At 38.2% G+C, this 144,179-nt stretch overlaps 1 protein-coding gene and 1 pseudogene across 1 annotated transcript; one reads left to right on the forward strand and one right to left on the reverse strand.

Annotated features, from left to right (window-relative positions):
* Positions 1-44,424: 44,424 nt before the first annotated feature.
* LOC132499897 (ferritin light chain-like) lies at positions 44,425-91,405 on the forward strand (annotated as a pseudogene).
* A 9,080-nt stretch (positions 91,406-100,485) lies between these two features.
* LOC132499898 (UDP-N-acetylglucosamine--peptide N-acetylglucosaminyltransferase 110 kDa subunit-like) lies at positions 100,486-103,662 on the reverse strand. Its single transcript, XM_060114568.1, has one exon. The coding sequence runs from the start codon at positions 103,660-103,662 to the stop codon at positions 100,486-100,488; it is 3,177 nt and encodes a 1,058-aa protein (XP_059970551.1).
* Between the last annotated feature and the right edge of the window lie 40,517 nt (positions 103,663-144,179).

Genomic DNA, 144,179 nt, shown 5'->3' on the forward strand with positions numbered 1-144,179 from the left:
CTATACCTATACATATATACCCTCTATTTTGGATTTCCTTCCCATTTAGGTCACCACAGAGAACTGAGTAGAGTTCCCTGTGCTATACAGTAGGTTCTCATTAGTTATCTATTTTATACATAGTATCAATAGTATATGTATGTCAATCCCAATCTCCCAATTCATCTCACTCCCTGCTTCTCCCTTGGTATCCATATATTTTTTCTCTATGTCTGTGTTTCTATTTCTCCTTTGAAAATAAGATCATCTATATCATTTTTTTTAGATTCCACATACATGTGTTAGTATACAATATTTGTTTTTCTCTTTCTGACTTACTTCACTCTGTATGACACACTCTAGGTCAATCCACGTCTCTACAAATGACCCGTTTTCGTTCCATTTTATGGCTGAGTAATATTCTATTGTATATATGTACCACTTCTTCTTTATCCATTCCTCTGTTGATGGACACTTAGTTTGCTTCCGTGTCCTGGCGATTGTAAGTAGTGCTGCAGTGAACATTGGGGTGCATGCATCTTTTTGAATTATGGTTTTCTCTGGGTATATGCTCAATAGTGGGATTGTTGGGTAATATAGTAGTTCTATTTTTAGTTTTTTAGGAACCTCCATACTGTTCTCCATAGTGGCTGTATCAATTTACATTCCCACCAACAGTGCAAGAGGGATCCCTTTTCTCCACACCCTCTCCGGTATTTATTGTTTGTACATTTTGTGATGATTACCATTCTGACTAATGTGAGGTGATACCTCATTGTAGTTTTGATTTGCATTTCTCTAATGGGAAAATGAAATGTTTTATCTGGGCATTTGTGTGTGTGTGTGTGTGGTATGCGGGCCTCTCACTGTTGTGGCCTCTCCTGTTGCAGAGCACAGGCTCCGGACGTGCAGGCTCAGTGGCCATGTCTCACGGGACCAGCCACTCCGCGGCATGTGGGATCTTCCCAGACCAGGGCATGAACCCGTGTTCCCTGCATCGGCAGGCGGACTCCCAACCACTGCGCCACCAGGGAAGCCCGCGGAAAAGCTTTGATGCCTAAAAATGTCTTCTCATCTACTAACTGATGGTTGGCACTCAACTCTCATCCTTTTATCTCGGAATCTCATCCCTTTAGCTTAAATCTTTTTTTCCCATTAAAATTCAAATACTGGTTGTGCTTTAAGATCGCAGTCATTTTTATCTCAGCCTGAATGATCCAAAAGCAAGTTTTGATGATGTGCAAGAGGGAAGAGAACTTGAGGGCATAAGTGTTCTGCAGAGGGTATTAGGGAATAGAGAAGACAGAGCAATAAATAGACTCACAGGGGAAACTCAGAAAGTGGAGCTTGATGAAACAAGCAAACATCACGGTTTTGCTAAGGTCTATTCTAATTAGTTGTTATTCGTGTGTAAAAGTTTGCCTGAAAAGCAAAACCTATGAGTGATTTGTGCCCCTGCATATTACGGATGTATAATAAAATTCAAACAGTGCAAGGAACACACAGATGACCACATGGCCTCAGCCATGCTCCATTTTGTAGTCTGCCCACTTTGAGCATCAGAAAATGGATTGTAGAAATCTGGTTCATCTTATTTTAAACTTCTCATTCCCCAAAGTTGAAATAGTATTTATTTAAAAACCAGGTTCTTTATAAAGATCGCAAAAACACTATAAAGTATTCATTGAAAAGAACCTAACATTTACTACTGTAGTACATTATGTACAACTTATTGACTATTTCTACTGAATATACATGTATGTATTACATAATCTAACATTTATATTAAGTATAACTATAATATGATTTTTTTTAATTTATTTTATTTATTTATTATTGGCTGTGTTGGGTCTTCATTGTTGCATGCGGGCTTCCTCTACTTGTAGCGAGCAAGGGCTACTCTTCGTTGCGGTGTGCGGGCCTCTCATTGCGGTGGCTTCTCCTGTTGCGGAGCACGGGCTCTAGGAACACGGGCTTCAGCAGTTGTGGCACGTGGGCTCAGTAGTTGTGGCTCGCGGGCTCTAGAGCGCAGGCTCAGCAGTTGTGGTGCACGGGCTTAGTTGCTCTGCGGCATGCGGGATCTTCCCGGACCAGGGCTCGAACCCGTGTTCCCTGCATCGGCAGGCGGACTCTCAACCACTGCGCCACCAGGGAAGCCCCTATAATATGATTCTTGTGTCAACCCTGACAGCGCTGGTGAAATCCTTTGCTACAAAAATATGTCTCTGCCTTATAGTTTTGTTTCAGTATTAGTTTCCACATTTGCCAGCAAGATACTTTTCATCCTACTAAACTAATAGGCCACTTAGTTGAATACTGGATAAAATACAAATGGCAGAGAATTCTCCATTTCTGTTTATAATTTTAAAAATTTCAACTAAAAGTGCAAAGCCTTTATCAATTTCTGTAGCTTGCTCTCTTCCTAAACCTACTTGCTTCTTCCATCAATATTTAAGTTTCTGGTTTTAAATAACTGTGACTCTCCTTTAATGTGTTCTCTGTTAAAGGCTTTCTCTCCCTTTAGAATTGTTAGTAGGAGAAGTGGTATTTTTGTGGGAAGAAAACTGCATCTTCTCTACTACCCAGCTGTCAGGACTATAGAGCTACATCCTCAGTTGTATAATCAGAAACCTGGCCTGGCATCAACTAGTGGGATTAATAACCACTTTTTCAATTCCTTGCAATTAAAATATTTACATCAACTTCTCTTTGTTTTAACAATAGCATATAGAACCCAGTGTGGGTGTGGCTCATGATTCTGCTTCTCTGACTCATGATCTTAGACTTCTTGCTTCCAACTTCCTAATGAAAGTGCCCTTTATCAATTGCTGGGTGCCAGGTTTGTTTACTGCTACTCCTTTCCAACAGTTCAAGGCCACGAGGCATCTCCTGAATGTATTTCTTTGCTACAAAGTATTTCCCTCCCCTGCCCTCACCCCACTCTCAGGTTCTGTTGCTTATTTAAGATTTGCATCTGTAAAGAGTCCTTTGGGTTTGTTTCCTTGGTGGACTGGCTGTCTTCCAAGATTTTGTTGTTAATCTTGTCTGACATTTTAAAGATGACCTTTTGGTGTTTTTATAAAACTTCTCAAGAAAAGGAAAACAGAAGTGCTCATCTAACCCTCTTCTAAAGACTATGCAAAAAAGCCAGTTGTTTTAAAACATTATGGCTGGTGATATAAATGGCTGCAGCATATTATATCTACACCTGCATGTTTTTAACTTCCAGAAACTAAAAATCAGCTCTGAAACATGCAATCAGCCATGAAGAAAGAAACAAATAAAATCCCAGTATTGAAAATTTTCTGCCTGATACCTGAATGTATTGGTGAACAAGCCTGCTACTTCTAGTATTTACATAAAGACAGTAGTCAAATAACCAATGCAATAAAACAAACAGTTCTTCTGTGAGAAAAAAAGAATGATGCTACTTAGAGTTGATGGACATGAACTTTAGGAATTTTAGAGCTGAAAATAATCTTGGAGGCCTCCTTTTATAGATGAGGAATATGAGGTCTATGGTGGTTAAGTGAATTGTCCAAGCCAGAGATGGGACTAGGGTCAAAGTTGAGGTCTTCTGCCAGGATGTTGAGCTTACTCTTTGAACTTGCTGGGTGTTTACATATTGCATCAACAGAGACCATATGTACTGGATTTTCTTCCATTTACTAATAGAAGCAAGTTAGTGCCTTTACAGGTATTGTAGTATAAAATCAGCCCATTCAGTCAAACTAGTCAAAAATTAGTCAATCTGGGCTTCCCTAGTGGTGCAGTGGTTGAGAGTCCACCTGTCGATGCAGGGGATGTGGGTTCGTGCCCCGGTCCGGGAAGATCCCACATGCCGCGGAGCGGCTGGGCCCGTGAGCCATAGCCTCTGAGCCTGCGCGTCCGGAGCCTGTGCTCCGCAACGGGAGATGCCACAACAGTGAGAGGCCTGCGTACCGCAAAAAAAAAAAAAAAAAAATTAGTCAATCTAGGAGTCCCAAAGAGACAATGCTTTGCAGGCTTTGTCTTTTTTCTTTTCTTTTTCCACTGGAAATGGGAATTAGATAGATAATGCATGTTTGTGTGTATGTATGTATGTATGTGTATATATTTACATATATATATATATATATACTTATATCTTGTTCAAATTTAAAAGAATACAATTTTTTATAGTCTATGTATGACATAAAAATAGAACGTTGTTAATCAAATACATTTGCAGTATTTATTTTTGTAAGTAACTGCCTTTCTTTATGTATCTATACAGTTTTAAAGATAATGGGACAACACAGAAATATTATTCATTTTCAAGCTAACACTGATAATGTTTTGTAAGTGCCCTAAATTATGTAAAGACTAAAAGTTCCATTGTTCTATCTATTCTATGGAAAGTGGTTGATGTTTAGCTATGAAATAATGTATCAATCTCAGGAAACAATTCTTAGGTTAAAAAATTCATTTTCCCCGTGATGTCTTTTCACAAAGATTTAATTCAAAGAATTTGCCTTTGTACGATCTCCATCACTTTTCACCATTGTTCCCATGCATGTTCCTGTTAAGAGTGCCTGATTCTGTTGCTAAGCAACCTTGCAGTCTTGTTGGGTCATGATGATGAACTAATAATTATTTAAAATGTGTCTGTTTGGATAGGGTCTTTTAAAGAATATCGTGACACTTTTGTGTAAGAGGCTGGGTAAGAGGGTCCTTCATTTCAACTTACAGTTCGACAGGAATATAAGTGATAGAGTGATGTTTTCCAGAAGAGTTGGAAGAATGCCAAGAGTACACTAAAAAGCACTAGGTCTGACTTCCTCCCGGTATGCTTTTTTTCTAGAAAAGGGTAAAAGTCAGTCAGATGACAAGTCAAGAAATTTACCAAAGGACTTCAAAGAAATATGAGGAACATCAATATTCATTTTATTGACTAGAATAAATTATTATGTTTTTCCTTCTCATCCCAAATTCTTAAGAAAAATTGTCAAGCCATATTATGTTGAAAAATAAGTCCCATGTAAGCGAGACATGGGTATTTGAATTTTATCAGGCTTCCAGAGAAAACTAAATTGTTGATTAAATCCTCATCCTGCTTGCTCTTGTCCCAGACATCCCTCTCCAGTTCAGGAATATCCTCCTTTAAATAGCTTATTTAACCATATGGGACTGATGCCAGTAGACTTAATATTTTCTGTACGGTATACTGCGATATATAAGGGGACTACCATCATATCTCTAGCATGTAGTGAGAGTTAGTAAATAGCATTCCCAGTGTGTATCTGGAAAAACAAAAAGGTTGTTCCTTTAAACCATCTTTTTTGGTGATAAAGCAAAGAATCAAAGGTATTTCATTACTAAAGAATCCGAGAATGTCCTAACTCTAAGAGAAGAGCACTTCTAATGTCATCTCAAAATCCATCCAATCCAGAAGCAGAGCTGATGGTGCTACCAAGAGACAGAGTCTCCTTGTGGTGACACCACCTTCAAAAGTTTTGCAAGGTACCCCCAAACATCACCAGTTTTCTTTACAACCTTGCTTGTCTCTAGTATTTAAACACACATCTGATACTTATTGATTCTATTTATATTTTGAGGGTGATCCCTTCTTAGGGATATCACCTCATATGCAAAGTTAAAAGTATTGATCATTTTTCTCTCCTAAACTTAAACTATTATAATTTATGTTTAAGGCAGCCAAATTTAACAGCTTTGGGGCCATAAAGGTGAGTGTTTAAATCTTGGTTCACTGTTCTGTAGGTGGTATATGGCCACTCCAGGTATCAGTTTTCTTACTTATAAAATAGGGTTTGCAGTGCTTTCTTCACAGATAAAGGATTAAATTTGATATGCTAACATAGTGTCTACCATATAGTGTACATTAAATGTGAGCCCTCTTTCCTATCTCCACTGGGTGTGGCCAACTTCTAGTTTTCTAGGATTTACTAGAAAATTTCATACCTTCTAGGAATATATGGCTTCTGATCATATTCCCTTACCATCTTCATTTTACTAAACTAAAGGCTCTTAATTTTTTTGTAATCCCCACATTCTTATTTCCTATCTCAGCTACTTTTTTGTTAATTTTTTAGAATTCAGTTTATTTTAGCAGGCATTAATTGAGGTAAGGGGAATTACAGTAGGTCCTGTGGTTACAAATGTAAACAGGATCCCTGTTCTCAGGTACCTTACAGTCTAGTGTCAAGAGTAGTAAACAGACAAAAAATTGCAATTTGACCTGATAAATTCTGTGATATTGGTAAGCCTGTGACAACACAAGGGAAATATCTAAATCAGATTAGGGAGGATGGGAGATTAAAGGTAAAGGAGCTTGCCGTACTTGTAGGCTTTTCTCTAGAGTTGGCAAACATCTTTACCTGTGTTCAAGGTTTAGATTGACCAAGACAGCCTTCACATTCCTTTCAGCTTAATAAAACTTTAGACAGGTTTCTTCCTGACTTATAGGCCCTTGACCTCCCCTTATTTAGAACATTTACTCTAAAAAACATGCAAATTCTTTTTTCACCCCTTTGACACGTAAATCTTCTTCTAGTAATCTTGCCAGATTTACAACCCAGGAATGTCTTTCTCACGGACATGGGAGCCATTTTTCGAAATGTAATCATCAAGAAAGATAGCACCACATTCTCTGTGGGAGGGCAAGTGTCTAACTTCAATAAGTGCTGATTAGCAAACACAGATGGCCTAATCACATTAACCAGTCTCCTCCTAATGTCCTCCAGTACCAGTCCACTAGCTCACTCCAGAATTGATAAACGGTCCCACCTTTTGTTTCAGCAGAGTTTAGTCCAATCTCTCTCTCCAACTGCAATCGCTTTCAATAAACTTTCCCTTGCCTGTTTAAGTCTGTCCTTGGACAGGATGCATCCAGGTTTTGTACAAGGGGGAAAAACTGATTTTTGCCCAATAATCTACTCACTGATGCCTGGCACTTGGTCAACTTTTGTAATTGCTGATTAAAATAAGTCCATCATGTCAATGTCTAGGGGGAAATGTTTTCAATGGCTCTAAACACTTTGAGCAGTGATAAATGAAATCTCTGAGTTCACCATCTTCTAACTGGAACTAGAATTATTTTTCCAAAAATAAATTTCTTTACACTTATGCACAAAATGAGCCTCTGCCTCCAAGAGACTGTGAGTAGGCTCAAGTATCCACTCGTCCTAATAGCTTTATACTCGTTCTTTTGGTATTTCAATTATCTCAAGTGTTCAGAATCATGAATAAAGTTGGGAGCAATTCGTGATGATGTTAATCAACTATAAATTACTCAACAAGGGCTCCCCTTATTATACTCTCCATGAAGCTCCCTAGAGGATCAGCTCAGGTACTGGCCTCATGCACAGTCTACATTGAGAGGATTTCCAATAATTGATGGTTTTAGCCAAAATTTTGAATTCTACAAATGGATGGAAATTTGGAAATTCTAAATCAATCAGGGAAATTACAAATTATCATCAAGAAAGACTGCATAATAAAAATTTCTAAAGGTTACTGTAGAAATTAAGCTTAAATTCAAATTTAATTCTAAGGTAAATAAAAATATGTACTCCATTTTCTTTTTTTCATTATAAAATTTATAAAACCAGAATTTTCCTTCTAATGTGCGCATCGGGTGTACCTGCTTTTTCTTTCCAAAAAAAGTTTCACTAACTTAAGGACATATACAACATATGGCACCTTAGAATTAAGGAAATATGGGAGAATGATTTTGATTACCTCCTCATGCTACATGAAAACTCATTCCTTCAAACTTTCTTGAACAATTTTTTAAAAGATGCCAGTTATCTAACTCATACAAACAACCATATACATATGTACATCTTTCTTGTTGCGGAACAGACTTATATTAGTGTAAATAAGTGGTCATTAAAGTTAATGTGTTCATTTTATATAGTTATAATTTAAGATATAGTAGAAATTGGTTTGAACATGATATATACCTTTTTAAAATATATTAGAGACTTATAGAACCACCTCACAGTGACTGTATTTGTCCATTATGAGGTTTAGAATATACTTTACTACTTAAATGAGTTGAGTATGATATTTTATCATTATACCTTTGCTTTTATCATATATTGTGGATGTAGAGTCTGGTCAGAAACACCCTCTATATTATAAAAACATCATTATAGAAAAATGCAGTATTCTTTTAATATATAATTTAACATGAAACTAGGACAGATTTTCAGCAGAAGAAGGGAGCTGCATATATTTGGCTTTTACTGGCAGGCCTGTTTCTGCCCAGTAATTACCCAGTCTTTACATACATGTTACAGTTCAGTGCTTTTAAGGAAATCCAGCTTTCTTTGCTCTCTGATCTTTTCTTCTCACAAAATAATTAGCAAACACATAGCTATTAGCTCCATAGGAAGTGGTTGTATATATCAGGTATTTTTCACAAGCCCACTTAACCAAGGTACCAAGTAATTTGACTAGAATCCAAACCAAATCAGTTGAAGAGCTAAGTGTGCAAAAAATCCTGTAACACACTAGATTCCAATGAGCCACAGTTTTATTAACACTGCATCATTTAGCAAACTCAGATGGGGTCTTTGGGTCTTTAGGTTGAGTTTCTTTAATTGGCAAATGCTTAACAGCACACTTTATTGATTGATTTATTAAAGAATCATCTTTTCTTTAAATTTATTTATTTTGGGCTGTGTTGGGTCTTCATTGCTGTACGTGGACTTTCTCTAGTTGTGGGGAGTGGGGGCTACTGTTCGTTGTGGCGCGCGGGCTTCTCATTGCGGTGCCTTCTCTTGTTGCAGAGCACAGGCTCTAGGCACGTGGGCTTCAGTAGTTGTGGCACATGGGCTCAGTAGTTGTGGTGCATGGGCTTAGTTGCTCCACGGCATGTGGGATCCTCCCGGACCAGGGATCGAACCTGTGTCCCCCGCATTGACGGGTGGATTCTTTTTTTTTTTTTTGTGTACGCGGGCCTCTCACTGCTGTGGCCTCTCCCGTTGTGGAGCACAGGCTCCGGATGCGCAGGCTCAGCAGCCATGGCTCACGGGCCCAGCCACTCCCCGGCATGTGGGATCTTCCTGGACCAGGGCACGAACCCGTGTCCCCTGCATCGGCAGGCGGACTCTCAACCACTGTGCCACCAGGGAAGCCCCGACAGGTGGATTCTTAACCACTGTGCCACCAGGGAAGTCCCTAAGAGCCCACTTTAAATGTAGTTACACAATGACATCATGATAAGAAATGCTATAGGAATATAGGCATAGAAAAAAAAATTATCATCACTCACATATGCCCTGAGCATTTTCTGCTGAAGAGAGAATCTGAACTCCATAATGAGGGTACTAATACATTACATGCTTCTGATAGTAAGTTCTTATCACTTGAGAAATATCATTAAACATTATATCTCTGCAGCTTAATCCTTCTTAACCTGAAATATACCTTTAGAAATAATATTTTAAGAGTTAGAGAAAATTCAGCTAATACATAGCTATTTATCTAAATATTTACGTGAGATAATTATAGAGGCATTCTATTAATAATTTTGTGAAGACATTGTAATAACAATTTAGTCTTAGAATTTTAGAAAAAAATAAACCAATAAAAAGGTACTTCTTCTGGTTCAAACTGTACAAATGAAAATTCTGAAGCTAAGTAAATTGGGCAAAGTATGTTGCTGTTTCATAAGTTAATGAAAGTAAATTTATTTATTAAATTTTTATTTATTTATAGTTTCATGGGTTTATAACACATAAGGTTCATGTGTATAATATTATATTTTGACATTTATATAAACTACAGTGTGCTCACCACCAAACGGTTAGTTGTCAACTGTCATCATATTGTTGACCCCCTTTACCCATCTTGCCCTCCCTCCACCCCCTTCTCCTCTGCTAACCACTACTCTGTTCTCTGTATCTATTTGTTTCAGTTTGGTTTCTTCATTCATTCTGTTTTGCTTGTTTTTATATGCCACATATGAGTTAAATCATATGGTATTGGTCTTTCTCCATCTGGTTTATTTCACTTAACCTAATACCCACAAGGTCCATCCATGTTGTCCCAAATGCCAAGATTTCATCTTTTTATGGCTATTATTCCATTGTAAGTGTGTGTGTATCTTCTTTATCCATTCATCCATCAGTGAACACTTAGGTTGTCTCCACATCTTGTCTATTCTAAATAATGCTGTGATGAACACAGGGGTGCATATATCTTTTCAGATTAGTGTTTTTGTATTCCTTGGATAAACACCCACAAGTGGAATAGCTACATCATATGATAGTTCTAGTCTTAATTTTTTGAGGAATCTCCATGTGATTTACCATAGTGGCTGCACTAATTTACATTCCCACCAAAAGTGCACAAGGGTTCCCTTTTCTTCACTTCCTCTCCAGCGCTTATTTCTTGTCTTTTTGATAATAGCCATTCTAATGGGTGTGAATTGATATCTCCCTGTGGTTTTGATTTACATTTCCCTGATAATTAGTGATGTTGAACATTTTTCACATGCTTGTTGGCCATCTATATACCTTCTTTGGAAAAATATCTATTCAGTTTCTCTGCTCGTTTTTTAATTGGATTGTTAGCTTTTTTGTTGTTGAGTTGCTTGAATTCTTTATCTATTTTGGATATTAGATACATGATTTGTATATATCTTCTCCCATTTGGTAGGTTTTCACTTTGTTGATGTTTCCTTTGTTGTACAGAAGCTTTTTAGTTTGATAATAGTCCCATTTGTTTAGTTACGCTTTTGTCTCCTTGCCTGAGGAGGCATATGCAGAAAGATATTGCTAAAACCAAAGTCAAAGCGAATACTGCCTATGTTTTCTTCTAGGAGTTTTATTGTTTCAGATCTTACATTGGAGTCTCTAATCCATTTTGAGTTGATATCTATGCATGGTATAAGATCGTGGTCTAGTCTCATTCTTTTGTGTGTGGCTATCCAGAAAAACTAAATTTAGATGCTCTCCATCCTTTCATCAAATTTTCAACCCATTCAGATTAATCTGCAAAACTGCATCAAGAGGTTTGAAGGTAGAGAACTTTTTACTGTCTAGCTGATTTTTAAGAGTGATTAGGGCAGAGTTATAAATCAAATTACTGCAAAAAAACGTTCTGGCTAGTCCATGTCAGTCACTTTCCTAAATTTCAAGGTTATTGACTGCTCAACTTATCTTATGACTTTAAATTTGAAAGCCTCAAATTAGCAACACGTTTTCATAGGATTCAAAGCAGTAGGGGTTTTACAGAATGATTCTGTTAAATTAATCTTTTCCTCATTTGAAACGTAGATGATTAAGATACATATTAATTTATTCAGAAAAGTCATACATTTTTTCAATGGAAAAAGTCTTCCCTTCTGTGCTCCCTAGGGCTATTTGTGTGCAAAATTTAACAAATATTGGTTCAACTCTTTTTTTTTTCTGATTCAAAACTTCAGCATGAGTGATCATTAGTTGGAGGGCTAACGAGACAGTAATCTCCTCAAACATCTTTTAACCCACTTGTACATTCTACATGAAGCAGCAGCTCAGTAACTGTTGAATGAACGAGTGGACAGATCCCACTAACCCAGAAGACTGAATTCTTCTTTAAGAATCTGAGGTTTAATTTTGTGGTCAAATGTTTAGAAATGGAAATAGAACTCAAAGTTCCACTTGACTTATAACGTGACTTCTGTCCTCAGCAGATGGTTAAAAAGGTTAGTTCCACCAGTGGCTTCAGAAAACGTACAAAAGGTGTTAGCAGAACCATGATATTTACGGTATATATTTGATTGTTTCAAGAACTGAGTGAACAGGTATTACTTGTAAGGGCAATCAGGTGCCAGTTTCAATGATCAGGCCTGAACTTCAGGGGTTTCACACTCAGCCCTGCTCCTTGTTAACTCTGGCTTAACTCATTATGCTTCCTGATGCTGCCACACAGCTCCTTATTTTGAGGTAACAGGTGATCTGACTATGCTTTTTTGTTTGTTTGTTTTTCTAACGTTACACAGAAAGCTAGAGTCAAAAATTTGTGTGTAGTCTGAGAATGATACTTTGGATATATTGCTATTTATGATAAGCCCAGATTTACATGTTTACCTCGAACTGGAAAAAAATTGCTAACTAGAATTTCCCCCGTAAAAGTAATTACTGACAATGTCTTCCTCCTTAACCACATGGACCTATATCAAGGCTGCTTATCTGTGCAAGATACCAAAGTTGTTACCACAGGACTATGCTATCAGAAGCCGATTTTCTGCCAGTGGGCTGGGCCAGCTTTTGCAAACTACAGGAAACCTGGGTTCCTAAAATAACCTAAGGGACACTCCTGATCTAAACTCAAACAGAATGGGGTTAATACATAAATCCTTGCAGGAAGTTTGGACACTGAAAAGATCTGTCACTGAGGATGGCGATTCAGCTTAACAAATGAGGCAATGAGACTCATGGAATACGCCCTTTCCAAAGAAGTTACAATGATTTCCGTTGATACTATCAGGATTTCCACAGTCCTCTGTTTCCAGGAGGTTATATATAGTATCAAAGAAGAACCCTGAGAACAGATAATCAAGCCTTTATAAAGAATTAGAGAAATATATGAAATGTCTCTTAACAGGGAGAATTGAACTATTTTACTAACAATAACCACTATTATCATTATAGAATTATTATATTGTTCTTAATATTTTATTATTAAATAAATATTATCTGCAGGGAAGGCAGATTGGCATCACATAAGTGTTACATCACTGAAAACTAATCAATACACACACAAAATAATGTGCTAAGGCTACACTAGGGAGTCTCACTTCTGATCTCAAGGTTATGCCAGTTTATCCCAATTTCTCAACAAAACTCTTTATCAAACTTATTGTATCTTATCCCTCACTATATCGGAACTGTTTCAAAAGGGATCTTGTTAGTCATTTTCCTTAAAAAAAAAAGAGAAATCCAAGTCACGCCTTTTCCATGAAGTCTTTGGAGGTTACTCTGACAACGTTATTTGTGGCTCAGCCCACAATTCATATTCTTCAGCTTTTACCCAGAGTCCCCTGGTTCTGCTTGCTAGGTGTCATCTTCCAAGACTCCAAGACATATTGCCAAAGCTTTCTCCACAGACTGGGATTGGAAAAATGACGGTATTATTAAATGCTGCACTTTACAAAAATCATTTCTATTTTGAGTACCCTAACATAGTTATCTTCATTTTGCATAATCCCTTTTTTTAAACAAGGATGTACATTTTTACATGGTTGCAATTACAGCAAACACAGGGTTTTGTGTTATTCCTTCACCATTTCCAATAACGAAAGCATTTTTCATATATTACAATTGGGGGATTATTTTAATGTTAAAGAATACATGATATTTAATGGATACAATCGATATTTAATTTAATCAGATTCCTATTACTAGCTATTTGTCTTCATTTTTTCCTTATTACAGATAGATTCACAAATAACATTATTATGAATATTTTTTTTCCTCTACAGAATTGTTTCTTTGAATGAGACAGGGGTTATGGTTTGTTTGGCTTGTATTGACAGTATTTATAAAAGTGTAAATCTGAATGTGTTTAGGTGAGGCAAGTACAGTAACCTGTATTCCCATTGCCTTCCCCCAGGCCAACATGGCACATTTAGATTACTTGCTTGACCCTGAAAGCATGTGAATTTTTGACTCCTGGATTACTGGGTCAAAGGTGTAAGTATCTTTATGACTTTCAATAACAATGATCATTTAACTCTTCTAAACCAGTTATACATGTATTTCAATGTCACCAACTTTCATTTATTTGAGTACTTTCCAAACGTTAGGTGCTGTATAGGCATTGGGGACACAATGAGCAAGTAAGACAATGAACAGGGAGTTACAATGCAGTCTGAATTAATAGAACTTAGAAGAGGGTACTAAGGGAACCCATAAGAGAAGCAGAAACAAGTCTTCTCCAAATCGGGTCATTACATGGGGAAGTGGTAGCAAGTAGAAGAACGGAGGAAGGAGAGAAGTCCAGGCAAAGAGAGAACCACATGCAATGGCCTGGAAAACACAAAGCAAGCATATTTTAAGTATTATGAGAATGGAGAGGGTGAGGTTAGTGTTGAAAGACATGAATATATATGAAAAAGCATATATATATGATTTTATAATGTAGTCATCATTAGGTATTATTTAATAATTTTTTGTCAAATTTACTAACTATATAAGCACGTTATACATGTAAAGTAGATTTAGTATGCATCGCATCTAAGAAAATCCAATTCCTGACATAATCAGCAGAATGAAAAGTGACACAGAGATTAGAAAACTCCCCAGCACTTGAGAGAAGAGAGGTTTGTGCAGTTTGATGGCAGCACAGGCCCATGTGTAGGAGAAGGGGAGGTGATGGAGGAGCAGGGATAGGTTAGAACAGTTGGAGTGCCTGGAGGGCCAGGCCAAGGAGTTCACTTTGTATTAACTCAATGGTCAATGAAATTACATAGCCATTTTAGAGGAAACAAAATTATAATTAAAACTGTAGAGGAAACACTCATTCCTTTCACTAAAGCAAAATGCAGAACATCCTGGTGTCAGCACTGGAAAGCAATCTCCAGGTAATTGAAGCAGGAAAACCACATCCATGTAGGGGTTCTCTCATTCTCATTATGACTCCTACCACCATAGCAGCCTCTAGGCTTCCATTCTAACACTTTTGTCCAGGTACGGAGCAATCAAAAACATCTTGCTTTGTTTCACTTTAGTACAAATGATATAGAAAAGACATCAAAAGCATTTATTAAGTGATAAGAGAGAATAACTGGGAAACAAAGCGTGTGTATGAAATATATAAACAGTCTAGTTTACAGAGAACTACTTTATTCTTTATAGAACATTGTTAGCCCATAGTCCATGTTATTCTACATTGGACACCAAGTATCTGTTAACCCTATGAAATAATATGTAAGAAATTATGTGCACTTATATAGTCTTTGTATACAGGATGTGATGGAAGAGGACCTCTACCAATAGATAGAAAAGAAATTCTTGTAATTGTGTGTTATGCAAGCCAAAAGCAGAAGGGGTAATTTGCCAGAAATAATACTATAAGGGATATAAGTAATTTGGTCCAAGTACTCCACTCTCTGGGTTGCATTATTCAAGAGTAAATTTTAGAATGTCTGGAAGCAGAGGTCTTACCCAGTGTTCGAGACATATGAGGTCTCTGAGAATTTCTCTGAAATCACACTGAACATCTTGTGTACATGTATGTGTGTGTGTATATCTCCTGGGAAGTCTTTAAAAGGCTCATAAGCTCTTTTATGGCACTTCTTCAATTCACTTCTGTGCTGGACCTCCCCATTTATGGAAGCAGAAGTTTCAGCCTCTGAGACTTTGGGCACAAGTCAGCAGGTGGTGACAGCTTTCTCTTCCAACACTGCATCTTTTAAGCATTCTTAAGAAAGCAAGCAGCCATCAGTTATGAACATCATTCAGGTGACGTTCTGTATTTATGAACTGTATTTGAGATTAAAAGACGGGAAAGAGATGGGAAGTGAGTAGACATGAGACTATTATAGGGCTCAGGAGAAAAGTGGCAGAATCTAATTACGATGGGATAAGTGGGAATACAGAAATGAGGATGGGCAGAGGATGCACATCTTGGTATTTGGTATATACCGCAGGGTTTTTTTCACCAAGTTGTCATTCTGTGTTTGGAAAACAAAATTGGGGGGAAAATGAAATCAAAGAGTAAGTCAGTGCTTGGCATATAATAGGAATGTAATAAATTTTGGAAAGACTCACACTACCATGGTGAAACTTTTAGTACTAAACATATATTTAGTATTAAACATATATTCATTTGCAGAACAGACAGAAGTTGGACTTTTATATTACTAATGCTTACAATACTTCAACTTCTGGTCATCTTATACAAGTTCATTAGACCACTGAGCGTTATTGCAATGGAGTTCTGAGAGTTTAATTTTGAGATGTGAATGAGAAATGAGGTCATGGCATAGATGAAGACAGGCAATGAAACTATAAAATTGGTAAGCTTGGTCTATGAGAACCTATATGAGCAAAGAATCTGAAAAAGAATAGATATATGGATATGTATAACTGAATCACTTTGCTGTACACCTAAAACTAACACACTGTAAATCAACTATACTTCAATAAAATTAATTTTTAAAAAATTAATTAGTTAAAATTAAAAAACATTAAGCTTGGTGAAGTGTAGTTGACCTCATTCAGGAAAGTAGAAGTAGGCACTGGTTCTGGAGGATACAGGAGTGGTTTGAATAGAGAGAGGGCCAACTTGACTTCCTAACAGTAAGTTAAAATTAGGGCAATACAGAGATTATAGAATAATAATCAGAAAGTGGCATAAGTGTAAGAAGAAGGCTGGCTCTTCTTATACTAGAGAAAGAGAAAGCTAAATTTGTGGTGGAGATGGTAGGGGAATCATTTGAAACAATCCAGATTTCAATTGAAGTGAAGAGGTCAGAAAATATTAAGGATAAATAAAGCTTAGTTTATTCATTAGGAACATGGAAATTAGGAACATGGAATTTAGAGTTAGTAAAAACCAGTCTCAAAATGATAATTCTCTAAATTGATAATTCTGAACTAATCAGAAAAAAATATGATCTATAGTGCACATTAAGTCAATGTTGAGGAAAACGATGTATTTATTGGAGTACAATTCAGTTGTTATTTTACAATGCTTTAACAAAAGTACACACTAAATACATATAATTTATATATACTATAGTATAAGTATACATTTTAGCATAGAAAATTACAAAATTATCTAATCACTTAAAAGAAAATAGCATTATCCTTCTCACAAAGTTCTGAAATTAAAGAAAAAAATTATGAAGATATAAACTATTCACTGAAGTTTCTGAAATCATCAGAAAGCTTGAATCAAAGAGAGATTGCATTTAAGGAGGATGTGTTATTGTTTAATTCAATGGTTAAAGAAAGAGAAAAATTAAATGGGAACACTTTTCTGTTAAACTTTCCCCTCGGGCAGCTGGTATAAATAAGGGAGCTAGTATGGACCCTCCATTTCCCTTGAACAGGTGTTAACTTCTTCCTGTTTAGAGGGTTTCACTTCATGGTTAAGAGCATGGCCTCTGGGCTCAAATCTTTTGTGCCTGAATCCTGGACATGTCACTTGCTAAGTGTGCAACTTTTGGCAAGTTTCTTACTTTCTCTAAGCCTCAATATTTAACTGTGTAATGTGGATAATATTTGTGAGGGTTAAATGCCACTGGCAAACGGTAACTGGTATACATTTAAGCGCTCAATAAATTTGTCTATCAGGAGGAGTTTGGACATAGAGGGAGATGGTAGATAGATTCAGAAGGGAAATGTGAGAATCCGTTTAGAGTGAACAGTTTCGAGGAAGATGACAACTGAAAGGGGGGTCCTCCTTCCCATTCAGCTGCTAGAAAACGAGGTGTGTTTAACAGAACAGAGAAAACAGGCTGAAAACTGGTGGCCCTGTGGGCATTGGAGGAGGGGAAGCATGTTAGAAGTGTTTCACACACAGACCGAAGAAGCTAAATACTACACATCCAACAGAGCTGCGGATATCTATTTAAGTATGTCTGTGGGTCTATCTGTACAATGTTTCTCTTGAAAAGTCAGCAAGCGCTGTGAAGATAGAGCTCCAATCCTCTCTGACACTTGTTTAGGGGAGGGGAGGCAGCAGAGAAATCTCAGAGTGGAAGACAACCTACAAATACCTGCAGGGACATACATGACTACTTTCCACTTTCCTCCTGGTATCAGAAGGCAAACATGCTAGCACCTCTGTCTTGGACTTCCCAGCCTCCAGAACTGTGAGCAATAATTGCTGTTGTTATAATCTACCCAGTTGGTGGTATTTTGTTATAGCAACATGATTGGAGTAAGATAGCATCTTTCTACCTTAGAGGAATAATTCCTAGACTAATTACCTAGTAAAATTTGTGCATTACCTCAACATACACCAAGTGATGCTGGATGAGGTAAAATCCAGAAACAAGGTTGCTGAAGAGTTCTGTCATGATCTACTCTCACATACTATCACATACTTCAGAGATACTACATATTTACTTGTGTTAGGAGCTTCACATGGCAGTGGTTTTCTTCATGGCAGTGTGAACACCAGCATCACTGCTACTTGCTACTCCTAAAGGAGCTTGAATGCCTCACTCCTCTTCCTTGAGAGCTATTCCAGTTTTCACTTGGCTGATCTTCAAGCTACTTATATAAGTGTCCATTCTCTTGATTTTCAGGAACACTCATTACTATTATATCCCTCAGGGCAATTTTAGAAGTTTAAAGCAATGAAGAGCAGCTTCTTACAATAAGAAAAAAGAATAAGGTGGGTTGTTGTTCATTTATTGATCATTTATGAGTAGCTGTCATATGCCAGGCATTGGGGCATTGTGCTTTTGACGTCAGAAGCAGTCCCTGCTTTCAAGTGGTCTCTGGTAAAGCTGGGAGGAGTTTCAACTGGACAGAATAGTATAACATAATGAGTAGATAAGTGCCAGGACAGGGTGCCAGGGTGGGAAGGAGGACACAGAGAAAGAATGAGTTCATCATGAAATATTTTTGAAGAACAGGACACCTGATTTGTGTTTTGAAGGAAATGTAGAAGTGTGAAAGACAACAAAAAAGTTTCAGAAGTGAACATTCTAGGCAGAGGCTACAGCAAGATTTAAAAAGCAAGAGGGCACAAACCACAGAGCTGATCTCCCTGTGCTACGTGGCTGCTTCCCACTAGCTATCTAGTTCACATTTGGTAGTGAGTGTATATATGTCCTGTGACCACCTAGAGGCGTGGGATAGGGAGCGTGGGAGGGAGACGCAAGAGGGACGAGATATGGGGATATATGTACATGTATAGCTGATTCACTTTGTTATAAAGCAGAAACTAACACACCATTGTAAAGCAATTATACTCCAATAAAGATGTTAAAAAATAAAATTAAATTTTAAAAAAGACACGAGGGCATACAGAGCAATGGTGGTCCTAAAGAACTGCCAATAGGTACGTATGACTGGAGTGTAAGATCATTTGAGCAAGTAATGCAAAGGATGCCAAAATGTGCAGTGGATAATCTAAGGTAAGGATATATCACCTTTCTTTTTTTCACCCTAGAAATATTTACTGAGTGACTCTTATGTGCCAATGATTGTTGTAGGTTCTGCAGTGAAACAATCATGACTCTACCTGCACGGAATTTGCATTCTACCTAGGGAAGAGACCGAAAATAAACCAATACCCAAATATTGATATATTGTTTGGCAGACGGGAACAAACATATGGAGAAAACTATATCAGAGATGGAATGGAGCATGTGTGGGTTAATGTGTGCACCTGCATGGGGATGCACAACAGCTGTTTTTTATAGGATGATCAAGGTCTCACTGATGTGGTGACATTTGACCAGAGACTTGAAGGTAGTCATATCCTATCTATTATCATAACCTCTAGTATCATATTCTATTTATATGTATATGGATTACTTTTCTAGAACATTTCCAGAGGATGAAATCGTAAATGCAAGGGCCTTTGGATGGGAGAACGTTGAGTGTTGAAAGTACAAACTAAGAGGCTGGTGTTCCTGGTGTGGAAAGAGTGAGAAGAGCAGTGGATAAACTGGAGAGCTGGTGGTGGCGAAGGGGGTGCAGAAAAGATAGGGCTTTTTAGAGTCTCTTTAAGTACTTGTTCCCTTGTGGCTCCCCACCTCTTAGACAGAATCAAGGAACTGTCTAGTCACAGGCAGTGGAGAATAGGCATTTGATAGTTTTTGCTAAAGAGTTAAGCTTAAAAGCCTAAAATCTTTATGGACAGAGAGAAATTTTGCTAAATTTCTTCTTTACTACATCAGAGTAATAGATGGATAAATCCAAAGAATTTTCCACAAAGGGAAAGCACCATCAGGATTTGCGTATTTTTTGTTTTGTCTTGTTTTTTTAACAAGAGGGAAGGGAAATTACCATTACTATTTTTAATCTAGAAAGACTGGGGTAAAGAGAGGTTAAATGGCTCATTCACTGCAAACCTGGGCTTAAGAGGACAGTCAAGAGTGTTCAACATGATGCCCTCAGGCAATCACTTACTCAGAGGAGGGCCAATTACTTTTTAAATTAAATTAAATTAATTTATTTATTTATACAGCAAGTTCTTATTAGTTATCTATTTTATACATATTAGCGTATACATGTCAATCCCAATCTCCCAATTCATCCCACCACCACCACCCTTGCCCCGCTTTCCCCCCGTGGTGTCCATACGTTTCTTCTCTACATCTACATCTCTATTTCTGCCTTGCAAACCGGTTCATCTGTACCATTTTTCTAGATTCTACATATGTGTGTTAATATATGATATTTGTTTTTCTCTTTCTGACTTACTTCACTCTGTATGACAGTCTCTAGGTCCATCCACGTCTCTACAAATGACCCAAGTTCATTCCATTTTATGTACATACTACGTCTTTTTTATCCATTTGTCTGTCAATGGGCATTTAGGTTGCTTCCATGACCTGGCTATTGTAAATAGTGCTGCAATGAACATTGGGGTGCATGTGTCTTTTTGAATTATGGTTTTCTCTGGGTATGTGCCAGTAGTGGGATTGCTGGGTCATATGGTAATTCTATTTTTAGTTTTCTAAGGAACCTCCATACTGTTCTCCATAGTGGTTGTATCAATTTACATTCCCACCAACAGTGCAAGAGGGTTCCCTTTTCTCCACACCCTCTCCAGCATTGGTTGCTTGTAGATCTTCTGATCATGCCCATTCTAATCGGTGTGACTTTCAATACGCTTCCCTGGGGCGGTAGTGATTATCTTCCCAATAGCTTGGGCAGATTGGTGAAGAAGATCAGAAGCTGACTTCAGCTTTTCATAGCTCTCCATCTTTCTACTTCCTAAATTCTCATTCCTTTTACTTGAGCAGTGGTTCATTAAATATGTAACAGCAGCAGAAGCTTCTCCTAGAAACTTGTTAGAAATGCAAATTCCCAGCTGAGGCTCCGGAAATCATTGTTTTGACAAGCCTTCTGATTCTAGCTAAAGCTTGAGACCCATTGCTCTTCTTCTGATCTGAGAGAGAGGGAGGGGGGGAAAGAGAGAGAAAGCCCAGGGAAGAATGCTGGAAAGTAAATTCAGAGAGCTTTTTATATGGGGTTTTTACTGTGGTAATTTACAAATGGTTGAAAAACACCGACAAATTGAAACATGTAGCTACTTTAAGGACTCTTTAGCAGAAATCAATCTTATTCCCGATCTATTACTTAATAGGTCATTTCCTCATAGGGATGACTAACAGCAATTCAACAGGAAATGCTTTTTATATTTAAATAACACTTTCTGTTCCAAGATGTCAAAATGTTTGACAAGTGGTCAAAATGCAGCTCTCTAATATTCTCAACCCCATGGTAGTAAATAGCCCACATCTACCATCACTGCTGTTTACTGGTGATTGCTTTTCTGGGAAAGTTGAAGCGCCTTTGCTATCTCTGTAGAAAGTCAATGACTAAAGGAGGAAACGTCCTTCATCTTGGTTCCCATAGGAAACCAAATTGATAAATCACTCACTGACTTCTATTATTGCATCTCAAGGATAGTTAACAATGCTCATCAAGGAAAAATCCCAAAGAACACTCTTGCCCTATCTCTGATTAAACCTGATTTGGGAAAATCATCTGGCTCAATCTACATTTAATTACAATATGAATGCTACTTAATTCCCTATTACTTCTGGTTACACAGGTTCAATGCCACTTGAAGAGTAAGAAGCAAAGGTTCACTACATTGGGGTCTCCTTGACAGCCAAGCCTGTGCCTTAGTCATTTTGACTCCCTAGTTACCAGCTTGGTATCTGGAATAGTATATGCGATCAGTAGTTATTTCTTGAATGTATGATGTATGAATGAGTCAAGATATTTTGAGAGTTGGAGTCATGGGTCAAGAGGAGAAAACGTGGTTTAAAAAAACCCTCTAAATTCTCAGAAGCCGGTGCTGCAATGAATGCTAATAACAACTTGACAATGTCCTCTGTCATTGCAAATAATGTGATACCAACATCTACTAATCAATCAAAAAAAGACTTTCAGAATTCAAATTTGCATAGGATTTTGAGCTGGGCATTCCTCTCACCCACCTTTTCTTATGATAAAACTTGGAACTGTAGTGTCAATAGATAATATGCCAGGTTTTCACTTAAAATTGGAAAATTTAATCTAATTTCGGAGGCATGAAATAAAACTGATGGGCAAATATTAGAATTTCCATCAATGAAAAAGCTTAATTTCTAAAATGCTGAAGGTTAGTTTATCAAAATACTGAAATTGCCTCATATCATAAGTCAAAGCACCCTCTCCTTACTAAATAAGGAGCTACAAAGTTGTACAATTACTGTCAATAATTTTTTTTACTTGGTTTGAAAAAGGTTGCTTGTTTTAAATAAAACAAAGTTCAACTGAAGTGACTATAATATCATCAGTCTTGTAAAACTCCTTGTGTTAGATTTCTTCTATCCCCAAGATGCCAACCATGCATATTAAACGGACTCTTGTTTTTTGCGTATGATTTCTGTACATCTTTCCTATATGAAATTTCATGTTAAGTACCCTTTCTTAGAGTGTGGATTGTAACCACTCTGTTTAAAACTCTATCACCAGTACCTAGAACAGTGCCTGCCACATAAGAAACACTTAATAAAATTTCTAAATTATCTTGATTAAAATCCATACTCATCCTAGCTTTAAGCACATGAAGACAGAAATAGGTTCCAACTGCATAAGAACATGTGACTAATCCAGAGTAAATGTTAACTATAAGTACAAATTATCTGTTGATTAAAATACAGAACGTGTCTGAGATTTGGAATTCCTTCCTAATAACCCTGAGTCAGAGCTGTGGTAAAGGCTTACTGGGGGCATGGTACCATTTTCTGAGGACACACTCAGAAGAGGAAGAAGTTGATGAGACAGCATGCAAGATTTTCCAGGCTCAAAATGGAACTTGACTCATCTGCATGGAACCATCCAGCGAAACACAGAAGAGCTCACTCTTCTGCTGGATTAAGCTCACCCTGGTGGAACGGAATGGAAAAGAAACAAGAGACTGAGGTCTAGGTTTTGAGGATCTTCACTCCACTTACCTGCTTTCACAGAACCAGGCAACGGACAAGAAGAAATGTGGAACTGTTGCTGTGTACCTCTAAACAAATACAGTCACCCTATGTAATAGAATGTGTCCTAAATCTGACCAATTAGAATAATTCCTCCATTCTTGGTGGAGTAGCTCTGATAGAAATGGACAGAGCTGGGCTCGGGGTGGGAAGGGGGTGGTTTCCTTCTGTTACAAGCTCTAAACTTTCTTCAAGTTTCCTATGATATAAGCCTAACTAAAATTTATGGACTTTTGAAAAAGAGTAGGTACTAAAATTAAATAAGCTGAGAGTGTTGAGGGTGAAAAACATGATAACAAATTTAAGGAAATGTAGAATTATTACTATGAGAATTAACAGAACTGTGTTTGTTCCAAATATGAGCCTGCTATAGCATTTTAATTATGAATAGAATTAAACAAATTCACTTGCTGTCACCATCTGATAATATTACCAGAGACTTCCCTTAAGGAAATTTAACATTATTTCTTCTATGTAAATCTCTACAAGTCCTTATTTTCAACCTTATTATAAGAAATAACACACAGTAGCAACAAGCTAGCAGAATTTTGACAATTCTCCTGCCTCCCTCCATTCCGCCTTCTTTTCCTCTTTCCCTCCCTCCCTTTCCCTCCTCTTCCCTCACTCCCTTTCTTTCCACAAAGCAAGTAAATGGGTACATAGAAAATAGTAGGGGTCACACGCTTTCATTACAGGGGTTGGGAATGTGGACTCTCACAAAAACAGACTTGATTTTAAATACTGTATCTGTGCCTTACTAGCTGTGTGACCATGAATAATTTAATCACTCTGTGCCTCAGTTTGTCTGGCTGTAAAATAGGTGCAAACAGTACCTACCTCTTAGGATTGTTGTCAGGGGGGATTCCAACTGGTTTTAAAATAGAATTTAGCACAGAGGAAGCATAATAATTATTATTTTTCACTTCTCTGAATATATAAAACATTTAGTATTGGGATTCATAGTCTCAAAATCTAACACTCACTGATGTGAATATCTGATTGGCTAAATGGAGAAAAACATTGTTATAGTAATTATTTCTTTAGTTTCTCATTTTGTTTTTTTAACTGAAAACCAGAATCACAATTTCTTGGTATTATCTGTTATCAATGAACAGTATAAGACTGTAATATTATTTTTGACAAGGCACTGAATATTTGAAATGAAGAAAACTAAGAAATAGTAGTAAATAAAACTTTTCTTGTACTAATCCCAAGTGAAAGATGAAATTAATGATGATATATATGTGAAAACTCTGGAGAAGTCATACAGAAAGAACCTCAAGTACTTGAGGCACACTTGAAATTCAAATGACATTAAATGACTAATTCTTAAATCAAGAACCCTTCACTAAAATTAAAAACACAAATGCTTTCTTTTTCTTGATTTCTTGTAGGAAGTGAAAGAGTACCCGGTAGGTGTCAGACTATTTTAAAAAGCAGGTTATAGAGATGATATTTCAGGAGTGTAAAAATACTAAGGCGGATCTCATAAATGATTGGTATATTATTTAATTCAGGTTAGCATCAGAATTGTCAATGTTTGTTTCTTAAGCAATGCAATCCTTTGGGTAGGAAGCATGGTTCTTTGGAGAAGTTGAGAGACACAAGATACACAAACTGGAATATGGTGCAAAAACAGACAGTATCGATTTTTTAAAATTAAACCTAGGAATTATTTAACATGGCCATTTCTTTGGGTTGAAGAAAGAAATTCATATAGATTTTCCTGGTTCACGCTCCAGTGAGGTCTATAGGCAAATTTGCAACTAGAGCAAGATTCAGACCTATTTCCATTTTTGTGCTTACCTCTTAAATATGTCCAGTTCCTACAGCATAGAGGAAAGCACTAGATTGGCCATGGCATGAATGGCCAGGTTAGGATTCTGGCCCTGTCACTTAATAACTGTGTACGGCTTAAATAGGCAATTTGCTAAACTTCATGAATTTCAATTCCCACTCTCCAACCCCCACCCTGAGCAAAATGAGTAGAATCTTTTTTCTACCAACTCTAGAGAGTTAGGATGGTCTGAGGAGAAAATGTACATAAAAATGCTTTGAAAATTATTTAATGCTTTAAAAATATTATTTATCATTATTATTTCAAGATGAGGGAAAACTCCCCCTCCGCTAATATATTCAGCTTTTTATGGCCACCTAGATCTTACAGAAAGCTACACAAAAACTGAACATTTTAACAATACTCGGCAATGTTTAGATGTTAAAAAAAAATTATCCCAACTGGCACATTTCTTCTTAAACAGTTCTAAAAGTAATACATAATAGTGCAATGAATTTGGAAATACAGAACGAGAACGGGAGGAAGTAAAGGTCACCCTGACTCTCTTATTTCTTGAGTTAACCATGATAAATAATTTTTGCATTTTCTTTGGGTCTTTTTTCTCTATGTGCGTGATATTCAAAACCAAGTGGTGAATATGCTGTATTTATTATTTAACATTCTTCTCTTCTCACTTGACATTTTACAAAAAACAATTTTAATTTGTTAACTTCTGTATTGTTTCCGATTCTAAGCATCATAAAATACTTAATAGTGAAGGTTACTTATGAGCTATTATGTAAAAAAAAGTTCAGCATCTATAACCTAAATAAATATGTTAGAAATTCATATGCTTTAAAGCAGTGATCCCCAACTGTTTTGCAGCTAGGGACCGGTTTCGTGGAAGACAATTTTTCCACCAACAGGGTGGGTGGGGGGAGGATAGTTGGTTCAGGCTGTAATGCGAGCGATGGCGAGCCATGGGGAGCAGCAGATGAAACTTCGCTCGCTCGCTTGCTGGCCCCCCACCTCCTGCTGGGCGGCCCATTTCCTCACACAGCCAGGGGGTTGGGGACCCCTGCTTTAAAGGATATCCCTATGTTTTTATGTGATTGACCATTTCAAAAGTTTCATAGACAATTCCACTATTTATATTTAATTAAAGACCATGAAACTTGTTTTTAGTATTTGTAAATAAAAGATAAAGATGACTTCATTTAAAAGCTGATAACAAACCTCTAGAACACTTCCTTCTACTTAAGTGAGGTGTTAGATTAAAAAAGCACTATAGAAATATAGATTATACTTGACTTTAAATAAAAATCTGAATAAATACTATAGAATTGTTATCTCCCCTTTATTCTGTTAATAATTGCTAATAGGAATATTATGGAGAATGATTGAAGCTTAATAGTCATATGTCAATTACCAAGATCACATTTGTGTGGTACAATGAATTTGCAAAGGTAGACTATCAAATGTATTTTATTGTCAAAGGTGGTCTGCCGACCGGCAAGTCATTTCGTAAGTTATGCTCTAAAATATATCATTTACCGATACCCAAGAGACATCTCGGTATGTCATTAATAGTGCAGAAACTCTAAGCCAGGGATATTTTTGTCTTTATAATTAATTTGAGACAGCAGCTAATAAAAACCAGAATAATAACACTAATAACCTTCAAATTAATTTTGACCCTAAGCTATAGCAATTTCAACGGAAGTTAGTATATTTACATACCAAATTAAGATTCCTAAACTTGTATTACAATTGATGCAATGTTTTTATGAAATACTACCTATATAATATTTCATTAAAATAATAAAATGAGAACAATATAGAAATGTCATAAATGTTTGTGTCCTAGAAAGGATTTAGAGGGAATTTCTGGTAGTATAAATTAATACATGATTAACCATATTACTTTTATTTATAAAGCATCCAAACATACACATGTGTAATCTTATATGTCTTTACCATCAAGAGAAATATATTCCAGAATTAATTTTAAAAACACTGCTTTTACTGTGCTTATGTATTCTAGTTGAGAAGTCTGGACTTTAAGCATTTTTAAATTATAGAACTCATCAGAAAGCAGGAGGAAACCAACAATACAACTGATGGCATTTGTTAATATAAACCTTTGTGTAAAAATGTTATGAAACTAAGAATGGAAAAAGAGTAGAATTATTAAGCAACAAATGGCTGTTTTAAAAAATCTAGTTAATAGTATATACTACCTGGGTTATTCTTTTACTTGAAAAAATTACAGTATATTAGGTTGTCCTAATTTGGAACTATGTAACTGCCACTCTCATGTGTCTAGTTTTACTAGAAGAGTGCAATTTTTTTGGTATAAGTGTAAAAAAAAAAAAAAAAAAAAAAACTGGAACGTTCCATACTGCAGTTTCCTTCCTCCCTTTCCCCAACAGAAAAAATAAGAAATACTGTACCTAACCAACAGATCTGATGATTCCAAAAGGGACAAGTCTCTATTCTGAAACACTATTCAAGTCAGAACATTCCAAATTATGATTTTGTGAGACACTGGAAAATTATAGCATGAAAAATAGAAGAATATTTCTAATGCACTATAAAATGTATTCCTCAAAGCAAAACAGCTAATGGAAGGCCAGAGCACTTAATGGATAAAATAGAATCAAATGAAACAGAAGCATGTTCCAAGCTGAAAGGCAACAATCTCACTATTCTCACATAATTGGATAGTAGACATAACCCAGTAAGATCAGGTTTAAAAACATTTCAATATATATAAATACACATATGTATAAATAACATATATAGCACCTGAAGTAAATACATATTCATATTCATATATTAAAGAATCACTTTAAAATTTAAAAATATTTTTTTAACTATTGAAAAATAAACAGCTAGTGAAAAAATAAGTTTTCTTTGCAAAACTTGACTCTGGAAACAAAGATTCTTCAAATGCTTCTCCAAGAACTTGTCTGTTTATTTTAAATATAACCAAATAAAAAAATAAAAATAAATAAATAAATAAATATAATCAAATATTTGAAATAGAAGGCAAATGTTCATGAAAGCAGACATATATACATGCATTTATATGCATATATACACATAATTGGATAATATAATGAATATATATATAATACACATAAAATACAGATCTTCCTTAACTTACTATGGCACTGCATCCTGATAAACCCATCATCAATTGAAAATATCATAAATTGTAAATGCTTATACTACACCCAATCTACCAACCGTCATAGTTTAGCCTAGTCTACCTTAAATGTGCTCAGAACACTCACATTAGCCTAAAGTTGGGCAAAATCATCTAACACAAAGCCTATTTTATAATAATCTGTTGAATATCTCATTTGTTTTATTGAATACTGTACTGAAGGTGAAAACCAGAACGGTTGTAAGTGTGTCAGTTGTGATCCAGTCGCTGAGTGGGAGGAGTGGCTTGCTGCTGCTGCTGCCCAGCATCACAAGAGAGCATCATGCTGCATATCAGGAGTCTGGGAAAAGTACAGTTTCTACTCTAAATTCAAAGTATACTTTGAAAAAATGAAAAAATTCAAACTATAGTTTCTACTAAACGAGTATCGCTTTCGCACCATGGTAAAGTTGAAAAATCGGTAAGTCGAACCATTGTAATTCGGGGAATGTCTGTATATAAATTTTTGTATAATATACGTGTATATGTGTTTGCACGTGTATATTTAAAACTGGAATTTAGACTGTTTGCTACATCTCATCTTAGAAGCAGACTATGCCCAAAATCTATGCCTCAAGCCTTTGGTGAATAGCTAATGAATTCAGTATTCAAACAGGGATTAAAAATATTGACTTGGAAATTCAGGACAAACTTACTACTAAAAATGTTTTACACTTTTTACTTAAAAGAACATAGTTAGGTACACATGATTAGACTCTACCAACTAAAATAAATGATTGCCGATTTGGCTAGAGTTGTTGATCACCACAAAATTCTCTCTTGCGGACAACTATGGCTTACATATTAAATGGAAGGCTTTAGGCAGTTTTTGTACTTGTTTCCTTAGACCTAAATGGTCCACATAATGATAAAAAGTCAAATAAGAAAAAAATGTAAAATTATGTGCTTTTCAAGCTCAACAAAATTGTTATCATACTAAAGCTCGCCTGTGTACTAACAGTGCAGTTTTTATAGGCAGGTGTTTCTGCTACTAAAATTTTCACATTAATTGAGGCTCTACTTTTGATTTCAGTTTAAAGGTGTTACTAGTGATTGAATCTACTCAGTAGTGCACTTTTATGAATAAGACTCTGAATATTAAAATTCTTACATGTACTCTCTCAATTCATTGAGATTCAGTCAAATAGAAACATATCATATACCAAGAAGATTCCTTTGTATATGATGTACAATGGAGTAACAGATTAATTTTCCTTTTTGGACAACTTAATGATATTGATTAACATTAAAAAACTTCAACAGTTACATATTAAAAAAAAGACTGGGGTACAAGGCAGATAATTAGTAGTATTACCTTTAAAGGCTTTTGTTAGAGGAAGTGAATGTTAACAACTGTTTATAAATTAAAGTTGCCCTCTCCCAGGAACTTCAATACTGTACCAGAAAAAAATAAAATAAAATTATCAACTATTGCTTTTAAGAAAGGGAACAATTCCCATTTTCTATAACATTACTTCTGAAATCAACACCCTTATTCAACACCCTTGATATCATTTCTGATAATGAGTCAGTGAAAAGAGTGATTAGACAAATGGTACAATTCAGAAAGAAAATAAGATGCAGAAAGAAATTCAGAAAGAAAATAAGATGCCAACTGAGTTTTCCCAGGTCATCCAATCAACTCCTTGCAGAGTTAAAAATAGAAGCTAAGACTAATTCCCACAGCTACTGCCAGATCAGAGCCTGACAACTTTGCATTGTGGTAGCTTCCAACCTCTCCTGCTACTGGGATTCCCTGCATTGAGACATCTTCCTATGAGGTTCAGTCATTTCAAGGTTTGCTTTAAAATGGAGAGGGGTAGGAAAAGGTTCATAATTTTAGGGAAAATCTGTGGTAATGAGATCTCATTGTAAACTGCTCACGAGAATTAGAAAGATAAAAACTGGAAATATTTACTAACCCTTACTATGTCTCAAACACTGCAGTAAGTTCCCTTTTATGTTATCTTCTTTAATCTTCGCAACAACCCTGTGATTTTCCTGTTTTCAATATCCAGAAACAATTCACAGTGGTTAAGTAACTTACCCTAAGTCATAGAGATAGAAAACAATAGAGGTAGGATTCAAACTAGGTGAGGTTCAAAGTTCAAATTCACTTCCTGAAAAACATGATTAGAACATAAATGGTAGCCCAAACTCCCCAAAATAAATTAAAAAAATAAAAGAAAGAGAGAAAGGAGGGGAGGAGGGCCTAGTGATCTGCATACCTTAAAAATAATGTTTAGAACTTTTTGATTGATCTTAAAAATGACCAAAAGCTAGCTGCCTGAGAGCACTAAGAATAAAATTATTAACAAACTAAACAAAAAATATTGATTTTTATACTCACTCACTTTGAGATCACCCAATTGCTTTCCTTTCATAACACTGTACTGCCATTTTATTTCATTTTCTATTATATTTATTAAGGGATAATTTAAAGACAAGTATTTTGCCTAACAGGTTAATGATTTTTTTTCTTCTTAACGATGACCAAGATGCCGATCCTCCTCCCCTTATTCAATGGACTAATTAGTGTCAGATCATTTTAGTGTCATATTTAATTTCTGTGGTGAAATAGTGATTTCACAAAGCCTGTGAAGATGTTACACATCCACTATAACATGCATGCAGGTGGAAAAAATTTTCAACTGATGTAGATTTTGCTTTCTCTATGATTGTATTCTTCACAATCAATGAGATAGAAAAAGACACAGAGATAAGAGAACTGTTGACTAATATTTTCTTATTAAAATGTGTATCTTGGGCTTCCCTGGTGGTGCAGCAGTTAAGAATCCGCCCGCCAATGCAGGAGACACAGGTTCGAACCCTGGTCTGGGAAGATCCCACATGCCACAAAGCAACTAAGCCCATGGGCCACAACAACTGAGCCTGCGTTCTAGAGCCCGCGAGCCACAACTACTGAGCCCATGCGCTGCAACTACTGAAGCCGGCGTGCCATAGAGCCCGTGCTGTGCAACAAGAGAAGCCACCGCAATGACAGGCCTGTGCGCCACAACGAAGAGTAGTCCCCACTCCCAGCAACTAGACAAAGCCCAGGCACGGCAACAAAGAACCAACGCTGCCAGAAATAAATAAATTACTTAAGAAAATAAATAAAATCTGTATCTTGCATTTTCAATTTTCTAAAAGTTCAAATCCATGGTGGTTGAAAAAAGAAGAGTAATGTCATATGTTTTCTTGTCCTGGGTAAATGGATTGTGCTTGGTTGAGTGTCTTTTTTGCCAAATTTTTTTTTATTAATTTTATATCTACTATTACTTATTTGAATTCTACTCACTGTTTTTTGTTTTTTCATCTTTATTGGAATACAATTGCTTTACAATGGTGTGTTAGTTTCTGCTTTATAACAAAGTCAATCAGTTATACATACACATATGTTCCCATATCTCTTCCCTCTTGCGTCTCCCTCCCTCCCACCCTCCTTTTCCCACCCCTCTAGGTGGTCACAAAGCACCGAGCTGATCTCCCTGTGCTATGTGGCTGCTTCCCACTAGCTATCTATTTTACATTTGGTAGTGTATATATGTCCATGCCACTCTCTCACTTTGTCACAGCTTACCCTTCCCCCTCCCCATATCCTCAAGTCCATTCTCTAGTAGGTCTGTGCCTTTATTCCCATCTTACCCCTAGGTTCTGCATGACCTTTTTTTTTTTCTTAGATTCCATGTATATGTGTTAGCATACGGTATTTGTCTTTCTCTTTCTGACTTACTGGTTGAGTGTCTTGAACTGCTCAAACTTTAAGGTCCATCATCTCTAATTTCCACCTTACCAAAACCTCAGACAAGAAACAGGAGAAAGGGTAGTGCCATCCGTAATTCATTCCCACCACACCTACAAAAATAATCACAAGGAACTTGTGTAGAATACCAATTCTTTTGTATTAGGAAGGCAGTTTTCAAAATTAAATGGTATTGGTTCATTTGGTTGTTTAATAAATATCTTGCAGATGCCTATCATAAAGCCAAATACCAAACTGACCATTTAAGTTGCAGGAATTTGTACGGTCTTGATAGTTTACTATTTTAAAGTAACAGTTTACATTTGAGTGCTTACCACAATATGTAATACCAATAAGCTCCTTAGAAATCTAAACATTTATAAAATACACCAGATGCTACTGTCTCATGCCTTGCTTTGCAATCCTGGATTGCTTTCTACTATGGAGATGATGTAAGAAATATAAGCTAGATATCTCTTCTATGGGATCACCAGCCATGTCTCAACTAACTTTTATCAGTGGAGACTCTCAGGACATACATATTTATTTATTATAAAACTCTTTGGTACTGATCATTAGGTAATTCTGGTAAATGTGGGCACGTAATAATAGTTAAGAATGTCAGCCCCATTTCATTTCAGCTTGATCCACTGCAGGAAAGCACAAATTAGATGAAAGCAATTTCCCCAAGAACAACTCACTTCCTTGAGATGAGACATAAACTTGGGTGAACAATGATTTGTCACAATTTATTTTTGAGGGTAGTGGTTTAAAAAAAGTGCTAATGTAATCGTTTCAGAATGAATCCTTTTAAAAATGCATTAATTCTCCAGTGAATATAGCTTATAATTAAAAACCTATACATGTAATTTTACTTTTCTAAATTTTTACATATGACCATATATAATAAATATGGAAATCTCAAAATCTTCATTATCTTTAAAATTTGATGGCCTTTAAATCTGAATTTGGATTTGGTGAGTCTGACGGATTATTCTTAGTGACTCTATTGGGTACCACCAATTCAGATTCAACATTATTTCTGCAAGTCTCAGAAGCATTAAGTTTTGTGAATGGATAGAGGGTATTAACATCCTGGTGGCTTTTCACTACATTGAGATGACCAGAGAACCTGAGTGTGAAAGATCATGGAGAGGAGTGTAAGAAATGGCACTAAAGGTATCACTGACTTCTCTCTATTTACTCAGATTCTGCAGTATACAACAGAAGGAACAAAGCAGGTTGTGTTGCTGCTACTGTTGCAATGACCAAGGATCCTCAGTCTCATAGCCATTGCAGTCCATTGTTTAAGATGTGAGCTTGTTGTTGCTTATTCAGGCAAAAGTCAGAATGCTTATTTGTTTTATGTCTGTTTTTTAATGAGGGTTTGATTAGACAGCAATAGAGACAAAAGTAAATAGGAGAAATGTTTATTAATAGGTCCCTCCATCCCTATCAACCAAAGAAAAGGCATACCTTAAAATACTGTAGTGAAATGTCTAGGGTGTGTCTGTCTGTGTTCTTGCCACCCTTCACCTTTAAGTAGCTTTTCAAAAATATGTTATAAACATGTTGCTTCATCCTTGCCCTTTTAGCCTGTTAATGTCTAACTTAAGTAAAGCAGGATGCAATCCCCAGCAAGTTATCTGTTTCTCCTTTCTTGGACCATGCAAATCAAAACTGTCTTCTTCTAAGGAGGGTGGTGAAAAGTTGTGCCAATTGTGTTCATACTTCAGCTATTCCAACGTTCTTTAGTTTATCTTAAATGAGACATTCTCATCTTTGGGCTTTAATTATTCTGTTTAAAAATAAATTTTAAAAGATACTCTGAAGAGAAACTAAGAAAAAAACAACAAAATAAAAGATTTACCATAATGCAGGTACATACATATGAACTAAAAATACTTTTAAATTAAAAATTAATCTTTTTTATTTTAAAAATTAATCTAATTAAAATTACAGATTAGGCTGGATAGAATTGATCCATTGCTGAAGCTTAAAAACAAACTAGCTATAAATGTTACTAGTTTTCTACACTGCTGTTACAAGACTTGACTGACATCCGTGATGTACTCTGTAATATTTTTGAAATGATGAAATGTGTGATCCAGAGACTTGAAATATTTCAATACTTGTGTATAGGAATTTTCTTCCATGAACTAGAAATGAAAAAAGTGAGAATGTTTCCTTGCTCAAATCACATTAAGTGGATTCCCTTACATTACTTGCATTCATTTTTAAGATAGTCATAAATGGTTACATAACATACAGGAATATTATCTGTTGAAGAAGTTGATGGTTTTTAGAGTCAATGTATGTATTCAAATGATAAATGTTTCTGCATAATCTCTGACCCAACAATACCATTCCATGCCACTCCAAGAATTCTTCCATCAAAAGTAAAAGCTCCAGGACATCAAGACATGAACCTCTATGTCCATTACCACATTTCTTGAAATCATAAAACTGTTTGGAACTTAATAAATGTTTATCAATGGGTTTTGACTGAATGAAATTATGGCTCACTCATAGTACACATTACTGGGCATCTACTAAAGGTAATATGGTAGTGATATATGCTAGATATCATTAATATAATAGAAACACAATGTACTAAAAGTGTTTTGCAACTAAAAATCACTATACATTGTATGGCTTTAAAAAGGAATGAAATGCTGCTACATGCTATAACATGGATAAACTTTGAAAACATTATGTTAAGTGAAAGAAGCCAGACACAAAAGGACAACTATTATATGATTCCACTTATATGAGGTAGTTAGAATAGGCAAATTATAAACCCAGAAAATAGAATAGAGTTAACCAGAGGCTAAGGGGAGGGGAGAAATAAGGGGTTATTGTTTAGTGAGTACAGTTTCTGTTTGGGATAACAAGAAAGGTCTTAAAATGGATAATGGTAATGGTTGCTCAACATTGTGAATGTACTTAATACCAATAAATGATACACTTAAAAATGGTTAAAATGGTAAATTTTACATTATGGGACATTTTACCAAAATAAAAAAATAAAAATATACTATAAAATAAAGTACAAATTTACCTCATACTAGGCATACTATGAAGTTTGCATAAAATTGCACTTATTTTAGGAGCTTATATGGTTATTACCATATTTGGGGACATGTAAAGAAAGCAACAGCTTAAGTAGTCCTCTTGAGTTCTTTCTCTCCATCTTTCCAACCTGGTGTTTTCTAGATTAATGGTTTTGTCACGCCTCTCTTTGAATACTAGCATCAGTAGGAATGCTAGCTAGTACTGGTTTCCTTAAGTATCAGCTAAAAAGTTTAATGTATTTTTATGCTGGTAATTGTTTTAGAAACTGGGAGGGATGTCATTGTTTTCTTAACTTTCCAAAAGCAAATACAGTACTGTAGACAGCATTACTAGAAAGAAATAGTAACTTTGAAGTAGACATATGTCCATCCCAAGCAAACTGAATATATTTCAAAGCAGACCACACCACTCAACTGCTGGCAATGTTCTTCCACATACTTGGCAGTATACTACTCGAAGTCTGAGAACTGTTTCTTTTTTGTAAAAATGATTTTGATTGGAAAACCCTGAATAAATCCTTTGGAATGTGTAACGTTTAGAGCTCCTTCTGGGATTCCTTTTCCATGAATCAAGGTTCTTTGATTCACTATCCTCCTTGGCACTTGCTTCCTAGTCATCTCAGCAGCCTTTGTGCCAGTGCTAATGAAGAGCTCCCAGTTTAGGTCCTAAAGCAGGGAGAACAATAAAAGGAGAACCTCATTTCAAGTACCAGAAATGTCTGGGCTATAAAGGACACACATATTGTCAAAGTAAGCCCAGAGTGGGGTGACATCACCAAGGTCATTCCTGGCTCCACGTCCCCCACAGGAGGAACAACTAACAATTATTTGGAAACAGGACACTATTTGAGAGAATCCTAGAACATGGAGGTGAGGCTGAAGCACCCCCGTGCACCACAGAGACCAAGACAGACTGCATTAGAAGGGTGAGAAAAGGAGCTTGACCACACTGCCCCTCCCCCAAGCCAGTGGAGCACCATGGGTGAGGTCTCCCCTGAACCTCTGGTTCCTCCAGTAGGGGAAGAGAACTGGGGGACAGCAAGCACCACCACTAGCATTGGGGTTGCTTTGTGGGAGCCACTGCTCTAATCTGCTCCATTGGGATTGCAGGGGAATCTGCAGGGTTTGACCACTAAAAGTTGGACTTTTAGTGATGAAGGGGGAAGGGGCATGCAAGAGCCAGCACACGGATTGTGACCGATGGAATTCATACCTGCAGTGCCCAAGTAGTGATCACAACTGGCACCTTTGCTTATCTACAGAGCCAGGTTGGTGGGACACTACAACCGGGGAACTCAGCAGGGTACAGATCCACCTGATATGCATCTGGCCCTTGAACCTGGTTTGCCCATACCCAGGGAAAGAGCAGAGTCACAGCCCACCCACTGTGGAGAGTGTCTTCTGGCCATCTGACCAAAAGGGCTGGCAATAAATCCTGGAAGCTATTTGGCCCAGTCGTGCTCCAGCCAAGAGGCAGGCAGCCAGAGCTCATCACTGGCTCTGGTACAAAGCAGAGCCAGTATCAGGTGTGGAGAGATCCTGTACCATGCACAGGAAGGGAGATTAATTCATATCCAAGGCTGAGAGGAGCTCCCAGCTCCTCCCAACTGGGGAGCCTGTTTGAGAAATTAAGAGTCGCCTGGAGTGGTCCCTCCTCATCCCACCCAGGCAAAGGAACTGGGACTAGCCCCATCCCATCTGCTGTGGAGAGTGTCTTCCTGGCCCATCTGACTAGAAGGATTGGTGACAACTCCTAGAAACTGTGCGGCCCAGCAGTGCTCAAGCCTAGAGAAGGGTAGACAGAGCTGATAGTCTGCAAAGCAAAGCCAGTGGCCTTGTTCAGCCACAGAACGTGGAGTGTGGATCAGCTTGAGTTAAGACAACAAAGAGCTTTACTGGCTTTAGAGCTGCTTCTCCTGCTGCACCCAGGCAGGAAATCTAATTCATAGCCCTACTCATCACTGAATACAGCCTTCAGCACGTCCAACTGGGGAACCTAACCAGAGAACATGGGAAGCTGTACAGCCCATTAAACAGCCCTAGATACACTGGCACTTGAACAGACAGCACAGCCTGTGGCCTCCCCCTTCTGCAGGGCAAAACCACTGCCCTCACCTGACCAGGGAATTAAGTGCACACTCTGGCCTGATTTGGGTTCCCAAACAATGAACTATACAGGCTCTGGGTCCTGTCCAGAGCCAGGTCCTATACAAGCTCTGATTCTCTGCCAGGAAACTAATTCATAGCCCCATGTACTACTACTACTGAATATAATACCCAGTTAAGTCTGGAGGAAGAGCCCAATTATTCAGATATGCAGATACCAATGTAAGGAATCAAGGATCACAAAAATTAGGCAAATAGGACACCACCAAAGGAAAGTAATAAAACTCCAATAACTGACCTTAAAAAAATGAAGATCTGGGCTTCCCTGGTGGCGCAGTGGTTGAGAGTCCACCTGCCGATGCAGGGGATGCGGGTTCGTGCCCCAGTCCGGGAGGATCCCACATGCCGCAGAGTGGGCTGTGCCCATGAGCCATGGCTGCTGAGCCTGCACGTCCGGAGCCTGTGCTCCGCAATGGGAGAGGCCACAACAGTGAGAGGCCCACACAGTGCAAAAAAAAAAAAAAAAGAGAATATCTATGAACTGTCAAAGAATTCAGAATAATCCTCCTAAGGAAGTTTAGTGAACTACAAGAAAGCACAGACAGCTAAGTGAAATTAGGAAAACAATGCATGAACAAGACAAGAAGTTTGACAAGGAAGTAGCAACATCAAAGAAACAGGAACACTAGATTTTAAAAATACAATAACTGAACTGAAGAATTCAATAGAAAGTTTCAAAGGTAGAATCGACCATACAGAAGAAAGAATCAGCAGACTGGAGGACAGGACTTTAGAAATTACCCAGTGAAAGGAACAAAAAGGAAAAGAATAAAAAGAGTGAAGAAAGCCTATGGAAATTATGGGACACAATAAAGTAAACAATGTTCATGTATGGGAATTCCAGAAGAAGAAAAGAGAGAGAGAAAGGGAAAAAAAGTATATTTAAAGCAATAATGGATGAAACCTTCCCAAACCTAGGATGAGAAATGGACATCCATATCCATGAAGTCCAAACAAGCCCAAATAGGTTGAACTCAAATAGGGCTACTCTGAGACACATTGCAATTAAATCATCAAAAGTCGAAAACAAAGAAAGAATTTTAAGACCAGCAAGAGAAAAGAGAGAAGTTACATACAAGGGAACCCTGGGATAATTGGATATTCACATGTAAAAGAATGAAATTGGACCAATATCTTATACCACTCACAAAACTAACTTGAATTGGATTAAAGACTCAAATGTAAGACCTGAAACTATGCAACTGCCAGAAGAAAACATAGGAATAAACCTCATTACATGGGTTTGGTAATGACTTTTTGGATATGACACTGAAAACACAAACAACAAAATAAAAAATAAACACATGGAACTACATCAAACTAAAAAGCTTCTGCACAGCAAACGAAAACAAAAACAAATCAACAAAGTGATTGAAAAGACAACCTATAGAATGCGAAAAACATATTTGTAAACCATATATCTGATAAGGGTTAATATCCAAAATAAATTAAAAATTCATACAAATCAATAGCAAAGAAAAAAAAATTACCCAATTAAAAAAATGAGCAAAGGACCCGAATAGACATTCCTCCAAAGAAGACACATGAAAAGCCAACAGGTACATGAAAAGATGCTCAATACCACTAGTCATTAGGGAAATGCACATTAAAACCACATTGAGATATTACCTCACACCTGTTAGAACAGTCATCCTCAAAAATGTCAAGAGATAACAAATGCTCGTGAGGATGTGGAGAAAAGGGAAGCCTTGTGCTGTTGGTGGGATTGTAGATTGGTAAAGCCAGTATGGAAAACAGTATGGAGGATCCTCAAAAATTAAGACTAGAACTACATATATCTAGCAACTCCACTTCTGGGAATATATCCAAAGAAAATGAAAACACTAACTCAAAAAGATATCTGCACCCCCATGTTCATAGCAGCATTATTTATAATAGCCAAGACATGGAAACAATCTTAGTGCCCATTGATGGACAAATGGGTAAAGAGGTTGTTTTATATATTTATAGATATATACGTATTATATGTATACACACACACACACACACACACTGAAATATTATTCATCTGTAAGAAAACAAAGAAATGCTACCATTTGAGACAACAGAAATGGACCTTGAAGGCTTTATGCTAAGTTAAATAAGTCAGAGAAAGAAAGGCAAACACTATATGATCTCACTTATATGTGGAACCTTAAAAAAAAGAAAACAATCATAGAAAAAGAGATCAGACCTGTGGTTACAGGAGACAGAGGGTCAGGGGAGGGGAAATTGGAGGAAGATGGTCAAAGGTACAAGCTTCCAATTGTAAGATAAATACATACTATGGACATCATGTACAACATGATGACTACAGCTAACACTGACGTGTGATATATAGAAAAATCGTTAAGAATAAATTCTAAGCATTCTCTTCACAGAAAAGTATTATTTGATCTCATTTATATAAATTTGTGTGTTTGTGTGAGAGAGGACAGAATACAAAAATGCAAAAAGAAAAGTTGTAAAGTACGAAGCTGCTTAGGTTTATATCTCAATCTATAACAGATAACAATTTGTTTAATTTTAATAGGTACAAAAATAAATATTAAGCATACAACAAGCAAAAAGAAAAACTGAGCCCAGCGTAGATGTCCTTAAAGCATTTGCAAAGGAGGGCTTTATTAGGTCTGCGAACACCTGCAATTACAGGCAAAATTCTATGTGTGTGTGTTGTGTATGTACTTGGGGAGTGGACGCATAGCCTTTATTGAATTATTAAAGGGGATGTTAAGACCCAAAAGTTTAAAAAGCACTGGAAAGCCTGACCACAAAACCATTTTAAACTACTCTGATTATGTTTTTATAGTTTTCCTTCACTCGTTAACACTTCAAAGAACAGCATGTGAATGTCGAAAGAATCTCTGCCATTTAGGTAAGATCTCTGAGTCTCAGTGTAAAATTAGCATATAGTAGAAGGATGAAATTATACACCATAGATGAAAGTACCTAGCAGAGCGCTTTAAGACTAGTACTTATTTATGCAAGACATCTTCCCCTGCTTACTTGTTTTCAGTAGAATGAAAGCATACTGAAAGCTGGTACAATGTCTTCTTTAAAGTTTTCTTTTGTAATGCTTACTATGCTTTTTGATACAGATGAGCCAATATCCACTTAAGGGCATGTAAGCTCACAATAACTTTTGTTGAATATAACTGTTTGAATGTACTTTCACTATATTATTATATAGGGATTTTAAACTAAAATGTACCTGCACACACTATTTAGAGCCTAACTTGGATATTAGAGTAGGTGGATATACACCCCTGGAAAATAATAGCTAATTTCTTCACTAAAAGCAAATTGCTGAACATCTACTTTGCATATACATAGCTAGGCACTGTATTATGAGTTTCAGGTAATAAAAAGTTGTTAGTCAAAGACTCTGCTCCCTAGGGTTATTTTACAACAGCAAATCATGTTCAAACTAAAGGATAGACCAAAATAGAAAGTGCCACAGGCATTTAGACAAGGGAGAAACACATCTGAAATGAGAAGGAAGGTGGGTATGGGGAAGGGTTCATGGAAGAGGCAGTGTATGCTGTGAGCAAGGTTTCAACGTGTAGCAGGGTGAGTGAAAGGAACAAATGAAGACATATAGTCGTGATATCATGAGGCACAAACTAGAAATAAACAGCACTTGTTCTAGGCTGGTCATGAGGTAATTTAAGGGGATTAGTGAGAAACTAGATAAAGAGATATCTCTTTATGTATTACTTATTAATAATACTTTTGAACACAAGTATTTAATTTAAAAAAAAAAGAACAATATAGGGATAGGAGACTAGGAGGTACAAACTATTATTATAAAATGAGCTACAAGGATATACTGCATAGCACAGAAAATATAGCCAATATTTTATAACTATAAATGGAGTATAACCTTTAAGAATCGTGAGTCACTATATTTTACACCTGTAACTTATATAATATTACACATCAACTATACTTCAATTAAAAATGCTATTTTAGTGAATAAAACACTAAGCAGTAAAATTTTTAAAAAAGAACTTAGAAGAGAACTTAAAAATAAAGACATAAAGAGCAGGTTGAAACAGCGCAGAAATCTGGCAATTAAGAGGCCATTGATAACTTTCAAAATAGCACTTTTTCTACCCATTCTCAGTGGAGGCAAAGCCTTATTAATCCTACTATTTCTTTTTCTGTTTTTCAAAATCTCAGGATAAGTCTATTTCAATTGTAGCTAATGGCAGTAATGCAGCACCAGAAAATGCCTTTTGTAAAGAGAGGGCAACTTTGTGAATCCTAAGTGGGTACTCAAGTCTTAAATTACTGATAACACTGACCACCCACCAGACTAAATGTTTTTCTTTACGTGATTGGAAAGCAACAGATTGATTTCAATTCTATCTTGTCATATCTACAAAAAAGTTCCTACAGTTCATTTAGCAACTAATAGAATACATCCTTCTATTTGGTATTACTCCTCCTTAACACGGGACAATTAATTTTTCCTTTCTCTGGGAAACGTTTTTAACAAAGGAAATAGAGTCATAAATTAGTTTCGGTTAGGAAATCATACAACTATTTCTACCTAGGGCTTGGAATTTAGAAACTTTCCTCAGAAATTGTGTAAATATAACGAAGTCCAAATTCAGAAATACCTTAAATTTAATTATCTTAGTTGCACTAAAATAACAAATTCTATTTTCTATCTTGTTTTCTTTCCTCCCCAGAAGGCTTCTCCAACCCTAATCCATAACTTCATGCATTCATCTCACCTATACAATCACTGGCAGGTATGTTGCCGGCTTTGGCGGCTCCAGTCCCCTAATCCTGACCCATTTCTTGCCAAAGAACTCAGTTTCTTCAGAAACCAAGTAACAGACATTTCAGTTTCTAACCATCATTAGCATATTTTCATGTACTAATACTCAACATAAAAACACCTTTCAAAATTACAGAAATTTTTACTGTACTTAAGATCAATTGCACTCACCTGTATTTCGTAAACCTTGGGCTACTTTCTAAAAAATGAATTATTATTTTAATATGTTTTTCACTTATTATTCAGAATAATTATTCATAGAATTAAATATTTTACAATTAGGTAAGAAAGGTGGAAAATAGTTTTGCTATTCTTGTTCTTTGTTCTCTCTTCTAGTTGGTGTGCCTGAGCCAAAATTTTAGAATATTGAAAATTGAATATTTCAAACCCAAACCACATTTAAAGATAATAATAACAACCAGCCAAAACAATATCGGTCCAGAGGTTTGCATGGTCCGGGGTACAGTTCTCTGAGGGGGCCATTTGGAGTGGGATTTGCCCACCCTCCTCCACTCCTTCTGCCTCATATACTGAAGATAGAGACAAAGAAACCAACTCAACTCTTTCCAAAGTGTATCTATAAATAGAGAATTTGTAATCAGAAAAACAAGAACGATATATAATAGAAGTAACATGATTTTTCAGAACCAGTATCTTGTTCTAAAGCAATATTTAAAAAAGAAGGTAAGAAGGTTAGCTATAAACCCTGGACCTCTTTTTCATTGGTCTCCTATTTTAATTTGTTAAAATAAAATCCATGGCCTTTTGAGTCAAACTGTCTCTTTAATTTCAGATTTAAAGATAACAAATCTCTTTTTAAATGGAATGTTGGCACACAGACACCACACAGTCTGGCTTATTGCAACTGTTCTCTGTTGGTGAAGTGGCACATTTGTAATCCCCACCATAGCAATCTTCACCATTTCACAGAATATCATTCAATTGTACATCCCTAGGTGGGCAACAAGAATCGGCACTTGAGCTCAGCAGCAAAGCGTTTGTGGGGAAATCCTAGGTCAGAACCCCTAAAAGGGGAGACTAACTTGAGGATGCCCAAATAACCTGAGGTTTACCTTGGCCACCTCCCCTGGCTTTCTGACTGCCTGTGGGAAAAGCCTCTCTGGAATCTCTTTTGAGGTTATTGGGGGAATCCTAGGACAAACACACTGCTTGCTTTTGCAGGAGGACTTGCCCCATACCCTACCCAGCTAGGTGTCTCACAACCTAGCTGGACTAAAAAAGCTTCAAGAAAAACGGGACAGACTGACATTTGCATTTCTACTTCCACCTCTTCTTAGGCACGTGGAGCAAAATATGTAGGTATAGCCCTCTTTCTCACACCCCAACAGATTCTGCTGTCCTCGAAACCCATCTGGTAGCTGCAGTGACTACAATGAAGGGAGTTATCGGAAACCATGTTGGTACTGGGTTTAAAGGATTTTTCATGCCATGCATTTTGGGGAAGGACACAGATAATAGTCCAAACATGGTATAAGGCAATGTCCTTTCTGGGTCCTTGAAAAATCAGTCACGGAACAGAGGTGGTGGACAGGAGCTGACAAGAGCTGGCTTGTTAATGAGCACAGCATCCCCGGGGTGGGGGGTGGGGGAATCAATGAAATGATTGACAAGAGAAGATGGTAAATGAAGGGAGAAGTGGGGACAAGTGCTGCTCAACCCAAGCTGAACTCCAGGAGGTAAGTTTCTCCTCTAATTTGAGATTCTTTCTAAAGGTTCAGTATTGAAGTGGGTGTTTGACGTTGAAATGTGCAGACCCATTCTAATAACTGGAAAGGGAGAAGACTGAGGAAGGCAAAAGGAGAGGGAAGATTTCCGATTACTTCTCTAGGCTGCTGACAAGAACCTGCTGCTCGCAAACCAGAAATTAACCAAGCGAAGGTTGAAGGTAGCAACGTAAAAGTGAAACTCAAATTATTTTACATTCTGAATCCTCTTCAATATCGAAGCGAGTGTGGCACAGCAATGGTTGATTATCTTAAGATTACAGAGGCTGACCGCCTTCTTTGTTGGCCCAGTACCACCGCTCCTCCAATAATCTCAAGCACTTGGCTGATTAATATTTCAATTCCAGTTGCTGCTCTTTTTCCCGTTGCAGAAGGCGGCAGGGATATTCCCCTTCTTCCCTCTGTATTACAAACCCCATTACTAACCAAGCAGAAAGCACCGCGCAGTGTGGCCGCGGCTAATAATAGCCGGGCTGCTTACCTTCTCCGGAGGGATCGCATCAGCGCATGTCCCCGCGCCGGCTGCCCCGGGGCCGCAGTGCCGCCGCGCCGGGTCTGTGCTTGGTCAGTTCGGCCGGCCCCCACCCCACCTGCCAGCTGCAGCAGCTGCTCCCGCCGCCCCCGCCGCCGAGCTCCGGCCGCAGGAAGTCATCCCCCGCGCCGGGCCGGATCGCCACATTCCGCGCCAGCCGCGGGGGGAGAGGGGCCTCTCCCTGCTGCGGGGACCAGCTCCCGGAAACTGCGCTCAAAGATCGCTACCCTTCCCGGTTGTAGGGTTATTTTCCAGGAATGCTTTTACAGAAGAAGCGTCGCCGGCTGGTGGACCGAGAGAGAAGAGCCAGAGTGACTTTCTCTGCAGAGCGCCTTACCTCTGAGCGCTCCCCCGTCACTCCCGCGGCATGGACAGCTCCATTCCGCTGTGTGGGTTTTCCACCCTCTTCATCTTCCTTATCTGCATTGTTCATTTCGCTGAATTTGAGAGTGGGATTAGCTTTGAAGATATCATTCAAACACTCCGAAAATATTTTAAATTGGCGACTAGTTTTTCTAAGCCCCTGTAGCAAGCTCCACTTTCCCTCAACACACACACACACACACACACACACACACACACACACACACACACACACACACAGTTACTCGCACGTACACACCCAGCCAAACCACTCACAATTAGGAAAGCTGGGACCTCTCGCCCTCTTGCCTACGTAATGGAACAGGAAACTCCCAAAGGAGTGGGGAAGTAGGACCGGCTAGCGAAAGCACTCGAGGAAAGAGAGAGGGGTCGCCCCAAGGTTTTGTTGCTGTTCAGTAGTGTCCTTAGTGGACAGATGTTCCCCCTCTAACCCCCTGGCCCCGCCCCAAGTGGAATGGCTGGTCTGGTGACCGCTGTAACAGTTGGAAACAAAGAAGCTGAAGCCACATTAACAGGTGGCTGCATCTCTTTCTTTCCCGAAGGATTTATCAGAATTGGCTTTAGGAATAATATTAGCATATACGTATATAATAAACCCTTTCCTTCTCTCTTTAAATTGGCACCACCTATTAACAGGTTTCTCTCTCTCTCTCATTTTCCTCCCTCCCTCCTTTCCTCCCTCCCTCTCCTAAGCTGACCAGATCATCAGTTTCCGGACTTAAGGGAAAAAAAAGGCCAAGGATGTGCTCTCTTTACAGCTGAACCAGGGCTTATTTTCCCGGTGTTCAGCCATTCCCAAGTAGAGAGGCTTTTTGACACTAGGGTTCTCTGTGAGTGAACTTCTCACATTCAGCTTGCTTTTGGAATTGCCCATCACTAGGTCCAGGCCAGTTTTATCCTTGGATTTGTCCAGCAACCTAAACAGTATAATTGCACAAGGCCAAGGCAGTACTTTTAATCTAGGAAGAGTTCCCAACTCTCTGTTTAGCAGTTCCAAAATTAGGAGGTAGTGTAGCAAACAGTTTCAACAAGGCTCAGTAAGAATTCTTGACCCTAGAATGCGGGCTTTTTAAAAGCTGGAACAACCTAATTCATCTCTCTGAGTTTCACTTTCATAAAATTAGACCTCACCAAAGAGCAGGGGATTCTTAATATGTATCAAAGTGTATGTGGAATCTGGATGGGAATATTACATCTTTAATTTCACTAACCTCTAGCTGCAATTTAGTATTGAGCATGTCCTTTAAATCTAAATGCAGACAACAAACCACAATAATATTAGGAGTACCTGTGACTATATCCCCAGCAGATACCACAGACAATTTCCTAAGGCAGTTTTTATAGTTATCTCAAAGTATCACTAGTCTGATGTTACAATCAACTCATCATTACCTTTTTTGTTTTATCTAATAGACTATATCTATTTTAGAATGGTTTAGATATACAGAAAAATTAAGGGGATAATACAGAGTTCTTATATATCTCATTCCCAATTTCCTCTATTATTGACACCGTACACTAGTGTGGTACCTTTTTTACAATTAACGAGCCAATATTAATACAATAATATTAACCAGAGTCTGTACTTTATTCAGATTTCCTTGGCTTTTGCCTAGTGTCCTTAATTCCATTTCAGGCTTCCATCCAGGACACCACATTACATTTAGTTATCAAGCCCCCTTAGGCTCCTCTGGGCTGTGGTAGTTTCTCAGGCTTTTCTTGTTTTTGATAACCTTGACAGTTTCTTTTTTAAATGTATTTATTTAATTTATTTATTTTTGGCTGTGTTGGGTGTTCGTTGCTGCGCGTGGGCTTTCTCTAGTTGCGGAAAACGGGGGCTACTCTTGGTTGCAGTGCGCAGGCCTCTCATTTCAGTGGCCTCTCTCGTTGTGGAGCACGGGCTGTAGGCGCGTGGGCCTCCATAGTTGCAGCACATGGGCTCAGTAGTTGTGGTTCACGGTCTCTAGAGCGCAGGCTCAGTACTTGTGGCGCACGGGTTTAGTTGCTCCCTGGCATGTGGGATCTGCCCAGGCCAGGGCTCGAACCCGTGTCCCCTGCATTGGCAGGCGGACTCTCAACCACTGCGCCACCAGGGAAGCCCCAACCTTGACGGTTTTGAGGAGCAGTGATCAAGTGTTTTGTAGCATACTTCACTAATGTAAACTGTCTAATGCTTTTCTCATGGTAAGACTGGGATTATGGTTTATTGGGAGGACAACCAGATAAAGTGCCTTTTTTATAACATCTTATCAAGGGTACATGCTATCAACGTGATTTGCCTGTTGATGTTGACCTTGATAACCTGGCTGAGGTCGTGTCTCAGATTTCTCCACTGTAAAGTTACTCCTCCACCCCTTCCACACTACACTTGTTGGAAGGAAGTCACTATGTGAAGCACAAACCCAAAGAGTGGAGAGTTATGATCCACCTCCTTGAGGACAGAGTATGTACATAAAGTATTTGGAATTCTTCCACACAGATTTGTCTATTTTCCCCTAAACATTAATTTATTCAATTATTGATATTTATTTATATCAGTATAGACTCATGGATATCTATTTTATCCTTTGGGTTATAATCCAATACTACTTTATTTTGTTGTTTGAATTGTTCCAGCTTTGGCCATTGGGAGCGTTTGCTTTTGGCGCCTGTGCTCCTTTGACATACTCCCTTTGGGGTGTGTGTCTGTGTATCTGCGTTTAGCATGCATGTTTGTGTGTGTGTTTAACACTTCCTGACTTTCTGGTACCACAAGATGCTCCAGGCTCATTTTGTGTATTTCCTGCCCCAGTCCTAGAATCAGTCATTTCTCTGAGGAGCCCTGATTCCTTTTATTGGAGAGTAGTAATAGAAACCAAGATCTGGGCTCTAGATGTGCTGTTGCTAATGGGCTATTATTTGATTAGGCTCTCTTAACTGAGAGAACAAAGAAATATATATGTATACTAACCCATGTATATACACATATCCGTAAATATTTCTATATATAACTATCTATATCTATATTGAGCTGAGTGTATACTGATGTCTGCAACTATAATGCATTATCGCTGAGATTAGTTTAGCCTTCTCCTCTTGTTTATCTGTAAATTCATACTTCAATATTGAGAAATGTGGCTACCACCATCCACCATCTATTTATTTAATTGTTCAATTTCAGTACACATGTATCAGAGTTGTGAACCCACCTCCCCATCATCACTATTTTTAAGTATAGTAGTTAATAGAGTCTCTGTTGTATCTCGTTATTTAATGAGTTTAAATACCCATTCGTTTCTATATCACAAATTTGGTTTTGAAAATATTCTAATGACTGCACTTAAAACATAGTAACTCGTTTCTCTTGAGATTCTATGTATTATATTTTATGAATTTAAAAGTGTTATTTTAAGACTCTTTAAATGGGCTACTCCATATTGTCAAAGGGATCCACAGTAAAAAGAAGGTTAGGACCCCAACCTCACAAAGATTATTGTCAGTTTATAATGAGATGATGTGAAATTGTCTGGTGCAAATGTTGGGAGCTCATGCTTGATAAGTGTTAGCTTTGTCCACTTGGGCAGGCTTCTTTCTCCTTTAAAGTTCTAAATACCTTGGAAGAGAGAACATGCTAAACCTTATGGTTAATAATTTATAATGTAGTGGAAGGATTTGCTAGATATCAGTGTTGGAGGTAAAGGTCCATATAAGGTTGACGGAGGATGAGTGATTCCACTGCAGAAGTTTGTACTTGATATAAATTAATATAAGTGCAAGCAATGTATTTTAAGTTCATTCTAGAGGAGTAGTTCAGAATAGCTTCACAGAGGAGAAGACCTGAGCTATCTTGGGAGATGTTTAAACAGATGAGGAGTGGAGCCGGAGTTGGGAAGGCAAAGGCAGTGTAGCCTTAGAATGCAAATGTTCACAGACATGATCTTGTGGCTTATTCACCATCCTTACCAACCTAATAAGGACACCTGCTGGTAGCTGCATCATCATCATCATCACCATCAACATCATCACCATCATGTTAATAAAGAATGGATATATTTGCCAGGTAGTCAAACAAGCTCTTTGCACGTAGCACCTAGATGTGTTCTACGATCCACCTTATGAGTTCAATCATTGTAATTATTCTCATTTTTCACATACAAAAATGAAGACTTAGAGAGATTAAGTAATTTGTTCAAATCTTGGTGTGTGCCCTCTCAACTCCATGCTCTTTACCTCTGTGCTTAACAGGCTAGGATGATTTGCCCATATTAAGGGCTCAGATATTGGTTGATAAGTATAATAATCTCATAAAAGGAAAAGTGAAGTAATCTACTTTGATGTTTATGATGCAGTTTGGTGAATGCACTTAAGTGCCAATAGATGAATAATAGAAGTTAGAAACACACAAAAATAGAGAAGAAAAATTCATATGTGTATGTCTGCTGGGAACAAAAAATCCTCCTGAATGTCTAACTTCTTAGTAAATATCAGGATGTCACATACACATCATTAGGCAGCATCAATGGAGGATCCTCTGTACCCTGCAAGAGGGCACTGTTATAGATGCACAGAAAGAAAATTCCTATTTCCTGTACATTATAAATAAGGACATACTATGATCACTCTTTAAGAATGAAGTAATTTGAGTTTTTAAATTTTCCTTATCAATTGGTGTATATGAATCATGTTAGGTGAAGAATTATTGGTTGATTGGACATTTTATGTTTTAATTCTTTACAGAAAACAGTAAACAAATCCTTTTAGGCTTAAAATATCACATTCAGCAAATGAGTTATTATACTGAAGAAAGTGTATTCAGTAAAGTGTCTGGAATCTAAAATAAGAAGTAATTGAAGGAACTGGGAATAGATGACATGAAGCAAGACCAGGAGAAAAGTAGGTGGTCGCTCTAAACTATTTTAGGAGTTGTCCTATGAAAAAGGGTTTAGACTGTCCCACACTGAAGATTTTAGACCAAGTAGACAGGTTTAGGTTGATAAAAGGATGAATGTTTTGACAAGTAGAACCTTTCAACTATAAAATGGACTGACTGCATTTTAAACTCAAGAACTCCCTGTTACTGAAGTGCTTTAACAGAGGTTGAAGTTAAGCAGTTGGAAAAGTAAGAACCTTTACAGTGAGAAAATTCTATGATTCTATGGTTTTCAACTCATAAATTTGTGTAGTTCATCCATTTTACTCATTGTATACACTTAAGTATATTGTTCCTTGAAATGGCCATTCAAAGTTGTTTCCTGTGCCACACACTATGAATGTTAGGGTTGGTCCTGTGTAAATATTACCCCCATTGAATTAGTATTAACCCTAAACAAGCAGCTTTCTTACATAAGGAAACAAAAAAAGGGGTTCAGAAATGTCCAAACTAAGTTTTTATAAAACTGTGTTATCAAATCTAATTTATCAAAAAACTTCAAACAGGGGCTTCCCTGGTGGCGCAGTGGTTGAGAGTCCACCTGCTGATGCAGGGGACACGGGTTCGTGCCCCAGTCCGGGAAGATCCCACATGCCGTGGAGCGGCTGGGCCCGTGAGCCACGGCCGCTGAGCCTGCGCCTCCAGAGCCTGTGCTCCACAACAGGAGAGGCCACAACGGTGAGAGGCCCGCGTACCGCAAAAAAAAAAATAAATAAATAAAAGGAAGATGCAGACCTGTATGCTTCAGGATTTTCTCACCAAAACCCCACACAATTTCTTTACTATTCCAGCCAAGTATGGCCTAGCCGTATCCTCATCCCTGTTTTTCTTGGTTTAGTAATAAAGAAAGAGATGGGAATAAAGAAGAGATATCAGGTAGAAAGATATAAAATAGTGGGGAAAATAATATAAGTGAAGTCAAGTTCCACCATCATTTACTAGAAGTGAACTTTCAGCACCAGCATTAATATTTTTTTCCTGTTATATCTGTAAATGATAATAACTAATATGTACATAACAATTTTCAATTTAAACAAATCTCATTTTTATAACTAACTACTTCGCAACAAGTAACATGCTAAGGCAACATCAATAGATGAAAAACGGTAGTCCCTGGCCCCAAGGAACGTTGCCCAGGAGAACACAGATATATGTAAACAACACAATCACAATACAGTGTAGCGAGTGCAACAGTCAGGCATGCAGAAGTGCAAGGGTAGCAAAAAGGAGCATGTGATCACAACACTAAAAAGAAGACTGCACAAAAGACATAATATGTAAACTGAGGTTTGAAAAATGAAGTGGGTTTCCCAGGTGCCCCATAGGGAGAAAGGAGTTCTTGGAGGAGGGAAAAGCATAAATGAAGACAGTGAATTGTTCATATAATCCAGAAGTGAAGTAGGCAATGGCAGGAGAAATGATTGGACACAGGCGTCATGAATACTTGCATGTCTGCATTTTAGCAAGTCCATTCTAAAGGAAACTTTGAGGATCAACTCGGGGGAGGGGGGCCGCTGGGGGGACAGAACTAGTCATTGCTGCCAGAAACACGGGAACCACTTTCTACCAACCCACCAAAATAACGACTTCAAAGGCAACATGGTATCACAGAAAAGGTTTGTTTTTTTGTTTGTTTGTTTTTAGTTCATTAGGTCTCACTTAAAATTCTGATTCCACAATGCACTTGCTTTGGGACCTTGAACAACACTCATAACCTCTGCAAGTTTCAGTGTAGTAAGTTTATGTGATTACCTTCATCTGTAATATCCCTGTGTTGCAATCTTAATGGAAACTCAAGTTCAGGTCAAAGACAAGTTTCTCTGTGACCTCTCCTCTGAATTGATTCAAAAGCCGTCTCGCCCGTCCTCATTTGGCTTCTCTTATGGAATCTCATAAAAACTTCTATGACCTCTTTCGGGTTTTTCTTGTTGTTGTTGTTGTCTGTCTGTTTGTTTTTTAATTTAAGTATAGTTGATTTACAATGTTGTGTTACTTTCAGGTGTACAGCACAGTGATTCTTTTTTCACATTCTTTTCCCTTATAAGTTATTACAAAATATTGAGTAGAGTTCCCTGTGCCAATAAGGAGATCCTTGTTGTATCTATTCTATGCCTTATTTGAATGACCGTAGCACTCGTTGTCTGTATCATTTTTATGTCTCTGGTTGCTTTGTGACTGAAAATGAAAAATTTCTATTTGTTCATTTCCTTCCTTAAAAATGTGTTCATTTAAGTATTTCATGTTTATTGACTACATCTTAGACACCGTGTTAACTGCTGGTTCTAGATGTTAGTAAAATATAGACCTTCCTGCTCAAAAGGTCACAGTATTTGTGGGAAAACGGAAAAATGAACAACCTATATCTCAAAGAGCTTTGTACTTCCCAAAGAGAACACACCTAGTAGGTACAATAAATACATGTATCATACATAAATGTATAAATAGTTAATGGGATTAAAAACTAGAGATAACTGCTTTTCGATTCTGAGGAAATGATGATTATATTTCACCAGGAGCTCAATACCACTCTGAGAATGAGGGCTTAACCCCCGTCCTGACTCACTGCATTGCTTTTCTGTATAAAAATACACAAGTCTGTATATGCGCTCTAGAAAAAGGCTTATCTGGCATGAATTTCAGATAGCAAGAAGAAAACTTCAAGAAGTTCAGAGAAGCATCCAGAAGCTCAGATGATTGGCACTAATACAACTTGCTTGACAGGAAAATTGAGCTGTAAATCTCACAAAATTAGATGATCTTTGAAGAATTTCAAAACCTCCTGCTATTAATTGGAAATCCTAGAAGAACCGCTTCTTTTAAAGCATACTGATAATATGCTTTACAGCTTACTATTCAGAAGCCTATGTTTTGGCTAAGTGAGCTTCAGGAAAGAAGGAAACTTGTGGTTCAGTTCCATCTACTCTGCAACCTCTGGTCAAGACATCTACTTCTGTGCTCAGCCATCTTATCATCTGTAAAATGGAGGCAACTCTAAGAAAACATAGTTACAGAGATGTGGCACAGTTTCATGTGTCATTGTCTTCATTTGTTTCAGAACACCAATAACATCTAAGCTACTACTGCAAAGAGTGCAATGTTACTTGGGGTCATCTAGTGCAGCTCTGTCAAAGTAAAGAAAAGGAAAGGGGCCTAGAATAACTATAATTTTCCCAAGAGGACACTATTATTTTATGGTAACTCTGGGACAAGAACCCTGATCTCTTTGATGCCATTCCATTGTTCTTTCGTTGGGTTCTGAACAACCCAGAGAAAGAAAGAGAAATGAAACTCCTATGTGCTGTGTCACTGGTACAGGACGTGGCCAGATTGGAATTGGAGCACTACATATTAACAGGTATTTGGGGAATTCTTCAAACTAATTAAGATATATACTAGGTCCATAAAAAACAGTATGTTTTCTGAAGATGATTCTGTGGCATGAACAGAACTGGTAACTGAAGGTGTCTGTGTGCTGCAGTTCCAAACAGCATGGATGAATGCTTGTTTTCTGGCACCTTGAAGACTCCATCCCAACATACACATTAAAATAAAATTAACATTTCAACTGGGTCATATTTAATTATGCATGCTCTTGTAAGTCAGCAAAATATTCCATATATCATTTAAGTTGTCACTCACTTTCTTTTTTCTTTTTTGCAGTACACGGGCCTCTCACTGTTGTGGCCACTCCCGTTGCGGAGCACAGGCTCTGGACGTGCAGGCTCAGCGGCCATGGCTCACGGGCCCAGCCACTCCGCGGCATGTGGGATCTTCCCGGTCCGGGGCACGAATCCGTGTCCCCTGCATCGGCAGGCGGACTCTCAACCACTGCGCCACCAGGGAAGCCCCATATCTGATTTTCGTATTCGGACTCTTCTAATTTTTTTCTATATATTGGAAAATAACTCATGTCTTTCTAAGGTGTATACCTTTGATTATGTTTTCTATTTTCATAAAGCTTCTTGTATTCTCTACTCAAAACAGGCGTAAATAATGGCTGCATATAACTAATCATAATCAGCCATTTTGTCCAGATCTTTAGATGTGTTGGTATAAAGCTACCATAGTATTCTTTTGTAATTAAAAAAAAATTCTCTCAGTTTTATAGCTAGTCCCATCTCTATCCTATTTGACAAATATTGCTTATTTTATTGGTGTTTGTACAGAGCAAGCTTTTGGTTTTCTGTGTCACGTTGACTGCTTTTCTTCTCTATCTTTGACCTTCCTCTTGATGACTTGTGTCCTTCCACTCTTTGGCATTGACCTTGTTCCTTTTCTATGTCTACTGTCCATTTCCTGTGGCTTCAAGAGCCATTTTCCACAACTCAACGAGCTCTGCTGGCTGTGTCACGGCCACTTCATCAGACGCCAGTAAAACTTAATCTCATACACGGGGTGAAGACTCGGCAGTCTTCTTTTGCTTTCACAATTGTTCTACGGCCTTGGATCCTTCTTCTTCTCCTAAATTAGCACTATCATCAGGGAAAATTCTAGTGGGCCTAGAATTCTAGGCTTCCTTTCCTGCAGTTTCATAATCAAAGAAAAAAACATTTCCACCCTTTTTTTGATGTTGATCGAAAATTTAGCAACACTTCTTTGCACTGTATTCAAATCCCCAAATATAAGCAAGCCTTCATGCACACAGACTCACTGAAATGTCATAACTTTAAACTATGTATGACCTTGAACAATGACCTTTCCAAATACTCCACACTCTTTCTAGGTGTTCAGACTTTTTCATTCCTACAACATCTTTTACATATGGTCGATTTGTGTCATAAGTTCTTCCTCACTCCCACTTCTGAGTATATATCCAAAGGAAATATCATCATAATTTGAAGAGATATCTGTACTCTCATGTTTATTGTAGCATCATGCACAAGAGCCAAGGTATGGAAACCACCTAAGTGTCCATAGTAGATTAATGGAGAAAGGAAATAGGGTATATATAGAGAATAGAATATTATTCAACCTTAAAAAAGAAGAAAATCCTGTCATTTAAGTCAACATGGATAAAATTGGAGGCCACTATGCTAAGTGAAATAAGACAAAGACAAATAGTGCATGATGTCACTTATATGTGGACTCTAAAAAAATAATGAAATAAATCAACTCTTCCCTCCCTGGACATTTTCCTCAGCAGAATCTAGCAGCCTCTACTATGAGTCTTATCTCTTTTCTTTTTATTGTTTGTACCAGATCACAACCCCAGGGAACCTATGTATTTACTGATGTATATCTACATTATAGTTTACCATTGTTCTTTTCCTTTGTAATTCATTCCTTCCACTTCTGGCCTCAGAACCTCATTTTACTTTGGAGAAGTCCTTGTGATTCAGGTAGGCTGTGTGTCTCCTTCCTAGGCTGTGTGACTTGGGGCTGGCTAGACACAGTGTTTCACATATACTCTATATGTCTTAAGTACTCATTTCTCTGTTTTCCATCATTTTCCCTCCAAATTTTTGTGTAGTTATTTTTTAATTGACATTTGTATTCCTTTCTTTTGTTTGACTAAGGTACTGTTCAACCAATCTTCTGAGTGCTTAATTTCACCTTTTTTAATTCTAGAAGTTTCTTTTGGTTGCATTTCACAGATAATTTTTGCTTAAATTGTACATGTTGCCCTTCTTTTAATACATTAATCATAATTTTAAATAATAGTTTCATTGAGATATAATTTACTTTTCATATTATTTAAAGTGTACAATTTAATGTGTTATGCATCTACCACCACAATGAATTTTAGAACTTTCATCCACCCACCCAAAGAAAAAGAATCTATTATAGGTCACTCACTCCCCCATTTCTCCAAACCCTAGGAAGCCACTAATATACTTTGTCTCTACAGATTTGTCTAGACTGGACATTGCATACGAATGGAATCATACAATTACTTAGCATGTTTTCAAGGTTCATCCATGTTGTAGCATGCATCAGTACTTGATGTCTTTTTATGGCTGAATAATATTCCATGGTGTGGATATTACTATGTTTCATTTATCCATTCACAGTAAATGGCCATTTGGTTATTTCCACTTTGGGGCTCTTATGAATAATGCTGCTGTGGTTGGATTTACGTGCAAGTTATGTATGCAGGTCTAGATTTGTTTTTTAAATTAACAGACTATTTCAGAGCAGTTTCTGGTTTACAGAAAAATTAAGCAGAAAGGACAGAGTTCTCGTACCTCCTTAGCTCTCTATCCAGTTTCCCCTATTATTAACATCTTACATTAGTGTAAGATGTTTGTTATAGTTAATGAACCCATATTGATACATTATTACTAACTAATGTCCATGGTTTACATTAGACTTCACTCTTTGTTTTGTACATTATATGATTTTTGATAAATGTGCAATAACCTGTATCCACCATTACAGGACCATACACAGGAAGTCTCTTTGCCTTTAAAATTCCGCGCTTCACCCATCCTTTTCTCCCTCCCCGCAACCTCTGGCAACCATTGATCTTTTGACTGTCTCCACACTTTGGCCTTTTCCTAAATTTCATATAGCGGCAATCATATAATATGCATGTAGCCTTTGCAGATTGGCTTTTTTTCACTTAGCAATATGCATTTAAGCTTCTTCCATGTCTTTTCATGGCTTCATAGCATTTTCTTTTTATTGCTCAATGCTATTCCTTTGTACCGATATACCATAGTTTGTTTATCCGTTCACCTATTGAAAAACATCTTGGTTGATTTCAAGTTTTGGCAATTATGAAAGAAACTGTTATAAACATCCATGTGCAGGTTTTTATGCGGACATAACTTTTCAGTTCCTATGGGTAAATACCAAAGAGCATGATTACTAGATCACTGTATGGTAAAAGTATGTTTAGTTTTGTAAGAAACTGCCAAGTACCCTGCTAGCAGCAAATGAGAATTTCAGTTGTTCTGCATCATCAACAACTTTGGTATTTCATTATTTGGATTTTAGCTATTTGAATAGGTGTGTAGTGATATCTCGTTATTCTAATTTAAAATTCCCCGATGACATGGAATGTGTAGCATCTTTTCATATGCTTATTTGCCATATGTCTATTTTCTTTGTTTAATCATAGTTGTTTTCTTTTGTTTTTTAACCAATGCCTACTAACTCTTGTCCTCCTGTGTCTATTTATATTGTCTTTTTTCTTTCTTTCTTTCTCTCTTTTTTGAGCTTTTGATCATTTACTCTTTTTCCTGGTATGTCCAATTATTTTTTATATTAAATTTGGGCTTAACTTATTTTAGGAAACTATAAAGATACCTCCACATTCTGGATGTTGTTATTGTTCTCTTGAAGAGATTTCCTTTTGCCCATGGCAGACAGTTACTATAGGGACTGGAAACCTTAGTCCATTCTCAGTTGGAGCTCATTCAAAGCCTTTTTTTCCATCTGTGTGAAGGGTGCTCTATTTCTGTCTTGTCCTTCCTCTACGGGTGGTGTTGCCCTTTGGAATTAACCATGCGAAAGTTTGGATTCTCCCTATTCCCAACTACCCTTGTATTTGTTAGGCTTTAAATGTAATGGTTCCCGCAGCCCTGTGAGACTAAGGATACGTGTAGCTTGTCATTCCATTAGTTGTTGCCTTTAGCTTTAGCTCTTGCCGTTTGGCTTCTGTGGTTACAGTCTTTTGAACTCCTTGGCTTTTCAGCTCCTAGGCTGTAACATTTGAATCAGCAAATGCCCCAAGGAGAAAAGCTGCACCAAATGTCAAGCTTGCATCTGTGTTTCCCTTCTCTCCAGAACTTGGCCCACATGTCTTGGTGTCTCTCTAACATTCGGATGCTGGTGAACAGATGTTTTCTTACTGTATCCAGGTTTTCTAAAATTTCTTTAGACCTCACCTGATCTTATGTTATTATTGAAGTATCATCTCAATTAGCCCTAGGAAGAAAGTTTACAATTTTATGTTTTTTTTAAATTTTCTATATTACCTCAGTTTCTGTAGAGACCTTTTACCTGATAGTTCAGTCTAGTTCCTGTGTTACCAGTAAGATGGAGATAGGTGGAGGCTTAGAATATTGGGGGGGAAATCACTGATGAATGGTATGGCTCATTCTTTTGTTTTTCCTCTCCTTATTTACTCTGGCAGCCTACATTTGCCCTTCTTGATTTGACCCAGTTGCCCAGATAAGCAACCCACTCTGGCAAAGACATGACTTTACTCTCATAAATGTCTGCATGTTAGGATAAGTTAGATGATGAACACCATGCCAAAGTTCTTTCTGTGACCAGTCAGAATGGCCATCATCAAAAAATCTACAAACAATAAATGCTGGAGAGGGTGTGGAGAAAAGGGAACCCTCTTGCACTGTTGGTGGGAATGTACATTGATACAGCCACTATTGAGTACAGTATGGAGGTTCCCTAAAAAACTAAAAATAGAACTACTGTACGACCCAGCAATCCCACTACTGGGCATATACCCTAATAAAACCATAATTCGAAAAGAGACATGTACCACCATGTTCATTGTGGCAGTATTTACAATCGCCAGGACATGGAAACAACCTAAGTGTCCATCGACAGATGAATGATAAAGAAGATGTGGCACATATATACAGTAGAATATTACTCAGCCATAAAAAGAAATGCAATTGAGTTATTTGCAGTGAGGTGGATGGACCTAGAGACTGTCATACAGAGTGAAGTAAGTCAGAAAGAGAAAAACAAATACCGTATGCTAACACAGATATGTGGAATCTGAAAAAAAAATTCTTCTGAAGAACCTAGGGGCAGGACAGGAATAAAGACGCAGACGTAGAGAATGGACTTGAGCACACGGGGAGGGGGAAGGGTAAGGTGGGATGAAGTGACAGAGTGGCTTGGACATATATACACTCCCAAATGTAAAACACAAACTAGTGGGAGGCAGCCACATAGCACAGGGAGATCAGCTCGGTGCTTTGTGACCACCTAGAGGGGTGGGGTAGGGAGGGTGGGAGGGAGACACAAGAGGGAGGAGATATGGGGATATATGTATATGTATAGCTGATTCACTTTGTTATAAAGCAGACACTAACACAGCATTGTAAAGCAATTCTACTCCAATAAAGATGTTAAAAAAACAAAAAGTCAGAGAGTAAAAAAATTCAAAAGAATTGGCCACACTCCTCCAATAGATTCTCTAACATTTAGCAGAACAGAATTCACACTGAATCTGGTTTATGAGTAAAAGACAAGTCAACTTTAAAGTGGATCAGAGATGACAACATTTCTTTTCCATGTGGCTGCTTTGGAGCCATATTTCTGCTGACCACTCAAAACCTTCCTCTTGAGTATTCTGTGATATATTAGAACCAGGAATAAGGGGTGTTAGTGCTGGAAGGGTCAGACAGTGGTCTGCGATTTAATTCACATATCCTTTCTGCACCAGACTCTTTAAGATCATTGAGTTATCCTAAGAATTTTGAAGCTGTAGAATTCACGACAGTACATTACAATATGCCAATATTACTATTCTCCTGCTCTGACATTCTCCACTGATGGACAGATGAAGGAGAAGGAAGGGCAGTCAGCAGTAACTGAGAGTAAATGAAACTGGAATATTATAATTCAGTATCATTTGAGTGACTGCATTGGCTGGCCCAGTGTTCTCCAGTTAAGGGTGAGGGAAGATTAATTCTGCACATGACACCACTACTGTATTTATACAAGTCTACTGGGACAGTTGTTTGCCTTGATTTGTTTTCTTCATTCATTTCAGTCAGACAGTTGTGTTGACTGATTTTCCTTTTTGATGTATGAAATGACTGTTTGACTGAATTTACCATTTACTTTACACTAGTGCACTGGAAAAATGATACATTCGTCAAATTGGATTGGCAGGTATGAAAATGTTTACCCCAGAACTAGACAGAAATATAATATTGCCTTCTACAGAAATGTAAGTCATATGCCCTGGATTTTGGGGAAATGTTCCAACTTTAACTATTTTGCCAAATTTCAAAAATGTAGGGTAACTGATCCCATAGTAAAAATAAGAAGATCTGTGAAGTCCAGATAAAAATAGTTTGGTGTGACTCTGACAATCACATAACACAAAAGAAAAAAGTATTATGAGATAAATTTGAGTGATTTTCATACTTATTAAGAGGTGTTTCTATGTTAAACTTTTGAGTCTTATTCTAGAAGTTCTTTAGGAACAAACACTTCAAATATATTCATAGAAAACCCTCTTTATTTATAATTCCATTCTTCCAATATTTATAGTTACTATGACAGGTCATTTCTCCACATCCCATCCCATGATTCTGTGCTCCTATTGAACATTTGGAAGTTGGTGGCATGAGCAGGAAAGTGAAGCAGTTTTTGAGATTACTGAATAATGCTGATTTTATAAAGACTGCTTTCTTCCATTGTTGACTAACTTATTATGGTACCGATGGTTGGATACTACTCTTAGAGATGAAAAAGGTCTTAAGGAATCTTCCATATTCCATTCACCAATCTGTGTTCTTGTTCAAAGCAAAATTAATTCCTTTCAAAATTAACATATTAGCTTAATAATAATTTTTAGTCTTAAAATAATCTATCTGGGAGAATGGGAATTTTGGGTGGGAAAAAGTGACAGAAGATGGGACGAAAAGAGAGTTCATAGAAAGACAAAACAGCATTTTTTAAATGGTGGGTACGAACTTCTGTTTCCAACTATATCAGTTTACCTTAGGAAAACATACTAGAAAGGCCAGATAAATCATAAGCAACATTTGACTGTGAGCGTTAGAAAGCTACTGAGGTAGCCATGACCTAGAAAAGTAAAATAGAGAAAGAAACTCACTGAAGTGAGAACAATATTCTGCACATGCTTTTCTAGCCCAGTCATTTAGAAACTACTGATGAAGAGCAAAAGGCTGAGAAACCAAATGTGGCTCCTAAGAGGTAGAAAAGCCAGTAGATCTTAGGACAATGTCATAGGACTAAGGAAACCAGAATTGGAATTGAGAAATAACAAGGCAGCTAGAATTTTAAGGACCAAAATCACAGAGAGAGTAAAGATTCAGAGAACGGAGCTGGATTCAGCAACAGTGTTCCCTTGCAGTATTTTCCATGTATAATAGGTAGACAAGGCAAGATGCTAAGAAGTCAAACAAAAGCTAACTGAAGTCAAAGCAAAGACTTAGTTGGTTCATAATGCTGAAGAGACAAAATTGGGGTTCAGAACCTATGAAAGATTTGTGGCCCAATGGTAAACTAATTATATGAATTAGGACATTGAAATCTCTACATGTGTGTGTGTGTGTGTCTGTGTGTGTGTGTGTGTGTGTGTGTGTTAGGAAGGTTGAGGCAACATCTACATTGAACCTTATAAAGAAGGAAAATGAGTATGAAGTTGGTCCAGTGACTGAGGTGATCTTCCCCTCTGCTCCCTACCTAAGAATAGGAAATTCTCTCCTCAAGAAAATACAGTTGACCCTTGAACAATGAAGGGGTTAGAGACACTGACTCCCTGTGCAGTCAAAAATCCACATATAACTTTATGGTCGGCCCTTCTTATCTGTGGTTCTGAATCTGAGGATTCAACCAACCACACATCATGTAGTACTGTATTACTTATTGAAAAAAAATCCATGTATAAGTGCATCTGTGCAGTTCAAACCCAGGTTGTTCAAAGGGCAACTGTAATGTCATTCAGATTCTATACAACTTGTCATATCCCAAGTCTGGTATTCGCTGAAGAGCCACCAAGACTACCAAGAAAAGGAGAATTAGAATAAAAAACAAAACAGAATCAGAATCATAGATGACCTAAACATTAAAGTTCATACATATTTTGGTAAATATTATCAAGTTCAAGAAAATAGATGACAAAGTGGAGAACTTAACTTGACGACAAGAAACTATAAACTGATTGAAGTTGAACTGATAGAATTAAAAACTATACGGAATTTAAAACTCGGTACTGGATTGGACACAGGTAAAGAGAGGTAAGTGAACTGGAAGATAGAGTAGTAACAATATTAAGACTAAGGCATGGGAAACGAAAAGAATAAAAAGTAGACAAAAGTGCATTTGAGACGCATGGGCCACAGTAAATATTTTTTATCATATGTGTAAACTGGAGTCCAAGGAAAAAAGGAGAGAGAGATTGGGATGAAAACAATATTTCAGAAATATTAACAGCTGAGAGTTCTCTAAAACTAAAAAGAATATATGGAGCCATAAATTCAATAAGCATTAAAAAATGCAACAAGAACAAATCCAAAGAAAACCACACCTGAGATCACCACAGTACAATTCATGAATAGCAAAGAAAAACATGACATCTTAAAAGCTGCCCGACGAAAAAGAGAGAGATTACTTTCAAAGGAACAATAGGATTAAGATTACAGCTTTCTTCTCAACGAAACTGACTGGATACTAGAAAATAATGGAATAACATTTTTAAGTGCTAAAGAAAAGAACTGCCCATTGGGAATTCTAGAGGCAGAGAAAATGTTGTTTGGAAGGAAAGATGAAATAAGGAAATTTGCAGACAAACAAAATTTAGAAAATATGTTCTCATCAGAACTGACTGAATTAAATTATAAAGGGAGACCCGCAGGCTGAAGGAAGATTATCATAGACGAAAATAAGGACTTTATAAAGAATTATGTATAACAGAAGGAATAAATAAGTGGATAAACCTAAATAAAATCTAACAGCACAAAAAAGTAATAATAAAATATATCAAAAATTAAAATGCATTAAAACAAATGGAAGAGAAAAAGTAGTAAAAGATATTTAAGATCTCAGCATTGCTCGAGAAGCAGTAAAAGAGCTAATAAGTCATGGTACATGTGTAACTGCTACTTATGTAAAAATAACAAGCTAATACAAGGGAAAATGGAATTTGAAGAAATCTAAAAGGAAGAAAGAAGAGCAAAAGGAACATAACAAGGTGGGACAGATAGTAAACGAGGAGTAAACGGTCTACAAGAAAATACCTTAACTGTAAATACTCAAATTAAAGGACAAGGATTATTAAAACAAAAACCGTAATTCTATACCACCTACAAGAGACAAGAGTCAGATTGAAAATTAAAGGATTCAAAAATTATTCAACAATAAGTAAAATTGAAGAAGATTTTTTAATGTTAACATAAATTTGAAAGCAAAAAGTATCACTGGCGATAAGGCAGGATAATAAAACCCACTGTTACTTTACAAGGAATATATTATAAATCTAAACTTCAATGCAATAGTTGAAGGGAAATTCCAAAAAACTAAGTAGAAATAGAAAAATCTAAATTACCTAGAGCAGTAACATAGAACCACAACAACAAATCAGCAGATTAGAGAAGATCTGAATACCAACATTAAAAACTTTGGCCTAATTTACATAAAACACTGCAACAACAATGATGGAATATATATATTATGCAGAAAATGTTAGGTACACATGGCACATTTATAAAATTGACTATATTCCGGTTATAAAACAAGACTCCGAATAAGCAAGAAATTTAAAAGTATATAACCAATATTTTACCAAATAGGTGGATATTAAAAACATACTTCTGATCATTATGTAGGTCAAAGATAAAGTCACAATGGGAATTAGAATTTTATTAATTGAATGATAATGAAAATATGCCATAACCAAACCTGTGGGTTGCAAATAAAGCTGTGGCCACAGAGAAGTTTATGTATTCAAATTATATTTTCTAAATGTAAAAGGGAAAGGAATAAAGCAACTAGAAGATAACCTACCACCCTGAGGTAGGCAGCTCCTGAACTGTACCTGGTGGGGAAGGAAGGGCAGAACTTCAGGAGGCCAGCTGAGAGCACGGTGAACGCCACGTCAGGAGCAGTCTCCAAGAAAGAACATTTAATGTACAAAGGGATGACTGAAATATTTTTAAGAGCTAGCACCCTGACTCCTCTTAAGGATGACTTAACTTTGCTGGGGAAAAAACAAGAAGTGCTCGATGTAGAAGGTGAATAGCTTTACAATTCCCAGGAGAATCTTGGTACCAGGACCACACAATGAAGAACTTGGAGTCCCCGTGGCTAATCCAGCAGAGAGAAAAGGAGAAACAGAGATGCGAGAGAAAATAAAGGGAACTCTTGGTGCAGTCTGGTGCTGCTGCAGGCCCAAGTCCAGGTATGTGCTCTCTAGCTCCCCATCTTAAATAAAAGCCACCATGTTCCTCAGTCTTTCAGGTACTCAGAATTTCTCTTTAGAACCTGAAAATGGGGTCAGGTTTCCTGTCTGCATTGCTACAGTCCAAAATAGAGGCAGGATGTTTGAAATAGTTCTCCATCTGGCAGAGGAGGCCTTGAAGCTGTGAGCCACTCACTGCAAACCAGCAGGACATGAAGGATTCTTGAGCAGATCTGAAGCTACTGGGAGGCCTTTCAGGAGTTAAATCCCTTAGTATATACTGGACCTCCAATTCTCCCTCTCTGTCCAGTCTTCCTCCACTCCCATGGGGGCCCAAAGGGGCTAAATGAGCACTCTTTGACTTGTACTTGGTGGTCCCAGAACTTGACTTGGGCTTGGAGACTTCCATGAAAAGTCTGCCTTCCACCTACTGGCTTGGGGTTCTTGGTCTCTCTGCTCCAGGCTAATCCCTTCAACCTGCTTTTTCCATTTCCGCCAATAATCCCCCTCTCCAGACCTTCCTAATGCTCTTCTGGGGCGGGAGGAGACTTACTGAGGGCAATGTTTATTTCCAGAGGGAGAGGTGACCACATGACCTCACAGTAGCCATCCCCTTGATTCCTCAGTTTCTGTCTAGATTAGTCGTGGGTGTCTGTGCGCCCCAGCCTCACCCCAGGAGGCTGTAGACCACTGTCCTTATCTCAGCCCTGAGCCTCTCTCTATCCTCCTTCCCTCTCTCTCCTTACCCTTCTTTACCCACAGACTCGCAGGCTTTCTGGACCTCTGAGGAAGATAAGCACATCACAGAACCTCTGCTACAGAACAAAACATACTGAAACAAAGCTATTGAAACAACAGAAAAAGAATACATGAGGATTGTTTTTCCTGAGCGTTCAATTACCTAGGGGACCTTCAGCAAACTTTGATTGATAAATCTAACCTTTCTTTCCTTGGCAATAGTTGATCACACTGTGAGGAAAACAAGTTAGAGAATAGAAAAATAATATTTGGATTTCAATGAAATAATAAAGATGCAGGGACTATCTTTGACTTTTTCAAGGTGAGAAGAGAGTTTACATTGTGATTATTGATGGCAGGAATCCCCTTTAAAACAGGGCCAGTCTGCCTGATGCATTTAAAAATCAACCTTTTCAAATAGAGCCATAGCCCCCACAAGATTTCTTGATTTCTCTGGGGTCAGGTAAACCATCACATTTCACAGTGGTGCCCTGTATATGAAAGTGATAAACATAATCTGGAAGCATGGCAGGGGCTAAAAATATGGAGCTGGAAGCCACACGTTGAAATGATTTTTTGCTTTTAATTCATTGCATAAAATGCTAATGTCCAAATTCAGGCAGGTAGATCTTACCAACCATCAAGAGCTTCAACCCTGCTAACAGCTAAGTATGCACTTTTAAGCCCTACTTTGACTGCTCCAGAAACTTACTGGGTTTCTTTAATGCCTCTATTACTATTTCCTTTGTGTCATTTTGTTTTTCTTTAAAAACATAGCTGTGTGACCTTGGGGAAGTTATATTATTTCCTTGAGACTTGGTTGCCTTCTCTGTGAATATCTGGGTATAATTTTAGTATTGCTCAATAGAATTTTTGGTGATAATGAAAATATTCTATATCTGTACTATGCAAAGCAGTATTCAATAGCTACATGGAGCTAATAAACATCTTTGAAATATGGCAAATGCAACTGAGGAACTGAACTTTTAATCTTATTTTAAATTTTGTTTACATATAAATAATGCCACATAGCTAGCATCTGTTGACAGTACAGATCTACATAATATTTTAAGGACACTCTCCACTCAAAAACTCTACCATTCATTAACTCAATCTAAATACTTTTGCCCTCGGACAAACAGAAAATAATTTATGCTTCCCTTGAAATTATCTGTCAAGACCTTTATCAGTTTGGGGACATTATATTCTTAAAATTGACTTTGCTTTATGAAACTTTAATAATGTTGGAGCTCCCTGCCCTTGCTATCACCTTTGTGATGATGGGAAATATTGTGGATGATCAAGGACCATTTCAAGAGATCATGGAGAGAAACCTCCTTCTGGATTTCATTTCATTATGAGGATGTCAAAATGCTTAATTACTTAAAATAAAACCCATACCGTTTTTATGCTGTTATATTCTACATGTAGCTGGAAAAATGTTAAAAATACTTTTAAAGAACTGCACATCTATTTTTGAAACTGATTTTTCTGTTCAAGGCTTGCTAGCACTTTATCCATCTCAGTACTACTTCACTTAGTAAACAAATGCAGTTGCCATAATTGCTGCATATGTGTCTGTGTTCCCTTCTAGGTTATATGTTTTTGAAGTTAGAAACTATATTTATATCACAGCCCCTATGTATAGCACAATATCCATTGCTAATTCAGATTGTGTTTTAAGATATGAGACAAAATTTAAGACATTTATTATAGTCATAAACATCTAGCAAACCAACCAGAAAATAAAAGCTAATTTTCAATTGGTTGGCCAAGAACAAAAAAGAGAGGAATACCTAGTGCAAAACCATATCTCTAATAACTACTGTTGGATTTAGAGCACACACATGCTAAACTTATTTTAAAATATCTTCTTATCAAAGATTTGAGGTTGAACCTGAAAAAATTATATCAGAAGTGAAAATAATTATGTGGTCTGACCAGCCTGGATCACACAAAGTAAGTGTACACTATATATAAAGTAGATAAACTACGAGGTCCTACTCTATAGCACAGGCAACTATATTCAATACCTTGTAATAACCTATAGTGGAAAAGGATCTGAAAAAGAAATATATATATATATATATATATATATATATATATATATATATATATATATATATATATATATATATATATCTGAATCACTTGGCTGTACACCTGAAACACAACACTGTCAATCAACTATACTTCAAGTAAAAAACAAAACAAAACAAAGTAAGTGGAGAGGGAAGTATACTTTTATAAATTCACCTCTGATATCCAATGGACCAACTGAAAGACAACAGAAACTACAACTTTCTAGGAGATAGGACATGGCTAGCAAACCAGGCCGTTACCCTCGGTAATGGTCATACCTGCCAAAAAATATACAGACTTGCCTGCATTCATGAATACATAGGTATTCTTCACTTATCTGGCATTATTAGGCAATGAGGTATTGTATGTTAGGAGAAGTTTTCTTTAAATGACAAATTTAAGAGGAGTTATTTTAACCTTCACTCGGTAATTTTTTCCTAAAATTAAGAAATGTATCCACTGGTGTATCTAATGTTTCCGTGATAACTCGGGGTCATCAGTTCAATCAATGTTTGCATGAATAATGCAAATGGAAACAAGACAGGCATGCTTAATGAAACTGAAAATGACATAGCACTGGCTGGAATAACTGATGAGAGAGCAAGAAAAAAACAAAAATGAAAACAAACCGTGATCAAGAAACAATCAGTCAAGTTCTGACTTTCTGTACTTAGTTTCAAAAAGAGACACCACAAATCCCAGCGAGAGACTCCAGCAGCATTAGCTGTCTTTCTCCTTTGTTTCCACCTTCCTTTCCTTTTCCTTCTACCCTAGATTGTTCCAGGAAATGTTTATAGCTGCTTCCAAGACAAATGCTAATACTTACTTTCTCTCACACAAACTTCACAATATGTCACGTGATAAATAGTGTGGAGGTAAAAGACAATTCATCACAGGGACATCTCCTATGAAAATAAAATTAGAAACTAGCTTCTAAACATGCAGAGAGAAGGGCGTGGTGTCAGGCACTAATTTCCTTGCAAATTCCTCTCCATTTCTAATAGACGTTCTTATTTACCAAGATCCCGTTTTATTGGTGTCCTATTCCAGACTGCTCCACTCCGCCCATCCTCATCCTGTAAAATACATTCACACTCTTTTGTGACCCTACCTATTTGCCCATTAAATAATCAATCATAGAACTGTCGGAATTAAATATAACGTGAAATTAAAATACTGGAGTCACTTGGAGGGTTTAAGCAGCTCCACCAGAAAATACTGGACATGGATTTAAAGAGGCTGTGTGGGACGTGCTCTTGTCCAAGTTCTTTCTCAAGAAGTATCTGAAATAAGCCTAACTTCAGAGTGAATCAGATTGGCCTGCTTTCTCAGGTGGACTGGAATTCATTGCTCTTTCCCCTCAACTCCCTGATGTCAGTGGCACTTTCCAGAGATGAGGTGGACTTCTCTGCCTACTGCAGAAGCTCAGTTCCCCCGGGGCCCATTCCCTGTCTGAATCCCACACTTGAGGCCAGGTGCCACCCTTCCCAGAACATTCGTGGTCTCATTTCAGTTTTTGACCTGCTCAGATTGAGTCCCTGTAGACTCTTTCTCAGCTTGAAACCTGATCTTCAACCCCTTTCCCTGACCTCGATGGTTACCTTCCTACTTTAGGTCTCAGGTGCTTTAGCTATAAAATGATATAGTTGCCCTTAATTCTAAAGTCTTCTTTCTAAAGCTCTACAATGTGCTGGCTCCTTGAAAATGTTTCTCTTTGCTGGTTTTAATTTTGTAGAGAATTAAAACCACAGCTACTCTAAAAGACGGTATGTTACATTGGATAAGGGAAGTGTGTTTTTGTAGTTAGATTAACAGGGATGGAAGACGACTTAGTATGTTTTAAGATACTCATGATCCATTCTCGTGAGAGTCAGGAGAAGAAGGGGAAGAGAGTTAATAAAATACCAAACCATTGTGACAAATTAAGTTAACAAAGATGTAGCTGATTAGTTACTACTTGAATAAGCCACACATATCCAATTCAAGATTTCCTTTATTTTTCTAAGGAGGGATCGCAGTGAAATGAGTCCCATGTTCAGGAACTCCATGTTCAATGGCTTAGTCTTTAAAAACTGTTATGTTGCTGGAAGAAGAAATATTTCCCATCAAGTCCTAATTGATGTTTAGCTATCACGCACATTTGAAATAAATTTATTACTTTGCCTGATCTCGGTGTAATACATTCCAAAGGGGCAAAGAGCACACGAAAATTTATGGAGTCTCCATCTTCTACACTAAAGTGTGCAATAAATTACATAATATTGGGCCATGAAATTCACAAGCTATAGAAACCACACCATTAGCAATGTATACAGTGGTAAACAGCAGGTAATGATAATGATATAAAACAAAATAGACTGTGTATGTTGGCACTGCTGCCAATAAAGCAATCATTAAATGCATTCATATGCATCTACGCTAGGTAAGCTCTTTGAGGGCAATTGCTATGAATTCTACATACCTGTCAGGATACTATATAGAGCCCAGTTTCTATGGCCTTTATTCAGAGACGCTGAGAAACGGTTACTGTGGGTAAATTCAGACCTTTTCTCAATATAGAATTTGGTCAACATGCATTCTGAACAGCAAAATTTCACACTGCTTTCAATTTTCCTACAGTACTTGCCACCTCAACAAATGCAGGATTAAGTATAATGGATTATAAGAAGTTAGAAAGGAAAGATGGAAGAAAAGAAGGAAGGTAGAAAAAAGTTGCGTATGGAGTACATCAACATTTACATAAAGAGTGGACCTAAAACTAACCTGAGGTTACCCTAAACTATTAGCATATGATATAGAAGCGTAAATGAAAAAATAAAAAAAAAACAGCAAGGAAAACTCAAAGATTCTTTGTTTTTTCACTTTACTGCATATACACGTCCGTCTTAAACAATCTACATGCTTATATCCAATAAGAGAGCATTGTTTTGCAAGGCTATTTGGGTTCTATCAGCATGTAAAGGTCGGACAACTCAACTTTAGCAGAGTTAGCCTTCAGGTGAAAAATTGCTTCTTTCAGGTTGTGAGCATTTCAATTTTCCAGAAATGTTTCCCAAAAAATGAAAACTAAAAGAGTCCTAGGACAGCATCCTTTAGAAGTTTTATAGTATCAAGGTTTTTGGAGGAAGAGTATTCTTGTCGATTATCAACACAATGATTCCAAGCAGGTCAATTTATGCTGAGAATATTATATAACAGAACCCACTTCACCTCCATTATACTGACAATGATCTTCCTTACTTCAACCTTGTGCTTCTTAGTAAAGTTGAAAATACTGAGCCAAGAACAGACAGTGACAATGCCAGAGACTCAGATGTTCCTATAGGTGCCTTCAGACAACATCAGCCACCCAGGCTAAAGTCCTGGTTTTAAAACATCCCAACATGAATGAATCTCAAAAACCATATGCTGAGCAAGTGAAGCCAGATCAAAAGGGCACCTACCGTATTATTCAACTTACATGAAATTCTAAACTGGGCAAAATTCATCTCTAAAGATAAAAATCAGATCCGTGGTTGCCTTGGGGTGGGAGATGGGGATACTTTTGCAAAAGCCTAGGAGGAAACTTTCTAGGGTTTTAGAATTGTTATCGATCTTATGGGGGTGGTAGTTATACAAATGCGTACATTAATTAAAAGTCATTGAACTGTTGACTAAACATGTCTGCATTTTATTGTGTGTAAATGATACCTTAATAAAGTTGATTACAAAATGAACCAAAAACAAAACAAAGAAGAAGAAAAACCTCTCAAGACCTCAAAGGAAATACACTGTTTTCTTCCAGGGTACCAGATTGGAAATGAGGCACTGGTCTGTTCTACCCTCAGATTATCCCGAGGATTATCTAGTCTATTTTAAAGCACTAGAGTCCCCTATCAGAAAAACTCACCCCATGTGTAATTACTTTGATTTCTTCTCTGCCTCTTCTCCCACACGGTGAAGTCATTTACGGAAGAAAAACCAGCTTTTTCCAACTTTGCATCATCACATATTCTTTCCAAAGCTACTATTTATGGAACAAAATTTGGCTACACTTTGTAAAAATCTAGTTTTTTGAGCCTTACAAATCTTAACAGTTAACCTATTGCCTCCTTTGGAATTTGGAAAAAAAATTAGTTTGAAAATGAATAGCTGAGATTTGACATTTTTGTGTTTTGTGATTTTCAATTCCCCTAAGAGAGAAGTGAGTAGGAATGAGAAACACATACATAAAGAAAAAACAAATTATCTTGCTGCCTTTGCATGGTTATAATTTATAGGAGGCCCTTTTCAACAATAATCTATTATCAGAATGAATAAAAATAAGCTCCATGAAGGCCAGGCCAGGATATTTGTCTCTTTTTCAGCAGATTGCAATACAAACCACATTCATGGATATGCTTCTTCATGATCTTTGTAATACTGTAACAGCTGACCATTTCCTCATGCCTCTTCACTTTAACTTAAACCTGGTTTTTCACTAATGACCTCACATTTCCTTCTCTATCACTTGGTTGTCGGCCTCTTTTCCAACTCCAACTCCAACTCGCATTTCACTCTGGAACCAAAGGAAGACTCACACCTTCCTGCTTTTTAGTGGTACCTCAAGGCCATTACCATATTGTGATCAACCTGAAGAACAGCCAGACAATTGTTATTGCAGAGCCATCTGACAGTTTGTAGCTCTAAAAATTAACTAAGGACCACATTTGTCAAAAATACCCTAGTTTAAGATTTTGGTAATATAGCAACAGTAATTCCGAAGTCATTTATGACGATCAGTGTGGGAAGCACCCTCCTTCGGGAAGATCCTTTGCCATACAATACACTTTCCCTGTCAGGTAATAAGGAAGCACGACTGTGGAAATTAAACTTTTGTGGAAAGAAATACGTGGCTTCAAGAAGGCTTGAAGTTCATACATTTTTCTTGAATTAGATTCCCCATTAATTACATTATCCACAGAGAGGTAATTATCAGAATTATGTAAGCAATTAAGGAGATGCTACTCCACATTCTTTCAGCTTGTTGACCTTTCTCACTTTATTTCATGTGGCTATCTGAAACATCAGTGATTTACATGTCTTTCTTTTTTTTAACAGATTTCTCTGTGTGTGTGTGTGTGTCCCCATGATGAAAACATCATGAAAATAAAATATCATGAATAGACTCTTAAGAAGCAGAGTCTACTTAAAGTCCTGGAAAATGTGAAAGCACTAATATTCATGGACAACTCTACACTCTGAACGCTACTCCAAATTTTATTGATCTCTATTTTGTCTAGGAGTTTTTCAAATTTTCTACCATGATCATTTGTTAGTTTTATAATTACATAATAAAGGCATTACATCATACAATCTTTTGTTATCCATTGCAGTTTTAAAACTATTCCTTTCCTTGTCCTCAGCAGATATGTCATAGATTATTAGTACACAAGCAAAGACTTTCAATGTAACATTACTTTATAGTGAGAAGAACTATACTGAGCTATCTCTATCCTAAGACAATGCACTAGGAAAGCACTAGGAATTCTTAAGCACTAGGAATACAGAGACAATCAAGGGGCAAGTTCCTTGCCTTCGAGTATACATAATCATTATAGCAAATGCTTAAATAGCACTTAGTATATAACTCACCACAGCAGTCTTATTATACTCCTTTTAAATAGGTGAGCAGAGGAAGCCACAGGGAAGTCATAGGGTAAAGCCAGAATTTGAACCTAGGTAGACTAGTACACTGTCCACGGCTTTAACTACTATGATAAAATATATATATATATATATGTATATATATATATATATATATATGTCATATATATATATATATATATATATATATATATATACATATATATATAACTCCAAGTATTCTGAAGTTACAAAACACTTATCTACCAAAACTCAAAAAGGAGCACACAAAATTGCATAGAAAATAAACTTGTAAAAGGTCATAAATAAACCACAATATAACCTGCTCCACATAATATACTGACTGCAGTGTCCTGGGCCTCTCCCATCCTTAGGTAGCTGGAAATTACAACAAAATAATACTTTTCACTTTTGGAAGCCACACTATCTCTCATACCAACCAACTAATTACTTCCTTATAGAGAATAGGAAATTAACCTGAATATCAGAAAAAAGCCATATATATATATATATATATATATATATATATATATATATATATATATATATATATAGCATTACTGATGTAGAATCTTTATTTAAAGACAATAACTTCAATAGCAGAGGGAACTTTACCATTGCAGGCTTCAGTTAACCTCTATATTTCTCAGATTTTATGCTAAATCATAAAATGCCATATTGTGTCTGAAGCTATTTTTTCAATAGTCCATTTTCTTAAATGGACTAGCAAAGCAGTAAATACTGAGGAACATTTTGGCTCCCAAATCCTAAAGTCATTCTGATTATGCCTGGGTCATCATGGGGACATCATCGGAACTACCAGAGGACTGGCAGAAATACCAGTGGTCTGGCCAGCTTATAAATTAGAAATTATACAGAATCCAATTTTATTTTTTTGTTAAGTAATTCCTATGAGGTTTTTGGGATGTCAGTGTAAAGTCCTTTTATGTGTAATCTTTATCCATTAGATAGGGGAAAATGCCAATCCCCATCATAAATACGTTCCCAATCTGACACTGAAAATCCACTGTAGGGCATAGGACCTGCAAATAGGATATGAATCACATCCAACCACGCATTCAGACAATCCACAAATATTCATTTTTAAGTCTACTATATGCCAATAATGTACCGGGCTCTAAGATGCTAAACCATGCTAAATGCTGAAACAGACATACTCAGTTCTGGCCCTCCTGGAACTTATGACCTACAGAAGTGCCTTCATTGTAAATGGTCAGGACTCAGCCAATGCTATTATCATCAGCAGGTGACCAAATGATAGAGCTTGCTTTCTAAACAAGCTCCACACTCTTTGCTTTCAACATTTTTGCTTTCCTTCAAGCCACATAATCCAGTGGTCAGTTTCTCCCAGTTAGTGAGGTTTGGGGAAAATGTACCCAGTGAACAATTCCTTGTGGCCTCACTCTTTCCTCACACTCTCCTCTGTGCTCTTGAGCTAAAGAGACCTGGATTCAAGTCACTTGCTCTAACCTTATTATTTTAAAATGGGGCTGCTCCTGCTTTGAGGATTTCCACGGGATCAACACAGTAGCAAAGCAGCACTGAATCAGAAGCAGGTAAATTTCAAAATGACAGCTCTAAAAATATCCACTCTCCTTTTGTTCTCCTCCTATCCCTTTGCTCTGAACACCTCTGCTCTGAGGCTTTGCCTTTACCCTTCTCTGATTACTGCTCCAAAAGGGTTTCCAAGAACCGGGAGTATTTATGGTTTCACTTGCTCCCAAGTCCTTGGTGGAAAAGGATGCTTGCTTTCTGATTCTTACTAATTCCACACTCACATTGTTAACACAAAAATCATCATTTAAAAAAAAATTTCCTCAGCTTCATATTTCATCTGGGCCAACATTGAAAGAATATTTTCAAAGAAACAATATCCTCTCTCCTTTGCTCTTCTGAGTTTCACGTTTTTACCTCCAGTCTCATTTTCAACCCTTATTACGGGATGCATCACCAAAATAGAAGAAAGTTCTTTCTGCTTTCCCTGTACCAGCCAATTATTCTACTTTGTTCTGTCTCTAACGAACAGAATGCGAAATCAACACAAAGCCTGATTATGCGACCTCTTCCAAGGGAAAGGTCTGAGAGTTGTCTATTTACTAATGAAGCTCTGTGTGTATTAAGGGTTGACTAAAGCAATCATCAGGAATTTTCATCCCTTAAATTAGTGTTTTCCACCAGATGCACATCGTTCATTTCAGATAATATAACTTTTAAGTTCAGGATACAACTGGACAAAAGAAAAGAAAAAAAAGTAACCAACACAACATTTGCAGTAATAACACAGTAACAGCTATCATCCTTCCCTGAGGAATTCAGCCTACTTTATGGACACAATTTAGTACAAACTCATAAGAAAGCTAACAAAGCCCAAAACCACTTCACAAGAGTGTAGAGAGGTAAAGGTCAAAACTTATTACTGCCAGGCCCAGCAGACAATGGCACCTACCGGAAAGAGCACAGGACGGGAAAACCTGGAAGCCTGTGTTCCAGTTTTGGTTATTCCTGTAAGCATTGGTATGATCTGAGTGAACTCAGCCTGCCCTGCTTTTTCCGTTTATAAAAACCTACATCATCCTCTCATTAGAATGAAATGCCACATCTGAAAAGTTGCAGATCTCTTTAGGAAAGAAACAAAACTCATGTTTCTAACCAAAATGGAATAATTCAGTCAATGGAGACATAATAAAAATCTGCCACAAAGAAACTGTTTACTTGAAATCTATCTTTTGTGGTGTATTTATATGGGTAAGGAGTGTAAGGATATCATAAGTAGAGTTACCAATTCTTCCAGAAATCAAGGTCATTGAGTTCAGATTCCAACTTTGACCTTGACCCAGGCTTACAGAGATGTAACATGTGCCAATACCTCATATCCACCATACATGGGAGAAACAAGGTATGCAGACGGATCTTCTTCTAAGTATCCCATATGTAGTGGTTTTAATACAGGGTCTCAGATTCGTTGCCATTCTTCACATCCAGATGTGGGCATTTCCCCTTGAATTTGGGCAGGCTTTCCATGGCTTCAAACAATAGAGCAGGGGTCAGTAAATTATGGCTGGTGGACCAAATCTAGGCCTCTACCGGCTTTTATAAATGAAGCTTGATTGGAACACAGCCATGTTCCTTAGTATATGTATCGTTTGTGTCTGTTTTCACATCACAGCAGCGGAGCTAAGTAGTTGCAAAAGAGACTGTATGGCGTGTAAAGCCTAAAATATTGACCGTCTGACACTTTATGGAAAAAGGTCTCCAACGCCTGCAATAGTATAAAGTGATGCTATGTAACATCTAAGACTAGGTCATAAAAGGTCATGCAGCTTTTGCATGATTCTCCTGGAATGCTTCAACCCTGAACGCTCATTCTTGGGATACTCTATCTTGAATCCTAACTACCACGTTATGAGAAGTCCAAGCCACATGGGCAGCCATCTGTAAGCACTCCAGGCAACAGTCCTTGTTGGGCGCAGTGTTCAAGTCATCCCATCTCAAGGGCCAGACATGTGAATTAAAATTATCTAGATGAGGGCTTCCCTGGTGGTGCAGTGGTTGAGAATCTGCCTGCTAATGCAGGGGACATGGGTTCAAGCCCTGGTCTGGGAAGATCCCACATGCCGCGAAGCAACTAGGCCCGTGAGCCACAACTACTGAGCCTGCGCGTCTGGAGCCTGTACTCCGCAACAAGAGAGGCCACGATAGTGAGAGGCCCATGCACCGCGATGAAGAGTGGCCCCCACTTGCCACAACTGGAGAAAGCCCTCGCACAGCAACGAAGAACCAACACAGCAAAAATAAATTAATTAATTAATAATAAAAAAATTATCTAGATGATTGCAGCCCCAGCCATTTGAATCCTCATGAGCTGAGGTTTCAGACATCAGTCACAGAGTAGAGACAAGCCATCTCCTCTGCGTACTGTTTGAATTGCTGACCCACAGAATCTGGGCACATATTAAAATTTTTGTTTATTTCACCACTAAGTTTGGACTTCTTTATTATGTAGCAATAGATAACTACAGCACTGTGTCTGTACACAGGAGATCTACATTTCACAGAGCACATACTTTTAGATGTGAATGTTGACTGCTCAATTTCTAAGAAGAACGTATACACACATATAGGTACAAAATACTTATGTATATGTAAATATTAGACCTATATAAACTAATCTATATTATCCATAAAATGAGGGGCCCTTGATAATGGCTAACATTTCTTTTCAGTATTTATTGTGTTCCAAGAACTGATAAATTCTTGCATTGTATGAATTTTCTTTTTTAACCCTCATAGCAACTCGCTGAGAGAAGTAATGTTATCTCTATATTATAGATGAGAAAACTGAGGCAAAAACAGATAACATGCTCAAGAGTACTCAACAAGTAAATTTTAGAGTCAAGATTGGAACCCAAGTTCTCAAGGTTTAGATCCCTTACTCTTAGTCACTAAGCTATATACTGAGTAAGGAGATGAAAGCTGAAGCCATTACCTCATGCTCAAGAAGTTAGACAGAAACTTAGCAGGCATGGTTGAAAGAAAACAGGACTTGGAGTCGTAAGTCCAGAGCCTGAGTTATGAAATGAATTCTCCTCTCATCTAGATATAGGTTTGTTTTTAGAAAATGAAAAAGATCACTGCATATTTTGATGGTTAATTTCTGTACTTAATGATTACAAAAGAATGGCATTTTACCAGGGAGCTATTTTGCAATGACATAACTTATTGATTCAAAATCAAACCTTTATTATAAACTCTTGATTCAAAAGCAAATCTTTATTAAGTCTCCGTTGCATCAGAAGTCTTTCCCATTCTTCATTTCTTTTAAAACCCTTTCCTGTCTACTCTTGGCCAAAGCTTGAAGCCTAATTTAACATTTGGAAATAAAATAATGAAATAGTCATAACACAGCAATTCCAATGCCTACTGAAATGGAAGCTCTAAATAATTTTTCAGATAATTTAGGAAATTAAAAATATTTACATCATAGATGCAAAGAGAGAAGTTACTTGTGTAATAAAATAAATGGTGAGACAAAAAGTTTCTGGTCAAGTAGATTTGTTTAAATATGAACACTAATTTGAGCTCTATCCCGGTGCTAAAACCCAGTGACAGGTTGCATACAGTTTCTAAAGGGATAGTTCAGTGCATTGGGTCAAATTCATGCCATAAAATGTGGTATTATTAGTAGTACTAGAAGACAGAGTGTGACTGTCTTCTTTGGGACATAGATGAAGACCCCAAGTTAGACAATATCAAGGACAAGTTATGTAGAATAAGATATTATCTCAGTCCTTGGAACATGTCATCCAGGATTGAACAAGAGGTAGATTTATTATGAAGTACATGAAGCCAGAGACAGTAAGCAATGAGTGGTAGTTGGTTAAAATAGACAGGTTTTAGAAGTAGAGGCAGGGATGTAGAAAACAAACTTAGGGTTACCAGGGGATTGTGGTGGGGAGGCTAAATTGGGAGATTGGGGCTGAAATATACACACTGCTATACATAAAATAGATAACTAATAAGAACCTGCTCTTCTTATTAGCACAGGGAACTCCACTCAATACTCTGTAACGGGCTATTTGGAAATGACTCTAAAAAAAACTAAAAGTGGATATATGTATATGTATAACGGATTCACTTTGCTGTACACGTGAAATTAACACAACACTGTAAATCAACTATATTCCAATAAAAAATTTTTTTAAAATAAGTTTTAAGAACCATAGTCAGGGAGCAGTGTGGATTGGAAAGACCTGGCAAGAAATATTTCTTCATCCTCAGACAATGCTCCCCAAGCTGGCTATTGCAAGGGTGAGCATTTAAGAGATCTTTGACCTAAGGAGGACATGAGATTAACAATCAACCCCAATGTGGATGAATTATTCTCCTCTGTGTTATCAGAAATCAGATGGCATCCTAGAGCAAGGGTCAGCAGATCTTTTCTGTAAAGGGTCAGATAGTAAATATTTTGGATGTTGTGTACCATATCTTTCCGTTGCAACTGCCTATCTGCTGCTGTAGCACAGAAACAGCCATGCACCATACGTTAATGAATGGGTATGGCTGTGTTCAAGCAAAATGTTATGTACAAAACCAGGAGTCAAGCGAGATCTGATCAGTGGGCCAGAGTTTGCGGACCCCAGTTCTGGGTCAGTGTTCACAGCTGAATGAGTCATGAGGCCTTAAGTTCCAGTTCTCATTGTACTACTTTCTACCTGGATGAACTTGGGTTCATCCTTTTATTTATATGGGCCACTATATTAGTCAAGCTTCTCCAGAAAAACAGAACCAACAGCATGTGTATACAATGTGCCCATATATATTGATAGATATAGATATCAATATTGATACCTAGATCTATATCCATATCTATATAAAGATAGAGAAAAAGAGAGAGAGATTTTAAACAATTGGTTCACACAATAATAGAGGCTTGGTCAATTCAAAATCTGCAGGTTAGGCTGTCTAGAGACTCTAGGAAGAGTTGCAGTTCAATTTCTGTAAGTCTTCTGGCAGAATTCCTTTTTGCGACAGGAAGGTCAGTCTTTGTTTTATTAAGAGCTTCAACTGATTGATGAGGTGCACCCATACTATGGAGGATAATCTGCTGTACTCAAAGTCCAACACCAATTTAAATATGAATTTCATCCAAAAACACCATCACAGAGACTACCCTGGTGGCACAGTGGTTAAGAATCCGCCTGCAAATGCAGGGGACACAGGTTTGAGCCCTGGTCTGGGAAGATCCCATGTGCCGTGGAGCAAATAAGCCCGTGCACCACAGCTACTGAGCCCGTGAACCTAGAGCCCATGCTCTGCAACAAGAGAAGCCATCACAATGAGAAGCCTGCACACCACAACAAAGAGTAGCCCTCGCTTGCTGCAAATAGAGAAAGCCCACGTGTGACAATGAAGACCCAATGCAGCCAAAAATATAAATAAATAAATAAATAAATAAATAAATAAATAAAATTGTAAAAAACACGAAAACACCATCACAGAAATATCCAGAATAATATCTGACCAAGTAACTGGGCATGATGGCCCAGACAAATTGACATAGAAAATTAACCACCTAAGCCCTAGTTTTGTCATCTTTTACTGAGAAATTTGACTTATCTGAACTATTTGGATAACTAGAAGATACCGTCTAGAGGTAACACCCTCAGGTTTTTACATGGTAGGCAGCAGAGGGAAAGAGCCCATTTGTCCAGTCAGATGACACCTAAAGATAAAATTCTGTCTTCTCTTTCCAACCCACAAGAATGAATGCCAAAAATACATCACTTATATCTGCTTTAGCTAACATAGGACAGGTCTGGAACAGACCTATGCTCCCAGTAAGCCTCATGAAATGCTATTTCATTAAGGGCAGACTTTACTTGCTAAGATTAGAAGCAAAAGAGGGTGGTGGATGAAACACTGCCCAAGGATATAAGTTCATGCAAGGAAGCAGGAGAGAGAATGGGTATCCGAAGATGTGCGCTCTAAGCCAACACTAATTCCACAGCATCAGGTTATAATTCAGGGAGCACAACTGCTGGGGTTTATTCCCCCTCTTTTTTTCCCCCAAAGAGGGACAAATCAAGCATACTGACAAAGGAAGAGCATTAGTCACCACAGATAAATTCCTTTTTAGAGGTGATCTTGCAAATAATTTGGCTCAGTGTAGACTATGATTTGGTTCCAAAAACCATAAGCTAGAGCATTTCATTCCAGGTCCCTCCTCAAATATCCATGATAGGTAGAAATTTGGCATCAGTAGTCCTTGAAATCTCCCCAGGTGATTATAATATGCAACCAGGGCCGAGAATCTGGAGATGTAGAGAGAATTTAAATTGAACTTTAGTTAAACAGTAACACGAGCTCTGACTCTACTGGCTGGAGCTAGAAAAGGGATATGCATTTACTGGGATGAGAAGATAAAGAAAACCAGGGAGTAAATCAAATGCCTTACACCTGTGCTTAGCTAATTGTTACTCAGATAATTCAGACAATCTTACAGCACCTGAACCCTGAAATTCCTTAGTTCTGTTTTAAAAAAAAGTAACTCTTCAAGTAACTGAACTCTGACAATCATGTAAATCATAAAGAAAAAGAAGAAATCTTATTTTTTGTGAATTAGTTGATTTCATATATACTGTTTCACTTTCATGATGTTAACTAGTTAGCTTTCTTTCCATTTTATGTTTGAGGAAAGTAAGGCTTTAAAAATCTCAGTAATTTTCTCAAGGTCACTTCTTAAGGGTGTGGTAGGCAGCATAATGGCTCCTAAAAATGCCCTCACCCTAATCCCTAGAACCTATTAATATGTTACCTTACATGGTGAAGAGGACTTTGCAGATATGACTGAAGTTATAGACCTTGAGGTAGAAAGATTATCCTGGATTACCTCATGGAACAAATCTAATTGCATGAGTCCTTAAAAGTAGAAAACCATTCCCAACTGTAGAAAGAGAAAGAGAGAGATGTCCTAATAGAAGCAGAATCAGAGAGATTCAACATTTTGGGTTTTGTAGGTGGAGAAAGGGGACTCTGAGTCAAGGACTACAAGTGACCGCTGGAAGCGGGAAAGGCCAGGGAACAGAAACACCCCTAAGAGCCTCCAGCAAAGAATGTAGCTCTGCCAACACTTTTTTTTTCTTTTTTAATCATCTATATTGGAGTATAACTGATTTACAATGGTGTGTTAGTTTCTGCTTCATAACAAAGTGAATCAGCTATACGTATACATATATCCCCATATCTCCTCCCTCTTGCATCTCCCTACCACCCTCCATTCCCGATCGCACCCCTGTAGGTGGACACAAAGCACAGAGCTGATCTCCCTGTGCTTTGCGGCTGCTTCCCACTAGCTATCTATTTTACATTTGGTAGTGTATATATGTCCATGACACTCTCTCACTTCATCCCAGATTACCCTTCCCCCTCCCTGTGTCCACAAGTCCACTCTCTATGGCTGCGTCTTTATTCCTGCCCTGCCCCCTAGGTTCTTCATAACCATTTTTTCTTTTTTTTAGATTCCATATATATGTGTTAGCATACGGTATTTGTTTTTCTCTTTCTGACTTACTTCACTCTGTATGACAGTCTCTAGGTCAATCCACCTCACTACAAATAACTCAATTTCATTTCTTTTCATGGCTGAGTAATATTCCATTGTATATATGTGCCACATCTTTATCCATTCATCTGTCGATCCTGCCAACACTTTTACTTTACTCAATTGAGACCAATGTCAGACTTGTAAGGTAATAAATTGACATTGTTTTGAGTCACTATATTTGTGGTAATTTGTATGAAAGCAATAAAAAACTATTACAGGGGTCCTATAGGAGCCAGGCTATATATTTATACTTAAGTATTTCTGAAATGAATTTAACCTTGTGATTGACAGCAGCTTCCAAGGGATCCCACCACACACCTGAGGCAAAAGCAGCCTAATACAAAGCAGTGACAGCAGCAGGTCACTGCCCCACACTTGGGGTAGAGGGGGACTTGATCTACTGTAGCAGCAGCATAGCCTGAATGGGAACCCATCCTCCTGTGGCACTAGTCCCATCAACATTAGTCTAATCTGCTAGCACCTGCTGCACCAACAGGCCCAACATATACAAACCCTCCAACTCAGCAGCATTAAGTGAGCCAGACTCAGTGTTGCCTGAAACTCATATCCAATGGCACTGGAAAGCCCAGATATCACCTAATGTTATGAAAACATAAAAAAAACAATAACAGAAGACTGGGAACTTCAGAAAGAAAAGGGGAACAATGGAATGGGTGAAAACAAATGGGGTATATATAAGAGAATATCATTAGCCTCATGAATTTCTTACATACTATATAATGGTCAAAGCAAATATTATGACACCATCTGATGTGGTTCTCAATGTAGAGAAAGGAAATACTACAGAAAATCATACTTTAAAACTGGGGAATATTAAGAGACTAAATGGAAGTAAAATTTTGGAACTTCACTTGAAGTAATAAAACACTGATTCCAGTAGGCTATGGTAAGTTACATATGTATACTGTGATGCCAAAAGTAAGCACTAAGAAAACTATACAAACAGTATACACAAATGATTATAAATAAATTAAATTAAAATGGACTTATTAAAAAATGTTTAAGTAACCCACCAGGCAAAATAAGAGAAACACAGGATTGAGAAACTAAGGTAAAAGACAAAACAAAAAATAAAATGGTAGACCTAATCTTTAACATAGCAATAATTACATTAACTGTAAATGACCTAAATAACCAAATCGAAGACAGAGATTGGAAGAGTAGATTAAAAATTCACAAGCATGATCCAACTATATACTGTCTATAAGAAGTTTACTTTAAACATCATGATATAGGTAGTTCAAAGTAAAAGGAAGATAATGATATATCATGTGAATGTTAATCAGAAAAAGTAGGAATGGCTATATTAATATCAGATAAAGTAGACTTCAGAGCAAAGGAAATTATTAGGGGCGAACAGGGTCATTACATAAAGATAACAGGAATAATCCACCTAGATGACCTAATGATACTAAATGTGTGTGCACCAAACAACAGAACTTCAAAATACATGAAGCAAACACTGAAAAAAGTAGTAAAAGGAGAAAATTTTAAATCTACAATTATTATTTGAGACTTCAGCACAGCAATTTATAGAACTACCAGAGAGAAAAATCAGCAAGAATATGGAAGAAATGAAAACATCATCAATCAATATGATATAACTGACATTTAAAGAACATGGGGGCTTCCCTGGTGGCACAGTGGTTGAGAGTCCGCCTGCCGATGCAGGGGACACGGGTTCGTGCCCCGGTCCGGGAAGATCCCACATGCCGTGGAGCGGCTGGGCCCGTGAGCCATGGCTGCTGAGACTGGACGTCCGGAGCCTGTGCTCCTCAATGGGAGAGGCCACAACAGTGAGAGGCCCGCATACCACAAAAAAAAAATAAAATAAAATAAAGAACACACTCAGTAACAGCAGAATACATATTCAAGTGTCCATGGAATATTCACTCATATACTATATACTGGGCAATAAAAAGAACCTTAGCAGATTTAAATTGTAATGTGCCTAAGTGTTGGATGCTAAGACTCAGAGGTTTTCTTATTTCTTTCATTTATATATTCATAAAAAAAATTAGCAGATTTAAAAGAATTAAAATCATAGAGTATGTTCTCTAGCCAAAATGGAATCAGACTAGAAATCAATAACAGAAAGACAACAGGAAAGTCTTCAATCACATGAAAACTAAACATCACAATTCCAAATAACTCATGGGTAAAAAAAAACAGCATCAAGGAAATATTGTTTAATGCATAGAATAAAAGAAAATGGAGATATAACAGATCAAAGTTTGCAGAATGAAGTGAAAGCAATGCTGAAAGGGAAGTTTATAGCACTAATTTGGGAAAGAAAGTGTTTCAAAGCAATAATCTAATTTTCTATATTACAACAGTAAAAAAGGAAGAGGAAAAAAACACTAAACAAGCAGAAAGAAGGAAATAATAAACATGAAATAGAAATCCATGAAACTGAAAACAGGAAAATAGGGGGGAAAATCAATGAAACAAAAGGCTGGTTCTTGGAAATAAACAATCTAATCAATAAAGATCTAGCAAGACTGATAAAGATAAAAAGATGGATGGCACAAATCACAGGTATCAGAAATGCAACCAGGGATACCATGACATATCCTGCAGGTTAATAAGGGACAAGTTGTTATGAACAAGTCTACACTATAAATTCAAAAATGTAGGTGAAATGCGCCAATGCTTCTACACTCAAAACTACCAAAACTCTGCCAAGATGAAATAGATAATCTCAATTTTCCTGTAACCATTAGAAACACTGGTTTTTCATTTAAAAACTCCCAAAAGGAATAGTCAGGTTTAGATGTTTCACTTTTACCCAAGACATAAAGAATTAACACCAATTTTACATGATTTGATAAGAAAGAGAAGTAGAAGGAACAGTTCCTAATTAAATTTATGAAGCCAGTATTACCTTGATACCAAAACCGGACAGCGATAGTATAGAAAGAAGAAAACTACAGACCAATATTTTTTATGAAATTGGCTGTAAAAATCCTCTGCCAAATATTAGCAAATTAAATCCAGAAATATATAAAAAGAATAATATACCATGACCAAGTGGCATTTATTCTAGTTATGCAAAGTTGGTTAAATATTTGAAAATCAAACAATATTATCCACCATATCCAATCGATTAAAGGGAAAAGTCATGTGATCCTATCCAATAATGCAGAGAAAGCACTTGACAAAATCCAATCTCATTCATGATTTTAACAAAAGAAGAAAAAAGAACTCCAAGCAAACTAGGAATAGAAAAGGAACATACTGAAACTCATAAAGATGACCTACAAACAACCTATACCGACATTATATTTAACTGTGAAAGACTGAATGTATTCTCTGTAAGATCAGAAACAAGGCACGGATATCTGCTCTCACCACTTTTATTAAATATATTACTGGAGGTTCTAGTAAGAAAATAAAGCAAAAATAAATAAATACATACATTTAAAAGTTAAATTTTTAAAAAGTTCATTTAAAAGATAAAAGGACTATTCCTACTATGTTGAATAGGAAGGAATATATCCTACTGAATGTTGAAGAGTAATATATCCTATTATATTGCCTAAGGAAAAGTAAAACTGTCTGTGTCTGAAGAGGAGATTATAATCTAAATGGAGAAAATACCAAGGAATCCACAAAAAGCTTGAGAAATAATATTAGTTTGTAAATGTTTTAGAGTACAAGATCAACACAATTTTATCAGATTATATATTAATAACAAATGTGTAGAAGCTTAAATTAAAATATGTGATGCCATTTACAACTGACCTAAATAAATACTTAAATACAAGCCCAATAAGACATTTATAGGACCTCTATACTGAAAATTACAAAATGCTGATGAAGAAAACATTTAAAGTCCCAAACAAATAGGGAGACATACCTTGTTCATGGATTAGAAAACACAACATAATAAAGATGTCAATTCTCCCCAAGTTAAGAGGCTTAACACAATTACTCTTAAAATGCCCTCAAGGTTTTTGCGGATATAGACAAGCTTTTTCTAAGATTTATATGGTAAGAAGAGGCTGAAGAATAGCTAAAACAATTTGTAAAGGAAGATTAAACTGGGAGGAATTAATCCACCCAATTTCAAGACTTTGCAGTAATTTTGGAGGGTAGATACATAGATCAATGGAATGGAATAGAGAACCCAGAAATAGACTGACATATATACATTTAACCTGTTTTTGACAGCAGTGCAAAAGCTATCAAGGAAGAATAGACATTTCAAAAAATGGTACTGAAACAGTTGGACATCCCTCGACAAAAACAAACAAAAAATGAACCTTAACCTAAACCTCCACACCTTACACAAAAATTAAATCAAAGTGGATCATAGTCTTAAATGTAAAAGCAGGACATTTTTAGAAAAAAAAAATAGGAGAAAATCTTTGGCATCTAGAACATGGTGAATAATTCTTAGACTTGACACTGAAAGTATGATCAATAAAAGCAAAAACTGATACATTGGATCTCATCAAAATGAGTTAAAAATGCTTCATAGAAGATCCTTTTAAGTGGATGAAAACTCAAATTACACAGTGGGAAAACATATTTGAAAATCCCATATGAGACAGATGACTTGTATCTATAATATACAAAGAACTCTCCAAACAACCTAAATAAATCCAACTAGAAAATAGGCAGAAGACAGGAACAGACATTTCATGGAAGAGAATATACACATGGCAAAGAAGCACATGAAAAGATGCTCAACATCATTAGCATTAGGGAAATGCAAATTAAGACCATAATGAGATATCAGAGAATAACTAAAATTATAGTGACAACATCAAATGCTGGCGAGCACGTAGAAAAGTTATATCACGTCACTGGTGGAAAAATAAAATGGTTTAGCCACTCTGAGAAACAGCTTGACAGTCTCTTTTAATCCTAAAATTAGATTCACCCTACAATGCAGTAATTGTACTCTTGAGCATTTATCCAAAAGAAACAAAAACTTAATTAAGTTCCCACAGAAACTTACACATAAATGTTCAGAGCAGTTTTATTTATAATAGCCAATAACTGGCAACTACCCAAATGTCTTTCAATGGATGAATGTTGAAACAAATTGTGATAAAATCTTATGATAGAATACTACCGAGCAACGATAAGGAACAAATTATTAATATATGCAAAAATTAAAAAGAACTTCAAGGGAATGATGCTGAAGAAAAAAAAATTAAATCCAATCTCCAAAGATTAAGTAATTCATGATTATGTTTACATATTATTCTTAAAATAACAAAACTGTGGAGATGGAGAACAGATTAGAAGTTGCCAAGGGTTAGAGATGGGGGTAGAAGGTACAGTGGGGAAACTTTGTGAGGTTTTTGTGGTCCCAGTACAAATAATACAGCACTCTTGGTTTTAATCCCTAAAGATGTTTAAAAACAATTCCTAATAAGAGTTGTCCAGATATTTAGCAATGGCAGCAGATTACAGGTATAGCTCCCCAACATGACAACTTCAAAAGAGATTGTACTAATTCAATGCATATGTTAATTTTAAAAAGGCCAGTCACAGTACGTAAATGATATATATCTTAACGATATTATTCTAAGTATCTAGCTATACCAGATGGACTAGCAGGATTTTCTGTACATTCAATCTTATTTAAGACAGTAAATCTTATAATAAGAGAGTTAAAAAAAGAAAAAGAAAAAACAACAAACCTCAACTACAGTTGGGTATTCTCATAGGAAGATGAGGTGAAAAAAGTAGCAGTGGTTCAAAAGCTTAAGCAGTGGCACCTAAATTTGGCTGCATATTAGAATCATCTGAAGCACTTTTTAAAAACCCTCACACTGACTGTTGGTCATCCTAGACCAATAAAATAACTTTAAATCTCCTCAGACGATGCCAGTGTCTAGCCAGAACTGAGAACCAGCGGACTAAGCAGAAGGGGATGTTTCTACAAAGATTTCTTAACAATAAGTCCTTTCACCCAATCAGATTTACCTTCCCACAAAGGGGTAAAGAAGGCTAGATGTTGTCCATACTTGCTTCGCTTTAATTAGCACTTGTGACTTGCCCAAATCCTAGATCATGTTTCCCCTAAATTTCATGTTATTCCCTAAGTTTTTCAAATCCAGGGCTAAGGGGTTTGCCAGGATGAGATTTTAAGTGTTCACACAGGGGGAGTCCCTGGCAAACCAGGAAAGTGGTCACTCTACATTGAATTGTAAAGTATCCTAAATAACCCTGCCACTGCTCCCAGATACTAGTCTGTGCCAACCAGTGGAGAAAAGGCATTCTCCATTACTACCACGGCAAATGCTGCTGTACTTGCCTTGGCTACTCCCTATCTTTTCCAGGCGTCACTCCCCTTAACCTGCTGGTGGACGCTTTGGCAGCTGACAATGCAGATATTTTCAAACTTTAAGGTGAATAAAAATCATCTGGAGGGCCAGTTATAACAGAGATCACTGAGCCCCACTAGAGTTGATGATTCCATAGGGCTGGGATAGGGCCCTAAAACTTGAATATCTGACACATTATCAGGGGACGCTGGTAAAGCTGGTCAGGTTGTTACCGAATGCAGGTTCGTGTGTCTGAAGCACAGTGAGGCCAAACAAACCTAAAGGTTGGAGTCTGGAGAAGAGAAAGGTTTATTGCAGGATCGAGCAAGGAGAGGGGTGGTCCGTGTTCCAAAACCCCTGAAATCTCCAAAGGATTTCAGCAAAGCATTTTTAAAGGCCAGGTGAGGGAGGGACATCCCAGGGCATGTGATCAGCTCGTGCACAATCCTCTGATTGGCTGATGTTGAGGCCACAAGGCAGGTAACATTATCCATCCTTAGGTGCCAGAAGGTCTGGGGGCTACGTGCTCATGATCATCAAGGAGTTCATTTCTTCCATTGGGTGGTGGTTTTTAGCATCTGAAAACTCAAGAAATATGCCTGAGATACTATTATCTGAGTACTTCAGAGAGAAACTACAGTAGAGGATATGGGGGATGGGTCTGCCCTAGGAAGGCCCCATAGGGTACTGCTTGGTTACAAGGTGACCATACTTTGAGAACCACTGCTCTAGTGGCTTGGAATGTTAAGAAAGCAATGGAAGAATCCCTTCCCAGATCTAGATTCTAGTAATACCAGCTATTTTGGTGGGAGGAAGGGTAAGTTTTGTCCTTGCTTGGACTTCTTGTTCATTTATATCAAAGCCTATTTGAGGCAGTGCATTTGGCAGTCCTGCAGATCTGTCTTTTGCTTCAACAGTGTTTGGAATGAACAGACCCAGGGACGCTCCTTGCTCCAGCCCCCGACCACCCTCCAACCTTTCTTCCTTTCGCAACCTTTGGAATCAGACACTCAGTTATCCTCAGCCTCCAGGACAGGCCAACACCAGTTTTTGAGCTTAGCTCCTTATCACTGATCAACCACGAGTTCCCAGGTTCGTCAGAATTATTCCACCGAGGTGGAGGCCCCCGTCCACCGCCTGTTCATCTTGTATCTGTGGACACTTACCTCTCTCTGAGCATCTATTTCGACAGCAACAATGGGACTCTGGACAGTATGGGCCACATTTTTTGCCAACTGGCTGAGGAGAAGTGTGAGGGCGCCCAGCGCCTCTTGAAAATGCAAAACCAGTGCTGCGGCCACGCCCTCTTCCAGGATGCGCAGAAGCCTTCTCAGGATGAGTGGGGTAAAACCCAGGATGCTGTGGAAGCCACCATTCTTAGGGAGAAGAATCTGAACCAGGCATTATCGGATCTGCGCGCCCTGGGTCCTGCGCTTGCAGACTCCCAGCTCTGTGACTTCCTGGAGAGCCGCTTCCTGGAGGAGCAGGTGAAACTCATCCAGAAGATGGGCGACCACCTGACCAACCTCCGCAGGCTGGCTGGTCCGCAGGCTGTGCTGGGCGAGTATCTCTTTGAAAGGCTCACCCTCGAGCCAAACAGGAGTCTCTGAAGTCCAGCCGCATCTGAGGAGACCCTCTGGCGTCAGAGCTTCTGCCTGAAGCCCCGCTCTGCAGCCACTAGGCAGCTTTGTAACCGCCCTGGAGCCCTCTCCCAAGCCTTGGACCAAATGGAAACAATAACGCTTTTTGCAGAAGGAAAATAAAAAGCCTATTTGAAATACAAACAGAATAAAGCAAAAAAAAGAAATATATACATATATTCATGTTCTTTTAACATATGAATTGTCCCACTTTATCTGTGTGAAATAAGTTTGTTCCCATTATTGGGCTGGTTCTCAAGCTTTGCTGCTCGTTTGAATTACCTAAAGAGCTTTGAAGAAAAACATTGGTATCTGGGTCCCAGCCCCAGAGATTTTGATTCAGTAGGTCTAGGCAGGAGCCTGGGCACGGGGAGGTCTCAGAGTTCCCCAGGTGATTCTAATGTGCAGCAACTTTGTGAACCACCTCTTGGCTTCAATGCCGCTAGTCATCAGATATTAAATCTAAGACACATGGACTACTAGTGCGTGAGCTCTGTTGCTAGGTATATTCCATTTTCTTCCTCCTGGAAGATTTGTGCCAGGGAAAATGATTGATAGTTGTGTTACTTCTCTGAAATGGATGGAAATTTCCAATTAGCATGAACAGGGGAGGGTGAATGGGTGAATGCAATAAGGTGTATCATTTACGTATTGCCCTATGTGTATGGCTAGAAGCTTTTGCAACTGAGGTCTGCCCTACTTTTCATGCTAATGGTAATGCTTGTCCTCCTAATGCAGCTGTAAACCTTATAAGCCCATAGGTAGACAGCATCACAAAATATTTACCCCTCCCCACTGGCCCACTCTCAAGCTTCACTCCCCTTCCCCAATACACAAATGTACATCAATGCGCTTGAGACCAATATCAACATACTGACCTTCAATTCTTCTACTTTGCAGCTTCCCTCTTATCAGGAGATGTCAGCATTTAGTGCAAGGACAAATGCTTGCCCCTTGAGGAGTAATGTAGACAAAGCCTCCAAGAGACAAATAGCCCTCAGGGAGGGGGAAATAGTCTTTCAAAAAGGTTGATGCCCAGAGGAGGCGTTTTCAGTCATCTCAGCTTAGAGGTCAAATATCCAAAATTAAAAAGGTTAAAAAAAGAAGAAGAAAGCAAGGAAGAAAAGAAGGAAACAATTTTCTTATCTCATAGTAATAAGGCAGTTTTCCTTAAAAAAAAAAGACCTAAATTCTCTTTCCTAATCAAAATGTGCTTTTCCATCTTTAGACTATTCCTCTTATATCCTGTATTATTCATGATGTTTAATTCTTGAAATAGCACATAGCTGAAAACAGAAGCTAACCTCTTGTTCACTATGAATTAAATCTTCTTTTCCTAGGACCCGTCTACAATGTACAATTTGGGGTTGGCCAACATGATTATTTTCTCTGAAATATGTTACAGCATTTTGCCTTTTCAATATATAGTTATACAATACATTGTTAACACAACATATTTAATATAGTCAATATAGTAAATACAACTATAACACACATGATATGATGCCACTTTGGTGATTTTCTTCATCCATGTAATTCTGAAATTTGACAGTATAGTTTTCATATTCTAATGAGCTGAGTATTACCTTTTCAAGGATAGAAAAATAAAATAAATTCATAATATTCTTGTGTGGTTTGCCCCTGGGGTGGATTACCATAATGGCGGGATATTTGAGCCTTTCCCCAAGTCATTAAAAATCCTCCAGCAAGCAGCCCCTTGTCCTCTCCAGGGAGTGGGGGGAAAGGATCTTTAATCATAATAATCCTGGGGGGAGAAATCTCGGAAATAAGACATCTGCTTCTGTGCCTTGTTGTTTTGCAGAATAGCAATGATTGCCTTAGCAGCTTCTATTGCCATATGTATACAATAAGTAAATGAACATAAAATTGAATGAATGCATAAAAGAAAGATAAACCCACCCAGCTTAACAAACCCACTCTCTCACCTGCTGTGCCGCAAAACATGAAAGAAAGAATCACGGGATCATAAGGATTAATAAAATAGCAGTCTCTGTTAACAATATTGACAGGAGGTATAAGGATAATTTGTCTGATGTGGGACCAACAGCTTAACTAACTGCTTAATTCTTTTTTTAAGGGCAATTCATTCATTTATTGTTTAAAGATTGCAAGACAACATCTGAATTTTTGTAGCACAATTTAAATGGTTTACTTTTCTGATAAAGCAGAGTATCATAGCAAAAACAATTAGTTTCCGGTAATATCTATATCTCTATTCAGAATTAAGTCTTCCACAGACATGTAACCTGGAAGAAAAAGCCTGTTACAATAAGCAAAGCTTCAATGGAGTGGCTACTTTTCGGGCCAGGGAAAGGTTCATCCCTATAGGAGGATGATGTGCTATGTAAAATGGCTGCAAGGTCACAGCCTTGAGGGCGTTGGAAGTCTAGTATCCTATTCCACATTAAGTAGTTCGGGGAACTTCAAACGTCCGTTCATCTGCAACCAAGCTGGCAACCTTTAACTGATATTTCAAGCAGGTAAGAAATAAATGAAAAGAAATCCCTACATTGATGTTCCTTGATTTACACTGTTAAATGGTTCATTAACATGTAATTCTGGCTAAGAATTATATTTGAGACTCCTTGCCCAGATTTTGGTTAACAGTACAAATCTTTCAGAAATTCATGTTTTCATTAATCAATAATTTGTCAGCTAGGATACGTTCAGGCATCAGCTGCAACTTCAAAATAGGTGCACTGCCTCAGCGCTTTGGAAAGACATAATCTAAAACACTAATAGCAGACAAAATATCTGTTACTAGACAGCATATGTGCAGTACAGCAAGACAAAAACATATTCATATGTGCCACGGACCAGCCTCAGAAAGAGGATTTCACTGCCCAGGGTCAGAAGGGACGGGGTAAGGAACTGAAGTAGCACCGACGAATGGGGTCAGAAGGACCAAGACAACTGATGGTTGCAAGGCAAGTTTTATTATGCTACAGTTGCAGATTATATAGACTAGAAAAGGGAAGGTTGCCAGGCGGTGGTTTACATGATCTAATGACTGTCTCGGCTCAAAGTTAACTACCCTGGGAGAAAACCCATAAACCCAGAATCATCCAAAATAACCTGCACGTGGAGGGTGGAGACAGATTTGCTTGTCTCATTTTACATTCTTTCTGATTTCTGGGCCCTGGTGATTTATCTCCCGTGGAATGGAACAAGGAGGGGAACAAGTAGGGACAGTCCCTTTGAGCAGCGGCGGCATGCCTGGCATGTCTGTAGCCTGCTCTCAAGGCTGACTGCTTCCCACAGGTCCCCCTTTTTTATTTTTTAATTTTTGCTGCAAAATAATTCCATGAACCTTAGTGCCGAGAGTAGTATACTGTTGCATGAGGATACGAAACAGACATGAGAAGATTATTATCAATAATAGGCAAATTATGGCCAGGGTAATAAATCCTGACAACCCTCTAGTAATCCATGACTAAGGGTTTAACCACTTTAAATGATCCAGTAAACTTTGAATTACATCTTCTGGTGAAATATCATCAAGATGTGCATTTTGTATATCCTGAATTTCAGCACTTAATTTCTTAAGATCAAGACTAATATTATTATCTGACCAAACACTCAGCAGATGCATTTTTACTTTTTCCCATTCCCAAATACAGTCATTGTACTTGTAAGGAATAACACAAATCCACATATACTTTGCATGACAAGCTAAACGCATCCTCAATTTTAATGCTGCCATCTGATCTCCAATCCTCAAAATTGCGTTTTTAAATTCATGTAACTTGTTATTAATCTGTAAATCTATGTGACTTTGTAAAGATTAAGCAAGACTGGTATTTTGAGATAATTGATTAGCAAAGTGAGCATGATTAATACTCTGTGAAAGAGCAAGACGGGCAGTAGCCGCGGTAGCATACAGAGCAGCCAAGGCAAGTAAACTTACTATTAGCCACCCAATAAAGCGTCTCCTTCTCTGTAAGGCTTTGGAGAGTTCCACCCATGCCTGTACTCCAGTATCTTCATACCAAGGTTCTCTCAGATGTACAGGCACCATAACATATATGGGTTGCCTTAGTATAAGCACAGATTGTGTTCCTGCAGAAGGGAACATACAACTGCTAAAAATACAATGAACACAGCTAATATTATATCTTCCTTTGGAAGAATTACCAATGTTAATAGAACCAATCAAAAGTGTATATGGAGGAGCAACACAAGTTATAACAGGTGTATTGGAATAAGTTAGAGCTAGTTTCCATATATCCCAGTTCTTTTGAAATGTGATAAACCTATCTATGATGGGAATAGAAGAGAGAAGAATTGACCCCTTGGTATGATCTGTAGTACACCATATTTGGTTAGTATTCCAAGATGCATTGCAACGTTCAAAATTGGATCCAGCAAAGTTAATGGTCATAAAAGGAGGAAATTGAGTTTTTGATTTTCTGTTAAGAATAGTAACCTTATGTCCAACTATAAGTATCCCTTGTCCTCCAAGTAAATGCTTCATACAGAAATAATTTCCTGAATCTTCACCTGGAACCTTGGCTATAGTAATAGCGGAATCCCGAAGTGGTGAGGCATATGAGATTCGACCTCTAATATTAATAGCTTGCCCATTTTTATACCAAATGATGGTATCCTTAAGATCCTCTCATCGGCTGGTAGCCGGGCCTGTAAGAGTAATGTTGGTTCCTGTAAAACGAAGGTTCATGAAAGCAAAACAGTGTAATAAATGAGTGATAACATGTTTAGTAGCTTCTCGGGTCTGTGCTGTAGCACAGAGGAAACCAGAATAAGTATCAATAGTGACATGAACAAATTGTAATTTCCCAAAAGACGGGATATGAGTAACATCCATTTGCCATATGTGACTAGGTAATAATCCACGAGGATTAACACCATAATGTGGAACAGGAAGGTGAGGTAAGCACTGTGGGCATTGCTGAACAATTTGTCGGGCGGCTTCACGAGTAAGGGAAAATTCTTTGTGTAACGTAGCCGCTGACTGATGGTGTAAAGCATGTGATTGCTGTGCTGCTTGTGAAGCAGTTTGATCATAATTTACCATAATATGAGGGTGTCCAGGACATGGACCATGAGTATCAACAGTATGAAGATAATGAATGCAATACCTTAGCCATTCTTGACAGCATGACGAACGGAAAGGAGGAGGACGGTAAATTGGGATATGTCCTGCTTTAGGGAAAAGAGATTGAGGAGGAAGAGGAACTTTAACTTTATTTTTGGGAGGAAAACGCACAGGATAAAGATCACGTTTAGATCGAGTTAAAACATCTGCAGTCACATTAAGTTTAGACAATGGACCAGGCAAGTTAGAATGAGCACGGATATGCAGAGCTGCAACACGACCATCGTGGGAACGAATAAGCTGTTGAAGCAAACGAAAAGAGGATGATAATTCAGGGTCATTAGTATGTCCTCTGGTCGCAGTCTCCAGAAGAAATAATAAGCTGATAAGATATTTACTATCAGAAAACAAATTAAAAGATATAGAAGGCAAATGTTTAAAAACCATAATGACAGCATACAGTTCAACACGTTGAGCTGAAGTCAAGGAAGTTTGTTTAATGAGTTTGGTTCCATCGTCAATGATTACAGTAGCCACTCCTGAAGAAGAACCGTCTGTAAAAACCAAAGGTACATGAGGAATAGGCTGTTGCCTAATTATAGAAGGAAAGATGTAACAGTTAACTTTGTCGAATTGGATCAATTTATCAGCAGGGTAATGGCATTCCAAGGTACCTGAAAATCCTGCAAGAGCAAGACCCCATTCATTACTATGTTGAAAAAGCCAATTTTGTTGACTAACTGAATAAGGGATAATAATTTGAGAAGGTTCTATACCCAGAAGTTGTAAGCATCTAGTTCTACCTTGCATTATTAGCTTACTACTAAGTTCAAAATAAGGGTTAATAACCTTAGAGGATGTAGTTTTCATATGAATCCATTCAATAATTCCAACAGTTTGCCATAAGATGGCAGTAGGCACATGAGGTGTTGGACAAGCAATTAAAGAAATTGGCAGGTGAGTATGCATTCGAGTTAATTGTGCAGAGCTGATAGCTCTATTAACTATTTGTAAAGCTTGAAGTGCTTCTGGAGTCATAGAGCGTGAAGTAGAAGGATCTGAGTCACCTTTAAGAATATCAAACAAAGGCTCTAATTGAGCAGTAGTAAGTTTTAAGGAAGGCCTTGGCCAATTAATATCTCCAAGTAATTTTTGAAAATCCTTTAATGTTTTTAAATTATCAACTCGAATTTGCAGTTTTTGAGGCCTAATGGTAGTGTTATCAATATATTTTCCTAAATAGAAAAATGGAGATTGTCTTTGAATTTTTTCTGAGGCAATGACCAAGCCAAATGATTGTAAGGATTGTTGTAAAAATTGAAAAGCAGTCTCTAATAAAGAAATATTATCTGTGGCTAAAAGTATATCATCCATATAATGTATGAGATATAACGTTGGAAACCTTTTTCTCACAGGAGTTAAGGCCTGAGCCACATAGTTTGGGCATAATGTAGGACTATTTGCCATGCCCTGAGGCAATACTTTCCATTGAAATCTCCTCATGGGTTCCTTAAAATTTAAGGAAGGCAAGCTAAAAGCAAAATGTTTTCTATCTTCAGGAAACAAAGGAATAGTGAAAAAAACAATCTTTTAAATCTATAACTAAAAGATGATAATTGTGTGGTATGGCTGTTGGAGAGGGTAGGCCTGCTTGAAGAGCTCCCATTATTAGCATAGTTTTATTAACAGCTCTTAGATCCGGTAATAACCTATATTTTCCAGATTTTTTCTTGGTAATAAAAATAGGAGTATTCCAAGGACTATTGGAAATTTCTAAATGCCCTAATTGTTCCAGTACTAATTGCTCTGCAGCTTCTAATTTCTCCTTTGTGAGGGGCCATTGGCCCACCCATACAGGGTCATCACTCAGCCAAGTAATTGGATCAGCAGTGAGTGGAGGAGAATCCAAGGCCCCTAAGAAAAACCCAAACCTTGTCTATCATTTTTTATTTTCACATCAATAGGATAGACAGTTCCTTGTTGATTTGTCCCCAGTCCTTTTGTGGGAAGAAATCCTTGATCCAACATCATATTAGAGACTTGAGAATTTGGACTATAAAGTAATACTCCCATTTCTTTTAATATATCTCGGCCCCAGAGGTTTAAAGGCAGCCTAGGCAAAACATAAGGCTGGAAGTATCCTGAATGGCCCTCACTATCTTGCCATAATAATAACTGACTACTTTGCATAGGAGAAGAACTCTGTCCTATTCCTTGAAGTTCTGTAATAGTAGGACTAACGGGCCAATGTTTAGGCCAGTGAATCTGTGTCATAACAGAGACATCAGCTCCAGTGTCTAACAAACCTGAAAAAACCTTTCCATTAATGGTTCATTTCCTTTCTGGACGTTCTTTCCCTATCTTCTGAATCCAGTAGGCAGCATTAGATGATCCAAAAGCCTTTGTGTCTCTCTTTTGATGTTGTAAAATTTGTCCATGAGGTACAAAGGGCAAAAGTAGCAATTGTGCAATTTTATCCCCAGGAGAAATCATTATTATATTTTTAATAGTTTGTGCCATGATTTTTATTTCTCCTTCGTAGTCACAATCTATGACTCCTGGCATAATAGTTAAACCCTTCATGGTGACACTACTTCTTCCCAATAGTCCCATCAAACCCTTGGGTAAAGGTCCATAGATGCCCATAGAGAAGGCCTGAGGACCCATTTCAGGAGTTAATACATATCGGGCGGAGGTACTGTGGTCCAGTCCTGCGCTTCCTGCTGTTTCTCTGGAGAGCAAAGATATTGTATGTTTTTGTTTTTGGTTAATGTCTGATTGATAGTTTGAGGAGGATACACAGACATTGCCCCTATTATCTGTTGGGGCCGGGGAAGGCCCCGGGAGGAGTTTCCCGACAGTGGTGTTCCATCCTTGTGGGCCACTGAGCGACAATCTCGTGCCCAACGTTTTCCCCTATTGCATTTAGGGCATAAACCAGGGATTTTCTGACCATCTGGAGGGTTTTGAGTAGGGAAGGAAGGACCAGGGTTACAGTGAAAAGATCTACATTCTCCAGCAAAATGACCTGCCTTTCCGCATTTAAAACTAGTCTTTGTTCTCTTTGGATTGTTTTTAAACCCCACTTTAGTTAATGCTGCAGCCATAGCAGCACCCTGTATATAAGCAGGCCCAATGTCTGCACAAAGACGAATATAATCCTTCAATGTTCCCCGTTTTCTCCAAGGTCGAATCGCAGCCTGACATGCATTATTAACATTTTCAAAAGCAAGTTGCTTAACTACAATTGTACCAGTGAGTCCATCCACAATGAGCCTCCCCACCGGCTGTAACAATCTATCTACAAAATCAGCATATGGTTCATCAGGTCCCTGTCTAATTTTTGAAAGATCCTCAGTTTTGTGTGTAGAAGATAATTTCCTCCAGGCTTGTAATGCCAAATGATTTATTTGAGGATAAGCAACAAAGGGATAAGTTAATCGATCTTGTAAAGCAATATATGGTCCTTCCCCAATCAGCATATGATAATCAACTGGAATATCATGGGTAGCATTCTTTTCTGCTTGTTCAGCAGCCCGTTCATAAAAATCAAACTTCCATATTAAATAATCTCCACCATTTAAACAAGCTCGTGCAATAGACTGCCAATCAGCAGGGGGAAGAGCTTCTCCTGTAATAGTGTCAACCATAGCAGTAGTAAAAGGAGCAGTGGGCCCATATTGAGCACAAGCAGATTTTAAATCTTTCAAAACTTTAAAAGGAAGAGCCTGATGCTCCCTAATAGCCTGTTGAGGATTATTAGGATCAGGTCTTTCCGTGACAGGACAACAGAAAATAGGATCTTCTCCTCGTTTTATTGCTGCTTGTACAGCACGTTGCAAGGGACTGAGCATTTTTACAGATGGAGAATTTTGAGGAAGACAGTCCTTACTAATGTGCAGCTTTTGCACTGACTTATCTATTATAGCCATTAGAAAATCATCCTCAGGATATTTCTCTCTTTTATGTTTAAAAGCCTCATCTGTTAAGTCAAAATGTCCCTCTTCATCTGAAATATTTAAATTAATTAGCTCTTTCGGTTTAGGAAGTGGCGACACAGTAGCTGATAATACAGTCTTTTCTTCTGTCAGAGGCTTATGTTTTTCTGACTTTACATTCAAATCAACACTATCATGAGAAGAACCTAAACATATTTTTATCAGATTTCACAAACTAAATGTAACAACGGCAGTATGAGTAGGCCCTCGAGACTCATAATAATTTTTTAAATCTTCTCCAACTTTCTGCCAGATTTCTATGTCACAGAGACGCCATCAGGAAACCAGGGAGATACATCATGGATATGCTGCAAAAATTCAGTCAACTGTGAGGTAGAAACTTTATTACCCCGAGCTTGAAGCATCAAAAGTAAAACCGGAGCAAATAATTCACGCTCCTTTGAGCCCTTTTGCCCCATCTTATTTTACTTCTGACTGTTGCCTTATGCCTCTATTAGTTTCACTTTTACTCGTGTCCACACATATTTTGCATAAGGGTTCTCTTACCTGCACTTTCTTTTTCTTTTCATTGGCTTCACGCTTCAGGTCCCTGTTCGGGTGCCACTTGCCGCGGACCAGCCTCAGAAAGAGGATTTCACCACCCAGGGTCAGAAGGGACGGGGTAAGGAATTGAAGTAGCACCGACGAATGGGGTCAGAAGGACCAAGACAACTGATGGTTGCAAGGCAAGTTTTATTATGCTACAGTTGCAGATTATATAGACTAGAAAAGGGAAGGTTGCCAGGCGGTGGTTTACATGATCTAATGACTGTCTCGGCTCAAGGTTAACTTCCCTGGGAGAAAACCCATAAACCCAGAATCATCCAAAATAACCTGCACGTGGAGGGTGGAGACAGATTTGCTTGTCTCATTTTACATTCTTTCTGATTTCTGGGCCCTGGTGATTTATCTCCCGTGGAATGGAACAAGGAGGGGAACAAGTAGGGACAGTCTCTTTGAGCAGCGGTGGCATGCCTGGCATGTCCGTAGCCTGCTCTCAAGGCTGACTGCTTCCCACACATATGTTGGCTTGTTTAAGCCTCAAGCCCTCGATCCTTTGTTGAAATACAATAATTTCATTCCTATGGTTTTCAATACCAAAAACTCAACCTCCAGGAGGGCTAAAGTCTAATTTGTACTCCAAACCAAGTAGCAGTGCAGTTCGCAACTACTGAGGCTGAATCCATAAAGACTTCAAGACCACGACCAGAAGACAAGTTATTATATATAATACCCTAGAAGGCCTGAAACATAATTATCATATACATAGCTGGTCCTTCAGAGCTTTTTACCTATAACATGTTTTTTGATGAAAGTTATTTAATGTACTGGAGATAACTGTGACTTACTGATCAAATATTTGAATACTTATACTTACCTGGGATTTCATTTCTGCTGAAAGAAAAAGGAAGAACAGGACTCACCTAAAAAAAAAAAACAAACTTTAGAAATGAAAGTAAAAATCTTATCACACACTCTCACTTTTGGAAGCAGCATAGAGGGGCAGTCAACGGTAAAACACTGGTGAAATAGGTCAAAACTCTAGGCCAAAAATCCATTATTATTATCATCAGTGACAGTACCACAACTGTGCCCTTCATAATTAATAAGTACTCCTAAGAATCTTCATTTGGCACCAGATGATGTGTTGAAGAGAAACACTCTGGGAGGTTGTGAATCACACTTGGTATTTTGTTAGCCAAGTTACAGGAGAATTTTTAAAGTGGGGGGAAGGGAAGAAGGAAACGGACCAGAAAAATAATTGAAGCCATCATCTACAAACCAACAAAGCACTGAGAGTTCCAAATGTTATGTCAGACACTAAAGTGACTGATATAGGCTCAAGTGGTTTATAAAACCTATAAAAAGACTACACCAGCAAAGTCCCCATTTATCGGTAGAGTTCAGAAACTAAAACAAGGAATATTTTAGCTTAAAACCTTATCTCAAGAGAATCATATACACTTCACATGAATAAAAATACCTGAAACCAAACATTTTTAAAAGCTCCAATACCCAAGATATAAAGAAAAAATTAATTCAGAAGACTCAATCAATCCATGATAATCACAAAACGGCTGGGCAATCTCTATCTCCCTTCCACACTAACCATCCATCTCCTGGGAGACCAAGGGAGATCAGACCTTCCAGACTTACCTTCCAGACCCTCCAGACACCTGGCTGCTGCAAAATTCGATGGAGACTCCTTGTGGAACAGCAGTTTCGCATCTCTTGGGTCTCTCCCTATTGTGATCATGCAGGAAGCAAGTCTGGCTGTGCTATTTCTTATCATTGTCTGTCACCCATCTGCACCATGATATTGAAAAAGTAGTTCCCTTTCCCCCAGAAGGTTGAGGCTCAGCTACAGGGGTAATTCTCCTGGGCACACAGTCGTTATGTAGGCCGACTCAGTGACTTCAACAGGCTTAATCATGTGATCAGGTTTGTTGCCAGCTGCATAATGCTCCCACATCTGTAGATAGAGCCGCTCTAGTTCCATGGTGTATTGTTTGGTGTTGAACAGAGGGCTAGATGTTCTCTGCTTCCAGACTTTGCCACGAATTTTCTTCAGGTATTCGAGATCAGTTCCCAGTTTCACAGCTATCTCTTCATATTCTTGCCTATTTTTAGCAATCAGCTCAAGACAGCCTAAACAAGTGAGCTGGGAACCTGCAACTCGGGAAGCAAGAGTCTCTCCTGGCATAGTCACCATGGGGGTCCCTGCCCAAAGGACGTCCATCCCTGTGGTGTGTCCATTACAGAGTGGAGTGTCCAAGCAGACATCAGCCAGCTGGCCTCTCCAAACATGTTCCTCTTTAGTAGCAACAGGGGAAAAAATGACACGGTTCGGGGGAAGGCCCACATTTTGTGCGTACTGTTGAATATTCGCTTCTCCTGCTGCTGGAAAACGCAACAGCCACAGTACACTATTGGGAACACGCTTCAGAATATTTGCCCACATCTGCAAAGTAGATGGGTCAATTTTGTATAACTGATTAAAGTTACAGTACACAATGGCATCTTCCGGTAACCCATACTGAGAACGTGTGGTTACAATAATGGTACGGGGAACCTCCTCTCCAGTGGCAGCCTTATTGTTGATCAGGGTAGTTGCCAGGCCATTGCTAATACTGAATCCATTCATTGGAATCTGAATTTGTCCTCTGTTAATCATTTCAATAACTGCTTCTGCAACAGTATTCATAGGAATGACAGGCATAGTAAGAGCTGTATTACTGCTGTCTGCGTTGTCTTCTCCATCAGGACATTTCATCTTGACTATTTGCACATCTGATAGACTATCAAGAAATGCTTGGAGGTCGATGCCATTCAGCACAATCCGATTGTCATAAAGGTGCCCATTGGACTTAAAATCGATGACGGCTTTTTTCTTCAGGTGAGGGAACATATTAGCATGATCACCAATAAAGAACGTATGGGGCATATAAGCCAGTTTCTCAGAATACTGCTCAGCAACTTCAGCAGGTGATGTTTCCTGATCAGTGATGATATAATCCATGAAAAGCATGCCACTAGTCCCAGGGTACCCCAGCCACATTGCCTGAATAGGAGCTGGCCTGAGAGCAAAGAGTTCATTTCGAGCACCCCTGCTATAACCATTCATATTTACAAGGATGTGTATACCATCTTGATGGATGTGATCAGCTGCTTTCTCATTGCATGGAATCTGAGAAAGATCAGTGAAATGATTGGCTTCTGCCATCACCTTCGCTCGGCAGTTTGTGCCATCATGTGGGCTCAGGGCATAACAGAATATCTCAAATTTATCAGGATTGTGCATGCCTGGAATAGACTGCATAAGGTGAGAAGTAGGATGGTTCCCAAAGTCAGAACTCACGTATCCTACATGCAGTCGACCGTTACTGAGCTTCAAGTCTTTTGGATGTTCATATGGTGGTTTATGAAGGGCACTTATATTAGCCAAGCAGAGGTTCCCATGCCTCTCAGCAATAGCCTTTCTGAAGCCATGAGGAAGAGGATAGAGCATACTATGATGAGGCTGCACAGAAGGCAACCTATTCTTCTCCAACTGGTCAGCCACAATGCTGACCAACTTCTTCATTCGCTCATCATAGTCTGTCCAATCACAGACAACCTGCAGGCAATGAGCCAAATTACAATAAGCGTCAGGAAAATCAGGTTGAAGCTTCAGAACAGTGCGATCAGAAGCAATTGCTTCTGGAATATTCCCTGAATCCTGGTGAATGGAAGTCAGATTGCTGTGGGCATCCGCAAATGCAGGGTTGATCTGAACGGCACGAGTATAACACTGCAAGGCTCCCTGAACATCCTGCATCTCCCATAGAGTGTTTCCCATATTACAGTACGCATCAGCAAAGGTAGGACTGATTCGAATAGCCTCCTTATAATGCATCAGAGCTTCGTGCCGTTTTCCCTGCTGCTTCAATACACTTGCTAAATTTGAATGGGCATCAGCAAAGTCTGGGCAGAGCTCTAATGCTTTACGATACAAGCGAACTGCCTCTTCACTGTTTCCCTGTTCTCCTTTGATATTGGCTAGGTTATTCAGAGAGTCTGCATGGGTGGGACACAGCCGGAGAGCTGTATGATAACAATCTTCTGCTTCAGCAACACTGCCCTTCTCTTTGAGAGCGTTGGCTAGGTTGCAGTAAGCATCAGGGAAATGTGGTTGCAATTCAATAGCTCGCCTGTGGGTGTCTATTGCCAGATCCACCAGGCCTTGCTCGTAGTATACACAAGCCAGGTTGCCATGTACCACTGCATGATTTGGACTCAAGCTTAGGGCACGAAGGTAAGCTGCCACAGCTCTGTCAAAAATCCGTGCCTCATTGAAGACATTTCCTAAATTGATATAAGCATCCAGAAAATTGGGGTCAAGGGTGACAGCCTTTTCAAAGTGATGAATTGCAAGCCAAATCTCCCCTTGTGCATTGAAAACACAGCCAAGATTACTCCAAGCTACTGCAAAGTTCAGTTGCATCTCAATTGCTTTCAAATAACATGCCTTGGCTTCTTCTAAGCCACCCAGGGCTTTGAGCAGGTTCCCCAGGTCACTGCGAACACAGTACAAAGAAGGATTGTACTGAAGAGCAGAGACGTAAGCTTGTACTGCCCCTTCCATGTCGCCTGCTGCTGCCAAAGCGGCTGCCAGGTTAATAGAACCATCGATGAAATCTGGTTTGAGACGCAATGCATGCCGGTAATGCTCAATTGCTTCCTGCAACTGCCCTCTTTCCTTGTACACTTTCCCCAAATTTGAATAGGCTTCTGCCAGAAGAGGGTTCTGTTTAATTGCCAGAGTACTAAAGTGGGCAGATCTGTCCAGCCTTCGACACTGGAAGTGTAGAGATGAAAGCAATAAAAGTACACCAGTATTGCCTGGCTCTTGTCTCCAGAGCTGCATGCAGTGTCTCTCAGCTGTCTCAAAATCTCCTGCCTGATATTCTCGATGTGCCAGCTCAGCTAACCCTTGGAAGGAAAGCATATGTTTCATTGGTTCTGTGCTGTCGGCCACATTGCCCACGGAAGACGCCATCTGGAGCTTCTGGAGAGAGTGAAAAAAGGGGGTAATGGAGTCCCGCTGCCGCCACTACTGGCAAGAATGTTTCTAGTGGTAGCAAACACGAGCGCAGCAGCCGTACCACTGCTTTGGCACGCGTAAGCGGCGGCAACAGTTACAGGCACCGAACCTTAGGAACTATGGTTGGCCATCTACCTCTCATGCTCTTGAAATCTTAATTCTTAACCCTGCCCTCTTCCACCATTTTTCTCCTAATCAGGGAATAAAAATTACCTATCCATTTGCCTTAGAAGAAATCAAAAGTCAGTAGGCCAAACACTTTTTAAAATATTGTTTTCTGTCCAGTTGGAAATGCAATACATGATTGACTTTTCTTCATCATTCATATAGTCAACGTGGAAAACATTAGGGCCGTGAATTTCAATACAGTAAGATGAGAAAATTTTAAATTGGCCTTCCCAAACCACTAATAAGTAAGCGATGTTGTATAGAATGCTAAAATCTTAGAGACTGAGTTTGATATTTTAAAAGTTCTGCAAACATTAGCTAATTTCTCCTCATCAAATTTCTCATGCCTCAAACCTGAGTATTACTTTTTAAAAGATAAATTTATTTATTTTTATTTATTTATTTTTATCTTGGCTGCGTTGGGTCTTCAGTGCTGCGTGCAGGCTTTCTCTAGTTGCGGTGAGCAGGGGCTACTCTTTGCTGCAGTGTCCGGGCTTCTCATCACAGTAGCTACTATTGTTGTTCCACAACTCTATGGGTTCCTTTTTAGGTCCTACAAAGAACCCTAGAAATTAGTTCAGGTAATTATAGGTTTTTGCAAAATTGTCAAATGTGAGATATTTTAATTTCCATCAGGTAAGTCCAGCGTCTATTTCTTTGTCAATTTTCCTTCTATCATATTCTGCTATGTTGGATCATATTGGATTGGTCACAGCCTTTTTTGAAATCTGGCTAAGGAGATGTTTTAAGTGAGGCTATTATGTGATTTTCAGACACCACCATATGTAATTGACTATATAATATCCCATTACAGGAATAAATTTCAGTACTCTTACTGACTACTCTACTGACTTAACTAGCACAAGACACAGAAGCATAAGGACAAAAACAACCTTACAATATAGCCATGTCTTGCACTTCACAGCTCTCAAAGCATGTGCGTGTGAAGAAGAAAAAAAGAACTGAAAAGTATAAAACCAGAAGTTATTCTGTGGAAAATTATTTCAATCATCAGGCATGTGAAAGATAAGTCAAAGATTCAGTTTTCTTCAATGCTTAGTAAAAACGGAAATTTCCTTCTGTCAAGAATATACTCCAGGGCTTCCCTGGTGGTGCAGTGGTTGAGAGTCTGCCTGCCGATGCAGGGGACACGGGTTCGTGCCCCAGTCTGGGAAGATCCCAAATGCCACATAGCGGCTAGGCCCGTGAGCCATGGCCACTGAGCCTGCATGTCCGGAGCCTGTGCCCCACAACGGGGAGAGGCCACAACAGTGAGAGGCCAGCATACCGCAAAAAAAAAAAAAAAAACCCAATATACTCCAGGGGCTTCCCTGATGGCACAGTGGTTAGGAAGCCACCTGCCAATGCAGGGGACATGGGTTTAAGCCCTGGTCCGGGAAGATCCCACATGGTGCAGAGCAACTAAGACCGTGTGCCACGACTATGGAGCCTTTGCTCTAGAGCCCGTGAGCCACAACTACTGAGCCTGCGAGCCACAACTACTGAAGCTTGTGTGCCTAGAGCCTGTGCTTTGCAACAAGAGGAGCCACCGCAATAAGAAGCCTGCACACCGCAACAAAGAGTATCCCCCAGTCGCTGCAACTAGAGAAAGCCTGCGCACAGCAACGAAGACACAACACAGTCAAAAATAAATAAATAAATAAATAAAAGAATAGACCCCATCAATAATGTGTGTAATGGAATGGTGTCAATGAGTATTTTATCAGAATTCCTGTAATGCACAAACCTATAGCAGTACTGAAATCAGTAATGCATTTATAATAGTAAATATTTATGAGGAAGTAATCCATAGAGGTTTTCTCAAAGTTAACATTGAACATTAATGCGACATTATCAATAATAAATTGTGACGCTGAAATAAACTTTTCTAAACTATTAATAACTAAAAGCAAACTCTAATCAACCATGTGAAAAGAAATCTATGTCTATAAACTACAAAGTTTATTTCTTAAAATTTTATTTCTAAAACACATAAACTGTCATATGAGGAGGCAGTTAAAGAATATATAGCTACAAGAGTGGGGAAAAAGTTTTATAGAGACACATCCAGCAGCAGTTAATTTTCAAATGTCATTTTTCTAGATTTTGTGACACCTACAGTATTGATATTTGAAAGCATTAAAAAAATTGTATTTTGAAGATTTGCTACTTCCAGGTAGAGTAAAATATTTTGAAGCAAAACAACATTTCCACTGAGAAAAATTTAAAAAGCCAAATAAAATAGTCAGCATTCAATCAAAAAGTTCTAGACATACCAAGAGATAGAATCATATGACTAAAATTCTAAGAAAAGAACAGATAATACACAAATATTTATATACAATATTGTGTATATTTATCAGGAAAAGTCTTTATCAAGAAAAGACTTTAAAATCATCAGAATTAATATTACATTTTATTTATTTGTATATTTTATTTATATATAGATATTTATATATTTATATAAAGAACTTAAAGATAAAGCCCTAGTTAAGGCAGTGACCAAAGCAGTAGCAGTGGGAGTGAAAAGAAATGGTTATATTCAAGGATATTTTGTCAGTAAAAGTCCAAGATCAAATGTCTGACTGCATACATGGGATGGATAGACGGAGTGGGAAAAATCAAAGTGAACTATAGAGGTTCTAGTGAAGATGGGGTTGCTATCACCCAACCCAAGGTGTTGCGATCATCCCCAAGGTCTAGGAGACTCAAAGGGAAGGTCATGGTCGAGGAAAAGTTAATTGCTGGGAAAATAAGACTCCCAGTCTCTCCATCTCCTTATACTAGTTTTTTAAAAAAACATCTTTATTGGAGTATAATTGCTTTACAATGGTGTGTTAGTTTCCACTTTAAAACAAAGTAAATCAGTTATACATATACATATGTCCCCATATCTCTTCCCTCTTGCATCTCCCTCCCTCCCACCCTCCCTATGTCACCCCCCTAGGTGGTCACAAAGCACAGAGCTGATCTTCCTGGGCTATGCGGCTGCTTCCCACTAGCTATCTATTCCTTATACCAGTTTTGTTTTTCTGCTCATATACGTAGCAGCATTTCATTCAAGGGGAAAGTCATTGATCTGACTGGTCAAATTAAACACCATAGTTCAAGGCACATTTACAGTGGTTAGTTCCTCCACAATTTAGAAAGTAACGTTCACAGTTTCCCTCTTCCTACACTGTGGAACACATTGGCCATTCCTCCAAAGTTTCCACTCCATAGAGTGGACCAGAGATGACGTCAGCCCAGAACTGAGAGCTTGGCATGAGATGGTGTCAACCCCACCTAGAGCTCTGGCATAAGTTATGACCCAACCCAGCTCTACAGAGAGTTCTGCATGGAATCTTGTCTCAGCAATAATAATGTGATTCTGTTTTTCATTTGGTTTTCTTCTTCTTTTTTTTTTTTTTTTTTTTTTGCTCTACGCGGGCCTCTCACTGTTGTGGCCCCTCCCGTTGCAGAGCACAGGCTCCGTATGCACAGGGTCAGCGGCCATGGCTCACGGGCCCAGCCGCTCCGCGGCATGTGGGATCCTCCCGGACCGGGGCACGAACCCGTGTCCCCTGCATCGGCAGGTGGACTCTCAAACACTGCGCCACCAGGGAAGCCCTGGTTTTCTTCTTTGCTTAACTTTCCCTGGCCACTCTGACAAACAAAATTTCAGGCAATCCTGGGCCACTCACTAACTTTATTCCATCTAATGTTATCCAGATTCCCAAGAAAATTACTAACTATAAAGGGGGAAATTTGGAACATGGTGAGTTTTAGGTGCCTGAAATATACAGGTAACTGAATCCAGTTAAGTAGCAAATTATTTGGATCTCAAATATGCCAGTAGAAGAGCAGACTAAGCTCAATTTAATGTACTCTTACTGGAGACACATGTAAATTCTGGGTCAGTTTTGAAAATGTTAAAAGCACATAGCTGAGATTAAAAGAAAGAAAGGAACACCTGCATGTTTCAGAAAGTAACAGAGAAATTAAAACCAGAGAAATAAGAGCAGACTGATGTGTATGGGTTCCATTCCTTAGTATAGGCCTTATGTACATAGGGGCTGGAGCTAGAAATCTAACATTACCTTGAGGCCAGGAATTTAGACTCAGGATGGAACAATATGGAGAAGTTAGTACAGATATCCTACAGAACTTTCATGAGGAACTGCTTAGTCCATTAAGAGGGCCAAGGGAGGTGGTGAGGAAGATTGACATTTCTTGAAATCCTTCAGGTACAGAAAACATCAACACCTCTGAAAAGTAGGCCTGTCCTTCCCAGAGTTGTGATGGCCAGGTTGTCACTAACCTGTAAGGCCCTGTATGAATCAGAAACTGCAAGGAGAGTAATTCAAAGAAAACCAGATGCAGGATAGGTGTGGAAATAAATCCTAGGACCCTATCAGAAACAAAATTAAAACCACTCTAGAGGGAAATTTTAACAAACCAGGGCAGAGAGTATCCTAACCAGAATAAAATAATAATTCTGAGGAAGTTACTTTACTTATTTAAGTAAGATTCAATGCATTCCCATGGCCAGGCCCTTTTGAAGAATTCTAAAACATATACAAACAATTCATTTACATCTTATATATCCCACCATCCAGAGCAAAATTCACTTACGAACTGTACTGGTGGAAATTGGGCAGCACTATGGAGAAAATAAAATGTGTTTACCATCAAAAAACATGAAGGTAAGAAAGATAATGTCTAATTTTTTAATTATCCTGTGGTTTCTTGAAATCTTTTGGAAACCCAAACTAGAGAAACCTAGGAGGAAATGAAGATTTAAATATTTAGAGATTTATCAACTCATCTATAAAAGCTTTATTAATCTCTTCTTTTAATAACATTCCTGAGAGGTATAAATGTGTCCAGTGATAGGGTTGAATAAGCCTGAGAGAATTTCAATTGTTTACTATTCTTGGTCAGCTCTTAAGACCATTCAGGAGCATTTTGATTTTCATGGCCTCATCCAACAAAAGCAGTATATTTTACAGAAAGTCCTGGTCCACTTTTTGGCTTGCTTTTGTGTTTATGCTTTTGGTTTTTTCACATCAGGCGGTACATTAGGCTACCTATTGCATACTCCCTCATTCATGCATGCATTCATTCAAACAATATTGACTGAGTTGAGACATTTAATTAACACTCAATAAATGATGTTTAGATGAATGAATGCGCTTTCTATCAAAGTAAGTGTAAGTACTGAGAAAAATTACAGAATGTATGATCCCAGCCCCACAAAAGCTTATAACTGTGTTGAGGATATAACATATGCGGATGAAATAACTAATATATCATATTGGACAGTGTCTAAGTTCAAAAATGAGTTTTTATAAATAATCAGAGCCTAAGGAGCACAAAGAAGGGACAGTTCATTATGGGTTGAATCTATCAATAAATGTACATTTCAGATGAGATTTGAGATTGACCTCAAAGAAGAGGACTTAGATATATGAACAGAGAACAAAAAAGGCATGGTGATAGCATGTGCATAGATAGTGTGGCCAATATTTATGTTCTTCATTAAAGATAGTCAGAGATAACCCAAATGTAACGGTTTCCATGGGTCCATTCTCAGTATCCAAAGAAAACGGCAAATTCTATCTTAGTAAAACTAATGAAAAACACAGTCTTTAACAAAGAGATTGTGAAGGAAAGGGGGAGAGAAAGGCTTGCATCCCACACCACACAACAAAACTTATTGAATTATTTGTTTATCTCCCTCTGAAAATTTCCTCTCCCTCTCTCTGTACGCGTCTCTTCTCCCACATCTGGCCACACTCTACCAGCCATCTTTCCAGATCTTTCCAGAACTCTCCATCCTAGTTTCATTAGGCCACAATTTAAACATCTCACAGGTCTCCAGGATGCATCCCCATCACTTATTCCACAAAGACAAACAAAGGACACTTCTCAGGATCACGTTTCTTTGAAGGAAGAGGTCATGAGGAGTGATTATAAATAATATAAGGTGGAGGGCAGTGACTTAGAATACCATTTTTCACCTTAGAATGTGAATACAGGGAACTTTGGGAAACTAGAAAATCTAGAAAGGATTCACTGATAATTATTTATGTTCAATGAATAATATAAAATGTAATAACATGGCTAAACTCTGACAGATTCACTTTTTCAAAAGTTGCTTTCACACACCTTCACTATTGGGATGTTTGATAAACACACCTTTCCTTCTTTACTTTCTTCTTTCTTTGCAGATACTGGCACCAAACTTTCAAACGATAAGAACCTTCCCATAAGTATCTTGCCAGGCAAGATTAAAGTATAACAATCCAAACAAAGTTTTGAAGAAGATAACTGCTTGAAAGCACAGGAAAAGAGCTGGGTTTCTCTTATTCAACAGTCACATAATGAGTAATGTGCGAATTGGTTTAAAAAGTCTCTCTGCATGAGGGGCTAAGGTTAAGATTAGAACTTCTGAGGCCAGAAGAGCAAAATGACTACAACAATCCACATATTTTCAAGAGCTGCCCATTGGATGTGAGGGATTGATTTTTTCCCACTATTTTTTCAGCAACCCAACTGGTGTCTTTATTAAATGACATAAGAGAATACAGTGTGGCCAAGAAGGCTTAGATTTCCTTAGCCCCAAGTCAGATATTCTCCAGTGACTGTCCACTCAAATGAAAAAGAGAGATTTACAAGAGGAAACTGGATACAACTGAGTGTACTTTAATTTTACCTGAATTATTTGTTTTGTTTTCAATTCTCCGCTGAAGTGCCTACATTAATATATTTTTAAGAACATTTCCTTAAGTTGAAGTATTCATTCAGTATATTCATTTACTATAATTTAGAAAAGCCAAATGATTTAGGCAAATTCATTTCTATATTGCCACAACAGTGTATTGTGAACTAAATGACACCTGGCAGTTCTTTTTTTTTTTTTTTTTTTTTTTTTTTGCTGTACGCGGGCCTCTCACTGCTGTGGCCTCTCCCGTTGCGGAGCACAGGCTCCGGACACACAGGCCCCGCGGCCATGGCTCGCGGGCCCAGCCGCTCCGCGGCATGTGGGATCCTCCGGGATTGGGGCACGAACCCGCGTCCCCTGCATCGGCAGGCGGACTGTCAACCACTGCGCCACCAGGGAGGCCCAACCTGGCAGTTCTTTACTCATATACTAACTCAATTAGAAGGCAGAACAAGGATACCTACCCATTCAGGGAAGGAAAGGTCACTTAGCCTCTGTAGCTTAGGTCTCTTATCATCACAGTAACAAATTGAAGACTAAAAACCATATGATCATCTCAATAGATGAAGAAAAAACTTTTGAAAAAAATTCAATATCCATTCATGGTAAAAACTCTCCAGAAAGTGGGCATAGAGGGAACATACCTCAACATAATTAAGGCCATATACAACAAGCTCATAGCTAACATACTCAATGGTGAAAAGCTGAAAGCATTTCCCCTGAGATCAGGAACAAGACAAGGATGCCCACTCTCACCACTTTTATTGAAGGTACTTTTGGAAGTCCTAGCCACAGCAATCAGACAAGAAAAGTCAATAAATAAAAGGACTCCAAAATGGAAAGGAAAAAGTGAAACTGTCACTGTTTGCAGATGGCATGATACATAGAAAATCTGAAAGACACCATCAAAAAATTATTAGAGCTCAAAAATGAACTTGGTAAATTTGCAGGATACAAAATTTATATCTAGAAATCTACTGTATTTCTATACACTAACAGTGAACTATCAGAAAGAGAAATTAAGGAAACAATCCCATTTACAATCGCATAAAAAAGAATAAAATACAGAAGAATAAATCTGCCTAAGGAGGTAAAAGACCTGTACCCAGGGAACTATATGACACTGATACAAGAAGTTAAAGATGACACAAACAGCTGGAAAGATATACCATGGTCACGGATTGGAAGAATTAATATTGTTAAAGTGACCATCATACCCAAGGAAATCGACGGATTCAATGCAGTCTGTATCAACATATCAAGGGCATTTTCCACAGACCTAGAACAAATAATTTTAAAGTTTGTATGGAAACACAAAAGATCCTGAATAGTTAAAACAGTCTTGAGAAAGAAGAACACAACTGGAGGAATCATGCTCCCTGGCTTCAGACTGTGCTACAAACCTACAGTAATCAAAACAGTATGGTACTGGCACAAAAACATCGATCACTGGAACAGAATAGAGAGCCCAGAAAGAAACCCATGCACTTATGGTCAATGAATCTATGACAAAGGAGGCCAGAATATGCAGTGGAGAAATGTCTGGGCTTCCTTAGGGATGGTTTCATCAATTAATTTGTTTTCTTAAATGGACCATACTTTTCCATGTCTTTGTATACCTTGTGATTTTTTTGGTTGAAAATTTGTCTTTCAAATAGTATAATGTGGTATCTATGGAAATCAGATTCTCCCACTTTCCCAGGGTTTCCTGGGCTTTTGATTGTTGGAGGCTGTAGTAGTCTGTTTGTTTAGGGACCTTTCCAAACTATTTTTGCAATGACTGTTTTCCTTATCGTATGTACGCACTGAAGTCTCTGTTCCTTTAGTTCATGTTTAGCTAATGTTTTGACAGAGATTTCCTTGAATTCCTGCACCTAAAACAAACAAAAATAAATACACACAAGCACATCCACATGCACACCCAAAACCACACACCTCTGCCCATTGTGCAGATTGCTGGATCACTCCTTCAACATTTAGCTGACCTGCATTGAGCTCAGGGCTCAGCCCACGGTAAAAGCTTAGAGACTCCTCTGGTGTTTTCAGAACATGCATCTTATCTCGAGTATGCATGTGGCTTTCCTAATTTCTCTGGACACATGTGTACTTTTTGTAGGTTCTAATTTCCCAAAGAATCTCCCCCAACTTTGGCTCCTGCATCTTCTGTGGTCTATTGTATTTCAATGCACAGTCTTCTGCCCCAGCCACCTGTGCTTTGTTAGTTCACCTTGCACTTTTTTTGAGCATTGACCACTGCTTTTCCAGACTGTGTTCCAAGTTAGCTAAGACAGAGATAAGCATCTTGTGTCAGTCCTTCAGGTAGCTCCCAGACAGGTTAGAACAGATACACATAATAATCTGAGAGTACGGTCTCCTCTGCTCCCTCCTGAAGCAGGATTGAGGGTCCCATACTAGGAATGGTCTGCTGCTACTTTAAGACTATCACTGCATTAAGACTCCACCACTTTAACACCATCACTACACTAACAGTGGATGGGGCAAGGGCAAGTAAAAATGCCACAAAGCTTTCCTGCCATTTTCAAATTGCCTCTTCCCTGGTTCACTATGTGTTTGGTTGCTATAAATCTTTGGCTGATTTCAGGACTAAGAGAAACTCAAAGAACCCCACAGCAAAAATCAGTATAATCAAACTCTCAGAAGCCAAACGACACAGAAAGAATCTTTTCTCCCAAAGGAGAAAGAAAAAAGAAATTTGTTACGAAGCAGGGATCCTCAAAAAGATTAGAGCTAATTTCCTATATGAAACCACGGAAGCAAGAGGCCAGACATATTTAAAGTGCTGAAAGAAAAAAAAAATTGTCCACCAAGAATTCTATATTTGGCCAAACTGGTTTCAAAACGTAGGGAGAGGGCCTCCCTGGTGGCGCAGTGGTTAAGAGTCCGCCTGCCGATGCAGGGGATACGGGTTCGTGCCCCGGTCTGGGAGGATCCCATATGCCGCGGAGCGGCTGGGCCCGTGAGCCATGGCCGCTGGGCCTGCGCATCCGGAGCCTGTGCTCCGCAACGGGAGAGGCCACAACAGTGAGAGGCCCGCATACCGCAAAAAGAAAAAAAAAAAAAAAAAAAAAAAAACGTAGGGAGAAATTAATGCATTCCCAGATGAACAAAGGCTGAGGGCATTTATTTTACAACTTCCTACCACTGCCCTATGAGAAATGCTAAATTGAACCTTCAGGTTGAAATGAAAGGATACTAGACAGCATCTCAAAGCTGTAGAAAGAAATAGAAATCTCCAGTAAAGATAAATACATGGGCAAATACTAAAGCCAGTATTGTGTTATTGGCTTGTAGCTCTACTTTTTATTTCTTACATGATTGAAAATACAAATGTATAAAATAATCATAAATCCATGTTATTGGGCTCACAAAGCAAAAAGGTGTAATTTGTGACAATAATAATGTAAAGAGGAGGAACGGAACTGTAGAGGAACAGAGTTTCTGTGTGCTACTGAAGTTGGTTTCAATTGAAATTATATTGTTTTAACTTTAGAATGGTAAATGTCATCTTCTTGATAACCACAAAGAAAATATCAATAGACTATATGCAAAAAGAAATGAAAAGGGAATCAAGAGTTCACCACAAGAAAATTGGCTAAGCACAGAAGTCAGTAATGGAGTAAATGAGGGGCAAAAAATGCATAAGACATACAGAAAACAAGCAGGAAATAGACAGAATTAAGTTCTTCCTCATCAGTAATTTTTTTTTTTCTTTTTGCGGTATGTGGGCCTCTCACTGTTGTGGCCTCTCCCGTTGCGGAGCACAGGCTCCGGATGCGCAGGCCCAGCGGCCATGGCTCACGGGCCCAGCCCCTCCACGGCATATGGGATCCTCCCAGACCGGGGCACGAACCCGTATGCCCTGCATCGGCAGGCGGACTCTTAACCACTGCGCCACCAGGGAGGCCCGTCATCAGTAATTTTTGAAAAAGTAAGTGGATTAAGCTCTCCAATAAAAAGATAAACATTGGCAGAATGGACTTTAAAAACAACCATAATCCAAGTATATGCTGTCCGCAAAAAACTCACTTGATTTCAAAAGTCACAAGTTGCTTGAAAGTTAAAGCATAGAATAAAATATCCCATGCAAATAGTAACAAAAAAAGAAAGAAAGAGAGACAGAAAAAGAAAGGAAGGAAGGAAGGAAGGAAGATAGATCTGGGATGGCTATGTTACTATCACACAAAATAAACTTTAAATCAAAAACTATCACAAGAGGAAAAGGAGGCCACTATATGTTGATAACAAGTTCAATCTATCAAGAAGATAGAACACCTATAAACATATATGTACCAAACATCCCCCAAATATGTGAAGCAAACATTGACAGAATTGAAGGAAGAAATAGATAGTTCTAAAATAATAGTTGGAGATCAATACCTTGCCTTCAATAATGGAAAACACATCTAGACAGAAGATCAGTAGAGAGGTAGGGGGACTGAATAACACATTTAACCAATTAAACCTAACAGCCGTATATAGATCACTCCACTCAACAACAGCAGAATACACATTTTTCTCAAGTACACATGGAACACTCTCCGGGAAAGACCATATGATAGGCCACAATACAAGTACCAATACATTTTTAAGAAATTGAAATCATACAAAGTATCCTCTTTAGCCACAATGAAATGAAGGTAGAAATCAATAACAGAACCATTGATAGCCATTTCCCATCATGCCTGCCACACATGATATAAAGCAATGAAGGGAAAAACATAATTTCCCACTTAGAAAAGTGGGAAAGAGGACACACCGTTGACACAGAGTGTGTGCTGTTTCCCATTGTCAGGGCTAGAAATAAATTAGCATCATTTATTCATTAGTGTGTTAATTTCTTGGTCAATCATTGGGCAGCCAGTGTTTCTGCCTGATGGGAAGATTTCCTATACTCAGTGTTGAGTGGAGCCAACCTTGAAAGGGACATTTTAAAGGATTATACTGTGATGGGCTTCGCAGTACCCTTCCTCCTATGCCAGTATTTAGGCTGGGGTATTTCCATGGAGTGTGTACAATCGTAGGCCCCAGTTCACCAGAATTTAGTTTGACTTGTTCTGTTAATACATTCCTTCAGTACTTTGTCTTTTGTATCCTTTTGCATTTACTTCATTCTTTATTATCACTGCGAAACAACTTTGTTTCCTGTTCAGATGCCAAAAAGTGGATATCAATACGTCCTGAGTTTTACACATCACAGATCAGTTTTGGATATCAGGGACAGAGACAACAGCTATTTGCAATGACTTTGAGACATACTTTGAACATGTGATTAACATGTTGAGTGTTGAAATGTGTGTCGAGCTCATTATACGTGCTCTAAAAGGTTTCAAACTGCAAATATTTAAAAATCTCTATCTTTGAATAGTTTTCCTGTGCTGTCCCTTTGTGTCAGACTGTTAATGTGCAGTCTGGCACCTTCAAATAATGTGGCTTTGTAACCAATTATTTACATGTTGTTTTATCCACGGAGAATCTTTTTTTAAAATAAATTTATTTATTATTTATTTTTGGCCATGTTGGGTCTTTGTTGCTGCACACAGGCTGTCTCTAGTTGGGGCGAGTGGGGGCTACTCTTCATTGTGGTGTGCAGGCTCCTCATTGCTGTGGCTTCTCTTGTTGCCGAGCACGGGCTCTAGGCGCTGGGGCTTCAGTAGTTGTGGCACGCGGGCTTCAGTAGTTGTGGCTCATGGGCCCTAGAGCACAGGCTCAGTAGTTGTGGCACACGGGCTTATTTGCTCCGCGGCATGTGGGATCTTCCCAGACCAGGGCTTGAACCCATGTCCCCTGCACTGGCAGGCGGATTCCCAACCACTGTGCCACCAGGGAAGTCCCCACACAGAGACTCTTAAGGTCAAAACATACAACTCGATTAACTACACTTCCTCCTGTTCACATTTCCCTCATCTTTTCTTCATCTTCTGTCTATGTTTCCTTGGCCTTGTTTATATTAAGTGCTTTTGCCATTATATTTGATTGTATGTATTCCGGTGAGTTACCACAATGCTTTATGGGACATGCTAGGATATAAATGCATTTAAGTTATATGTATATATATATATATATATATATATATATATATATATATATATATATATACACATATATATACACACACATATATATGTAGTTTGCTTGAGTGCAGTGTTTTTTGTTTTCTGTACTGAATTCATTAGCATGGGTCGGTATAATATTTAGCATAGGTCGATATGTAATTTGTAAACTAATAAAGTCTTAAAAGTGAGGAAATAAGTCTTTCAAATTTAATTATTTATTTTAAAGAGTAGAATAGCATACATAAACAGGTGCCTAATGAAAACTTGTATTCTAATTTGGAACTCTCATGAACACCTATTTTTTTGTTCTTCTAATGGTATGATCGTAGGCCAGTTGATTATTTTTATTTTTATGGCTTTAACTTTGGAATAATGAAATATTCATAAATTTTAAAAAGTATTTTTCTTTATTTGATGGGGGTGGGATACTGGAGAAATTAAAGGTCAAACACCTATTGAGGAATCCATACTTGTCTATATAGTGTGTACTTTTATTTCAATAACTGATTTAAAATTCCTAAAAGGATGCTATAATAAGTTATTATGCCATTTTACAGACTGAATTAAGTGAATTTCAGGGAGGTATGAAACTTGCCTAAGGCTATCCAGCTGCCAAGTGGTAGAAGTGAGAATTAAATCCAGGTATACCTATCGCCAAAGTTTCTGCTCATCTCTTTACATAATCCACTTTTTTTTTTTTTTCTTTTTGCGGTATGTGGGCCTCTCACTGTTGTGGCCTCTCCCCTTGCGGAGCACAGGCTCCGGATGCGCAGGCCCAGCGGCCATGGCTCACGGGCCCAGCCGCTCTGCGGCATATGGGATCCTCCCAGACCGGGGCACGAACCCGTATCCCCTGCATCGGCAGGCGGACTCTTAACCACTGCGCCACCAGGGAGGCCCCATAATCCACTTTTAATAGCCAATGCTTTTCTGCTTACAAATATGACTGAGGTTTCCAGACAGTCAACATTGCTTTTTAATCCGATAGAAAAATTACTGTTGCTTCTCTAAAGACATATTCCTTTTCCATTAAGTGACTTTAGTTGTTCAGATAATACTTCCAGACAGTAGTCATCATACAGTTGGAGACTAAGAACAGAACTCAGGGATGTGTCTAGCACTCAGTAAAGACCAACTGGGCTCACTGATGGTACTTACAGTCATTTCCTCTAGACTAACATAATCTTATTAATAAGACCCTAATAAGTCACAGTACTGCCTTTGCCTGATTATTTGTTCTTCTCCCTCTATCACTCTCTCTTTCCCCATATGATTATTATTTTTGACAATTTTTGGTGAATTAAATTCAGGGATTAGTATTCAGGAGCGCTAGTCACAAAAGCAGAGAATCTTAGCTCACACCAAAGGAAGAAAATAGAGAAAAAGTATAAATTATATGAATACACACATATCACACATGTATCAACTATATGTTGCACTTCTCCAAAATCTATTCGGTATCTGCACATTTATTGTATCTTAGCAGTAAGACAAGAAATGAGTGTAACGCTCTGTTTACAAGATACAGAAAACAGACCCAAATATGGAAATTACTAGCGATGAGAATGGGGAAGAAAGACTACAACAAGGAATGTAGATGATATTTTTGTTTCTTAGCTATGATGCCAAATATTGAACTTTCAACTTGAGACAAGGAGGCCATAAAAAGTTGTATTAGTTTCCTAGAGCTGCCATGACAAAGTCCCAGAGACTGAGGAGGTTAAACAACAGAAATTTACTCACTCACGGGTGTAGAGGCTAGAAATCTGAGATAAGGTGTCAACAGGATTGATTTCTTCTGAGGTATCTCTTCTTGGTTTGTAGATGCCATGTTTTCCTTTGGTCTTCACATGGTCTTCTCTCTGTGCATGTCTGTGTCCTAATATTTTCTTTTTATAAGGACACCAGTCATATTGAATTAGAGCCCACCCATTTGACCTCATTTGACCTCAGTTACCTATTTAAGGGCCTTATGTCCAAATACAGTAAGATTACGAGGTATTGGGGGTTAAGACTTCCACATATTAACTTGAGCAGGACACAGTTCAGGTGATAATAGAAGATAAGAGTAATTTAAGCAAGTAAGTAACTATTGTTTACAGTGAGTTGCTTAAGGATATGTATTTACTCAAGAAAAACAAGAAGAAATTACATAACACTGTGTGTTATACAAAGATATTAAATTAATCATCATAACATCCTGTGAGATGGGCATTAAATTAGACTAAGCAAGAGTAAGCAACTTATCCAGAATTGTATAGTTGGTACTTTCCAGAATTTAAACCAGGTATTTTCCCAGTTCCATTCTATGTTATATATTCATTTCATTATTTGAAATGAATTTTGAGTCTTCATTTTGCTTAGTTCCTGAAGTTATATGGGGATAGAATGGAGTTGGATATTTTCAGTGACATTCACACATGGGGAAGGAAATTGAATCCAGAAGCTTCAGCAATGTTTCCATGGAGAACGCTAACAACAGAACCAGAAACACCGTTATCCTTTTGGTTCAGTGATCTTTCCTATAGCACTACAAGAATCAGTTTTAAGAAGCCCCATGTTTTCCAAACTTTCACCAATGGGCTCTGTAGGGTCCTCTAACAATATCTAAGAGACTAACTAGTTTCACATTCCAAGCCACTTAAGACAAGGAGTTCTGATTGTTCTCTGTGAGGAAATCAAGTGACAATCATAGCTGGTAATTTAGGATAGTTTCTTCAGGGCCCAGGCAAAACCTAATACACAAGTGATAACCATTGTTAAGTGCATCTTTGACAAGGACTCATCAAGTATCAAAGAGGTCTATAAATTGGGAGAAATTATGATCAAAGACAAACATAGACCACAGATATTTAATTAATGCTCAATTATTTATCAGTTTAACTTTGGTTAACCTCATTTTCCTTCTTCTAGGCAATTTCCAATTCATCTCCACAAAGAGACCAGAATACTTACCTTCCAAAACAAGATTTATTGTGTTCCTTTAATTCAAAGCATACAGTGACTTCTACATTCACTCCACCAAGTTTTGCTAGGAGAGAAAAGGAGACATTATATTTTGTCTTGAATTACATATGCCACCATACTTGACTTAGCTCATCCTACTGGAAGCACTTCGACGGCAGATTCTACAGTCTTGTCTGACATCCTCTACGGAATCAAGCCAAGGGAATCACACATAGTTACAGCTGGAAAAACGTTTGTTCTGGGTTGATACTTTTAGCCTTTACCACCAAGACTTTATCACCAAGATCTATCTTGACAGTCTCTAAACAGGAGACCTTCTTGCCTTCCATTTTCATATTGACAAGGAAGGTAAAGGGAAGAAATGAGAAGTACCCAAAGTCAGCTAGCAGCCAGCACAGATAAATCATCTGTGGAGATATTGTTTCTTTCAAAAGATATAAACATAAGAGGAAGTCCTAGTGTTTGAAACAATTGTGCATAATAAAAAATTCCATGAAAACCTAGAAATCCAGATGCAGATCAGTAACATATTGGCTAAATAAGCTGTTATGTTCATGCAATGGACAAGTGTACAGACATTAAGAAGGACGAGATACTCTTTTCTATGAGATTCTCTTTTCACTGAACTCATCAGTGCTGCAAAAACAATGTTACATAATACTTTTTCTTTAACATTATATCAGGCATCCTCATCTTGTCCTGCATTTATTGCCAGTGTTACTAAAGTTTATCATTTACCTCTTTCTCTTGTAGACATATAATTTCTTCTTATTTTGGAAGCATTCATCAATCCCTATTTTACTCTTTCTTTTAAATTACAAATGAATATTGAATTTTATAAACTATCTTTTGCGGGATATTTCAAGTGATTGTATAGTATTGCTCTCCTTGGACCTTGTTATATGGTAAATTATATTTTGTTATTTTATATATGCTATTTATTATATATCGTATTATGTTTACTAATTACATTTATTATATTATAATTACATTATAACTAAGGTAGCATTTTGTTTTAGATAGGCAAACAACCAGTGGAATAGGAAGCATCTTAAAATTAGATGCAAGAGCATAAAGGAATTGAGTTTAAAATAAAATTCACGTTTTGGATCAGCAGCAAAAATTATTCAACAAAAGTGGGAAAATATGGCTATCATTACTAAATTCTAGATACAGCAAGTAGTTAAAAGTTAAAAAATAATGAAACTGTAAAAGTATCAGAAACCTGGGAGACATGAAATAAGGTATTCATGAGGAATACCTTTCTCAGATACAAAGAAAAAATGATACATTTAATTATATAAGAAATAAAATTTGCCTCATGGCAAAATGCACTACAAAGGTCAGAAAACAAGCAAAAGAAATTGGGAAATATATTAAGAAATGGATATGCTTTCTTTACAACTTTTGAGGAAGCACATGTTTCTTTTTCCTTTAACCTGTTATGGGGGTATTAATCTAGAATGTAAGTGCATGGTTCCTTTCCTTTAACCTGTAATGTGAGACTTAATCTATATGGTAAGTGCATGGTTCCTTTCCTTTCATCTGTAATGTGAGTGTCAACATGGGGCGCTGTTTCCAAGCACAGACTTTGGATGTTCCTCTACTGGTCCCATCACTGACCATCCACAAAAACTTACAAATGTTGCTTCACTTTCCTGGGGGTTAGAGTCTTAGCTAAGAAATGGAAGCAAAATAGAACTTTCCCGCAGGGATGATAGAAGGTTTAAAGGAGTAAATATGTAAGTGACTTAGCACAGTGCCTAGTACAAGAGAAATCAATATAAGTACTTATCATTTTTTAAAGAGACAGATGAAAGAAATAAAATGTGGTGTTTTCAATCTATTGATATATATCCTTGACATTAAACTACCTTTTCATTCATTGGATTACCTAACTTGCTCATGCTTTTTCTTACTCTAGTGAACTTGGGTAGCTAATTTCATAGTTTAACATTTTTGCTTTTATATTTACAAGTAAGTTTGACCTGTAAGTTACTTTTTCCTTACAGTCCTAATCTATTTTCAGTATTAGGATTTTATAGACTTCATAAGATGAATAAAGGAGAATTCTTCCTTCGCTATCTCTAGAAGTTTTTCTTTGTTCATATTGATGTTATCTGTTTAATAGAAGTTCCATAGAATTCACCTCCCAAATGATCTGCCTGGGTCTGGTATTTTCTTGGTGAAAGATTGTAAACTATTGACATAATTCCTTTACTGGTGAAAGAGCTCCAGCTATAAATTTCCTCTTGTGTCAGTTTTGGTAAACTTTAGGAGCTAGGAAATTGTCCACTTTACAGAAATGTTCAAATTTACGGGCATTTCATATATTCTCTGCTCTAACATTGTCCTGATTCTTTCTGTATATTATTTACTTATGTTTTTGTTTTGCTTAATCAAAGTGTGTTTTTTAAATCTTTTCAAAGAATATTCTTTTGACATACTAAATCACCTCAATTTTATACTTTTTTCTGTTTTATTAAGTTCTGCTCATATATTTATTATCTATTTTTCTATGTTCTCAGGGTTTATTGTTTTACTCTTCTGATGTCAATTAAAACACTTGGTTATTAATTTTAAGAAATCTTTTTAGTTATAAATAGTTGAACTTTCTGAAGATTCCAGATTAGTTGTAAGTATCTAAGGGTCAGCTCGTCCACACTGTTGCTAGCCTAAGGCTTAGTTCACCCTACCGCACTGTATATATTGACATTTTTTCCCCTCGACTTTCTGTGTTTTGCTACTTCTCACTTTTCTTTGGAGAGAAGCCCTTTGAAATAACCTTAACTTATTTTACAGCCAATAAGTCTTTAAAATAATGTGTATTTTCTAAAGATAAATCTACTTATATAATTAGGCAGAAAATCTGACCTGCCATATTTTTAAAAACAGCATAAATTCACACTTCTCCATGATTAATCTGCTGTATTACACAACCTTCGAGTTTTTAGCTTTATCAATGACATGTACTTGAAAAATGTTTTAAAGATCCTACCCAGTCTTTTAAAACATCCTTGTTCCTTGTTTCAGTTCTAGTTTTATGTGTATTTTCTGCCTTGCACCTGATTATTCCAACATCTGATGGATGTCCTTGGGAATATAATTCTGGTATTGATTGTTTTTTTGCTGATTCTCTCCACTTCTAGCTGATTTCTTCATTATTGTGTAAATTTAGATCATGAGCTCATGTTTAGCTAAACTTTATCTGTGGGAATGCTATAGGCCTGTGTTGAAGGTCTACCTCTCCAGAAAGGGTTTAGTTTTGTGTTTGGAATACCACCGATTTGGGAGCATTTTAAGTTAATTTCTTAGCTTCTGTTTGCAAGACCGCACATAAATTTGCAACCCAAACACAGGGAACACAGATCTGGGGTTCAGAATTCTCAAGATTTCCTACCTGTTTCCTACCCAGAGCAGAGGCCAAGAGAACTTGGTCTTAGTCTCCCTTTGCCAGCAGATATTTTTTCTCCTGGCACACCCTTTCATTGAAGGTGAAGCTAGGGATAGATAGGTTTAGTTCTAACTTCCCATCTAGTAGGGATGGAGACTTACCTCCTGCCTCTCACGTGGTTATGGCCATTTATAAACAAGTCTCTATGTCAGGTGTGTCATTAAACTATGGCCTGTATTACAAATCCAGACAGATGCCTATTTCTATGGCCTGTGAGCTATGAATAATTTTCACATTTTAACTGGTAACATTTTAAATGGTTACCTAAGTACCTAAATAATATCCTCAATTTTGCTCTTTGGTCTACAAAGCCTAAAATATTTGCCACTTGGCTCCATAAAAACAGGATTTCCAGCTTCTGTTCTAAGCTATCAAGATCTTCAATCCACTCCTAATATAGCTATAACTCTCATACATGTACCACCCTTCTTTCATGGGTCCTGGAAATTTCTACTGCATACTTCAAAAATCAACCACGCACTTAAAAATAAGTTGTGTACATTTAACCTAGCATACCTAACCGTTTTCCTTTAGGAGAGTTTTTCAAGTAATCTTGCCCACCGTATTCTTTAGAGCTTCATTAATAATGGCAAAAAATTAAAACAACTTAACATTCAACAAATGGGAATTGTTCATAACAATTATAGAAGCACATACAGTAGAAAACTATAAACTCTTATTGAAACAGTGAGACATAACTAGTTTTATTCTTAGAGAACTATGTTTATTTAGGTCCTTTTGTTTAAATAAGTATATTTCTGTGTATGTATGTATATAGTCATGTATTTATATACACATACATTATTTGTATGATATAGTTATATAAACATATGAAATACATACCTATACACATACCTTTGATTTATATTGGTATACATACACAGGAATATAGTTATATAAATTATATAGTTATATACATTGAACTGAAAACTGGTAGTATACATATATATCGTGTATAAATGTGTGTCGTCTATGTGCATGTGTAGAAAAGCAGGTTGAGAGATATGGAAGCATGAGTTAGACAGGGTTCATGATTATAAAAGTAGTTATGTGTAGGTAGTGAGGTTAAGGCCCATTTGATTGAAAATATTGCATATTTTTACATCAATTGTTATGATGAACAGATTCCTATGTAAATAAAATTATAAATAGCTATACATACTGGTATGTGTAATGTATAATTAAAATATATATAGTTTTATAGATGTATTATATTTATATTACATAATATAATTGTCTTATACTCATACATTACATATTGTGTTATATAGAATATATTAACTATAGTGTATTATATCAGATAATAATAATTATATATTTATAATATATATAAATATATATATTTATAATTTATATATTATGATATAATTGTTTTATAATCAATATTACAGGATATATCCTATTAATATTATGAACATATTAACCATATAAATACATTTCATTACCCATATATTTTGTATATAATATACGCTAGGCAAAAATATATATTAATATAATACATAATTGTTATACATTAATATAAATATTAGTATATTAAATTTATATATCAATATAATATTTAATATTGGTATATTTATATTCTATTTAATATATACATAGCTAATGCTCTTTAAAGCCATCTGCTACAAGTAGAATAAGACCAGGAGTATGGCAAAAGCAAATTCTAAAAATATTAGATTACTTATATTCATTTATATGTCATTTTCCTGGAATCTGCATCTGGCTATTAGAGAGGACACACAGCAAAATCAACACAAAGTTCCCAGGAGGACATAGGATCCTTTATTTATTGGAGCCTCAAAGGAAACACAGTGCTATCCAGTCCCCCATCAAAGAGCCAAGAGCAAACCTTGAAGCACCCAGTAAAAGCCCATTCAAACAAAAAAGCTTTCCCACTTAAACTGGAAAAAGTTAAGTTCCCAAGAGACCCCCTACACCAACCACCGAAGCTCATTTGGCAGTAAAAACAAAAATGTTCACCGAACAACAAGAAACCCAAAACAATAGTTGTTTTAGCACAAACAAAAAAAGCAGCTAATTAGTGTCTCTCCTGTTTGAAAGAAGCAGGTGGGAAGTGGGCAGAAGACCTGATAGGAAAGATAAAAAGAAAAGGAAAAGGAAAATAAGTTTCCAGTTTGACACTCAAGCTGTCTTCTGCATCCATTTTGTCAAGACCACCAAGTCAATGTGGAGGCTTTTTCCTCTTTCCCTTTTCTTTTCATGAGACTGATCACAACCAGCACTGCTGATCACAACCAGGAATGCTGTTGCCTACATGTGTGAATGAGCTGTGAGTAAAGTACTGAAGTAGAGGACACATGAAGTGAAACGTCTTCATGAATGTGCATGTGGCTGAACAGGAAGTTAACCTTTCACAGATGTGCTAAAGAAGAAGAGTTGGCTTTTATTTTATTTACTTTTCCCTGCACTGTGTTGAATGACTATCATCTACAAGTTCAGGCTACTTCTTGCTGAGGATTAATGCACTGGGAGAGCTGAGAGAAAACTGAACAGTAGAGCTGTCTTTTTCTTGACCAGTTCACCTTACTTTCCCAAACTCTAAGTCTTTCTCTAATTCTTTCTCCTTTTTATTGTAGCAAAATGAACAGAACACAAAATTCACCATTTTGATCATTTTACAACTCACTGTACCATTCAGTGGAATTTAGTACTGTCACAATGTTGTGCAACTATCACCGCTGTCCAGCTGAAAAACATTTTCATCACCCCAAGAGGAAACCTACACCCATTTTAAGGAGTCATTCCCTATTTCCCTCTGTTCCAAACCCCTGGCAACCACTAATGTATAATATTTGCCGTGTGTATGCATTTGCCACTGCTGGACATTTCGCATAAATGGAACCATACCATACGTAGCCTTTCGTGCCTGATGAGAAGTTGTGCAGTGGTAGGAACAACTAAAATGCGATGTACTGTATGATGTATGTTTTACTGAAGTGGCTTGGTCAGATTATAATGATTTATGATAAAATCACGTAAAGCAAGCATCACAATTCTCCAGGAATGGTCTGAAGAATGCTAATGTTAATTATGAATATGTGAATCCTAAATCTTTCATTTGTATTGACCTTATCTCATTAATTCTTCTCCCAACACTGCCATAACTAGAGTTGAGTTCTAAAATGTACCTTCCTCTTTTCCCATAGAAATTGTCCCACAATTTCAAAAAGTTCTCAAAGGTGAAAAAGTGCACACGACGTTTATCACGTTTGCAAATGCCAATGGAAAGGCTAAGCTAACACTGTCCAAAATGCAATATTCTTCTGTGAGAGCACCCAACTTTAAACAAATACACATATTCTAAATACAGCTTAGATCTGTGACATGTTTTGGCCACTGAAGTATGAGCAGACATGTTGGCCTTAAATGAGCAGAAGAGGCCTTAAATGGGCTTGTGCGGTTGGGCTCACCTCTTATGTTTCAGTGAACTTTTAGAGAAGACAGGGCCTGGGAGCCGTGGCCTCACAGTTGGGCTCCAGACGAAGAGGTGTGTGACAGACCTCAAACTGACCCAAAACACGGAGCAAAACTAGCCATCTAGAGGTCTAAAAGAGAGCCACTGCAGCTAGCCCATAGGTCCAAGAGAAATAAATTCTTGTTTATGTAACTGACTTTGGTGTGATTTGTTCCAAAGCATTATCACAGCAAGAGCTGACTAACACAACATCCTCCAAATCATTGTTATGTAAATGGATGCTACCATGCCTACATTTAAGGCAACTGTGTACTCAAATTGTGAGAATTCTTGAACTCTTGGTGCCTCTCCAACACAATGTACATGGCTAAATTTCCACAAATAAGTTCACTAATATACCACAAAGATCTCTCTCAACTTTTATTAAATGTAATGCAAAGTGCTTTCTTTTCATTTTCTGCTTCTCCATAGTTAAAATGCTGTTTATCAATGTAAAACGGTTCTTGCCATTTGGCTTCTGTCGTTAGAGTCTTTCGAACTCTTTGGCTTTTCAGCTCCTAGGCTGTAACATTTGAATCAGCAAATGCCCCAAGGAGAAAAGCTGCACCAAGTGTCAAGCTTGCGTCTGTGTTTCCCTTCTCTCCACAACTTGGCCCACATGTCTTGGTGTCTCTCTAACATTCAGACGCCAGTGAACAGAAGTTTTCCTACTCTATCCAGCTTTTCTAAAATTTCTTTAGACTTTGCCTGATCTTATGTTATTATTCAACTGTCATCTCAATTACCCCTAGGAAGAAAATTTACAATTTTTAGAGAAAACGGAACCTTGGTACAGTGTTGGTCGGAATGTAAACTGGTGCAGCCACTGTGGACAACAGTATGGAGGGTTCTCAAAAACTAAAAATAGAACTACCATATGACCTCGCAACTCCACTCCTGGGTATAAATCCAAAAAGAACAAAAACACGTGTTTTCAAAGACATGTATTTGAAAAGATACATGCACCCCAATGTTCAGAGCATCAGTATTTACAATTACCAAGATAGGAAGCAACCTAAGTGTCATCAACTGATGAATGGATAAAGAAGATGTGGTACATATAACCAATGGCATACTACTCAGCCTTAAAAAAGAAAGAAATGTTGCCATTTGCGGCAACATAGATGGACTTGGAGGACATTGTGGTAAGTGAAATAAGTCAAACAAAAACAAACACGGTAGGATATCACCTATATATGGAATCTAAAAAATACAGCAATCTACCGAATATAACAAAAAGAAGGGGAGACACAGATATAGAGAACAACTAATGGCTGCCAGCGTGGAGGGGGAGGAGGGGGCAATACGGGGTGGGGAAGTGAGAGATGTAAACTACTGGGTGTACGATAGGCTCAAGGATGTATTGTACAACACAGGGAATATAGGCAATATTTTGTAATAACAGTAAATGTAAAGTTACCTTTAGAAAGTATATAAAAATGTTTTAAAACAGAAATCATACTGAAAATTGGAAACAATTTAAATGTCCATCAACAGGAAAATGCACATATAAATTATTGTACTTCCCTACATGGGAATCCTACATTGTGAGGGAAGTACATGAACTAGACAGATCTTTACGTGTCAGCATGGATGAACCTAGCAAAGATAACACTAAAAAAAGCAAGTAAGAAGAGAAAACATAGTAGAATACTATATGAGGTTTAAGAATACTTAAAAATGTAGCCTAAATAGAAAGACATCCATGCAGTGATGGAGACCAAGTTCAGAAGCGTGGTTACCCAGGGTCAGCTGGGGAGTGGCTGTGTTTGGGAAAGTGGTCACAGCAGGCTCTTCAACAGGAATGGTAATGTTTCAGTTCACACGCTGGCTGGAGGACGGAGGAGTGTCTGCGATATTATAATGTGAGCATGCTGCATGTGAAAGCCATTGCTGACCACATCTAGGGGATCTGATACGTGGGAGCTGGTAGTGGGTGGAGGCATCCAGAAGGTGGTGGTAGAAGAGGAACGTTGTATGCATAACGCCTAAGGCCTGACCAGAGAATGACCACTGTTCTAGAAACTGGACACAAATCCAACTTCTACGACCAATGTTAAAAGACAAACTGAGGCATGTTTAAAATAAGACTTTACATGAGCAAAAATAGATTCAATTCAGGCACCACCAAAGCAGAAATGGTGAGGAGCACTCCAGCCACAGGAGCTGCAGAGATGTTTATTTTAAAAGGGCAGAAGCAAAGCAAGGTAATGACTGACTTGTTATAACTTTAAAGCCTAGTTGGTGATTTGTGACTCGTTGTCCTCAGCAGTGTTCGCCACCCTGAGGCGTTGACAGGCTTAGATTTTTGTTGGTTTACATAGGCGGCCGCATCACTAGAGCCACCGCAGGCTAACGGCCTCCTTGCAGGGTTCATTTACTAACACCAGTTGTCTGAGTCCTTACTCTTACTCAGTCACTTCACTTCCTACGCCTCAGTTTCTCTTCTGGAAAGTGGATATTCAGTAGTAAATTCTCTGTGGAGTTGTCAGTACCAAACAAAGTGATTATTAGTAACCACGATCATGTCCCGAATGCATGGAACACGTCACCATTTGCCAACTACCGTGTCAAGTTAGCAGAAACTCCAGAAATTAAGAGCTCTCCGCATAAATTCACACACCCGTGCACCAGGTAAGGGACCACAGGCAGACGTTCACTCCGCCTTTCGTGTGTCCCTCACGGAGTGCAGGCTCTCTCCTGGTCGGGGGGAGCCCAGACAGTTACGGGAGTTTACGTTTAAAATGCGTCGATACAACCAGGTCTCAGTTTTGTTTGGATGAGTCAGCAAACGCTGTTTGGAAACCCCGAAGTCTCCACACCTCGTACGTTTCGCGCTGCCTGAGTCTCAGAGCTCAAGCCCCTACTCTTCAGGCCGCGTCACCATTGGAGACAGGGCTGCATGGGGACGCACGGCGAGCGTGCTGACGTCCTCGAGCCCCGCCCCAACGGTCCCGCCCACTGACGTAAACCCCAGCTCCGTGGCATGGAGGCCCTAGATGCCTGTGCCAACACCAGGCCGCGCGGGGTCTCCGGAGCGCGGCATGGGGGGTTCGGCGTAGCTGGGGCCCGTGGCCCTATGTCTTCTGGCTGCGACGCCGGTCCTGCGCAGGTTGCGGGGCCGCAGCCGCTAGGCGGTGGGCGCCCGAGGGGCCGGGGCCCCCAGGCGGGTGTTCCCAACATGTCCGCAGCCAGCGTTCCCGAGGCCGCGCTCGGGCAATGATCACTCGGTGAAGCTGTGCCGGGACAGCGCGGCCGACTTCTTTCCGCGCTCTGAGGACCTGTGCGCGCTGCAGGACTTGGTGCCTCTGCCCTCCATGCGCCCTTCCCTGCGGGATATCCGCTGGACTTAAGGCCGACCGCCTCCGCGGGGTGCACTTGGCGCCGCTCCTGAGCACCCGCTGCCCCTGATTTGTATCCAGAGCTTCTTCCAGCCACGGCTTGTCGAGACAGGTTTGTACTTCCCGCTTCCAGGGCCCCTCGTGTTGGCGCTGAGAAGCGGGTTTTTGATGGTGCAATGTGGAGGGTGGGCACTAGAACCAGTGCCCAGTGCCCGGGTGTGCGTGCACTAGACGGGGCGTGTGGCCTAGGACTCCTGCCAGCTCGGTGACCCCGGCCGAGTGCCTTAAGGCTTCTAGGTCTCAGTGTTCTCATCTGTAGCGTGGGCTTAACAGGTCCCAGTCTCTGTGGTGGTTACAAGGATGCACTGTATTAATGCTTCTAGACTCTACAAAGTAGAACACTTAGCACAGTTTGGAGCATCGTTAATTGTTGCACAGATGATTCCTGGTCTGTTGATTCACTTTGCCTGGTACACACCAAAGTGATTAGGAAATGGATATATCCCAGCTTCATTTCCTTTCCATTCAAACAGGGTTCAGGAAAAAAAAATTTTTCAATAGTCGTATCCTATAGTGCAAAGATCACTGGTGTGAAGGCAGCTTAGGGTTTGAATTCCAGGGCTTATGCTGTCTGTGGTCTGGGCAGGTTTCTTATGGACTACAATCCCCACACTTGTAAAATGACATTAATAACCACTCTTTCTGTGGGTTCTTAGAATTAATTAAGCAGGTTATGTGTGTAAAGTAGCCTGGCACTTGAATGAGTTGTCAGAACCAAGGGCTGCTGGAGACGATGCTTCTGCCCTAGGTAATCTCCCCTTCTACTGGGCGGCAGGTAAACACAAGCACAGTAGTCAGTGCTCTGGAAGAAGTGAGTTCTGGTGCTATAGAGCATAGAATCTTTTTTTAAATTTAATTATTATTTTATATTGGAGGTTAGTTGATGTACAATATTGTGTTAGTTTCAGGTGTACAGCAAAGTGATTTAGTTATTCATGTATCCATTCTTTTTCAGATTCTTTTCCTGTAAAGTTTGTTACAGGATATAGAGTAGAGTTCCCTGTGCTATGCAGTAGGTCTTTGTTGATTATCTGTTTTATATAGAGTCGTGTGTCTATGTTAATGCCAAACTCCTAATGTATCCCCCCCCAGATCTTTCCCCTTTGCAGAGCACAGAATCTTGGAAGGGAAAGTTCAGGGTAGGCCTCTTGGAGGAGGTGCCATCCTTTCTAAGGATATGTAGAAGCTCCTGGGGTGGCAGGAGAGAGCAGTGTGTGTTGATGTTTGAGAAATATAAGAAAATTTGGCAAAACTTATGTACAGGACTGGAACTCAGGGTTTGGGAAAGAAATGAGAGTTGATACTGGAAACTTAGTGGGGCCCAAGAGAAGGGGGCCTTGTTTGTCCTGTCAGAAGTTTGGGTGTTTATCCTGAAGGCTGTGGGAAACACCAAAGAAGAGTGAGATGGACTTGTGGTTCAGAGGTTCACTCGGACCTCCATGTGGAAGGCAGTTGATTTGGTGCAGGCTGAGTTGTAATCTGAGGGTCCCACTTAAGTTATAAAAGGTGGGACTGGATTTTGCAGATCTGAGAGAGAATGGGTGAGGCCTGGTGACCAGTTAGAAAAGGGAGGGCAGCAAGCGTGGGTGACAGTTTACAGCTGCATCTTTTTGAGAGATACAGAGCACAGTAGAAAGGGATTGGGGGTGGCGAGAGGATCTTACTTCATCTTCAGTGCTTTAGAGGGGCCTGGTAGACGGGTCTGGACCCAAGGTACAGATCTGGGCTTTTTGGGAGGACAGGTGTTTGAAGGCATGGGAGAGACTTAGGTTACCCACAAGAAGATCCAAAGAATCATAGGTCTTAATCATAGACTTAATAACTAACAGTTGCAGCCTCTTCCAGGGATGTGACTTTAACCAGTTACTCTGGAATTACCTGGTTAGTTCCAGTGAGATAATCTGCCTCATAGACAGGTGACATCCCCCCCCCAAAAAGGTGACCTTGCTTGAAATAATACTTTGTTAGAAACTTTTTTTTGCCCCCTTCTGTGTATAAAAGCCTTCCATTTTGTACAGCTCCTCAGAGCTCCTTTCTGCTTGCTAGATGGGATGCTGCCCAATTCATGAATCATTGAATAAAGCCAATTACATCTTCAAATTTACTCCATCAAATAATGTTTTTTAACACAAGAATTAATATTGAAAATGTAATCATGTTGGTCAAAGCTATTTGTGAGTATATGAAAATATAACATTTACATCTAATGCTTATACTTATAAATTATAGTAAGTCCGCTACAGATGAATGAGTTCCATTCTGAGAGCTCATTCATAAGTCCAATTTGCTCGTAAGTCCATCAAAGTTAGCCTAGGTACCCAACTAATACAACAGCTATATACCATTGCTTTTACACTTGCTTCCAAACATCCTGGGCTTGAAGTAAAGATACTGTATTATTATACTGTATACAGTACTCTACAGTAAAATACACAAAAGCACAACCACTTGTAGAGGACGCATGCACGTGACAATGGAAGCCAGACACATGAAGTAACTTACATGATTGGACACGCGAACGCACGTTTGCATATTTGAAAGTTTGCAACTTGAAGGTTCATATGTAGGGGGCTTACTGTATTGCAGAAGTAAAGTAAAAACTATGTCAGGATAAAATATTGGAATTAAAGAATTCTGGATTTATTATATAATTTGGAAAGTAATAATTAACATTTTAACATGTACTATTTTATAAAGTAGCCATTGTAAGATAAAAACAGTATATAATATCTAAAATAGTGTGACCAAAACTGCAAGAACTGATCAATTAATTTAGCAAAGTAGCATGATACAGGATTAACATACAGAAATCTGTTGCATTTCTTTACACTAATAATGAAATATCAGAAAGGGAAAGTTTAAAAAAATCTCTTTGAAAATCATATAAAAAGAAAAATACTTAGGAATAAACCTGACCAAGGAGGTGAAAGACCTATATTCTGAGAACTGTAAAGGAATTTGAAGATCATTCAAAGAAATGAAAAGATATGCCATGTTCTTGGATTGGAAGAACTAATATTGTTAAAATGGCCATACTGCCCAAAGCAATCTACAGATTTGATGCAGCCCCTATCAAATTACCAAAGGCATTTTTCACAGAACCAGAACAAATAATCCTAAAATTTATATGGAACCATGAAAGACCCAGAATTGCCAAAGCAATCGTAAGGAAAAACAACAAAGCGGGAGGCGTAACTCTCCCAGACTTCAGACAATACTACAAAGCTACAGTAAACAAAACGGTGTGGTGTTGGCACAAAAACAGACATATGGGTCAGTGGAAAAGAATAGAGAGCCCAGAAACAAACCCACACACCTATAGTCAATTAATCTCTGACAAAGGAGGCAAGAATATAAAATGGGAAAAGGACAGTCTCTCTGCAAGTGGTGTTGGGGAAGTTTGACAGCTGCATGTAAATCAATAAAGTTAGAACACACCCTCACACCCTACACCAAAATAAATTCAAAATGGTTTAAAGACTTAAATATAAGACATCACAGAATAAAACTCCTTGAAGAGAACTTAGGCAAAATATTTTCTGACATAAATTATACCAATGTTTTCTTAGGTCAGTCTCCCAAGGCAATAGAAATAAAAGCACAAACAAACAGAACACAATCAAACTTATAAGTTTTGCTCAGCAAAGGAAAACATAAACAAAATGAAAAGACAACCTATGGAATGGGAGGACATATTTGCAAACAATTCGGCTGACAAGGGATTACTTTCCAAAATATACAAACAGCTCGTACAATGCATAACAACAACAACAACAACAACAACAAATCCAAAAATGGGCAGAAGACCTAAATAGACATTTCTCCAAAGAAGACATACAGATAGCCAAAAGGCACATGAAAAGATGCTCAGCTTCACCAATTATCAGAGAAATGCAAATCAAAACTACAATGAGATATCACCTCACACCAGTCAGAATGGCCATCATCAAAAAATTCTACAAATAATAAATGTTAGAGAGGGTATGAAGAAAAGGGCACCCTCCTACACTGTTGGTGAGAATATAAATTGGTGCAGCCACTATGGAAACTTGTATGGAGTTTCCTTAAAAAAATAAACAATAGAACTATCATATGACCAGCAATCCCACTCCTGGGCATGTAGCTGGAGGAAACTCTATTTGAAAAGATACATGCACTTCTGTGTTCATAGCAGCACTATTCACAATAGCCAAGACATGGAAGCAACCTAAATGTCCATCGACAGATGAATGGATAAAGAAGATGTACATATATACAATAAAATACTACTCAGCCACAAAAAAGAATGAAATAATTCCATTTGCAGCAACATGGGTGGACCTAGAGATTATCATACTAAGTGAAGTAAGCCAGACAGAAAAAGACAAATATCATATGATATCGCTTATTTGTGAAGTCTGAAAAAAAATGATACAAACTAACTTATCTACACAACAAATAGACCCACAGACCTAGAAAACAAACTTATGGTTACCATAAGGGATAACAGGGAGAGGAGTGGAGGGATAAATGAGGAATTTGAGATTAACATATACACACTACTATATATAAAATAGATAATCAACAAGGACACATTGTGTACCACAGGGAACTGTATTCAATATCTTGTAATAAACGATAATGGAAAAGAATATTAAAAATAATATATATATATATATATATATATATATATATATATATATATATATAACCAAATCACATTGTCAGAAAATAACACATTATAAATCAACTATACTTCAATCAAAAAAATAAAATAGGTGTGTGAAATGGAATTAGAGTAGTATATAAGTGAAATCAATCCAAAATTGAAAAGTTACACTAAAACACACACACACACACACACACACACACACACACAATTATATGCACCTACATGCTAACCAACAAAACAAATGTTGAAAATCAGATAAATAGAAAACATTAAATAAGTAAAATAAGATTGTAAGAATGAATCAATATATATGAAATTAAATGTGCCAAAGAAATAATCCAGGTTAAAAAAATCAATAAGTCAATTTAAAAATAAAGTTATATGCTTTTTTGCAAGGGGATAAGTTTTAGGCCCTAAGTAAATTAAAAAAAACCCAAAAAACTTAGAATTTGAAATTAAAAGAGCATAAATTTATAAGCAAACCAAATATTTAAAATATCAATGATGTATTTGTGTTCATGTCAAACAAACAATACGTTAAATAGTAGTATTAAAGTCATCAGGATGATAAAAATCATACTGAGTATAAATTATAAATATGTATGCATCTAATAATAGCACCACATATATACAAATGTAACAATGTAGAAATGCTAAGAAGAAAAAAAAAACTTAAATCCAAGCCAGGAATATTAACAAGATGTTAAGAATTGATAAAGATATAGAAGATTTAAACTAAACAAGATCTTGATATAATGAGTATAGATAGAACATGACACCTAACAAATGTAGAATGCATATCATTTTCAAGCAAACATAGCATATCCATAAAAATTAATCAGCTACAAGGTAATAAAGGAAGTTTTATTATATTCCCAGAACCAGTATCCTAAAGAACACATTCTTGACCAGAACGCAATTAAGCTGGTATTTGATATAAAAGGATTACTAAGGAACAACCACATCTGAAGTTAGGGAGAAATAAACTTACTCTTGTAAGTAACCCTTAGATGACAGAAGAAATAATAAAGTTTAAAATAATATGACTGAATAGTAACAAAAATACTGCAGAGTGAAACTTCTCTGTTGAAGCTGAAGGGGTACTTTGCACAAAATAAAATACACTTAATTTAAAAATAAAGATAGTGACAGAAAATGCTGCAAAAAGAAGAAAGTGTTATAGCCGACAAGCCTGCAAGTACAGGAAGGAAAATAAAAATCTTATTTATTGTCTAACCATCAGCGAGTGTGTGGAAGCCAGGAGAAATCTGGCTCCTTTCCCAGCTGAATATAAATGAAATTAAAGGAATTACAAGGCACAGGTTACTGATCACCAATAGACTTGCGTGCAGTATCAATCACATGAGAAAATGTATAATTGCTCCTACTGGGATGCAAAATTATTCCAACCAACATGTTCCTGCTCTCAAAGATGAGAATTATGAAGAAAAAATGGAAGACGTTAAGCTAGCTCTCATGAGAAATAGAATGGTAGTCAGTTAACTGAAGTTTTAAAGCCAGCAGGAATCAACAAAATTCCTCCAAGTGAACTGCTTATACTTGTAAAATGGACTCACAAACCAGATGAAATGTTACCAAAATGTTCATTCAAGATTAACGGGTTTATAAATGAAGGGAAACACATTATTTTGCCATGGTACCCTGTATTTTACTAAGTCTATTTCTTAATTTTTTATCATGCCTTTTATCTAATGGATTTGAGATCATTTATTAGGTTACCATATAATATAATTAGGGAATCACATAAAACAGTTTGAAGTGCAAACATTGCAATGGGTGTTACAAGTCACCTGGATTGAGCTATTTATTATTATTGGGCTCTAAATTTGATTTATATCTTCATGGCACTAGAGTGTGGGCACCTTGAAGGCAGAACCAATGTAACATAACCTGTAGTTATTTTCCTAATTAGTAAAATATTTTCTTAAAGGAGTATTTAGTCCTTAATATGAATATTAGTCATACTATTCTTCCTCCTTACCTTTCTCACAGCCAAAAGTAACAAATAAAAATATTTGAATTACTGATTTTTGAAAATAAAATAAATGTCTTCATGATAAAAGTAAGAGTAACTGATAAAAAGACAGTGACAAATTGGAAATATACTTGCAATACATGGCAAAAATATTAATTTCTGTGAGGAGAAAAACCGAATTTATAGGACACTAAGAATACAACTGGACATTAGACATGAAAACTTAACTTTGTTTATAATAAGATTAAATCTTACATTTTAAATTATTTTATCTAGAAAAGTGTGGGGAGGAAGAGTAGAAATGGGTGGAGATTGTAATGGGGGGGGCAGGCGTGAACCTACCCCCCCACCCCGCCCCTGCCTCGGCGACCTAATGGCAGCAGCGGTCCCCATGGGTCGTGGTGCACAGAGGCCTCAGCACCTGCAGTACACGGACACCGTCATCCAGGTAAGAGCTTCAACCGGCTTCAGACTCTCTGCTCAAGTTTCAAAACTTGGTCCAGCTTTGATCAGTTGTCCACCCCAGGAAGAGGCCAGAGGTCAACGTTCAGCTGCAAGGACTTTGCACATCATTACTTCAGGTCCGCCTCTGTGGTTGGGCTGTTCTCGTCAAAGGGCAGTTGGCAGCTGGGAATTCACCTGACTGATATTTGCTACAAATGATTCTCTCCAGTTTAAAGGAAAAGCCTGAGGGCCGGCAGGGTCCTGGGCGCCTGGCTCCCTCAGTGATGAAGGCTGGGCAGGGTCTGGGGACCTGGCCTGGAGGGCACCGCCACCTGAGATCTGCTTCTTCAAGCAGGCCTGGGCACTGGTGGGAGAACCCAGACTGGTTGATGGACGGACACTCCCGGGCAGGGTAACCAGCCTGCACACAGACCCCCTCCTCTTGGCCAGGACCTGGACTCTGGAGAGCAAGAGTTGAGCCTCGGGACCTTGCCCTTTCTTGTCAGTACAGAGAGTAACATTTGTTTTGTTGGAGGCTTACAGGAACATCGTGACCTGACCATGACCTGACCTCAAGAAAAGAGGATCTGACCTTAGAAGTTTGAAGCAACTAACCACACCCCTCCCTTACCTTTCCCATGAAAGGGCTTTGCTGAAAGCTTTTGGGGAGTTCAGGGTTTTCTAAGGCATGAGCTGCCCATCTCCTCACATGGCCCTGCAGTAAACCTTTCTCTGCTCCAATGCTCCAAGCTCGACATGTTGGTATTGTTTGGCCTCACTGTTTGTCAGGCACATGGACTTGCGTTCAGCAACAGGATGATATTTCAGTCAAGAATAGAACCTCTTTTTATTCTCAACGTGTTACCTTTGTCCATCTTCACCCTGAAATGTGCACTATCAACTGTATTCGGGGGGGGCAGATCATTTTCTCCCATATAAATTATTTTCTTAATGAGAGAGTAAATTGTGCGCCTGAGATTCAACTTCGGAAATAAACTGTTTACTCTGAAGAGCCAAACTTGTCCTTGGAAACACACTTTCTAGACAACAGCAGTTGGACCCATCCTGTGCAGAGTCCAGTTCATTCTGAAAGTTCTATTGTGACCTGTCACTATGGTAATATGATAATGCACATCTTGGCATTCCATTCCAACTGCCATTCTGTGAACTGAGAGGCTCACATACGGTGACAGATGAGAAGCTCTCACTCTCACCCCTTGAGACTTTGAAAATGGACAATCTGAATTGTTCTGGAGGTAGGTTCATATTCATCCTCTGAAGGCTGTTCCTTCAAATGTGCTGGTTAACTTTTACTGATATATGTTCCTCATCTTTTTTGTTTTCTTTTTTGATTTCTACCACATTTATCTACAGTTATAACTATATTTTATAGTTTGTTATATTACTTAAGTTATATTTTTGATTCTTCTATCAAGCCAGCTGCCTTAAATATTTTCCTAAATTTAGAAAAACATACTATCTCCAAATGCCAATTTTGTACACACTCTACCAGAGAACAGATAAAGGGAACTCACTCATTATGCTTTTACTGAAGCAGGAGAATCTTCATATCTCCTCAGCAATGGTCATTATAGGAGGAAAGGGGAATTACAGCTCAGCTCTTCTAAATGTAGCCGTCAATCTGAAACCAAATATTCAAGGTCTAAATCCAGAGAGTTTTATAAAGGAAAGAACCTCGGATTCACTGGTTGGATTTCCATGGGTTGCTGTGGACAAGATCACTGGCTGTTTGGCGGCTGCCAGGGAGTTTGGTGAGAAGGGCCAGTGCCATCACATTAGTGGAATGAACATTTGGTCACTGAGGGAAGGAGGGTCTGTCTGGTGATTCTCAAGGAGCATCCTGGGGTGGGGTCTCCAGCCTCTGAGTATGGAGATGACGTTCAAAAAGAATGTGGGATTCTATTGCCTTCCACTACAGGGTCTAGAAAATGATGAGTTTATAGAGCCGGAATATTAGTGAGGAAAGACTTGAACGCTTGCCCATTCTTAGCAAGCCCTTGGTCCAGGCTGCTCGAATGGGTGCTCAGATCAATTGTCAGGGAGACTTTGAGCATCACAGACTTAACTAAGCCATCAAAGCCCAGCAGAGATGGCCACCTCCCCAGTTAATTCATGGTAATTATTCACCCAAACTTGGTCAATTGAAGGGAAGCTGATTCTTGGTAGAGCCATCATGTGGCCTTTTGCTTAGAGGTTTTGAGCTCTGAGGCAACCTAGGAATGTAACAGACCACTGGTCACTCAGGATGGTGAGCGGGTCATTGTGAAGGATGCTTGTGAGATAGTTGACGGTATGAAGAGGCTGGGGAGAACGGACACAGTTGGAATTCCTGTGGACATTCAGGGGAGCTTTGTTCATAAGAAACTGATGTATTTTGAATGAGGGATTGAAATATAGAGACGAAAAGTAGGGTAAGGATTTGGGTTCTTTTCTAGGCTCAGGCAGCTCCTACAGGGCATCAGCTCTCACCCACAGAAAACTTGGGGCAGGAGAATTTCAGAGAGAGAGTGAGGGGAGCTCCTGGCTCAGGGGTCCAGGGGTCTGTCCTGTCCCAGATACATCATTCATCATGGTTGTGATTCTTGGACAGTCACTTATCTCTAAATTTCCACACCCTCCACCATAACATATGGGTTACAGCCCCCACTTTGCCCTCCCCTTCACCCCCAACAGGGCTGGGTGTCAGACATGATAATGGATATTCTCCATGAGCTGTAAAGCATTGTTCCCATGAAAAAGCTGAAGAGTAAGCTTGAATCCCCCTTTACTTGGAGCCGTCAAATCCCTTCTTTCCTTTCAACAGCTACGAAATATCCAGCTTCTTCTTGCCATCATTCAGGATTGAACACTTATAGAGCATTTGTGAAGCACCGGTCCTTTATTTTTCAAACATGTTACCGGTATTCAATCATTTTTGGCCACATGGCATAATGCTAAAAGTAGGCCATATTAACATTTCTACATCTCAGAACAGGGAACTGAGGCAAAGAGGGATCTACATATCTTTCCCAAGTACATGCTTCTTCTAAACGGGATTTGAATTCAGTCCCTCAGTCATGGTCACAATGGTTTGCTGAGTTTCTAGACATTCTCAGTTAAATAAAGATATTTGCCCACAAAACCTGTCTGTTGGGTGTTTTCACTGCATACCAAACTGCAAGATCTTCCTAAGTCCAACTTTGATTCAGGAGGCTCTGCTGGGCAGCTGGTGAGGAAAGGGACCAAAGGATTGAACTGTGAATAAATTATTGCTAATTTCCCCATGGTCTTCTGCCAGCAAGATGTCAATAGTTGTCTCTATTGTAATGCATTTCCCAGGATGCTGCTCCCAGAATGCGCGAAGAAGAAACACTCATCAGAGGTCAAGAATATCAACCCCAGGCTGGCTGAAAAAGATCCGCATCTGGCCACATTTTAGGATGCACCCTATAAATGACCCAGCTGAAGGTACTGTGGAAAATGTCTCATTCAGTTCACTCAAGAATAATTATTCTAGTTGATTCAGTGCCTCATATTGAAGAAAAAGCTATGAAATATTAAGAAGTATTCTTCTTTTATTCCATGTGTTCAAATTGAAACTTACTAAGCCAGCTGGTACTGTTTTAACCATGGAAGTAAACATGCATTTATTTAATTTTTGAATGTTATTTTTTTATTAGTTTCTGCTTTATAACAAAGTGAATCAGTCATACATATACATCTGTTCCCATATCCCTTCCCTCATGCATCTCCCTCCCTCGCACCCTCCCCATCCCACCCCGCCAGGCAGTCACAAAGCACCGAGGTGATCTCCCTGTGCTCTGAGGCATGCATTTAAAATTCAACATTTGGTTCACGTTTAAGAGGGAAGATGGTCTCTAGTTATGGTTTAGACATTAGCTGATTTTTGAACGTCAGCAACAACACATCCCTCCCTGAAACCATGTTTTGAGATTTCTTTAAATTATTAGACATTATTTAGAACAGGATTATATTGACATAAAAGTTGTACATGCAATACAGAAAATTCCTGTATCCTATCACTCCAGTTTCAGCTATTAATAATATATAGCATAGGTGAAGTACATTTGTTACAATTAGTGAAACAATGTAAGTATATTTTTACTAATGAAAAGTCCATAGTTCACCTCAGAGTCACACCTTGTGTTGTTATATGCAATGATATTTGAAATATGTACAATATTATTTGTCAACATTATGGTGCCATATAGAAATGTGTACACTAATGTTCATAGTCGCATTATTCTTAGTAGCCAAAAGATAGAAACAATCCAAAGTCCATGAGGTGATGAATGGATAAATAAAATGTGATATATACACAGAATGGAATAATTTTCAACCATGAAAAGGAATTAAAGATTGACTTATGCTACAAAATGAATGATCCAAATAATATAAAAAATATATTATTGTTAGTGAAATAAGGCAGGCGCAGAAAGTCAAATATTATATGATTCCTCTTGTATGACGTACCTAGTGTAGGCAAACTCACAGACACCGGAAGTAGAAATTACCAAGGTCAGGAGGCAGGAGTAAGGTGGATTATGATTTAATGGGTACAGAGGTTACATTGAAATGATGAAAAAGATTAAGATGTAGATTGTGTTGATGGGTACACAGCATTGTGAAAGTAAGAAATGCTAGTGAACTGTATACTTAAAAATTATGAAAAGTATAAATATGTATATTTCATCACAATAAAATAAGTCAAAAATCCAACAGAATGGACGATGAATGAAGGAACAACATATTTGATTAGAAGGAAGCTGAAAGAGTCTTGTAACATTTCAAGAAGAAGGGGGATTTGGAGGGACTTTGAAATGGGCAGAGGGGCCGTGGGACTCTATACTGAAACATAGTGCAATGTTAGTGTTTAAGCTTTTTCAGACTGACACTTTCAAATTGATTAGGTTCCCTACAGCTAGAAAGCTAAAGGTTCTCTTCCTCATTTCTGAAATGTTCCTCCCCTTTGCCTTCCTCCACCTACCAGGGAGGTTTGTCCAACAGCACCTCAGTCCACACTCAGTAACCACCTGCATCCATACACTCCCACCCTGTGTCCACATTAACGAGGCTCTCTGAGTAATTCCTGAGCAGCATCACCAGTGTCCTGACACTTACTCTGTGTCCTCCTAGAGTCCCCTGAGGACCTGTTGGAGAAACTGCCCCATGTGAGGACAATTAAAGTGGCTCCTGCTACCTCCAGGGTAAGCTCCCCTTATTTATCAGAGATTAAAAGTTTGCTTCATTTCTTTCTTTTCCAATTGATTTCAGATCTGAAGATCTACAATGTTCAAGACAGCTGATGTATACAATTTTGCTTGGTTGGATGAATGCTGAGTGAAGGTCTTTCCCAACAGATAACTCATTCAAAAGGCCATTTAAAAAATGGCAACATCAGTTAGAAACTGTAGAGTCAGACACACTTTCCTCAGCAGAAAATTTCCCTCCTTGAAATAGACTTTTGTATTTGCTCCTCAAAGTGGACCTGAGAGATCTTCCAGGCAAAGCTCCAGCCTTTCCCACAGCTGTCTTCTCTGGTTTCTTTTGGGGCCATTGACTCAACAACCGTTTCCCATTTGGTTTTCTGAGGACAAAAAAAGAGATGAAATACCTGTGTCCACAGAGCACAGGATGCTGAGATCCTTACACTGTTTTCTCTTCTCTAATCACAGGTGGATTGGACAGCAAACAAAACCGGTATGTATTCAGAGTTCACCCCTGTGCTGAGGAACAATCTAGATGATGAAGAAGGTGGGACTCTCTTGCTGGCTTTGCTTGGAGAGACACCCTGATTCAGGGTCCCTCCAGGGATGAGGGCTGGGGGTGTAGAGCTAGAGAGTGATTTCCCAGTAAAGAGCCATGCCCAAGTTCTATGGTCCTGGAAGTAACTGCATCATTTAGAGGATGTGGGTTTGTGTGTATCAGGGTTGGGGTGGGATCCATGTGTGAGCCTATGTGGTGTGATTGTGAACCTGCATGCGTGAGCGTGTGTGTGTTTCCTCAGGAGATATTTCCCTCTTACACAGCACAATTCACCTGTCAACAAAGCTCATCACCACTGCACACTGTCTGTACACTACCTTGTTCTTCCCTCAACACAGCTGTTGCCCAGATTTGGTTAATATTCCTTTTCCTCAGAAGGAGATGGTGCAGAGATAAATGTTCTCAGCTCTTGACCTCCTAAGTGGAAAAGCCAAACTGAGAACCCAGGTGTGGGTCCCAATGTGGGTGCTCTGGATCCCTGACCTGCACTTACCACTCAGCCAAGGGATCCTCAGTCATGGAGCAAGGGAGTCCCTGCATCCGTATCCTTGGCTGGAAGTCCTAGCATCTCCAAAGGTCCAGACCCTGCCCATCAGGTGGCCTTAGTGGTCACAGAATCCAGGGCAGCTATGGGTGGACTTATCAGTTGACTTTGGCACAGTCATTAATGTGAAATTCACCTCAGGACCTGCATTCTCCTGGTCAGCTCACAGATTCTGAGAGGTGTGAGACCCCATGTACACAGTACAGGTCATATCTGTCAGTGCTGGTGTCATTGCTTAAACAAGGCCAGAAGCAGATAAGAATCAGGGAGCTATTTTATTGTATTGGATAACATTACCATAAGCCTTAGAATTGGTCAATTCCTGTAATCCACACCCAAGGACTCAAAGATGAACCTGACTGTTAGCATGTACACTTCTCCTGCGCAGCTGGGTTAGAGACAGGCTGTGCTCAGTCCGGGCTCCCTCTTCATAACGAAGTGTCCCACTTATGGAACAGCTCCCTAGAGTATGGACAGCCCCTGACTCAATGGGCATACGTACATTGTATAGAAAACAAAGACTGGGAGAAAAATATGATACGATTGATAGTGGCTGTATCTAAATGGTAGGATTTCAGTTTTGTCAAATCTTGTGTATTTGATTTTCTTTAAGACAAGTGATTAGTGAATAAATGTAGCATATTTTGTCTAGGATTGAATTCAGTCCTTTAATGGAGGTTTCTGTTAATCAAGTATAAAATATCATACAACAGAAGACATGATAAAGGCAGTAGCTGGCATTGTGGATGCTGGGGAAAGAGTGATCTGGGAAAAATCAAGCGACAGTGGCAATTTAGCAGAAGCT

The sequence above is a fragment of the Mesoplodon densirostris genome, chromosome 12 (assembly GCF_025265405.1).
Source record: "Mesoplodon densirostris isolate mMesDen1 chromosome 12, mMesDen1 primary haplotype, whole genome shotgun sequence".
Lineage (NCBI taxonomy): Eukaryota > Metazoa > Chordata > Mammalia > Artiodactyla > Ziphiidae > Mesoplodon > Mesoplodon densirostris.

Bases quoted from the DNA above. Each gene is read 5' to 3' on its own strand.
- LOC132499898 (XM_060114568.1), bottom strand. From the start codon at position 103,662: ATGGCGTCTTCCGTGGGCAATGTGGCCGACAGCACAGAACCAATGAAA.